The sequence below is a fragment of the Melanotaenia boesemani genome, chromosome 3 (genome assembly GCF_017639745.1).
Source record: "Melanotaenia boesemani isolate fMelBoe1 chromosome 3, fMelBoe1.pri, whole genome shotgun sequence".
Classification (NCBI taxonomy): Eukaryota; Metazoa; Chordata; class Actinopteri; order Atheriniformes; family Melanotaeniidae; genus Melanotaenia; species Melanotaenia boesemani.
Genome location: NC_055684.1, coordinates 6359772 through 6503950, shown reverse-complemented (window position 1 = coordinate 6503950; position 144179 = coordinate 6359772). Strand labels below are relative to the sequence as shown.

General features: G+C 40.3%; 6 protein-coding genes and 1 long non-coding RNA gene across 10 annotated transcripts in view; 6 read left to right on the top strand and 1 right to left on the bottom strand.

Annotated features, from left to right (window-relative positions):
• Positions 1-7016, top strand: part of chia.1 (chitinase, acidic.1) — a 7971-nt gene extending 955 nt beyond the window's left edge. Inside the window, exons 3-12 of the mRNA XM_041980585.1 lie at positions 1027-1056; positions 1148-1352; positions 3864-3920; positions 4020-4185; positions 4640-4764; positions 4875-4998; positions 5586-5768; positions 5962-6078; positions 6194-6320; positions 6474-7016. Of these exons, the coding sequence (XP_041836519.1) occupies positions 1027-1056; positions 1148-1352; positions 3864-3920; positions 4020-4185; positions 4640-4764; positions 4875-4998; positions 5586-5768; positions 5962-6078; positions 6194-6320; positions 6474-6682 (1343 nt within the window). The 3' untranslated portion in view covers positions 6683-7016. The remainder of the gene's footprint in view (positions 1-1026; positions 1057-1147; positions 1353-3863; positions 3921-4019; positions 4186-4639; positions 4765-4874; positions 4999-5585; positions 5769-5961; positions 6079-6193; positions 6321-6473) is intronic.
• A 20878-nt stretch (positions 7017-27894) lies between these two features.
• LOC121637421 (acidic mammalian chitinase-like) lies at positions 27895-30758 on the top strand. Its single transcript, XM_041981595.1, has 12 exons — positions 27895-27902; positions 28006-28063; positions 28155-28181; positions 28258-28462; positions 28552-28608; positions 28982-29147; positions 29242-29366; positions 29461-29584; positions 29673-29855; positions 29966-30082; positions 30173-30305; positions 30431-30758. Exons 2-12 carry the CDS (start codon positions 28039-28041, stop codon positions 30676-30678), a joined length of 1410 nt encoding a protein of 469 aa, XP_041837529.1. The 5' UTR covers positions 27895-27902; positions 28006-28038; the 3' UTR covers positions 30679-30758.
• A 9639-nt stretch (positions 30759-40397) lies between these two features.
• arfrp1 (ADP-ribosylation factor related protein 1) lies at positions 40398-51260 on the top strand. Its single transcript, XM_041980539.1, has 7 exons — positions 40398-40767; positions 41693-41780; positions 42154-42236; positions 43747-43828; positions 43925-43995; positions 44989-45089; positions 48048-51260. Exons 1-7 carry the CDS (start codon positions 40675-40677, stop codon positions 48133-48135), a joined length of 606 nt encoding a protein of 201 aa, XP_041836473.1. The 5' UTR covers positions 40398-40674; the 3' UTR covers positions 48136-51260.
• Positions 51261-55174: 3914 nt separating this feature from the next.
• On the bottom strand, positions 55175-68606 carry LOC121636756. The gene is made up of 3 exons (XR_006009766.1): positions 68467-68606; positions 68274-68340; positions 55175-56146 (listed from the first exon to the last, which is right to left on the bottom strand). It is a non-coding gene; the product is annotated as an uncharacterized LOC121636756 (long non-coding RNA).
• A 631-nt stretch (positions 68607-69237) lies between these two features.
• Positions 69238-108258, top strand: LOC121636753 (helicase with zinc finger domain 2-like). Of its 4 annotated transcripts, none has more exons than XM_041980536.1 (20): positions 69238-69306; positions 82722-84152; positions 84320-84503; positions 84606-84713; positions 89228-89742; positions 89834-90457; positions 91091-91889; positions 91978-92053; positions 92183-95585; positions 97094-97179; positions 97341-97478; positions 97563-97724; positions 97820-97964; positions 100945-101061; positions 101169-101361; positions 103155-103304; positions 103379-103588; positions 105522-105678; positions 106183-106350; positions 106997-108258. In XM_041980536.1, exons 2-20 carry the CDS (start codon positions 82798-82800, stop codon positions 107107-107109), a joined length of 8703 nt encoding a protein of 2900 aa, XP_041836470.1. In that variant the 5' UTR covers positions 69238-69306; positions 82722-82797; the 3' UTR covers positions 107110-108258. The 4 variants fall into 4 exon arrangements, with proteins under 4 accessions (XP_041836470.1, XP_041836471.1, XP_041836469.1 ...); XM_041980537.1 differs by lacking the exon at positions 69238-69306 and adding an exon at positions 72081-72188 and having other exon boundaries at positions 97347-97478; XM_041980535.1 differs by lacking the exon at positions 69238-69306 and adding an exon at positions 72081-72188.
• Positions 108259-112609: 4351 nt separating this feature from the next.
• On the top strand, positions 112610-119813 carry LOC121637307 (serine/threonine-protein kinase PDIK1L-like). The gene is made up of 3 exons (XM_041981366.1): positions 112610-113359; positions 116017-116752; positions 119213-119813. The coding sequence occupies exons 1-2, from the start codon at positions 112714-112716 to the stop codon at positions 116727-116729; spliced, it is 1359 nt and encodes a 452-aa protein (XP_041837300.1). The 5' UTR covers positions 112610-112713; the 3' UTR covers positions 116730-116752; positions 119213-119813.
• A 9929-nt stretch (positions 119814-129742) lies between these two features.
• On the top strand, positions 129743-131804 carry LOC121635130 (P2Y purinoceptor 1-like). Its single transcript, XM_041978205.1, has one exon. The coding sequence runs from the start codon at positions 129855-129857 to the stop codon at positions 130968-130970; it is 1116 nt and encodes a 371-aa protein (XP_041834139.1). The 5' UTR covers positions 129743-129854; the 3' UTR covers positions 130971-131804.
• Positions 131805-144179: the final 12375 nt, after the last annotated feature.

The window sequence follows — 144179 nt, the reverse complement described above, 5'->3', positions numbered from 1 at the left end:
ATCCACAATTTAACAATATTCTATCTACATTCAAAGCCCAGATGAGGAATATTACTATTAAATTTATCAAACTTTAAAACTTCAGTTGTCTTTTCTTTCAACCACTTACACTACAAGAGTCTGAGACAAGTTAGCTGTTGAGCATTTTAAAAGCAACTTCCCATTTATCAAATGTAAAATCATGCTGTAAAAGGATTCCAGGGACACACACATTAGACCTTTCCTTGTATAGTCCTCCAGAAAAAAGTCCACCAACAGCAAGTAGGGACGTATATTTAATGAATGTTTTTGGTTTGTTTCAGTGAGGTCTATAATTTCTAAACATTTTAGAGAAGGATTGCATAGTATGTTTTATGTCTTCAATAGTTCTTCAAACAATGTGAATTTATTATCATTTGACCTGTATAGCTGATGATTCTCTGAATGCCTTAAATTTAACCAGATCTTGAATCCAGGTTGTGCTCCGCCTCTCTTAGTTTCCTCAAACTGAACCAAAACAATTACAATAGTCAAAGACTTGCCAGAGTTCCTCTTAAACTCAAACCACACTGTAAAAAAATACAAAAGTAAACATACGGTAAAAAAGAAAACAAGAATTAAAGCAAAAAAGCAAATTACGATAAACTTTCATAATAAAAACACAGTTAATACTTTACTTTTACACTGGCTACTTTCATTTAATTCTGCACTTATAATAACAATTAAACCGAATAACCTCCAGCCCCAAATCCAACTCTTTAACTTCTAAGCGTCTCCAATGCTGGTCCCCGAGGACAACTGTCCTGCAGGTTTTTGATGTTTCCCTGCTGCAACACACCAATGAATGGATCTTCAGCAGCTTGTCAAGGTCTGCAGGACAGCAGTCCTTGAGTACCGAATGGTGACGTCTGACTACACCAGACTACATATCCAGACTTGGTGCAGACTACTTACACCTTTCAGTTCCTTCCTTGTGGTGTCTGTTCCCTTCATGTATGCATCACCTGTCCTACCACACCTATGACCATGTTTTTTCTCTGTCTGCAGCTCTGAGCGTTCTGCTCGTTCTGCATGTCGGTAAGTATCAGCTCTTCATGTCAGACTCTTCTTAACCGAATGCTCAAAATTCACAATGGAAGCTAATTGTCTTTGTGTGTCCACCACTCAGCTTCATCCAGTAAACTGGTGTGCCACATGACCAACTGGGCCCAGTACAGACCCAGCGTTGCCAAATTTACCCCAGACAACATCGACCCGTTCCTGTGCACCCACGTCATCTACTCTCTGGCTTCCATCAACAGCTTCAACCAGATTGTCCCCATAGAGTGGAACGATCCAGAAATGTACAACAGCCTCAACAGCCTCAAAACTATGTGAGTTCACATGGTGGCCATGTTCACCTGCCTTACATCCAACTGGTGGAGGAAGAGTTTCAGTCAGTTTTAGTCAAAGACATTTTAGTCTGAACAGCCTAACTGAACAGAGATATATGAAATAACTTCTAAAACTAGCCATTCTACATGCACAGAAGGTCAGGAGGAAAGAGGACTTTCCTTTTCACTTAACGGTTCGCATCATCAAGGATTCAACTAATAAGATGAGGAGGAAATAAAGCTGGAATAGACAGCTTTTAATTAAAAATACCTCATTTGACTGGTGTTGTCCTTTTCCCCACATTTTAGTGTTTGTTAATTATGCGTACCAAGGCTGTAAGCATTGGTATGTGTTTTATTATTATTATTATTATTATTCTTCCGTTTCTGTCTCGATTTTTAACATGTAACTCCTCCCACTTGCACTTGATGTATATGCAATATGGGGGTTTCTAGCGGAACGCTCAAAAAATTGGGAGAAGCAAATACATCAACGTAGCAAACGCACTGTGATTTAATCTAATTTTGCATCTATATTTAGCACGTCTGAAATGCAGGTATTAACTGGCACAACTTTACGCATAAATGGCTGCAGTTATTGTTGCAAAGAGGATGCTAGACACCTCAAAGTCGACGGAGAGACATCTTTTCTGATAATGTAAATAATTTTGGAGAGGCAAAGATAATTGAAACATGGCTATGTTGCTGTGTTTAATGCTATGTTACACAGGGTGGGCTGTTGTTGCTGCACTCTGGGTCTGCCGGCATTGTGAGGCCTCACCACTGCATGTACCCCATCTTTCATCCCTCTCTTCGTTAATGACTATTGTCAGCCCATATAAAGCACTGACCAGCTGCTGAGTGTGTGCTGCAATGCGGCATCATTAGCGCACACAGCGTGCACTTTGTGTGTATTAAAAGGAGCCACAGGAGGCACATTTATTTGATCAAAATAACTTGGGCTGAAAGTTTAATTCCTCAATAAAAACTATTGTTTTGTCACATACCTTGCTCTGCAATCAGCTCTTCATCATACCTGGTATTCCAGCAATCTGCTCCTTGCAGTAAGTGAGCATTTACTGTTTAGCAAATACGCTTCCATTTTAAGTAATTCTGGTGACACTTGGATTTCTTTGCTGGAGCTCAGTAATATGTTTATTTGCCTCTTCCACTAATTTCTGTATGTCCATCGGGTCAAATTTCATTTTGTGTTTGCGACCTTCTTGCGCTGCTGCTAAACTCTCCGTGGTAAAACCATAACGCATGCTTAATCCTCGTTTACATTCTGCTGTTTGCACCTGTTATCAATTGCACCAACATTCTTAGTTGATCACCCGCAAAATCATAAACAAACAACACGGGCAATGTATTTGCGTGTGCATGCAATGTTGCGCTCTTTATCAGAGATCTTAGTAAATCAGGGCCTTATTGTTCAGCTGGATAAAGTAAAAGTCAAATTCCACTCAGAGATAAAGGTTATTTTAATTTATTTATTTTAGCAGAAACATCTATTTGTCCTGTCTTATCTTATCTGTGGTTTCAGTTACACTGGTGCTGTTTGGTCCACTTTCACAGATAGTACAGTTTCTTTGGAGCAATGTAAATGTTCATTCTCACGCTGGTGTGGACCAAAGAAGTGAACGCTGATCTATATGAAAACCAAGAGTCTCCTGGTTTGGTTCTCTTCTAGTAAAATAGCACACAAACCGTCCAGTGAACCAAAGACAGGAAGTAAATCAGCATGGTGGACATCTGGCTGCCTCTCCTGCTGCTCATACTGGACAGATTCCGGTGAAAACCATTACAGGTTTTAACCCCAAAGTAAAACGAAACCCACTTGAGGTGAACAAGACATTTTCTGTCCTGGCTAATCAATGAGCCATATTTTCTTTTTCGTTCTTCTTAGTCAGTGGTTTTTTCAGTGAATGTTGCCCCCTAGTGAGCAGTTGTTCTAAGTGCATAACGTTGTCCAGATGGTTTGGTCAACTTGAGTTCAGTTCAGTGTGATCGTAAACCAAAATAAAAGAAGGTGAGACATTTTTCGGAATTCCTTGCCCAATCGAACTGAACCCACGAAGACTAACTGCAAATCAAATCTACCTTCGGGTATTAAAAAAGTTACGTGAAACCCAGAGGTTTATCATCAGCTGGAGTTTAGGGTTTATTTAATCCCCACTACTTAACTTCTCCAGATTTTCTCAGTGAGTCCACCCTAACATCTAATCCTTCAGCCTGTCTGTCCTCTGAGATCTCTTCAGCCAGTAAAAGTCAGTCTGATGTTGACTTGTCCTTTCTCTTAGTCTGTCCCTTTCTCTCTTTCTTTTTCTCTCTTCCCCTGATCTGTCCTCATGGGTTTCTTTGATGAATCAACCATGATGACATTGAAAACAACCCTTTTGTTGATATCCAGTTACTGGTGTATATTGTGCATAGCAGTTTTAAGGTCAAGAAGTTAAATAGTGCTAGTTTAAAGGCTAAGTGTGTCATGTCTCCTTGTCTCTTTGCTGCTAGCAATCCATCTCTGAAGACTCTGCTCTCTGTTGGAGGCAATGTGAATGGAGTGAGCGCGTAAGTTTCAGTTTTACATCACTTCTGTTTTCTGCTCACAATCACTACAGAGGTCTCTGGATTTCTTCAACAGACTATTTATTCTCTCACTGTCACCAGATTCATTGCTATGGTTGCAAGACCTGAGAATCGTGCAGCATTTATCAAGTCTGCCATCAGCTACCTGCGCACCAATAAGTTTGATGGGCTGAACCTGGCCTGGGAATATCCTGGACACAATGGCAGCCCACAGCAGGACAAGGAGAGGTTCACTCTGCTGGCCATGGTGAGCATGTTCCTTCCCAGATAGCAAAAAATGGTTGTCCCAAACATGGCCCACATCGGCAGTCTTGTTAATTGGTAATTAATTAATGTGTCTTGTATATTTGGCTTATGGTGTTGACTTCATGTGAGTGTGGCTGCCCAAACTCAGTCACATGACCACCACATGTGGGCCCCACAACACTTGCCAGCAGTGTTACTGAACCATAAGTGCAAAAGTAGCTTTGATTAGGCCCAAACATGTCTTCTATCTGGGCCTCTGCACTCATTCTGTACATGTAGATTCTCGCAATCTGCCAAGACTTATCTTTATATAATAATGTTGCAGTTATTTGTTATAGAAAAAATGGGGCAATTTCGGTGGAGATGGTACTTTCCATGTAGCTTTCACTAATGTCTCTGTGGTAGATTTATACAAACCCAACATAACAGGTGTTTTTTTGTTTTTTTTTTTACAGGAACTGTCCAAAGCCTTTGTGGACGAAGTCAAAGGCAGCGGGAAACCACAGCTGCTGCTGTCATTCAATGCTGCTGGCATCATCTCAACCATTGACAGAGCTTATGAGGTCAACAAGCTTGCACCGTAAGTTAGCACAACATGTTCTTTTGCTAATGTATTGTTCTGTTAAAAAAAAAAAAAAAAAAGAAAGAAAAGCTCTGTGTATGAGAAGTTTATATTCTTTATCTTAACAGTCACTTTGACTTCATCAACATCATGACTTATGACTTCCATGGACACTGGGAGGGAGTTACCGGACACAACAGCCCTCTGTACCGCAGCTCTTTGGACACTGGCACTCACTTTCATTACAACATAGTAAGAAGCTAACCAGAACATCACAGCTTTCTATCAGTTTTTTTCTTCATGTGAATTTAAGTAAAGCTTCATTAGAAAAACAGGTTCAGTTAAGAAAACACCTGCTTTTTCCAGTATCAGTCTTCTGTTTCACACTCCAGTTCAACAGGTGTTGATCATTGAAAAACCAAAAAGCACCGAGGAAAAAGAATCAAAGAGCTCAGCTCTTTCTCTAAACTGGCACAAGACGTCTTCATACCTAATAACATTACAGTGCAGCGTTCATAGCTCATCTCAAGAGTTCTGAATTCAGTTTCAGACAATAACAAACATGGTGACTGTGGAGACGATGATGGTAAATGGTCTGTGTGGACATTAAATGCGTCATAGCTTCTTCTTTGTTCCTTTCTGGTTTCTGATGGTTATATTGAACTGAATTGAATTGAATAGAAATTAATTGAGTTTAGTTGAATTGATTTGAATTGAATTGAATTGAATTGAATTGAACTAAACTGAATTGAATTGAATTGAATTCATGAATTTTTAGGTCAGACCTTTGTAATTTCTTTCTCTGAATATAAATAAAATTTCCTTTGTTCTTTTTGTAGAACTCGTCTATTTCCTACTGGATATCTCTAGGTGCACCAGCCGAGAAACTGCTGCTAGGTTTCCCCACCTATGGAAGAACCTACTATCTGATCACTGGAGCTAATGGCCTGGGAGCACCCTCCAACGGCCCTGCTGAAGCTGGACCATACACTCGCACTGCAGGTTTCTGGGCATACTATGAGGTACGGAAGCACCATACCAACTTTACTTTAGCTTTTATTGAAATTTTTTAACCACTTTGTTAAGTTATTACCAAGAACTTTGTGTTATCATTGGTGAAAATGCTGCATCCTCATGGTTATCACATTTAACCAGATGAACACACCTCTAAACAAGTAACATACATCTGATCTGATTCTGTTTTTCTTTTACCAGATCTGTGACTTCACCAACAGCGCAACTGTTTCCTGGATCTCTGAGCAGGAAGTTCCTTATGCCACCTATGGCAGTGCTTGGGTCGGCTATGATGACATGCGCAGCTACTCTTCCAAGGTAGCCAAGGCTTCCAATTTCATCTGCTTTCACAACTAAAGTCCTCCTTTATTGACAAACTCCATCAACTTGTTAGTGTCAACATCATTTAGTTTCTCCTATGGATGTCTTTTAGGTCCAGTGGATGACCACCAATGGCCTGGGAGGAGCTCATGTGTGGACTATGGACATGGATGACTTTAGTGGGTCTCTCTGCTCACAAGGAGATTATCCTCTCATCAACCATCTCAGGGCATCAATGGGTAAATATTTAAGTTCTGCTGACACTTTTTCCTTTTTATTCAACAATTCAGCATTTTTAGATCATTTTAATAAAAACATGTTTCTCTTTTCAAATTTGTGGTTATTAGTCAGAGGTTTGTTAATCTTGGTCTCTTTTATGTTTGATGATGAAGGTTTCCCTCCAAAACCGACCACTACTCCACGTCCCACCACCACCAGAGATCCCATCTCCAGCTTTTGCAATGGCCGCCCTGATGGTCTGTATGAGAACCCGGCTGATAAGACCACCTACTTCCAATGTTTCCAGGGAAACACCTACCTGCACCGCTGCCAGCCCGGCCTCATCTACTGGGATTCCTGCAAGTGCTGCAACTGGCCCTGATCTGAAGAACCATCAAACCTAGCCAGTCTGATAACATACATAAGCACTGGCTATGTATCAGTAAAATGTTTTCATATTGTTTGTTCACACTGATTCAACTCATTATGAAAAGAACAGTAAATAAACCAATATAAAAAAATGGTTGTTAGTGGAAAAGTTTCTCTCACTTTTACAACTGTATTTTGAAAGGTTGAGGTCTAAAAGACGGTTCCACCAGTTATTTTATCATTTTTATTTACTCCACCACAAAATTTCATTCAAATGGATGTATGTCGGTAAACTGTAGGTACAACTCGTTGTGAATAAAATATGAGCTCTGGAGTTTAACTACTCACGTTCACTCACGTTGTTGAGTGTGACTAACTTTTTTTTCTTGGCCTAACATTTCACAGGTCCAGGGGAAGGACTTAAATATCTCTCTGAATGTCTGTCTGCATATTATGTGTTCATTCCTCCTTACCTGAACTCAAAGAATGACACTGTGATAAAAAAAAAAGCCCAAGAGAAGCCCCCCGTTTGTTTGACGTTACCTGAATTGACAGAGATCAAGTTTCCCCCTAGAAGTTATAAAGTTATAGAAGTCATAAAACAAAATTAAAAATAAAGTAAGAAATCCAACTTTACACAGCTCCAGAAAAACGGAAAAAAACGAGAGTGAAAATAAACTGACTGAAAAATGTCTCCAGAAAACCAAAGCAGCCTCCATCATTCATGCTTCAAACCAAGACAAACAATTTTCTAAACCTCATTATGGTTCACAATAACTGAAATAACCATCAATATCTATGTGTAATGATAAAAAAGCAAACATTAAAATTAAAGCTGTCAAACGATAAAAATTTTTAATCTGATTAATTACAGCTTACAAATTAATTAATCGTGATTTATCACCATTCGCAGCTATGCCTGAAATCTGCCCATTTTTACTGTATTATATCAACTAAAAGATCCAATGCTTACAAATATTTACTGTTAACTAACCTTCACTTGGGTAAATGTCAGATGTCCCAGGGTCAGTAAATGCAGCATGTAATGTACAATACTGTTGTTCTGATTCATAATGCAGAATTCATAGCATCATCTCAATAACTGTCTCCATGATGATAATATTTGTCCTAAACCACCAGATGTGATGACTGAAGGTAAAGGTGATAGCTACAACTTTAACTCCTCCCCACCAGTAGGTGTTGCACTCATACTTATTCGCTCTCGCTCCAACCTTAGAGTCTACTAGTTATCAGGTACGCCAAAAATCCATATGTGGACAAAAAAGGATGAGCTAAAGCTTATTTACTAAGCAGCAGCTTAAAATGAAAACAACTGCATAAAAGAAAAACTCACCACAAACAAACATGGACAAAGCCGCTGTTAACACGCCTGTGCCAGTTTACCGTACTGGCTGACCGTTTTTTAGCATTAGCAACATTACTGTTCCAGCTGAGCATTAAAAATATTACAGTAAGGCTGACCATTAATTAGCATTAGCATTAGCAAAACCTATTATTTACATGTCAAGAAGGAAAGTGGCAACCTCTGCGTGACTTTTAAACCCCTTTTCTTCCTTCAGTCGGCACCAACACTCAAATGTTTGACCAATGTTCACCCTCGCCCTAGAGAGAGAGAGAGAGAGAGAGAGAGAGAGAGAATACAGATGCAGGAAATGGCTGTCATGTCTGGCAACTTTTAAAAGAATTCTAGGAAAAGTTTATTAAATAAATAGTTTTATTAAATCTTTGGTATTGGAATATATATATAAACTATACATTTATTTACAGTTTATGTCATTTGAACCTTTTATTTTTAAATGCATTTTTATAACTGCATCATTTTATTGATGAAATTTCCATCATTTAAATTTTTTTAAATGTGTTTTTTAATTTATTTTTAATTTATTTTTTGTTAAGATCTTATATTAAGTAGATTTTTGTGTTTATAAGCCTGACTTGAGATTTTAAAGTTGTTTTTGTAGGAGCTTGATTTTGTTCCATGAATTATTATCCTATTGAGCATCTTGTTGTATGTGGAGTTTTACATACATGTGATATATCAATGCCTTTGGGATGACGTCGTTGTATTATGTCATATGTTTTTCATCATGTGAAAGGTTCTAGCTGTTACACTGCAAATGGATTTGGTTTAGTTATTGAACTCAAATTAAAGCTAGAGTGAAATTAAACAGAACATAGTTAATATGTGAATTGGCCACTTTGTACTGGGAAAGTTGGGCCCAGCGTAAAAAAAGTTAAGAACCCTTGTCTAGACAAGGTGATTAGTCCTACAGAGGAACTGAATGTGGCCCATATTAAATAAATGATAATGCAATATTTTACATTACGAAGATTTTAATTAATTACCAAACTACAAAGATTTAAATACTTTGTTGTGTATTAATATCAGTGGCATTATAATCCAGTAAAATATCATTGTGCTTTACTCTAAATAATTAGTATGAACTGAACTGTGAGAGCATTTAATTTGTTTAATAATGCACTTTTAAGTTGCATCAGTTCAGTGCAAGGCCAAACATGGACTCCTCCGTGTTGCTGCTGGAATTTCATGTAAAAACAACAATGTGTGCATTTTTTACATATTTTGTTTTTGGGGGCACCACAGCTGAGGTTTGCCCAGGGCTCCACGTTACCTTCAACCGGCACTGACTCTACGTTTACTGTTAAAATTAACTGCTACCTTTTGCTCCAGCAGCTCTGCTCTGTTGCTGCTCATCGTCCACAGACTCTCTCACCTTCGTTCGTTATTGCTCATGCTGTAGAGCAGCAGCTCTTAGACTTTTTTCATTTAAATATTTTTTCAGCTGAGTACCTTCTGACCAGGACAAAATGCTTTTAAGAAAAGATTATCATCCTAAATGTAACTTTTTTATTTATTTATTTATTTTTTTTGCACTTTTCTTTTGGTTTCATTTCTAATTATTTTATAACTCAAGGTTTTTATTGTCCGTACCTCCTGCAGTACTCCATAGTACCACAGATTTTGATAAACATGACTGCTGAAACTTTCCTTGTTGAACATGTTGAATTGTTTTGCTCTTTTTAGCAACTTGGTAAACATGTTATTGTCATTATTTGGAAGCTCTGTGGTGGAAGGAAGGAAACAGAACAAGTGAAGAGAAAAGGGAAAGTGGAAGGAGCAGTCGGGTGAAGAAAAAAGAAGGGAGGGCATCAGGAGCAGGAGAAGAGAAAAGAACTGAACCCTATAACGTTTTTTTTTCTTTCTTTCTTTTACTTTAAATGTAAAAATGTTATAGAATTATAATTTTATAATGTCATTTAAATATCCCAAAACAGAAAGCATTGGATATTAGATCGGCCTTTAGATGTAAGGTCATACATCATCGTACGTTGTGGAAACCAGCACTGTTTTAACACGCATTCATATCTGGATATAAAATCATAATTAGATACTGTACAGGCTACTACTGTGTAAACTACTGTTTATCGTCTACAATAACACCTTTATGATATTCGAAAAAAAAAAAAAATCCTTGGCTCATCTTTGAATTTACATCTGGTCTGGAAATATAAAAATGGCTCAATAAACAAATTTATATGGCAATAAATTCTATAAAAAATTATTTTAAAATAATTTAATAACTGTTTTAATTTAACTTTGTAATTATACTCCTCATCATTTACTTTTCCATGTCATTTTAAAATTAATTAATTAATTAAATTATTTATTTAAATTTATTTAAATCTGTATTTTATTTTCATCTGACATTTATTTATTCATTCATTTATTGACACTTTTCATTTAGTCACATTTACACCCTCATTATTTCCAATCTTGCTTTTATTTTTTATTTTATTTATTTATTTGTTTGTTTTGTTTTATTTTTGTCCAAGCGTAATTATTTCTCTGTCTCCCATTTATATTTCTGCCTTATTGTGTAAATGAGAAGGATGGTCTTTCAAGGAGTGTAGGGGGCCGATCCATTCCTATTGGTCAGTGAGCACTGAGCAGGATACCTACTCTAAGTGCAGGTAGGACCAGCACCATCTAAGAAGAGAATTATGACACTCTCTTAATGATTTTAATAGGTTCGGGCGGGAGGCAGAGCAAAAACATCAATTTTCCTCATAATTTTCCCTCAGTATTGACTAATATTGTGGATTAGGTAGGAGGGGGAGAGCGAGGGGGGAGACGGAGGTGTGCAGTCCGCCTGATACAACACATGCACAATAACCCACACAAACAGTTGCAATAACTTATACGTGCAGTAAGTTAACTGGGAATCTGTACCACCTCTACTGTGTGCAATGCTTGTTTATATTATTTTATTTAACTTATCTTTTTTTTATTGCATTCTATTTATACTTTTCTTGCACCTTATTGCCTCTATTTTACTTTATACCTGTATATATTATATCTTAGTGCTTATGCTGCTTTACTGTTGGTGTTGTATTGCTGCTGCTACCCAAATTTCCCTGAGGACTCTCCAAAGGGATTAATAAAGTATTTTCTTTTCTTTTCTTTTCTTTTCTATTCTATTCATTAATTACTGTACTTTCTATGTATTTTATCAAAACTTTATTTTTGGAAGCAGCAAAGAGGCGACTTTATCACAGTTTTACATTTTCAAGGGAAACGAGACTGTAAACATCGCTGAATACATTTGTAGATTAAATTTAGTGATGAAAAATAAATATTAGTTAATGCAATTCCTGTAATGCATGTCTATAGTGGATTATACCAAAATTATCCAGAACGGAAAACACTAAAGGTTATAACAGCCCTGTTTTTCTCTACATGTGAGCATGGAAATGCTACAGCTCGTCCTCCTACAGTGTGCCAGAGCTTAGGGTCGTACTTGAGCTTATCTTCAGATCTACGTCCTTCAACAAAACCCGTTATTACTGTCTGCTCCCAGGATTTACCACTATTGTCCCAAATACTCCAGCTGTAGAAGACATCATTCAGTTTGTCTGTTTTTCTGGTGTCAGGTGGAAAATGAGCTGAATGGCAGAGCTGATCATTAATAAATTATTTTAAAGAAGTCTTAAATGCGTTAATGCAATGGTTCTCAACCTATTTTCATTGGGGACCCTGAAAAGCCATGGACCCCCTGCCCCACACCGAGATTCTCACTATAAAAGATTAATTCTGGCCAAGTCCTGTTCATGCTCATAGAGCCAAATTTAAATTAACAACATAAACCCTTAATTTTGTTTTTAAAAATTGGGACAACATGTGAACATTAACCACAATGACAATGCTTAGACCCCAGGCTGAGAACCACTGACTTAAAGGACAATAAGTGGCTGTAGATGCTTTGAATGTTGACTTGGTATTAATTCTTCCAATGTATGGAAGACACTGTTATTACATGATATTTATTATATTTCATATGTGATGGTGCCCTGGTTCCCGGGGTTTGTGGCTGGAACATTGGGGTGGGTGCTGGCCTGCGCCGGGTCTGGAGGGGTCTTGTCCTCCTGGGCATGGTGTGGGCCCTCTGTCTTGGGGGTGGGGGGTTTGCCTCTAGGCTCTTGGGGTCCTGGGCCCTTCGCTCTGGCCGTCCTGGATGGCCGATGCCTGGCGGGGTCGGCGGCTGCCAATTTTGACCCGTGACCACAGGGGGCTCTGGCTGGGGCTCTGGCTGGGGCTCTCCACTGCCACCCTCTGGGTCGTCCTCAGTGTGGGGTAGCTTGGGTTCGTGCTCCGGGATTGCTGCTGATGACCCGGGTCTCTGGTCTACCTCCAGCCTCCGTAGAGGTGTGGTCGCATTTGCATAATCTCACCACTCCTCATCACTTCTTATTCCTCATCCTCTGCATGCTGACACAGTCACTGAGTTTCCAGTGGGTTTATACATTAGGAGAAATTTTCGTTTTTTTCTCTGTGAGTGTGTATCTGGTACTTCGGTTGGTGTTGTGATATGTTTGTGATATCTTTTTGATTTGATTATTATTTAAGACCTCTTGATCACTGCCAGCTCTGCTTTTCTGTAAAAGCTGTAGAAAATTTGCTGGTGTGTTTATGTACAAATGTAGCAGTTAGTTGTCTGGTGATGGTGTGGATTGAAGGGTCGTTGCCTTTTGTCTGTGGTGTTTTTGTCTCCTCTTATTTCTGCTTTCCCTTTTGCTTCTTTTTGCTCTTTCTTATTTTTCTTGTCCCTCTTGTCAGGTGCAGCAAGATTACATAGATTCCATAATTCAAAGTAAATAAATAACAGTAAATAAATAAGTTAATCGGATTTTCAAGGGGAGAATTATATCCATAAGCCTCCCATTGGCAGAGCAAAATTGTTCGGCACAACACAGCAACCAGACTATCAGTCGGCTTGCTAAGATGCTGGACAGGACAGGTTAAAGATAAGAAAAAAAAAAAAAAGACCAAACAAATAAACCTTTAGCTCAGTCAGAAGGTGGGACCTGCAATAAATGTCTTCAGTAAGTCAGCGAATGTGGGTCTGAAATACCTGGTGGAACAAGAGCAGCGACCTCCCTCTAACCATAGCACGGTCACTGCAGGGAACCACTGGTTGGGTCTCCGAAAGCTAGTTGTGACCTTCAGCAGACCTTCGAAGAGCGTGTAGAAAAGTTTTCTCAACAATCCAGATAAATAAATAAATTAAACTTAAACTTACCTAAATAATAATAATAAATACATAAGAGTATAATTCTAAGTTAGCATATATATATATATATATATATATATATATATATATATATGACCCATCTTGTCAGTATGTTAATATATCGTGTTTAATCCATTTACTTTAAAATGCTCTTGCATATACAACTCTTTCTATTATGTTACTAACTGCTGGTAACAAACTTATTTGTCTGATTTTCTGACCTGACAACTGCTCTTTACTATTTTTAATTTAAGGTGTAATTTTTGCTCTTTTCCATAGTGAAGAGAAAGCAGCTGTCGTTAAACTCAGACTGATGATATGAGAAATATGAGAACTTCAACAATTTAACCTCTAAATTGTCCACAGGGCTCATTTTTACTTGCATGAAATATGTTTTTTCACACTGTCCTCAGTTACAATCTTAAATCTAAATGTACACTGTTTTATTGTCATTTTACTGTTTTTTATCAGTTCATATGAAATATTTTTATCTTGTTCCAGGTTCCAACTCCAGTGCTTGTCTAATTTTTTGTCTTTACAAAATAATTGCCAATTTGTTTTGTTTTTCTTTTCATAATTCATTCAGCGTACTCCATACCTTGGCACTATCCAGTCCAGAATCTTAATTTTGTTCTGATAATTCATTCACTTTTTACACTTATTCATTTTAGTCACACAATTTCTTAATTTCTGATAGTTATTGCACTGAGCCACATCATTATATTGCTTCCGCTGATTCCCATGCCTCATATATTCTTTGAGCTCATGATCCAGCCATAGAGCTGAGACATTTCTAACAGTTTTCTTATAGGAGCGTGCTTGTCTATTACCCTAATCATCGAGTTGTTGAAGATGGCTGCAGCTCTTCCTGGATTCTGCTGCTGTGTAACCTAAACATCTTTTCAGATCCTAGTTCGATGACAACCTGATCCAAAATCCTTTCACTTGGTGATAAATGATGGGTCTTTTTGTTTATTTTAAATACAGGCATCATTAAACAAACTCTTTCAGATATAATGAAAGCTGTGACAGTGGCTGGTTGTGTCATGTACCACAGCTTTGCTACAGATAAGTGTTTATGAGGTGGAACTGCAGTTGTCTGATAAGACACAATGCTTTTAGATTAGTGCATCTTGTGGACTTTGGTGGATTATTGTTACAAAGCAGCTCTGAAAACTTCAAAATATCAGTACTGGTTTCACGGTGCCATCATCACAGGGATTAATCATTTACTTGTATTCTAGTAAATTATTAGCCATTATCAGCAGGTCAATGTGGAGATCAGAAAATATTTTCCTGTCTGTTTAGCTGAGAGCCGCTTTACTCAAACCAGAGATTTGGGCGTGGTGATCATCAAGGAGACAAGAGATGATCTTTAGACATTTTATTCTTCCTTAATGACTCATATTTATTCATTAAAATATAACGGAAACAAAAGAAAAACTATGAGACATTTTACTTCAGATAATTGGAAGATGTACATGACAGAGTGTATTTCTTTTTTTTAACCTCTTTCTGACATGTGTAGAAACCTGTTTGTGTCGTATTATTTATTGATCAACCAAATAAGATAAAAAAAAAACAACTTAAAAAGCTCCCAAAGTAAAAGTAAACATACAGTGAATAACCTCTGATTTATTAATATGAATGTCTTCACAATTTTAGCTACATTTATTCAATTTGAGATTAGTTTAACATTTTATAATCAATTTTGTCAATAACAACTAGATTAAAATTAAATTAGATCCACTAAATATGTTCTATTAAAACGAGATCTAGAATTACATCTGCAGTTTCATGTTTTCTGCTGACTGAGCTCAGTCATGTCATGATGTACAGTTCCATACTGAGTGTGTCTCACCGTCTCTATACTACAGCTTATCACCATCTGTGGCTTCAGTATACTCCAGCAGTTATTCCTGCCCACCTCCCTTCACAGAAGCATCAGGACTTATATCCCGTCCTCTGGAGTGGGTAACATGTAGAAGAAGCTGGAGGTCAAGTCCACTCTTCTTCCACTCTGAGATCTGGAGGTAAACTTGTGTCTACAGTCCAACAGCTGTGTGCGTTCAGACTGGAGAGTTGATCATTTGGTAGCTTATCAAACTTCACATCATTTTGTTTTCAACCTTTTTTGTGTCCTGCAGAAAAAGCAGCTTTGAGCTCAAGATGACCAAACTCACTCTCTTAGCAGATCAATTTGTTCTGTTGTTTCATATCATGACTTGACATTCCCATGATGCCTTGCTGATCCACTAGTCAACTCCACTCCAATATTTATAGTCTTTATCTTCTGTTTGTGCTTCTTTTCAGGCCTTTGACTGGTGATGTCTCAGCTGGGTAAGTAAGTCTGTTTGAACTGACACTGACAGCTTAGATATGGAGCTGACCACAGAGATGTGTTTCTGATCCCCAGCAACTGCCTCTCAGATGGTCTGTTACTATACCAATCAGTCCCAGTACAGACCAAAGGCTGGGAAATACATGCCCCAAAATGTGGATCCCTTCTTGTGCACCCATCTGATTTATGCTTCTCCATCATAAACCACAATAATGAGCTTGTTGCCTACAAATGAAACAATGAGACTGTATCAGAGCTGTAATGGGCTGAAGAGCAGGTAGGTGCAGAAAGTTTAACTAGATACTAAAACCTAAAGAAATGTCCTCAGTAAGAACTGAATTTTTTCTCTGCACATTGTGAACATAAGATATTGTGTGTAAGTAATGAAAACACATATATTGTAAAGGAACCCCACTCTGAGGACCTTGCTGGCTGTTTGTGGATGAAACTTTGGCTCAACTCGGTGAGTATAAAATTATCTTCTTTAACCTCCTGACATTGTGGATGGTGTCCATGTTCAGGTCTTCATTACAGTGAAAGTAGCGCAATACCAACCATGAACTGAAATTTACCTCAGATTCTCCATTATGGTGCCAACCTCAGCCAACCATCTAGATCTGGACTGGGAGTACCCAGGGTCCCAAGGCAGTCCTCCAAATGACAAGCAGAGGTTCACTCTGCTCTGCAGGGTGGAGCAGAGAATCTTGAGCCATGTAAACATTGACAAACTATAATTCTGATCATTTCTAATTGTTTTTGTGAACTTGCAAGAACTTTTTGAAGCTCATGCAGTAATAGTAATTTCTTCTCTTATATTTCTTATGCATTACCAGGTATTCTGACTTCATCAATATGATGGAATATGGTGGAAGACTTTGTTGGCTGGTGCAGGGCGAACCACCTGCAGCTGAACACTTCCAAAACCAAGGAGCTGGTGGTGGACTTCAGGAGGAACAGATCAGACCTGAGGCCTGTCTCCATAGAGGGTGTGGAGGTGGAGTCGGTCAATTCATATAAGTACCTGGGACTGCAGCTGGATGACAGACTGGACTGCTCAGAGACCATCAATGCCATCCACAAGAAAGGACAGAGCCGTCTGTACTTTCTAAGGAGGCTGAGGTCCTTCAACATCTGCAAGAAACTGCTGCTGATGTTCTACCAGACTGTGGTGGCCAGTGTCCTTTTCTATGCTGTGGTGTGCTGGGGAGGCAGCATAAAGAAAAGGGACGCAGCACGGCTGGACAGAGTGATCCGAAGGGTAGGATCTGTGGTGGGCACAGAGCTGGACTCTTTGGTCTCAGTGGCAGAAAAGAGGACCTTGGACAAGATCCTGACCATCCTGGACTCCTCCTCTCACACTCTGCACTGAACTCTGAGCAGGCAGAGGAGTGTGTTCAGCCCCAGACTACTGTGCCTGACCTGCTCCACCAACAGACTCAGAAACTCTTTCGTACCCCGGGCCATCCGGCTGTACAACATCTCGCTGAGGGCGCAGGGGTCACAACCACAACCATAGTCTGAATAGTTTTTATGGACATGTGCCTTTTTCTCATTTGTAAGCACATTTGCTTCCATCTCATTCTGTAAACACTGTTTCAGCAGTTTTTGCACATCCTGCACTTTTTCACTCATGCACCTTGTTTGATTACCACTGTCAATATATGTACATACTTGATCACCTGTACAGTATATATGTACATAGACCATAATAATGACTCTTGTTCGGTCCAACTCGGAGTGTGTTTTTGCGTCACAGCACATCTAGCTGAGTAGACATTACAATAAGGGTACAATAGTTTTTACCATTTTGTCTCCTTTATCTACCGTTGCCTTTATTTAATTTTAAATTAGTCTAGTTATGCTTAAGTACTAACCCCTAATGTCAAGTACTAACCTTTAATGCAGGGCTACTCAATTCGGTCCTACAAGGGCCACAATCCAGCAGGTTTTCCATGTATCCCTGCACCAACACACCTGAGTCAAATTAGGTGGCTCTAACAGCCAATCAGGTTCTACACAATGACTCATTAATTTGACTCAGGTGTGTTGGTGCAGGGATACATGGAAAACCTGCTGGATTGCGGCCCTCGTAGGACCGAATTGAGTAGCCCTGCTTTAATGTCTGTATATGCTACTGGATGCTTGAATTTCCCTCAGGATCAATAAAGTATCTATCTATCTATCTATCTATCTATCTATCTATCTATCTATCTATCTATCTATCTATCTATCTATCTATCTATCTATCTATCTATCTATCTATCTATCTATCTATCTATCTATCTATCTATCTATCTATCTATCTATCTATGACTAATGACTTCCACAGAGAGAAAATAACCCAACAGCAAGACAGTGAATAAAGGGATTGTATGTCCACTGCAGGAGGTGATATACAGAGTTAGTCTGTTACAAATAGTTCAGTTTGGGCATTTGTTCAGATTAGCCATCTTTCAAGAATGGTATCCAATGGGGAAGGAGAAAGGGAATAAAATCAAAGCACCCTGGATCCATCAGAAAGTATTTGAAATGGGCTGCCTGCTCAGCGTGAGGCCTAAAGGGGTATTTGGGATGCTGAAAACTATCCTATCACTCTTCCAAAGACTCACATCTCGTCCATGTTCCTCTTCAGCAGTAAACACAATGTTCAGAATGGCTGAGCAGTCCAAGATGCTGCGTTCAGTTTCACCTGGCATGACTTTAAATCCCACTCTTGACAGAAAGGGCTTGCTTATCAAACAAATCCATTTATGATATTTATTAAACTTTCCTTTTGGCTATCAATGTGACTCAGCTTACCAATGGAACAGCACTCCTTCACCAGTACCTGTAGTGGTCATTATATCTCACACATAATGACCATAATTGGCTTGAAACCAAGCAGAAACAGCTTTCTTAGCTCACAGATCCACATTACTAAGCACTAAAAGGAGTATGTTGTCTGTGGGTGTCTGCTCCAGCCCCTGATGTAAGGGCTACACCAGGGATATCTAATTGCAGTTCTACAGATCCTCTGTTTTGTATGTTTTAGATGTTTACTGCTTCAACACACCTGATTTAAAAGGAAATTAATCTGGCCAGCTTCTCCTTGAAATGTGCATTTATTTTAGTCTGTGTTACAAAATGGAGATGTGGAGATCTGGGCATTGTTTGGCACACGGTGGGGAAAGTAAAAATGAATCCAAAAAGAAAGTATATTTTCCTTATCTTTTAACAAAGTTTTGCTTATCAGGACATAATAAAAATCATCTGTTCCTCATAAGGTGTTAAAGTTCAGTCCCTCCACCCTCAGATGACCACACTGTCTCATCATTTACTGAACAGAAACTAAAACCCAGAATCAGAGAAAAACTGGTTCCTTTCCATGATCCAGCAGCTTCTAAAAGCTCTAAAGTAATAGTTTTCTGGATGATGTTATCAGTCTCATGGTTGTGGGGCAATTTTGCTCCACTCCTCTTTCCAACGTTGCTTCAGGTCATTGAGGTTTGCAGCATTATTTTCTGCACAGATCTCTGAGGGTCCCACCACAGCATCTCAGTCAGATTGAGGTCTGGAGTTTGATTGGACCTCACTGAGACCTCATATGTCTCCCCACGTATAGCCTGTCTGTCTCCTGCCATGAGATGAAGAAGGAAGTGAAAAAACTGAACCAGAGCAAGGCTGCAGGTCCAGATGGTGTCAGATTTCACAGGACTATGTCAACAGATTCATTTTTGTCTTTTTCAGTCATTCTGTTGTAGATCTGCTGCTGTGTTTGGGATCTTTGTCTTGTTGCATAAGACAGTTTCAGCCAAGCTTCGGATGTCGGATAGATGGACTCACATCTGGCTCTAGAATACTTTGGTATCCAAAGGAGTTCATGGTCCACTCAATGACTGCAGAATGGTCCTGTAGCTGCAGCACAGGCCCAGATCATCATCCCTCCACCACCATTCTGACCGTTGGTATGAGGTGTTTGTACTGATATGCTGTGTTTGTCTTTTTTCTGCATTCTGACCAAACATCTTCATTTTGGTCCAAAGGATGTCCAGAAGCAGCTTTGCCAGTTTAAGCCGTGCGACCATGCTCTTTTTAGAAAGAACAAATCTTTCTCCTGCAACCCTTCCAAAGTTCAATCTTTTTTTTAACTGGGGTTTCATGAAATTTAACATTTAACATGCAAACTGAGGCCTAGAGAGTCTGAGATGTAGCTCTTGAGGTTTTTCTTGGGTTCAGAACTTGCTTGGACTTACATTACATACTTACATATTTGTTTAAACTAGTGGTGGGCAACGATTGAAATTTTTAATCGCAATTAATTGCATGACATGCTGCAATTAATCGCGATTAATCGCATTGTTACTCGCAAAATGTCTCTTTCCTTCAAAAGAAGGCCTACAACTATATAAATAAAATGCAGTAAATTTTGGTTTACAAACACTATATCACTTCTATAAACATGTGTGGTATCCACAGAAAGTCCAGAATCTCAGCTACCAGCTCAGCAAAAGCATTTCTATGACCACCAAACACAGTTAAGACAACAAACAATTCAAAGAGCAGCTACACAAAGTATAAAAAATATGTAAACACAAATGATGTCTCCCCTGTCCACCCCACGGCATGAACACAAACAAACAACTCCTCTACTGAACGTTCACATCTCACAGATTCCACAGTTGGAAGTTTCAATTCGCTATGACCAAGATTCACTCATCTGAATGGTGCAGAGAGGAGCTCACACTGATGATGATTAGTTAATGAAGAGCTCTTGATTAGCAGCATGGCGCCGATAGACCCGCTGCCTTCCTTAGAAGGAGTGAGGATGGACTCAGTTTTGGCTCATTGTTTTTATTTTCCACTGCTGCATTATCTTGTTCAGGGTTGTGGTGGAGCTGATGTTGGTCCCAGCCACCACCCAATAAGTCACCCTGGACAGGTCATCTGTCTATCAAAGGCCAATGAGATAAAGACATAAACTAACCCCTACAGACAGTTTGGAATCACCTGATATGAAGCTGAACCCACCTATACACAGGGATAACATAGAAATTCCACCAGAAAGAACCAGCTGCGATTAGAACTGGTAGTGCTGGACACTGTGCAACATCATTTTGACGAAACTCTTGTTCAGTGTGTGACTACATGCTAACACACTAAACCTAACTCTGACTAACTCTGGTGAAAATCTTGTTTTTCATGTTGTTCACATGTCCATGTGGCATTTATCTGACACGATAGGACATATCTTGTGAAAAATTTTATCAAAATGGCTTTTCTGAGTATTTCTGCATTTAAATCATTTTGAACCAACGATGGGCAGAAAAAGGTGAGCTCAGACAGATCCACATTTTCATGTCATAAACACACAGGACAGGGCCACAAGCTCCTGCCCCACCTTCTCCGCCCGTTCTGATTCTGAGGACGAAGAGATGGTGGATCAACATGTATCCCGTTTGCTTTCATTATTTACCAAAAAACTTTGCTGTGAGAGAGCAATGGATTAGGTTTTTCAGTTATCACATTATAACAAACCACATGCTGGTTTGCAGTCAAATTCAAGGAAGACATACGGAAAGTATTCACAGAGCTTCACTTTTTCCACATTTTATTATGTTACAGCTTCATTCCAAATTATATTAAATTAAGCTCTTACCTCAAAATTCTACACACAATACCTCATTATGACAAGGTGAAAAAAGTTTTTTTTGAGATTTTTTGAATTTATTAAAAATGGAAAACGAAGAAATCACGTTTACATAAGTATTCACAACCTTTGCCGTGGAGCTCAAAACTGAGCTCAGGTGCATCCTGTTCCCATTGATAAGCCTTGAGATGTTTCTACAGCTTAATTGGAGTCCACCTGTGGTAAATTCAGTTGATTGGATATGATTTGGAAAGGCACACACCTGTCTATATAAGGTCCCACAGTTGACCATGCATGTCAGAGCACAAACACCAAGCATGAAGTCGAAGGAATTGTCTGTAGACCTCCGAGACAGGATTGTCTTGAGGCACAAATCTGGGGAAGGATACAGAAAAATTTCTGCTGCTTTGAAGGTCCCAATGAGCACAGTGGCCTCCATCATTCGTAAATGGAAGACGTTTGGAACCACCAGGACCCTTCCTAGAGCTGGCCGGCCATCTACACTGAGCAATCGGGGGAGAAGGGCCTTAGTCAGGGAGGTGACCAAGAACCCAATGGTCACTCTGGCAGAGCTCCAGCTCCAGCGTTCCTCTGTGAAGAGAGGAGAACCTTCCAGAAGGACCACCATCTCTGCAGCAATCCACCAATCAGGACTGTATGGTAGAGTGGCAAGACGAAAGCCACTCCTTAGTAAAAGGCACATGGCAGCCCGTCTTGAGTTTGCCAAAAGGCACCTGAATGACTCTCAGACCATGAGAAACAAAATTCTCTGGTCTGATGAGACAAAGCTTGAACTCATTGGTGTGAATGCCAGGCGTCATGTTTGGAGGAAACCAGGCACCGCTCATCACCAGGCCAATACCATCCCTACAGTGAAGCATCATGCTATGGGGATGTTTTTCAGCAGCAGGAACTGGCAGACTAGTCAGGATAGAAGGAAAGATGACTGCAGAAATATACAGAGACATCCTGGATGAAAACCTGTTCCAGAGCGCTCGAGATCTCAGACTGGGGCGACGGTTTATTTTTCAGCAGGACAATGACCCAAAGCACACAGCCAAGATCTCAAAGGAGTGGCTTCAGAACCACTCTGGGAATGTCCTGGAGTGGCCCAGCCAGAGTCCAGACTTGAATCCGATTGAACATCTCTGGAGAGATCTGAAAATGGCTGTGCATAGACGTCTCCCATCCAACCTGAAGGAGCTTGAGAAGTACTGCAAAGAAGAATGGGCGAAACTGCCTAAAGATAGGTGTGCTAAGCTTGTAGCATCATATCCAAAAAGACTTGAGGCTGTAATTGCTGCCAAAGGTGGATCAACAAAGTATTAAGCAAAGGCTGTGAATACTTATGTAAATGTGATTTCTTCGTTTTCCATTTTTAATAAATTCAAAAACTTAAAAAAAAAACTTTTTTCACCTTGTCATAATGAGGTACTGTGTGTAGAATTTTGAGGTAAGAGCTTAATTTAATATAATTTGGAATGAAGCTGTAACATAATAAAATGTGGAAAAAGTGAAGCGCTGTGAATACTTTCCGGATGCACTGTAGCTCCAATGTAACACGCCTTTTTTTTTGCATCGCTAATAATAGATCGGTGCGCTAGCATGCAGAGCCAGCTCATAGTGACAGGAGGGAGGGGGCCAACGGGGGAGGGCACTACGCAGCGCTGACTCCACCCAGAAGTCAGAGGCAAATTGCTAATGAGCTACTGGTCCTCTGCAGAAGTAGAGACCTGGAAAGGGGCACAGGTTATGTGATTTTTGACAAAACCTTCATAATCACAATTTTAAGGCAACTGAGAACATTTTAAATAGTTCCAAATAAGCACTGGAGTGGGTCTTGGATATTGGAAGGTGCATGTAGTTGGGCGGAGATCCAGACCAAAGAGGGGAAGTGAGCAGACTGAGAGTAGGTCAAATGGGGCAAATGGCATAATATTTGTCAGTAAGCTCACTTCATGTTTAAATAGGCAACAAAGTCAGAGATTCCTTGAAAGAAAAATTAACTAAAAAGAAAATTAAACAAGATGTGAGAAATATACGTACATATCAACAAGTGCATCTCCTCATTAGGCCCACAAGCAGACAGGAATAAGAGACAACAGAGCTATCAGTTAAACAGCATAACCATTACAAAAAGGGAGAAAAATCTAGTTCTCCATTTAGGCCTGGGTAATGTGTAGCTTTCAACGTATAAAGCCAAAAGGACTCACTTTCCAAGGGTCTTTTGAGCCTGTCTCCACTTCTGATTGAGTTTTCAATGTGCTATCTGATATCTTTAATGAATTACAACTGCTATGATTAGCATCTTTATAATGAACAGCCATAGGATATTGGGGGTTGCCAGTTCTTATTGCATATTTATGTTCAGGCAATCTTTCCTTCAATTTGCATATTGTTCTCCCAATATAAAAACAACCACAAGGACATTTGAGTCTATGGACTACATATGAGGTATTGCAATTAATAAATGATTTTATGTCAAACATACGACCAGATGAAACATCAGTGAAGTAGTTGACATTTATCATGTTACTTTTGGTTGCCTTTTCTGGTGGAAAGCCAAGTTTTTTGTTGTATGGGGGCAAGATGACTTTTAACAAGTTTATCATTTAAGGTTGGAGCTTTTCTATTCTATTCTATTCTATTCTACCGTCATTTAGCAGACGCTTTTATCCAAAGCGACTTACATTTGAGAACTAATCATCTCAGAATCTGGGAGAGCTTCTCTAAGATCTCTGTCACTTTTCAGTATGTCCCAGTTTCTTTTGACAGTTTGTTTAATTTGATCAGCTTCATTGCTATACTGTGTCACAAAATATACTTGATCTGAATTTGGTTGATCTTTCTGTTTAGGAACCAAAAGCCGTTCTCTGGGTAGACATTTTGCTTCATTATATGCTTTGAGTATAGTTTTTTGTTAATATCCTCTTGTCTTAAATCTCTGGCTCATCTCTTGTGCATTTCTTTCAAACTCTTCTTCTGTACCACATATATGTTTCAGCCTCTGAAACTGACCTAAAGAAATGTTATCTATCAGTCAAAGAGGATGAAAACTATCAGCTTTAAGAAAAACAGATCTGTAGATTTTCTTAAACTGGAGGTGTGTAAATCTCCATTGATATCTTTGAGATTTTGAGATCTAGAAATTGACTTCGGATGAAGAGAAATCCAGGCTGAGCTTCAGATTCTTATTGGTATTGTTCAAATATGAGTGAAATTCAATCAGTTCTGTTTCTGAACCTGACCAAAGTAGGATAATGTCATCAATATACCTGCCCCACCATATAATGTAGTTCAGAATATACAAATTTTTCTTCCTGTGCTCCCATAAACAGATTAGAATAATTAGGTGCAAAACAAGCTCCCATTGCTGAAACGCGTCAACATGGACATGTTTTTATTAGATTAGCCATGATATAAAAAGGCTTTTTATTTATCATCTCCCTGATTGCCTCAGCTATCTTCTTATGTGCTAAAAGTAGACTTGCCAGAATATATCAGGTGTAGATCTGAACTGCTCCCTTTACCATATGTTTTGGTCATGCCCAAAGTTAGTACAGTTTTGGTCCTCAATCTTTGACACATATCTGTGGCAAAAAGATAAGCCCCACTCCTGAAATCGCATTGTTGGTGTGGTCCCTGCTGAGGTAGCTTATCTGGGGCACAGTCGGATGCCATAGCTTTTTGATCCCTACTAGCCAGGTGCCTTATTTTATGTAACTGGTAATCAGTTAGGCCTCCCACGCACAGGCGCTGGGTTGGGGATGTAATGGCACATTTAAAATTTGAAAAATTGAAACAATCAGGGGCTAACCCAATGGTTTTACAATGTCTGGCAGGAATTTCTGAGCTACTTTCATTCTGAATTTCCGGCTTTGGACACAGAGATAACTACTCAACTGATTGACAAGCTCTGTAATGGGTTAAATTTTTTGTTGTTTCTGTTGTTATTGTTATACTTTTTCGGTTTTATACATGTATGTTAATGTCGCTTTCACTGTGTTTTTTTTATTTTTATTTATTTATTTGGATTTGTTTTCCATATTTTGTCACCGCTGTCTGCAGCCTTGTTGACTGTGTGAGTGTGTTGTATGTGTTTGTAGCATAAAAGCCAATAATAATAATATTTGAATATTTGAAGTCTCCATGAAGCACATTGTAAGATAGAGGCCAAACTGGTCGAATAAATAGAAGAAACAAAATCAGCAGTCCTGTGTTTCTTAATGAAGCAAGGTTTATTAATCCCAGTTGTATCCACATGCATTCTCTGGTTCCTTACTTCCCTCTTGAGAGCTTCCCCAACAAACTGATTATATACCCCTGTAAAAACACACCTGCTCTGATTTAGACTAAACATTTTCTTAAATCACCCACACCTGTAGCTTTGAAGTGCTGGGTTGGCCACTTCCAAACTCCTAGCCTGTAATATGGGTTCAAACACAGAACAATGTTAAACAGGAGTATATCAGATGACAGAAGAAATAAAGTCCAAATAATAGGGACAAGTGTTGAACTACAGGCTCACCCACTTTGTCACACACATATATATATATACCCAAGCCTACAGGTGAGCTAAATGCAAAATTAATGAGCCACTAACAGCCTCCAGACAAAGATACAGCAAGAATATTTTTACTACAAGGAGGAAAACTCAGTTGGTCAGTGATGAACTTACTGGCTTCCACAGAAATCAGGAAGTTACTCCATTAATGTCACAACTAGATTGAATTAAACCCAGAATTATACTGAACAATTATTAAAATGATATTCTATCATTTTAATAATTGTACACACTATCTGCCCACCATGTATGGCATGATAAATTCAACAAATCCACCCAAATCAATTATCAAATAATAATCTTACCTTTACAATGACATCCAAAAGGCTGGCTGTCATAGAGGTCATCTTTCAGGGCAAGTGTCTTTGCCATCAGGCTTGTGAGTGTTGTTTGTCCAGTGTCAGGGGCTTCATCACAGTGCAGTACTCTTTCAGGAATTGGTATTCCCTTTTATTAAGGCACTTGATTCCCAGTTTTACACACAGGGGATTCAGTTCATTCAGGGAAATTGTGATGATTCTGGAAATGGCCTCGTACAGGGAATTTGACTGTGGATGTGGGTACTATCAGCGTCCTGCGGCTGACTTCTTCCACCTGTTCAGAGGCTAATGTTGAGTGACTTGCTTTAGTCCAGAGAAGTGCATTGTGCAATGCTACTCCTATATACAACCTTTGTGTCTACACAGAATTTAGATGTTTGTCAGCATCGCTTGTTGAAATCAGATCAGTTGTGTGTGTTACGCCCCGGAACTGGGGTGGCTGATGAAGACAGAAATTATCACCAGAGAGACTAGACGATGTTGCCTAAGTTTTTATCACAAGTGATGAATCAGACATTTTTAATCTCTCACAAACATGAACTGACAGTGTCTTATCTCTGTAATAAGAGGGCATATTTCAACTTGTCACATTCTCCTTTACAAAATAATGTCGTCCCGACATCAAATCAATCAAATGGTTTCAAATCAGCTTAACTTTGCATATTTTCTCCTGTCATTTATTAGATTATCGTTCATGTTGTTTATGTCGATCCCAGTTTACACCTGTAAAATGTTCATTGTCCCAGTCAGCTCCACACATATCCCTGATGGAAATGGAAGTTGTTGCCCTTCAGAAGAACAAGCAGCTGGTGACAGAATATCTTTCTGGTCAACGGTCACGGCTAACGCTAGACAAAGGTGAACGATAAAGTAATCAAAGCTGTTAATCTAGAAACCAGCACAGGATTATCTCACACTATCTTCTGTTAGTTAATTATGTAATATTGTGTTCATTATTACTGTAGCTCTTTATCATGTTTAAATTTTTCACTAAATGCAACTATGAAGATCATAATACAATAAAATCACTGTGAAAATAAACCGATTCATCATAAACTTTCTTTTCTTTTTAAATGCAATTGTTTGCAAAACTATGAATAATGTTATTGTCCATTGTAGTTTTCATTAATTGTAAATCTTCTGGTAGTTTGTTAATGGTCACATGTTTAAATCTCATAAAAATTTAAATTTGCTGCAGCTGCAGCTTCTCATCATGATGGAGGTAAAGGAGCGGGTCAGGTTAGGGACACAGTTTCCATCAGGGTGGATGGAGCTTTTACAAAACTTTGGAAATAAATACATTTAAGCTCTTTTCCTTCCATCATCTGAGCAGCAGGCTGGGATGTTTTCCATCCATGGCTGAAATGGCCTGTAAAAATACCTTTATTCTAATATTAGTTTCTACTCAAACTGTTGAATGTGTCCTCTAGACATTCCCATGACAACAACATCAATATTTTTCTAATCCAGACTAAAGTCTAATTCAGTATCAGCCCCACAATCCAGCGTGGTCAGAGGTCATGTTTACTGATCAATGATACGATGATAACAATGACCTGAATCCCATCCAGATCCGTCTCTAAGCTATAATGAGTAAATTATTGCCACATATAGCTGTGCAGCATCTTATCAAAAATGTTCTAATAGTCATTAAATTTACTGTCCTGGCGTATCTGATGAAGGCTGTCGCAGCTCTCACACCTCTCTCTGCTAAAACATATAAAAGGTGAAACTCTGCTGCTGCTGTTTGGGTCTCTCTCCTGGTCTCCAGGTGAGTTTAAGAAGGAAAGGGCTCCCTTTCACACATTGTATTTATTCATTTTCCAGGTAGTTTGACTCCAGTTAAAAAATCTGATTCACTTTTTGTCTTACAGTCATCAAGTGAAGTTATAAGAACTGAATTCAAAATGGCCAGACTCACAATTCTAGCAGGTACAATAAGAATTACTCTACATAAATGTGCATAAATAGACTTGTATTATTTCTGTTTTGTTTTCATTGTCCTCTCTTTTCTCTCCCTCAGCCATATGTCTGGTTTTATGCCAACTGGGTAAGTTATTATAGGTTTTTCATCATCTCAGAGCTCTGCAGGAACAGATTCTTCTCTAATATTGATTTTCTTGTAGGATCTGCCAGCAGGATGGAGTGCTACTTCACCAACTGGTCCCAGTACAGGCCTGGTGAAGGCAAGTTCCTGCCACAAAATGTTGACCCCTTCCTGTGTACCACCCTCATCTACGCTTTCTCTATCATCAACCATGCCAATGAGCTGGTCACCTATGAGTGGAATGACGATGTCCTCTACAAGGCTTTCAATGAACTGAAGAACAAGTAAGTTTCCATGGCGTCAGAGGCCAGACTGAGCTATAACCCTTGGTTCACTGTCTCTAAATGTCTGTCTCTGTCTCTGTTGTTACCAGGAATCCTCATCTGAAGACTCTCCTGGCTGTTGGTGGATGGAACTTCGGCTCAAAACAGTAAGAAACATTTCATGAAGTGAAAAACCTTCCGATGCTACCGTCAGCTACAGTCTTAGGATATTCTGAATCTGTTAAAGTTTTAATTAGGGGGGTAAAGTTGAAAGCTTTTATGTGTTCCAGCTTGTAAATCACTTAATATTTTCTAATTTGAGCTTCTAGATTATTTATAGATCGTTTAGAATGAGACAACAAAGGAAGTGGAAATGACTGGGACATGTTTCACCGACATGTAAATGCTCAAACTGGAAACCAAAGTTTAAACTATTTTCCAGTTAAACACATAACACATGAAAGTCTGACCAGCAGCTAAAGGACAGAGACTCTCACAAGCTTTATTTGATTTAAAAACACAAGTTGGTTCTTCCTGCAGATTCTCCATTATGGTGTCCACTGCAGCCAACCGTCAGACATTCATCCAGTCTTCTATCAAGTTCCTGAGGACTTATGGATTTGATGGTTTAGATCTGGACTGGGAGTACCCAGGTGCCCGTGGAAGTCCTCCTGAGGACAAGCAGAAATTCACTCTGCTCTGCAGGGTGGGTGCACAACTTCCTTGGTTCATCTTTCTTCTGTAGTTCACAGCTGTAGACTTGGACTTGATAGTAACTTCCTCTGTGCTGCACGCTGCAGGAACTTGTTGCTGCATATGCAGCTGAGGCCAAGTCCACCGGCAACCCTCAGCTCATGCTGACCGCTGCTGTGTCTGCTGGAAAGGGAACCATCGATGCTGGATATGAGATCGCTGAGATTGCCAAGTGAGTGTTCAGTTCAGAATAATTCCCCACCAAGGCGTTCCGTGGGAGTTGTGTTTTTATTCCTGATCTTTGTTGTTTCTTTTCTTTCTTCCAGGGAATTAGACTTTATCAATGTGATGACCTACGACTTCCATGGAACTTGGGAGCAGTTCACTGGACACAACAGCCCTCTGTACCGCGGATCTGAGGACTTTGGTGACCTTATCTACTTTAACACTGTAAGTAAAACTCTGGGTTGATACAATATAACCTCAGCGGTCTCTTATCGAATAAACATTTACTTAATTATTCTATCAACTTTTACAGGATTACGCTATGAAGTACTGGAGAGATAACGGCACCCCTGTGGAGAAGCTGAGGATGGGATTTGCTTCTTATGGTCGTACTTTCCGTCTGACATCATCGGATACTAGTGTTGGAGCTCCAGCTAACGGACCTGCATCGGCTGGTCCATATTCACGCGAAGCTGGATTCTGGTCCTACTATGAGGTAAAGTTTTAAGATAAAATACATCCTGGATGAAGATCGGTAAAAGAAAACAGTGGCCTACTGATCGTTTGGAAAGCACCACTAACTTCATCACATTGTCTTTGACTTAGATCTGCACCTTCCTGAAAGGCGCCACTCTTCAGTGGATTGAGGACCAGAAAGTCCCATATGCCTTTAAAAGCAACGAATGGGTTGGATTCGACAACCAGGAGAGCTATGAGATCAAGGTATGATGGCCTGGCTTTGTATCATCTCTGCAGGTTCATTCACAGAACATGTGAGCTGGTTTCCCCATGCTCTGGTTTTTTACCCTACAGGTGCGCTACCTGCAGGAGCATAAGTTTGGCGGTGCTTTTGTTTGGGCCCTTGATTTAGATGACTTTGCCGGAAAATTCTGTGGTCAAAACAGCCACCCTCTGCTTTCCCACCTCCGCAAACTTCTTAATATTGGTAAGTTTGTGGTTTTATGCAGATTCTTCATTTGGTTGCAAATGTGTTTCACACACCTGGTATAACAGGTGTCAGCAGCACATGGCGCTAGACTCAACCATCCCAATTCTTCCTCTGTCTTACAGAGCTGCCACCACTGCCACCAACCACCACCCCCAAACCTGGTGCCAGCACCACCTCTCCAACCACCACCGCCACCACCACCACACATGCTCCAGGACCCGGCTTCTGCAATGGCAAACCCGATGGGCTGTATCCCCACCCTGACGATAAGAGCAGCTTCTACATGTGTGCCGGTGGCATCACCCACATCAGGAATTGTGGAGCCGGATCGATCTTTGATGACAGCTGCAAGTGCTGCGTCTGGCCCTGAGCAATGTGCATTGTATCTGATGTCAGCTACTAAAAAGACTGAGAATAAAACATGACTGTAAATATCTTTTTGTATCCACTGTGTACACAGTCATTTCTTTCCATGAGTCCATCATTAGTGTTGCATGGAATCATTGTGTAATTCTTGTTAAACATGTCATTTAGATGCAGATTGCAATCAAAAGCATTGAAGCATTTTTGGGACAAATTTTTGAGAACTTTTAGATCAGTGTTCTTACTTCCTGGAAATAAAAGTATGAAAAATTATTTTCTATTAAAATAGATCCAAGAAAATAAATTGGCCTTTTAAAAGCAGTCTGGAGTGTCATCTTGTATGTGTAGAAACTTTGTGGTATGAAACCTCTTTATCTGCAAACTAGTGGTCAATGGCCCAGAGAGAAGTGATGACGAGCAGGGGAGGAGGACTTTGCCGGTGGAAAGAGGGTTTACCATAACAAAAAACGCATGGAGGTTTCCGAAGAAAGTTGATAATAAAAATAATTGGAGATCTCTTAAGAAATTAGGACCATGTAGTATAAAAGAGTTGGATGGGTCATAACTTTACTGCTTATAAAGATGAACAGAATAATAATATTGGCAGAAGTTGTTAAGGGGTCATTTTTTGTTCAAATTCACATCTCAGGCTTGTGCAGAGCTTGTCAGAGAACCATTTAATCTGAATCAGGTGTGTCGCAACAGAGAGACATCTAAGACCTGCAGGATAGTGGGCCTTGAGGACCAGGCTTGGGAATCACTGTTTTACCGAATTTGGAAAACCTCGAGATGAACATAGAAATTTATTCAGATTAGTAAATATGCTCGTAACATAACTTATCCAAGACATTTAATGTGTACCAAAATACATCTAGACAGAGAAATTTAAAAAACTAACACTGCAATTCATTGTATTATTTTTCTTGAATGTAGAGAGGAGGGCCAATATGCTGCACTTTAGTGCAGGATCACCACCTGTCCTGCAGGTTTTAGACATTTCCCTGCAGCAACACACGTGATCCATGTGACACCTTGTTGTCAAGTTCTGCACAAGTCTCTTAATGAGCCATTAATGATTTGACTCAAGTGTACTGCAGCAGGTAAACATGTAAAATTTGCAGGACAGTGGCTCCACAGGTCCACAGTTAGTGATCCCTGCACTAGTACATCAGAAAAATCTTCATTTACAGAAAAAAAAATCATTCTAAACTTTTTAAAATAATAAAAAAAAAACTCAGAATTTTAAATAATTTAGATCCAGTACTTGTAGATCCAATAAATATTTCTTACATTCCTAAATCAGCAACAGCTGTACTTTTCTAATAAACAGACCCAGTAAAAGCGTTTTGTTTACAGTGGATCTGATCCCAGTTCAGTATCATCATGACAAAGTTACAGTTTATAGAAACTGTTTCTCCTTCTTTTTCTGATCATATCCAGTGGAGCCAATCTGATGGAGTTAACATAATTTTTGTACAAAGGTAATGTAACTCACAGTAGAAAAGCGGCTTAAGTGAATAAATAAGCAGATAGCAAGATTGTTTATTGTTAACATGTCATGTCATTGGTTAATATTGTAAAGTGAAAAAAGATATAGATTTAAAAGATTTAGAGTTCAAATGGAAAATAAGGAAAAAAAAAAACTGTGCACTCCATGATGTAAAGTGCAACCAATGGTTAAGGTGACCTAACCAATATGGTTTCATGTCCCACCTTTCACTTCTGGTTTGGTTGCGTTGGTAAAGGTAGATGTACTGTTACAGCCAAGTTTTGACAAGAGGAAAAGACGAGCCAACCTTGTGAGAGCATTATGGGTAAAGGCCAGATGCTTATCCCTTCAGCTTGAGAAGTGGAGGACCGACCAAAACCTTAAATCCATTCGTCGTTCACATTGGTCAAGTTTTTTTATAATATAAAAAAACTCTATATTATAGAGTTGAAGAACCATAGACTTCGAACAAGAGATGCGATTTCCTTGGTTGAAGACCTGCCAGAAACATTTCCATTAATGGATGGCAAGCCACTGTCTATGTCGAACTGATCTACCTCACACCTGGAGCGCGGTAGGACGTACTGCACGATAACACACAGAAAGGTGGACTGAATTCACAAGCATCCACTAAATTTGGAGAGATTCCCAGATGGAGTGGGAAGGACTGAGATTAATAAGATCCAGAACTATTTTAGTTATTTTTAATATTACAAGTGTGCACAAGTTATTTCTATTCATTCTTTTCAAAACTGTATATTTGGTTTATATTAAGTTCTGAATCTACATATTATTTTCATAAAAATTGTCTATGCATGTTTCATTAAAGTCACTTACCTCAAGCTTCCTGCCGTTCTAGACTTCCTGAGATTCTTTCCGTATTCATGGTTGTTTTTGATTCCATATAAAACTAAATATCTATATATAGTTATAGAAAAAGGATTTTGTCAATAAAAAATGGGAAGACATTGAAACATACAAAGAAACACACACATATTGACAGAATTAATCCTCCCTCCTAAGGATGGAGGTAGAAGATCCAGGATGAGTTGCTTTATTTTTTTAACTTTCATTGTTTTGTTTTTTTTGTTTGTTTGTTTGTTTGTTTGTTTGTTTGTTTGTTTGTTTGTTTGTTTGTTTGTTTGTTTGTTTGTGTGTGTGTGTGTGTGTGTGTGTGTGTGTGTGTGTGTGTGTGTGTGTGTGTGTGTGTGTGTGTGTTGTTTAGCTTTTATAGTTTTTTCTTTTTACTATTTATTTATTTATTTATGTTTTTTAGCTTCTTAGCTGTTTTCTGTCGAGCACTTTTGTTCAGTAAGGTGCTTTATAAACAAACTGTTAAATTGACTTGAATTAAATAAGTGTTTATTGTATTAATAAACTTGAAAACAATTACATCAGCGTACGTTTTTTTTATTATTTACATATTCATTACAATCCTTTTCCAGACTACTTAAGGAAATCAACAGCCATTTAACAAATGCAGACCACAGGTTCTATTCTCTAAAGAAAAGCACAGGCAAGTTAGCAAGTACAGTATGTAATCAAATGTATTTTAAGACACTTTCGCTCTCTAATCTATTTGCCTCGTTGGTCTTCATGGACATGTCTATTTATATGATCCGGTTTCAGCTCCTGTCTGTCCAATTTCAATGATTTTTGGGACATTTTCTTCTCTATCGGTGCTGCTCAGGGAGGCAGCCATCTTTCTTTTCTATTTACCAGAAGCTGGCCTCTGATTGGTGTAGAGCGATCCCATGACGGCCATACCGCCACGTTCGAAGTAAAATGTTGTTACATTGAACAGTAGCTAGTGCCGATTTATGGCGGTGATCACATGACTTGCGGGATAATTAGCTCCGAACTTTCAGAGTTAAGCTAAAGGCGAACCGGTTTTTTTTTTCGAGGAAGAATTGTGTGGTCCCCAGACTGTGGAGCGAGATGAAACAAAACAGGGTTGACCTTACGGCCTACATTACACATTTTGATATTGTTCATAGCCGCCATACAAAGTGACTCATTTCCTTTATTTTATACACACCACCCAATGATCCCATAGCCTGACTAAGGCTTGGCAAACAGAGAAAAAGAAAAGGAAAAAAAAAAGATAAAACAAAAAATTTGGCAAAAAAAAACCTGAATCCGATTTGGTACTATGGCTAGTTAGAAATATGTAGACTTTATAGTCACTTCCCTTCATCTGAAGTTGGAATGATCTTCTTCAGCAGTCCATGGCTTTCCCGGGATCTGTGAACTCCTTGTCCTCACCTCCATGTGCAATGCCAACCTGGGCTGGGCCCGTGTACAAATCCAGCCAGACCTAAAGAAAATCCAGGCAATCATAGACATGCCTCCACCTGAGAACAAGGGAGAGCTAGAGACAGTTTTAGGTATGACAAATACCTAATACAAAATATGCATGCCTACAGCGTATGATCCCACAACTACCAAGATACAACACTGAGATCCAGCATTGCCCAGTTAAAGACATCCCTGTGGCTGACATACTGTTGAAAAAGGTGCTAAATGATTATGCCTGCGCACTAAGTGAAGGCATGGACAAGCAGGTCCACTCTGTTATGAACAATCTGCCAGTGAGTGACAGAAAACTCCCCAGGATAAAAGTTGCAACTGAAAAAAACCTCATCTCACCCTGCTGAAGCAGACAGGATGGCCAGAAGAAAGGAGGAAATGCCCACCTGCCGTCTTAGACTACTGGAACTTCAGAGATGAAATAACGCATTATAACGGCATATTGTTTAAAGGGGACAAACTCAGAATACCTCCAGTCCTGGGAAATGATATGCTGGAGCACATTCACACGGAGAATGGGTACTGAAAGGAGCAACAAAGAGAGGTCCTTTCTTGGCCTAACATGAGGAAAGATTAAGCTTAAGTGGAAAAGTGCTCTATATGTCAAGAATGACATGCCTCAAACCCAAAGGAATCCCTAGTCTTGCATCAGATCCCAGAACGGCCCTGTCAGACTATCGCAACTGATTGTCCACATGGAATGGAGAGTACTGTCTTGTAGCCGTAGACTACTACAGCCGTTACTTTGATCTGGAAAGGTCACATTCAATTACAGTACAATCAATCATTAGAAAACTGAAGGATACTTCTATTGTAAATAAAGAACTTAAATAAAAGCAACACATCAACATTATTTATCAAGTGGGACATTTTCTGAGTTTATCTGCAAACTCATTTTGATTTGTTTGTTCCACCCCTGAGTTTAGATTAGATTAAACTTTATTGTCATTACAGAAGTACAAGGTAACGAAATGTAGTTTGGCATCTAACCAGAAGTGCAACAGCAGCAAGTGCAAGATTTACAGTTTGTACAAGGTATATATATATATATATATATATATATATATATATATATATATATATATAGTGTGATATGTCGTAGACATGAATACAAGTGCTTTGCCATAGACATAATGTACAGACTATTGAGATGCTATGGACATATTTTACAGATTATAATACACAGGTTGAGGTGCAATGAACATTCTATACTGATAGTCATAATATGTGGACAGTATAGACATAATACACAGATTATTGAGTGCTATAAATATAAATATACTCTACACATTACAATATACAGATTATACAGGTTAATTGAACTTGAGTTAAATTCTACATACAGACTATGGACATATTATACAGAGTGAAAGACATGTACTGTATGTGTATAACCAGGAGGAGTAATGGGGGAGAGGGGATGACAAGTGTGTAGTGATGTGTAGGGTGGGGGATCAGTGAGGGGCAAAGTTCAGTAAGGAGACAGTTCTGGGAAAAAAAGCTGTTCCTCAGTCTGCTAGTCCTGGTCCGGAGGCTCCTGAAACGCCTGCTGGAGGGCAGAGGAGCAAACAGTCTATTGGGGGGAGATTGGGCTGTTTTTGTCCTGATTTCCCCCTTTCCGACCAAAGACGGCAAACGCCCGATTATCTTGAGTCTTATAAGATTTTCTTTTACAATTATTATTTGGTCTGAGGTGTGTCGGATTTGTCCCGATAATCGGCTCCAAAACGGGTTGTGGCCGACTATCAGAAATATTAAACATGTTCGATATTTACAACCAAATATCTTCATGTGTGAGGAAAACCGACGACTCCTGAATTGTGACTGCATAGATTGTGGTGTGGGACAGAACGTAGCCAATCAGAGAGCGAGCTGGCTGCGGAACAAGGAAGGATATAAAGTTTTTCAGTTCTGGCCTTTTCTGTTAACAATAGTCCCAAGACCACCATCATTCCTTCGTCCTGTCTTTTTCCATTCTGGGTGTCGTGTTTACTGGTGGTTGCTATCTTTTTCTTCTTTTTTTGCCGATTGTTGCTATGGTTACATTTTTATAAGATCACGTCTGGCCACTCGAGATGTCCGGCTCTTGTAGATGAGTTGAGGGACAGCATCATTATATGTGTGTGTTGTTTTGTGATTAGATTATCGGAGCACACCACACACAGTACGATAAAAACTGTTAAATGCCTTATTTTTTATCTTCACGTGTGAGGTCTCGACCAGATAAAAAATCTCATAAGATTGAAAAAATCCTTATGTGTGTACCAGGCCTAAGGATCTGAGTAGGTCTGCTGGCTGATTGCAAGGTTTAAATTAGGGATCGGCATTTTGGAAGTCTACTGGTCAGGCTTTCAAAAACGACTAGTCTCGCCGTCATCATGATATCATCAGTAATAAAATTTAAAAAATACTTTTTCTTTAAATGGAAATTTTAAAATGTGTATGAGATGTTATTTATATATTGTGTGTGTTCCATAAACAGGTGTTCTTTACATCGTTATATTTTTAACATTGTGTGGGCTCTAGTGTCCTTACTGTCCCTACTGTTCAGCAGGCAGATGAGAAAATGGGTCAGGGAGACGGGATTGCTTCAAGGGCCGCCTGCTTTGCTACGTTTGCAATCACCGCTAGTGTTGAACAATAACAAAACTAGTTATTTTCCTCGTCTTTCCGTCTGGTCTTTTTGCTCCTGAAACAACATTCCTGTGAGGGTTTAGTAACTATGCTGGTCTGTTGTCTCCAACAGAAACAGCGGCTAAAATTTCTGCTTTTTACACCGACATCGGGAGGCGGAGGAGAGGTGATTACTCCTGGGTGAAACTGCCACCAAGGTTTAGCTCCTCAAAATTATTGATTTTTGTATTTTATTTTCATCTTACATTTATTTATTTATTAATTGACAAATTTTGTTTGAACTTTCTTCCTCTGTCTCGTTTTTACGTTTTTTACATTTCTTTCTGTCTCATTTCATAAATGAGGGGGCAGTCTTTCACGGCAGATCCTAGCCTACTGGTCAATCAGCACTGAGTAGGTCACAGGCTGTTAGTGCAGGGAGAGCTGTGCAGCCGATCCTGCCTGGCTCTGCAGACAGGCTGGCTTTTTTACACCCTGGTAACCGGCTGGACTCTGCTTTGTGATGGCTGTAACGGGAGATTTAAGGAAGGACACCCAAGATACGATGCTTCATCTGCAGCAGCTCTAGGGTGAATTTATTTTCATTTTAGGATTGTTCACAGCTAAACAAATCTTCTTATGACAAACAATAACATCCGTTATGAGCATTTTCCATTCAGTGTCTGTCCATATGAAATAAAATCCGTTTCCCCAAAAGGCAAGCTAATCGCTTCTCATATGGTGCTATTTTTTTAACAGTAAATCCAAACAGAGTTGATAAATAACATAACATAATAAAACACAAAACCCACTTGAAAATGAGAAATAAGATGTCAATATTACATACAACATGTTCATATGTCTACCAATTAACAGACTAATAATTAGTGAGTTAATCACTTGCTCATTCTTGAATTAAATACATTTATAAGAGCAGTCGCACACCATTTGTGTCTTGCAGGACCGCACAATCACAGTGCATGGTATGCTTGATATAGCTAGTAGACACGTGGTTGAGCTAGCTGCTAATGGCTAACAAAACTGTGCAAACGGGAATACATTTTCTACAGAACGCTCTTAACATTCACTCCACAACTACGTCATACCTGTAACAGGAGATTTAAGGAAGGACACTCAAGATACGATGCTTCATCTGCAGCAGCTCTAGGGTGAATGAAGCATGCCTAGAGAGCTCCCTCTCCTGATCTCTACAGGCATTACCAGTCCCATCTGGATAAGTTCCCAGACTTAATTAGTCGATCACTGATCATCTCAACCTCTTACATATGAACTGATGTCGTGGTAGAAAACTATTAATTTGAACAAGTATAAGGCACATCACATCAAGATTTAGCTAATCAACAAACAATTATTTAAAGTAAATATACCTATTACAGCTTCAGGAGGGAATGAAGGTTTTAGGCCGGAACAACTCTGGCAGAAATGGCTGACTTTCACCAGGAGACTGTACAGGATCTTCAGCACGTTGCACTTTTAGCTGAAAAATCACACGATCCTCTGATGACTGTTTAATGTTTGGTGTGGATGCAGTGAGTGAGAGGCTGTTCCAGCTGCAGACATGCACAACTAACAGGTTGAAGGTTCTGGTAAAGTTGGTTGTAATGCTAAGAGAACGTTGCATGGATCACTGAGATGAAAACTTTTCTAAATGTTCTGTGAACGTCCACTGAAGGACGCTACTAAAATTTAAAGAACCCTCCCCGAACCACTGTTTCCCTTCTTCCTCTCCCGGTCTACGAGTCAAAAACACGCACCTCTTGGATTGTAGAGCATATCCGAGCCTTCGTTTAATTCTGTCATCATGCAAGTTTCTCTCACTGGTAAGGACAAATAAACAGGAAAAATACATTATTTAAGCTGCTTGGCGGTTATTTTTTTTTTTTTTTAAATAAATACAGCTCACATTGTCAAGTACTAGCGGTCAGGACAGGGCCGACTGACTGAATGCACTGACCCTTTCCTGGATGTATCTCTCAGCTCCTCTTTAGTGAGTCTGAAGCATCATCTTCTCAGTTTTGTCCCATCAGCAGCAGCGTTATCCATCCATCTGTTAGCTACTTGTTTTAAACAGTTCGATGGGGTGGCCAACGTCGGTCCTCAAGAGCCACAAACCTGCAGGTTTTCCATGCATCCCTGCACCAACACACCTGACTCAAATTAAACGGATCCAACAGCCTATAAGGATCTGCACAATGACTCATTAGTTTGAGTCAGGTGTGTCGGTGCAGGGATGCATGGAAAACCTGCAGGTTTCAACTGCCTAAATTGAAAATAAATACAGAAATATAAAAATGGCCCAGTAAAAAAATTGATGTGCCAAAAAATTATACAAATAATTAAATAAATAAATAGTTTTTTCCACTAAGAAACCCATTAAATATGACACAAAATACTATTTATTTATTTAATTATTTGTATAATTTTTTGGCACATCAATTTTTTTATTGGGCCATTTTTATATTTCTGTATTTATTTTCAATTTAGGCAGTTTCGGTCCTCCATACACAGCGTGGACGTGCTCCAATGTTTGAACTTTTGTTGTTTTTTTCTGCCTAAACAAACGAGCAATGTGTCTTTTAGGGCGAAATCGATTGAAAAATTATAAGTTAATAATGAAGCCATAATTGTGTACAAAGTTCTTTCAGGTTGTAGTCTGCGACGTGCAGCAGTGTTCTTTAGAGGTCTCTTAACATATAGCCTATGAACAATTAGATGGACAGGAGCATAACTTCGCTGCCTACAGCATCTCAGAAGAATCGTAAAATCAGCTAAGTAGTTATGTACTGTAATCAAGTTATGTAATCAAATTGGAACATTCTACTTCTACGTTTATCGGCAAACCGACATTGATTTGTTTGTTCCACCCGTGGGTTTAAAAGGGGTGTTAATGAAGTATTTTATTAATACCGCGAGGAGGCGACGACTGAGCAGTTATTCCAGCTGGTGCCCCGGCTGATGGACCGGTTTAAATGGCGTGAAAACTCCGCCCACCCGCCGGGTCGCCCGGGCGATAAATAATGCAGACCTATTATATGATTTTATTGTGATTATGTGTTGATTATGACTTTTACAATTTCTAAATATCTGTAATGCCTTTGTTTTATGTAAAGCACTTTGAACTGTCCTGTACATGAAATGTGCTATACAAATAAACTGCCTTGCCTTAACAGGAACTGCCTGGTTGCATTTTTACAGAGTTGGCAGAAGATGGCACTAATGCGACAGTTAATATATAGACTAACATGTACCATAAAGAAGAAGAAGATTGCTGTCGTTTGTGAACTCAATTTCCCATAATTCCTCCACTAGCTCTTCCTTGTTAGGTTCCACGTAGCATCAGAGCAGGAAAATATGTCGTTCTGTTACTTTTAAATTATCGTAGTAGTGCATTTATTGTATCTGTGACTGTTTGTCACCCCCCCCCCCCCTTTTTTTTTTTACACAAGCTATTGTTGACTTTGTTTATGATGAAACTACAGTGGCTATTGTTGCTCTGTTAGCTAAGCTAAGCTACCAAGCTAACATTGGTTAAATTAGTTGGCCCGTAATCGTGTTTACAGTTTTGTCAAGATGTACACTTTATTATCTGGATTATATAAGTACATGTTCCAGAAGGATGAATATTGTGTTCTGATTCTGGGGCTGGATAACGCCGGAAAGACGGTAAGTTTTAAAGAATATCATTGTCAGTTTGTACCTTGTCCAGAGATCTGCGTCACTTTAAGTTTGAATTTTGATCAAACTATCGATTTTCCTGCATTGACACAGTTAGTAATCCTTTCATAGCATGAATGGGTCTTTGTCAGTCAGCAGGGCAGTGTTTAGCCCGACTAGGACCGTGTTAAGCCCGACTAGGCTCGGCTAGTATGTTTTTACAGATAAAGAGTTTACTGAGCATCCGTAGATTTTTCTAACAGTTTCTGTATTTGGTCCCAAAATGTCGCTACTCGTTCAAAAATGAATGAGTTTGTTTAGATTTGACCGGAGGGTTAGGAAATACACCCGCCATCAGGTCCACCGTCTACTACCGGGTTGGACCCCCTTTTTTCATTCAGACTGTCATAGCTTAGACAAGGTGTTGGAAACATTCCTCAGAGGTTTTGTTTCATGTTGACGTAACATCACACAGTTGCTGCAGGTTTGTCAGCAGCACTTTCATGATGAGAATCTCCCAAAGGTGACTTATTGAGATGTGGTGGCTGTGGAGGCCATTGGAGGACAGTGAACTCATTGTCATGTTCCAGAAAGCAGGTGGAGATGATGTGAGCTTTGTGACATGGTGCATTATCCAGCTAGAAGTAGCATCAGAAGATGCTCCACTGTGGTCATAAAGAGATGGACATGGTCAGCAACAATACAACAAATTAGTTTAGTAGCTGTGGTGTCACAACTTTGATGAGACTGTAAATTGAACCAGAATATTTTAGTAAATGAATTAAACTTTGTAGACATAGTTTGGTGATTGTTTCCAGAAATAACTATAGCTACACGATAAAAATAAAAAATAAAAAAAGAGGCCATTTGTTGTTCTTAGTGGATCATCATCAGGTGATCCTTCCACTGATTGACTTGCTCTTTTTCTCTGCAGACCTTTCTGGAACAGACCAAAACTAAGTTCAGTAAGAACTACAAGGGAATGAACCTGTCAAAGATCACCACCACCGTCGGCCTGAACAGTGAGTTTACCTTGCTGTACAACTTCAGTCTATTCTGTAATGAAAGATTGAACTTCTCATTACAGGAAATTACAACTCCTGTAATTAGACGTTCTCGTCTTCACAGAAAGCAAAGGACAGAGATTTTCTAAATCTCTTTTCTGCCAGATGTTGAAGCGATGTAGATCATTTCTACATCTGGGAATCATGACGTCCTCCACCAAAAACATACAAATACATTTTTTTACAGGGTTTACTTTTCTAATGAGTGTAATGACAGCTGGGTGATGTCTAAACTGTTTCTATGATCCTTTCTGAAAGACTAAACAAAGTCACATCTGTTTGAAGTCACCGCTGCTTTCACATCTCTTCTTCCTGTCACTTCCCCTCACAGTTGGTACAATTGATGTGGGCAAAGCTCGTCTGATGTTCTGGGATCTGGGAGGACAAGATGAGCTCCAGTCTCTGTGGGACAAAGTAAGTTCTGCCTGTTGCAGCTGCAGAAGAATCCACGTTACAGCTGGAAGGTTTGAGGTTGTAATGAGTGGAGACTGCTTCAGACTGACCCGAATCTCAACTGCGGGTTCATAAAAAAAACTTCTGGTGTGTTCTGGCGGTTTAAATTATGTCTCTCTAATCCTGGTCCTCAGTGGCCAGTGTTCTGCAGATTTTACAACGCTCATGATTAAAATAAAATGAACAGCTTGGTCTCAAGCCTGCTCGCGTCTGTTAACGAGACATTAATTTGAGTCTGGTGTGTTGCACCAAGAAACATCTAAAACCTAAAACAGCCCTCAAGGACCAAGGTTAGAGATCCCTGCTTAAAATGTTACTATAGTAAGAGAAAGAAGGGAAAATTAAGCATATTTTTAGCCACCTGTGGGTGTGGATGGTTGGAGTTTATTCATGCAGCTGCTGGCGCTTGTTCTCCCTCTGTCACATATCAGTTTCTTCTGTTTGATTTTACATGTTGTCAGCTCCTCCTTTAGTGGTAAGTCTGTCTGTCTGATACCCCGATGTCTGAAAACTACACGAAAGTGTCAAGATAAATCTTCATTAAACATTTAGTGAGAAATAAATCCACAGAGCTCCAGTTGTTTTTCCACTTCTTTATGATGCTGCAGCAGGAAAACTGGTTCAACAGCACAAGAGTCTATTCAAGTCATTTACAACTCACTTTTCCTCCAAAAGCTTTAACCCTGCTCAGGCCTCGTGCTTCACCTCTTAGCCAATCAGTGTGGGTTTTAAGTGTGCATGAAAACAGTTTGTGGTCTAAACGCTCACCTCAATGAAACTGTTGCTGGAGTCAGACTGAAGCCTAAACTAACCCTCACCTGGAGTCAGACTGAAGCCTAAACTAACCCTCACCTGGAGTCAGACTGAAGCCTAAACTAACCCTCACCTGGAGTCAGACTGAAGCCTAAACTAACCCTCACCTGGAGTCAGACTGAAGCCTAAACTAACCCTCACCTGGAGTCAGATTGAAGCCTAAACTAACCCTCACCTGGAGTCAGACTGAAGCCTAAACTAACCCTCACCTGGAGTCAGACTGAAGCCTAAACTAACCCTCACCTGGAGTCAGACTGAAGCCTAAACTAACCCTCACCTGGAGTCAGACTGAAGCCTAAACTAACCCTCACCTGGAGTCAGACTGAAGCCTAAACTAACCCTCACCTGGAGTCAGACTGAAGCCTAAACTAACCCTCACCTGGAGTCAGACTGAAGCCTAAACTAACCCTCACCTGGAGTCAGACTGGGTTCTGATGTGTGAGCTATCTGACTGGTACTGCTCGCAAATTAAACTTAACCTCAGCATTAATATGTAGCTTCGCATTAATAGGAAGATAAATGGATTTTCACCTGATCCAGAATGTAAATTTACCTCACAAAGTAAGGTCTACGATACAACTGGACCACCAGCAACAAGTCATCCTGCAGCCCATCGTCCTCGTCCTCATTAGTTCACCTGTTTTCATTCTTCCTGCAGTACTACGCTGAGTCTCACGGAGTCATCTACGTCATCGACTCGACGGATGAGGAGCGTCTGTCAGAGTCAAAGGAGGCCTTCGGTGAGTAACGCAGCTCCTCTTCATCACCTCATACCTCATCGTCCAGCTTCCTGTCGGCTCAGACTCTGAGTGTGGTTTCCTCCCTTCCTTCCTCAGAGAAGATGATCAGCAGCGAGACGTTGGACGGCATTCCTCTGCTGGTTCTGGCCAACAAGCAGGATGTGCCGGTACTTCCTGTTTATTCCACGCTGATCCGTCTGTCGCTCATCACTGTTTGAAAGAACATAGAACCGTCTCAGAGCTTCTGACAAAGACTTTGTTTTTTCTGTAGCAGCACCTCCATTAATCAAACTAAAACCAAAGAAACATTTGGTCCCTTCCAGAAGTTAAGCTAATAACGTACAAGTCATTATCAGGTTAGTTGTCATGAGGACATCAACACCATCCAGTTTGTCTAATATGACAGATACACGGCAGTCTGAGAGTTTGTATGAAGACTTTGTCTCTGGTCAGCAGGTTGGTAAGTAGATCATTACGCAGTAAACCAGAGGTGTCAAACTAATTCTAGTTCAGCCACGTACACTACAATTTAATCCCAAATGAGCCTGACCAGAAAAAAAAGCAGAATAACCTGTAAAAGGCGAAAGAAATCCCAATTTCTTTCCTTTGTTTCAGTGCAAAGAAATACAAGTACATTATCAAGATGTTTTCATTTAATGAAGAACCTGAAGTGTCTAGAAAAATAAGTGCTGTTTCAGCAATAGTTGAACAGTTGCACATTTACACATTTTATTTATTTTTTTATTTACTTTAATCAGTTTTTAATGGAACTTTTGTCAGAACCGACCCCCTCAGCAGTCGGGTCATCTTTCAGGTGGAGCTGCTTCACATTCCAGAAACCAGATGTTTGTAGACTCTCGTCCATTCTGTCTGACTCTCATTTTAGAATCTTTAAATTCTTCATCTGTTATTATCCGAGATGTTTTTATTGAGACGACAGAGTGTTTTTATTTTTACCGTCCAAGTGTAAGGTGACATAAACCTGGTGGACGGTCAGAAATATGTCTGGTGTTTGAGTCCAGATCTAGAAGACGACTTCTGCTGCTCACCGTCTGTAAATTCCTCCACCTCCTTATCCCATGATTTTACGTTGTTTTTCTTATTGTTTTGTTACTGATTGTTACAGACCGCTCACGATCTGTTTGTTCGTTTGTTGTCAGAACTGTTTGTCGGTACCAGACATTAAGACGGCCTTCAGTGACTGTGCCCCGAAGATCGGCAGGAGGGATTGTTTGGTCCAGCCCTGCACTGCTCTCACAGGGTAAGACTGCTGCCACCATGGCTGGGTTGTCATGGCAACAGACAATCCACCAGCCATCCATTGGTTGACCTCTGACCTGCTCTCTTATCAGAGATGGAAAGCTATAAGGATATTTGGTGTTTGTTCATTCTGTTAAAATAAACCGTAGTTTCTTTCTCATGGAAACATCGTTCACCTCTCAGAGTCAGAAACGGTGAATACAATCTGAACAGTTAAGCTGGATTTACACTTTGCTGTGCTGCGTAAGGTCGGTTATGGCGTCACTGCCGTAGGTCCGCGGAGGCTCGACGCACACCTCTTCCAGAACCAACATGCACCCCTGCTGGCAGCGCAGCTATGCAGAAGTACGGCCCTGTGATTGGTTAGTTCGTGATTACATGTTTCCCGATTTCTGGAGCTTCTTGCTCAATTTGTGCGGTTACCATGGAAGAGAAACTGCAACACGACAGCGTGACTTCACGCTTGAGTGCAAGAGCACATTTCACCGCATCAGCTCTACCGCAGACAGACGCTGCACGAGTATAAATCCAGCTTTAAAGTAACTAGTTAACCAATCAACAAGTTTAATTCAATTCATCACCGTTTTATTTATCCAGCACCAATTTACGTCATCTGAAGGTACTTTTACAGATGCAGTCTAATTCATAAAAATACCGACCTAACTAAGGAAACCAACGGATTGCATCAAATCTTCTCTTTGATTCAGTCCTCCATCTTGAGCTTTACGAGGAGACAGTGGAGTGGAAAACCTCCTACCGGAACCAGGAAGGAAAAGGCTGCTCAATTATGGGAAAAATGATAATCACGATTATTTTGATCCAAATTGAGATGTCGATTATTTAACACAATTAGAGAAAGAGAGATTTGGGGGGGGTGCAGGCAGGCAGGCAGCGTGACAGCGTTTGAAGCGTTGTCTGTGGTAATACAGACTAGTTTCTTTCCACCCAGGTCCCTCTAATGTTTGCCTCAGACCAGCAGCTGTGTTCTGCCTGGTGTGAGATTGTTTAACTATTATATATATTTTATATTCGTTTCAGTATAATAATGGTTAAGAGTCAGCATTCAGTAGATTTTTGATAAAAGATGAAGGCTGCAGGAGTGAGTGGTTATCTTTAGAAAGGCTGAGTAGCAGACAAAACAAGAAATACCAGTCATACTGACACGCTCACACCTGTGACAAGCGTCCTTGGGACAGCCGCTTACACTCTGGTGGTGGGTGGTACTTACAGTATAAGAAATCGCAGCATTAGGGAACAGACTCAGACTCTTACTGGTTTTCTCAGCGCTTGCTTCTAAATAAATATCTTGAAATTTGAATTGATCTCAAGTGGTTTTTCTCCATCAACGGACTCGGGGGAATCAGGGGATTCAAACACTGGTGGGATCTGGAAAAAAATGAGTCTGGAGACATTTCGTTTTCACGTTGAAATCCGTGTCATCTTCGGCTCTATGCTGCAATTTGACCATAGCCGTGGTGAAACATTGGACTGTAGCCACGTCCTTCACAAACACCCTCACCACCCTCATCATGCAGGGCAAGAGAAACACTCCACTAACATGGAGATGAGATGGGAAGTAATACAGTTCGTCCAAAGTGGTGATGAGTTTCTTAAATCCTGGGTTGTTTATGTGTGAACTGAGCACTGGTGTTTGGCGAGAAAAAAAAGTTCTGTTTATAACGTTTGTCTTTCTGTCTCTGCGAGCTGCTGGATTATTTAGTCGCAACTCACAAAAATTGAACATTTTTCTCTTTTCTTGTGTCGCGTTGCAAGCCCCCGTGTGCACGTCTATTTGAACGAGCGCAACATTTCACATGCACGAATGTCGCCTGTAACTTGGCTGGAGAAGGGCGGCGATTTTCACCTTAACGCAGAAGTTCCATAGAAAATGATGGAGAAGGAGCGACGTGGCCTCCCGTGTGTCCAGCCCACAACTTGAGAGATGTTTGCAACTCGAGTTGAATAAAAGCAAAGCGGATGGAGCTGTGAGAGGAGTCTGCAGCAGATGGCTGCAATGCTGGTGGCGCTCGATTTGCAACTGAAAACAGCACAAGAGTTAACTGAGAATGAGCAAATAATCGGACCATTTCATTTTTATGATAGCTGAAAATCGTAATTGAGATTAAAGTTCGATTAATCGCCCAGCACTAGGAAAACCTCCACCAGAACCAGTGGTGAACATGGTGTCCATGGTTTCCAGAAAGACTTTCACATTTTGATTCATCTGACCACAGAAGTTTTCCACTTTTCCTCAAGACTAATTTAAATGAGCTTTGGTCCAGAGGAGATGACAGTGTTTCTGGATCCTGTTCACATATGGCCTGACCTTCAGCCTTGTCCCACACACACAGAGATTCCTCCTGATTCTCTGAATCTTTTGTTGATATTACAAACTGTAGATGGTGGGATCTTCAAAGTGAGTGTAATTTTACAGTGAACATGTTTCTAAAATTGTTCCACAACTTTTCGACCCGCTTTGTCTTAAATTGATGAACTTCTGTCCTTCTTTACGTCTGAGAGACTCTGTCTCTGAAATGCTCCTTTCATACCCAGTCATGTTACTCACCCGTTGCCAATTAACCTAAATACTTGCCAAATGTTCCTGTTGTGTTTGATTTCTACCAATTACTTTCTTGCCCCTGTTCCAACTTTTTTATTAATGTGTTGCTGCCATTAAATTCAAAATGAACATTTTCAATGAAAATGTCATAAAGTTGAACTTTCATATGAGTTATTTTTGTTTGTGACCTGGGATTTGATCTTTTGTTGCTGTGATGATTCCAGGTGAGATTCTTCATCTTCTAGTGTGTTTAATTTGCCTTTGGTAACAACCACAGTCCAACAGCTGCAGCAAAACATCCCTTCATGGAGAAGCTCATCAACTCGAAGAAGCTGGAAGCTCAGATTTGATCTAAAATGACTTAATGTGCTGACATCTGTTTCTCTTATCCTGTTACAGGGATGGAGTGAACGAAGGCATTGAGTGGATGGTGAAGTGTGTGGTCAGGAACATCCACCGGCCGCCCAGACAGAAGGACATCACATAAGGCATGGTGGTGGTCTCCTGGCTCGGACAGCAGACTGTTGGGTTTTCCTGGAGGAGGTTCCATGTGGATCTTGGAGCTGATGACTTTCCTGTGACAGTTTGGATTTCTTCTTTTAGGACTTGTGGCAGATTTGTGATCACTGAGCGTAGCATGGGATTGTAAGGAGCTGTGAATCATAACTGTGAGAGCAGAGACACTTCTTACGTCCAACATGCAGAGCCTCCATCAGCTGCTTCACCTCAGGTCCACCTTCAGTTTCTGTCAGACCTTTAATCTGTCCGTCTCCAACAGAACCAAACACCGGTTCTGTCTCCTCAAACCGATGCAAGCTAGCTAACTCAGCCTTCATCACATGGTGTCATCACATGGTTTGTCCAGCAGAACTCGTGGGTCTGGATGTGCACGCTGGTTCAGAACCAGTCTGGTTGAGTCCAGCTAAGCTGGGGGAGTCTTCACAGTAATTTACTAACCAGTTTGTGAAATATGTTTGTGCAGAGCATCCCCAGAATCCAGCTCTGGTCTGGTTCCAGTTCTGACATCAGCAGCCGAGTGTTATTCCAACACCTGCCGGGGTCACACTACTGCTGGAAACTAGACCAGTTCAGGAGCAGGACCAGTTCTTGTTTCTCAAGACTCAGGTGTCTGAGATCGTCTGATGATTTCATCCTGGTCTTCAGGTTCTGCAGGTTCTGGTTGTCTGTATCATTTTAATCCAGCTTATCAGATGTTTTAAAGCAGCAGACAATTAAGAGGTTTAAGATTTTCCAGGAACATTCCCACTTCCTGTTTGTTCCAGCTGCTTCAGCCATCTATTAACTGGCCGTGAGCTGGGTTCGGTCCAGTTCTGAGAGAACCAGGCTTGTCATTGGTCACATGACACCAGCGTGGCTCAGATCCAGAGTTAAGAAAAAAACCATGGCTGATAACATGACCAGTGTGGTGACACCATCTGATTGTTGGTGAGGATAGATGGGTGTGATGAACCTGCTCGGTCTAGATCAGAAGTCCCCTCACACAGATCCTCATCTGGTCCTGATTATTAATCCTCACTGTTGTCATTAAAATGAAGAAATTATTGTTTATATGTAACTTTATTTAGTAAAGAAGAAGACAAAGATTTGGTTGGAAGAGGTCAAATGCCTGCAGGTGCAGGTCTGGGTCCAGGTCTTGGATCAGAATGAAACATGAACTGGATCATTCAGGTTCCCTGCAGGCTGCCTAGAAAAACCCAGTTGAGTCATTTGAAACTGGAGATTGCTGGAAGTCAAAGTCTGGTGTGGTGTCGGTTTGTCCGGCACAAGATGTGTTCATGGACAACAGGAAATAAGAGTGATTTTCTCCACCCTGCAATCTAAATGACACAAGATAAATCTGAGCTCCTGAAGACGTGTCAGCTCACGTAAAGCTGGTCAGAGTTCAGGTTTCACTCAGCAGCGAGAAATAATGATGACCTTCGACCTCCAGGTCTGTTTTTGTGCGTTGTTCTTTATCTGATGTTGGATATCCAGAAATTTGCAGGACACTATTTTGTTCTCCTGCATAAAATATTTAGAAATAAAAGAAACTGGACTTTGATTTTTCCATGACTGTCTGTATGTTGGTGAAAGTGAAGGATATGATGAGTTTCAGACTTTGCTGTGGTGTGGGATTGTTGACTGCAAAATTAGGTCAACATCATTTTAGTTTGGATATTTAAAAAAAAGGAAATTACCTTGACTGTGAGGAAGGTGTGAAGCTGAAATCTTTCATATAAAAACTTACCATATAACAACATGAAAGAAGTTTGTGGTAAATGTTGTTTTTCATATCAAGCTTTCAGATAAACTCCTTTAGTTGTTTTCTCAGAGTCTGTGTGATCAGAAGCTTCCAAACTGTGCTGGTACAGAACCTTCATCTAAACACGCTCAGTAGAAAACATATTGATTCTGGAAAAGGTGATGATGTTTGTTTATGTTGGCCAGAGACCAGGATGTCCCTGAATGACCTCACAAACATGAAGTCCACCCTGCCGTGTGATCTAAAGTTTTAATTCAGTCTGGGATTTTATGAGTTTTATAAACTAAACTCAGATTTTTTTTCTTTATGAATGTGAACAAAATTGTTTTTTAAATCTGTGTGAAGACTTATCAGCATTTACCACTGTTGGACCATCCATGCTGATGTCCAGGTGACTAAGTCTGGACATCAGTGCATCACTCCTCGCCTGGACTCTGGACTCTCTAACAGACAGATCTCAGTCTTTCAGGTCAGACAGCCACATATCCTCCACCCTGATGCTGTCAGTCCCCTACTTACTGCTTACCTTACAGCTGTGTTCCTATACACCAATCTAACATCATTGTGAAGTTCACAGATGACATCACTATGGTGGATTGAAGTTTGAAGCCTGATTTAAAGGTTGAGAGGGTGTCTGCTTCCAGGACCCAAACTGGGAGCTGGTTCCACATAGGGCCGATTACTGAAGGTCCCACTTCTGAAGCCAAAGTGGGAGCTGGCTCCACAGAGAGGGGTCTGCTAATTGAAGGTTTTGCCTCCCCTACTTTTAGAACCTCTAGGAACCAAACCTGCAGTCCAAGAGTGAAATGCTCTGTTGTGGAAAGGGTTTCCATCAGTCTGCAATCTGAGCTGTGAGGGCAGGGTACTGCATGGGTGTGTAAACCTGCAGCTTACAGAGACTTAGCAGCTTCTGCCCAGAGGTGTCTAACAGCCAGTGGTGTAGCACTGCTTTTATCACCATGTTGTCTACCTCAGGAATTTTCCCCATGTCATCATTGTGACTGTTTATGTTACTTCCGCTGCTAAGCTTTTCTGCATCTACAGCATCATCACCAGATGCTGGGAAGAAGTCATGTGATCATCCTCATCAGCCTGTTTCAGTAATGAATAAGTTAATTACAAACCTGCTGCTTCTGTCAGTTCTTCTGGAACCTGGATGTGAAATGTCTTGTTTTTATGGATCTTGATATCTTGTGAATAAATCAGATTCTTGACTTTGAGCTCAGGTTTGATCTGACCAGCAGGGGGTGCTGTTATAACATGCTGGACTGGAAGGTCTCGGGCCTGTAAGTGTGTTTGGACCTGGACCACGTGACACCACTGGTTTACATAAACATGTCCTGCTGCAGGTGTGTTTGTGGAGGAGATGTCATTTACATTGTTCCCATGATGTCACCATGGCACCACCCACTGGGGCCACACAGGCTTTTATTTCAACGCTTGAGCAAGACACTGACATCCACCCAGAGAATGGCCCCTGTAATAACTACCAGCCTCTACCTGCTGGGGCGTGGACCAGTTTGAAGGTGTGCGGTGGCTATGGAGCTGCCACCGGCTTAGCAGCAGGAGCAGCTGTTTGAGCCCTTAATGTGGAACTGAGGATTAGACGTGTCCCACTATGACTCAGCACAGCCTGATCTGCTGTTTGAACTCTGCTCCCTTCTCTGTTCTGTTCTTAAACCAGGGATCAGCAAATCTGGGATCCAAAGATGTTGGATCCATTGAATTAGTGCTACACAAAAAAAGCTGAGTTTAATTTGATTTGAATCAGGTGTGTTGGAGCAGGAAACATCTAAAACCTGCAGCACAGTGGCTGCAGGTTTTAGATCAACCATGTTTATTCAGAATTATCTGGAAACACTGTTCCCCAAAGACTTCTGATACTTCGCTGACAATGGGAAAAACAACAACATTGAGCCAAATCAGAAGGTTTTTCATTTGTTCAGAATCATTGGCCATTTAACTTTCCTCATATGTGTTGGTGATGTTTACATGAAATGTAAAGTCTGGACAAACAAACATTATTACCATGGAAACGGTTGGAGGGATGCTGCGTTATAATCAAGAATCTGGTGTTGTTGATGTAGAAATATTAAATTTCAGTTATTTTGTGATGTGATTAACATTTTCCAGATGTTCACAGCTGTCTCTTCTCAGCCTGCTGCTTTGGTTCATGTTTGAACTTCATGTGTCAGGTTCTATACTTACCAAGGGTATTTTGGTGCTACTAAGCATTTAAGAACATTGCACATGAGTGTTTATTATTGCAAAGGAAAACCAGTTTCTGCTCTCTGCTGTGTTTAATACACATGGAAACAGGTGCATACAGGTTTCTGTCTGTGCACAAATGACTGCATTATGAGGTAGGGTGTGGTCTAAGTACAATATGTGTTGCATTCACTTATTTGTAGGTCTGAACCAGTTTTATACAGTAATAACGATTTTTGTTCCTGGACATGAAATCAAATCAAATCTAAGCTCTGATTCAGATTTATCATTTTTCTTGTTTCCAGCAACCTTTAATGCAAAAGATGAACCCAGATGCAGAATCAGATGAAGCTGAATATTAACAGGTTTATTGTAGAAAACTGAGCCCAGCTCTGTGGGGGGAACTCAGGCGGGTGGAGGGTAATGAGGCTGGTGTGGGTGGGTTCTGGTGAGAACTGGAATGACCAATATTGGTCAGTAGGAGATAATATGAAAAAAAACTAATGAGTCTTTGACAGAAGTGGTAACAGAGGCCAGTTATAGCAGAGGGAAGCGATGAGGAACACCTGGGCCAGCCACTGCACACTTGAAGCCACTCCTAAATAATTAAGTATTGTAGCTCGCTTATTCTGTACTTTTGAAATACACTTAGGGCTTGATCCCTTTAAAGATGCTATAACTTCAGCCTGAACTTATAGGCTGTATAACTAAAATAGGGCCTTTTAATATTTATTTACTATCTATGCCCTGCACAGTATATCTATCCCTCAGAAGATTCTAGAGCCATTTTGTCAGATTTGCTTGTCATATTTTCACGTCATTTTGGCTGTGTTGAATATAAATTGCTGAAACTTGCCAAAGGATAGTCATTTAAAAGAAATTTAGATCTGTCATGTCAGTTCATTGAATTAGCTTAAAAATGTCTAAGCTACGCAAAAACCCACACATTTGATCCTAAGGCCACACTTTTCTATTGAAAACCACTGCAAATGTATTTTTTGATCCCACATTAAACTTAACATAGATGAATGCATTCATTTAAATAAAGTTTTTATTTTGAAGGAGGAGCCTTCAACTTGTGATTTTTATAGCACTTTGCCAGATTGTGTCACTTTTTCATCTTGCCCATGCAAGCGCCTCCACGCACATCTTTCTTGTCCAACTTCTAAAAAGCCTTTTTTTTTTTTACCATCACCAGATGTTCAGCCAGCACCAAAGCAAATTCTGATTTTGTCTTGGTTTGTTGTAGGTACTGTTATGTCAGCTGCAGCCAGCAGCAACACTAAGTTGGACATTGTTTTGGTTTTGCTCAAGTAGTTAATGCAATTATAGGTTATAAATATGAGCAGGTGTGCAGGAGTAGTCATTTTGAAGATGGCAAGATACTAGGGCACAGAAGAGACTCTGAAGTTGAGGACAACTCTTTATCCTCCAGAAGTGTGGACACACTTACTCCTTGGATTTAATGGAAAAGTTCTAGATGCTCCAAACCAGAACTAGTCCAGACTGACCTCTTCTCATTTGATTTTCTTAGATTAACAAGTGTTGTTGTAATTATGTAAATCCAAATGGAATGAATGATTTATTACTTAATAAAATACTAGAAATGTGTGAAAACCTTTGTGTGTTTTTTGCTTAGTTTGGTTTCCTTGTTCATTCAAGAAGTTATTTTAGTGTAAAAAGGGAAGCAGAGCCTTAAGTATGAGGGGCCGTTTGAGGCATTATTCAGAATTACCCTCTCACAAACACATGAAATTTAAGTCATTCAAACCTCATATATCGTACTGAAACTGCCTCTTATGTACTATACTAAAATGTTCTTATACATTATACTGAAATCCTTCACACACTACAGTGAAATTTCTGAAATCACATTTCACGTTTATGTATGAAAGGAATTCTACTAGTGTGTGTGAGAGCGAGTTTCACTTGAAAAGGAAGTCATTTCAGTTGAAACGGAAGTCACGTAGTAGAAAAAAAAACAGGAGCGAATTTTCAAAACCAAAGAGGAAGAAGTTGGAGAACACCGTCACAAATGTTTTGTGAAGACTTGCTGTATTAATATCTGCTCAGTCACCTGGAAGTAATCTCAGTGAAGCTATAAATGGTGAAATCAAAGCCCTAATAAAACATTGTGTCACTGTGATACGACGGCAGTGAGACGGACTCACTACATCGAAACATTAATGCATTCAAAGAGCTTCATCTGCTGGCTGTGTGTGATGCGTTTTAAGGGAAGTGTAAAAAAGGCTTCATTACTCCATTATCTCATGCAGCTTCCTGTCTCATCCTTGACTCTGATAAAGAAAGTTCTCAACCCTGTGTTACTGTTTTCATTTGTCAGTGTTTAAGTCAGAGTTGAAGCATCCAACTTTTTTTTTCATTGGGAAAAGTAGGAAAAAAAAAGTTGCTTATGCAACTGGGGCAGTAACTGTTGTTGTATTTATAACGTTATATTAAAATTTGTGGCCGGGACACGGACATTTTCAACTTGTCAGCTTGTTTGCTGAAAGCATAGCAGGTGTAGATTCTGTTCAATGGCAGTGGGATTGTTTAATTCTATTGATGTGGTCATGAGTTTATGATGACCAAGTGAAGCAGCTGGCTTTTTCAATACTATACTGGCCTCAGCAAATACTATTAGAGGGGTTAGGTCTAACACGACAGCAACCGGATAACTGACAGTAGAAAGTCTGAATGAGGACACGCTAACTAGCCACCTAACATAACTCTGCCATTAAGATATGCAGTGCTGTCAATAGAAGACCTGGACGTAACTGGACAACATACTCTTCACCTGTTTTTGGAGTGTTCTCCAGGATATGACTCACAGTGCTGTCACTGAGATTACTTCCAGGTGAGATTACTTCCAGGTGACTCCCATTTCAAGTGAAATTCGCTCTCACACACGCTAGAACACGTCTTTCATACATACTATTGAAATGGGATTTCAGAAATTTCACTTTAGTCTGTGAATGATTTCAGCATAATGTATAAGAGAATTTCAGTATAGTATGAGGCAGTTTCGGTCTCAAACAGCCCCTCAGACTTAGGTTTTCAGGCTCTTTCAGATGGAAAGCGCTCCCAGTCAGGGTCTGAAATTAACTTTGATTCTGAATGAGCTTATTGCACTACTTATCTACATATACATTTTTGTGTTTGTAAAGTTTAAAACTGAACCTTTGTTACAACGACAACTGATGGCTGGAATATATTTCCATCCTTGTGTAGCCGCATAGTAACCTGAAAAAAGGGAAGCAGGTGTGCAGGCTGCAGCTTGTTGAGCTGGTTCTACTGCATTGTTAGCTTCCCTAACCCATGAGTCTCTAAGGGAGAGCCCATCCATTCTCTGGAGGAGGCTCATTTCTACTACTTGTATCCACAATCTAATTTTTTCCATCATTACCAACAGCTCATGACCATAGGTGAGGGTTGGCATGTAGACTGGAAAATCAACAGCTACAACTTTCCTCTCTTCAGATTTACAAACCAATACAACCTTTGGTGATGCTGCACCAATTCCCTCCTTACCCTGCTCATGAACAAGCAACTCCAGGATACCCAAACTTTGGATAGGGAAATCCACCCTTTTTAACCGAGGACCATGGCCTCAGATTGGGATGAGTTAATTCTCATCCCAGTTCTCTTACATTTAGCACCAAACCACCCCAGTGGCTGCTGGACTTCTCTACTTGATGAAGCCAACAGCCCATCATCTTTAGGAAGCAACTATTCAGCTCAATTTGGCTTAATTTGTATAGTGCCATTTCACAACAACATCATCTGAGGACAATCAATTCAAGCCATTCCACTGTTGCCCAATCAGTTTTCATACAAGCCAGTTCATAATAAATAATAGCCTAGTTAAGGAAACCAACAGACTGCACGGAAACTAAACTTTGTGAGTATTCACAGGAAGTAAAAACCTTCAGCATAACTTGGCTCAGGGAGGGCGGCCATCTCCCTGGACCGGTTGGGGTGGAAACGACTTGAAAGAGGGACCAGTTATTGTGGTCAGGAAGACCTGCTGAGAGAGGAGAAATATATTAATGATGCCAGTGCTGTAATTTGTTTATACATGAAAGATAATGAGCAGAGAGATGAAAACAATGTGTTCATTGCATCATGAGATGTCTCTAAGCAGTCTAAGCCAATGGCAGAAAAACTAAGGAATGGCTATACCACCCCCAACTGTAAGTTTTATATTAAAAAAAAGGAAGGTTTTACACCTAATCTTAAAAGTAGAGATGGTGTCTGACCCCCAAACTCAAACTTGGAGCTGGTTCCATAAGAGAGGGGCTTGATAGCCGAAGGCTCTCAGTTCTCAACTGTATTGAGAGCAGCACAAGGTAATGTGACAGCAGTCTGAAACAGCTTTGTTTTGAAACTGAGAGGAGGGAGCAGCAAGGACATAAGACAGCAGCATGGAAGGAAAGAGGTACACTAAATACATCACATATTATTAGGAAACTAATTAATAATGACAGGTTGGTTCTAATAGCTCCTGATAGTTGTGATGTGGATTTTGAGTTGACACAAAAGACATTGTTTTGCTCTCTGTACATGTAATGTTACAGTAGGTCTGAAGTTTGGTTTGTCTAAGGCAGAAAAGCTAATATAAGCTAATATGAATATAAAATTGCTTCAGATCTTGCATAAATATAGAGGACTCTCACCAGAATAAAGTGAGAAAATCAGAGACTAAAACAACTGAGCAAGGTAGATGAAGGAGATGGAGCGAGAGAAGAGCAACAGAAATGTGACAGTTCGATAATGCAAGGCAAGATGATGAGGAACAGGAGGAGGCGGCAGGAGTAGGAGACCACAGCAGTGAAGAGATGAAAGAGGGAGGTGATTCCTCATCATCTTCAAGATGAGGAAGGAGAGTGAGAGAAAGGACAACATGCAGGGCTCAGAAAGTAAAAGGAGAATTTAAAGGAAAATTGCTTCGCCTGCTTCAAAGAAATATTTTAATTCATCCTAATTATTATGTTAGCTTTAATTTGAATTTTTGGGACTTATTGAGTGAGAGGAGATGAGGAGAGAGTTTTAGTATTTTGTGTGCAATGCATTTTAGACCCATTACTCAGGTTAAATTCCAAAATTAAACAAATTAAAAAAAAAAAAAAAAAAAGGCTTCCTAGGTCGAATTTTGTTATGCTTCTGAATGCATGTCCAACGATATTTATTGCAGAACATGCCATTCTAATATTTTTAACCACAAAAAAAGAGGCATCTGAACCATGAATGGAACACACATAATGATTTTTGGGCTGTTTTTCTCCCGATTTGGCCTCTTCCCGACCTCAGACGGCATCGCCCGATCATCGTGAGATTTCCTTGTCCAATTATCATTTGGTCTGTGGTGTGTTCCGAGCCGATTTGTCCCGATAATCCGGTCCGGAACGGGTCATAGTCGACAATCGGGAATATTGAGCATGTTCAGTTTCTGAGCAACGCCGACGACTTGTTCCATCTGACTGCGCTGATGGTGACGGGGCACGGAATGTAGCCAATCAGAGAGCGAGCTGGCAGGGGAACAAGGAAGTAAATAAAGTCCGTGTTCACGCCTCCAGTCTGTTTTTTTATTTTTTATTTTTTTTTTATTTGTCTGTAAACAATAGTCCCAAGACCACCATCCTTCCCTCGTCCTATATATGCTTTTGCCGGTTGTTACTATATTTCTTCTTCTATGTTTCGACATTTGTCCGGTTCGGAGGACTAGATTGTAGATGAGCAGCAGGACAGCATTGTCATGTGTGTGTTGTTCTGTGATTACATTATCGGAGCACACTACACTCATTGCGATCAAAACAGATTTTTTTATCTTCACGTGTGAGGTCTCGACCAGATAAAAAATCTCATAAGATTAAAAAAATCGTTATGTGTGTACCAGGCTTAAATGTTCTGATTCAATGACAGTTTGTATCTAAACAGTCCTCTTCATTACACTCTTCACATCATTAGACCAAGACTGCACATATGACAAGGTATTTATACTGTGGTATATTCACCACTGTTGTCACATTTGTTTCAATAAATAGTTTGAGATACAAGATTTCCAATTACATCATTCAACTTAAATGTAGAAGAAATTGACTTTTTTACATTTTCTGTCAATTTTACTTGAAAGCTGAATACCTCTAACTCTTGGTGAGTCTTAAAGCTACTAAAATGATGACCTGATACATACATGTAATGTATGTATAAGTGGTGTACAGTGAGTCCACAGCCCACAGTTTTCAAAAAATACATGCATTTATTTAAACTACTGAGGAACGAACAGGAAAAACGTGTTCTATATGAACAATAAAGCCAGTGGTGAAACATTTATTTCCACACAATGCATTTATGCAGTCCATAGGGCTTCACTGGTATGTTTTTATTCAGTTGGTAATTTTGGAATAAATGATGCTGTAAATTATTCTGTAAATTATATCCTTCAGTCAACCTTTTTGTTCAAACTGTGACACAAACACCTCTGTAATGTAGTGGTGGACTGTGGACTGTAAACATTTAGGATTCACTTCCCCCTCTTTGTTCTAAAAATGTGTTCATCTTCAGGGTTTGTTAAATTTGATTATATTTATTTAGATCTAGTAGACAATATGTACACTCAAAGTAATAGCTGTAGTTTTCTGGGAATTATTAAAAAAATTAAAAGAGTGAGTACATTGGGCAGCTTAGGGGTCCTTGAGGCTGAAAAACAGGGAGTGTCATTCAGTAAGCCCCAGTAGTCTGCAGTGTACAGCCACACGTTCATGTGCTTGTGTTTCTGTGTTACAGGTAAGCAAAAGCAATGGGAAAATGTGAAAAGGGCAGCAGTACAGGTGTTTAATAGGTTTGCTAAAGTGTCAGACTTAAAAGAACACATTTATGACGTTTATGTGAAAGTTTGCAAGTTAAAATGCCGAATGTTGAACTTGACAGTGCTTTACCTGGCTAGTAGCTCACCAGAAAATCTGGGCTGTAATCACCGTGGCCTGCCAGAATACTATAGTTGTGTGAGTGTATATAATATTGTCTTGTGAATATGATGATTAGGTTAAAATGTGGATGTGTTATTCAGTAAGCCCCAGTAGTTTGCAGTGTGCAGCCACATGTTCATGTGCTTGTGTTTCTGTGTTGCAGAAATAAAAGATTAAGAATGTTCTTCACACCCACACACTCTTGGGAGTAACTTTCTTTGTCCAAGTCTCACCACCCCGTAAATATTTTTCTAGATACGCCCCTGCAGCCTTGTCTAGAAGAACAGAATCAGTGACTGCAGCAGTCTAATCCAGCTTGAACACCAAACACATCCATCCCTCTGCCATGAAGTTGACTTGGTCCACTTTTTTTATAGTCTCCACTGCAACATCTCTCAACTGGGACGTACAGCAGGCTAACCTCCTGGAAGTAATGCACACTACACCTTCTTTTCTTAGCTATGAACCAGCATATCTCACAGGTCTGACAAAACAGCTTCTCATGTTAATAACATGACAACAATAACTTAAAGGAACATTGTGTAAGGTTTACTGACATCTAATATTGGAATCGTGTATCACAGTGGTTCCCAACCTGGGGTCCAGAACCACCCAAGGTGGTCCCCCAAAGAGCACAGGGGGTCCCTGAGGCTTTGAACATTAAGAGCCATTGTGATTAATGTCCACACAGTGTCCCTACTTTAAGAAAAAATGTTGGGCTCTATGTTAATTTAATTAATTTAACTTTGGCTTTATCGAAGAACAGGACTTATCCTGAATACATTATTTATGGTGAGAAACTCACTTTTGAAGGCATAAAGCCAAGTATGGTTTCAGCACAGGGTGGGGCATGGGGTCCATGGCTTTTTAGTATATGCTTGAAGGGGGTCCTTGAGGAAAATAGGTTGGGAACCACTGGTGTATCGCATTCTAGCGTATAGTGCATTCTAGCATTTCAATTTCTCAAACACGTATTGCAACAGCGGTACCCATCGTATCTCAAAAAGCCTCAACAACACTGATAAAAGCATGTCCTCCAATAGTTTATGGAGTGTTTACTCTGTTACACACAAAGGACTCACTTATGAAGTCGAATGTTAATTTTATTCACAGCCACCATATTCACAACAACGCAGTTCACCTACTTCCGTTTACTTCACCATACCAGCAATCGGACTTCCACCCCTTCACAATAACACTACACATATGTGATCACCATAGATATATACTCGTAGATGTCGCCTCTGACGCTGGTTTCCATTGAAACGATGCGTCAACGCGGCCGCCATCTTGGGCCGGGGTAGGCTGTGTCTACTCACTGCATTAGTCAACAGAGACAGAGGTCTATCTACGATTAAAATCACCATAACTTACTGAATTTTCATACAATTTTTAATCGGTTTGATTTATTAGAAATGTCACACATATTTATAATACAACAGATTCTTTTTAAAAAATTTTTATTATTATTTTATGTCATACACTTACACATACTCAGACACACACCCACATGCATATTGAATTTTTTTCTACAATACTCAGAGAAATAATAATAATAATAATCGAGTAAGTACTGAAGGGTTCTTTAAAAAGGAACCATTTCTAATGTTGTATTTTATTATCATTTAGCAGGGACTCAGTTGTGTTAGTGAAATATTATGATTACGTGAGAAATTATCATGACACTAACTTTGCAAAGATGGTCAGGAAAATTAAAAATGGATGGTATAACTTCTTCCTTTAAACCAGTTGACTGTCCAGTTCTGTCAAAGTCCTCTGGGTTAAAATGACGGCTGCAGACGGCTGAACAGTCCTTCGGTACAAAGTCTTTCCTCCTGAGTGCTGCTACCCATACTGCCTCCTACGTTTATCTTCTGGAAACATACAAAACAAATCCATCTGAACATCACTCAGTTCTCAGTTCTTCGGTAGCTACAGTTCAGCAGAAACTGAAAACTGAAACTGATTGTTGCTACCCATGCAATGACATGACCTACTTAGCACAATTATATGAAGTGGGTGATTGACAAATGACACTTAAATCATCTTACTGTAATCATCGTCTTACTAAAAAAAACATTTTTTTATTTTCTTGTCATGACATAAGCTGGTTTAATTTATGTTAGCTTAAGAAATATGTCAAATTCAACAAGTTCATAATAGTTAAATAATATAAAACCACTTTGTACTTGTCAAATGTTATCCCTCTTATCTTGGTTTCGGTGTTTCTTTCACAGGAACATCCGTATGCAGCACAAAAATCTGGCATTTTGGTTTTACACACACAGTCTGACTGATCTGATGGGGTCTGAAACCCCGGCCCAAGATGGCGGCAGTGTTGATGTGCCTGACAAGCCCGAATGCGGCATCTAGTGTATATACCTATGTTCGACCACCATCAAACAAATACAGAAGTATGTATTGACCAGTAATACAGCGGTTTTATTTCAAACTTGAGTTCCCTCTGGATCATAATTGGTCAGGTGGAAAACATCTGGTGGATGGATATTCCCTGTCAGATATTATTCCTCTGTGTTTAGAAGGAAGAATGGTTCTCACAGTGAGACAGATTTTGACAGATAAACTAGCCTCGACACAGCACCGGCTTTTTGTCACAGTAAAATCCAGCTTATAAAGCCTTACACCAGCTTTTAGTCTAGCTTTACCGCCACTGAAATCCGGCGTGATGTATTTTAGCTGAAACTACTTATGCTGCCCATGATAATGAGCAACACTGTCTAACAAAACCGCATGAAAAAGTTAGCTTTAGGCTAATTTACCATTGACTAACTTGTCAAGGTGAAAGTTGGCAACTTTAGCATCCCTTTTAAAATCTTGTTTAACTCCTTGTACCTTGGGAAGGCTAGCCCGATGTTTTTTTCTTTTTGGATTTGTCCTTTTTTGTATAGTCTGGTCACACTGCCTTTTAAGTCCCCTTTTTTGCTTTCATAGCGATGGTGAAAATGACTCCCATGCTGCTACTTCATATGCATGCTCCTGCATTTTTGTCAATAACAATTTAACAGATTTTCCAACTTGCCTGGGTAGTAAGCTGATCTCGTTTATCTTCTCCTCCTGCGTCTCAATCACTGTAAGCTGGCTCACAGGGCAAACACGTAGTTGGTGCTATTACTTATAGTAATCGAAAGAGACATCTCTCCGGTCGATCATCATAGGGAATGTAAGATCTCCCCCCTAATAAGATGGACAAGTTAGCTGTTATTGAAGACATGTCTAACTGCGCTAACAGCGGACACTAACATTGCGTTGGACGGCTTCCAGATCATATGGGTGACAGGACAAAGGAGAGTAGTGAGAGGAAGGGAGGAGGTCTGGCAGTATTTGTTAATGATAGATGGTGTAATTCTGGACACATCACTATTGAAGAACAACTCTGCGTTAAAGACATTGAGCTGTTAGCCGTAAGCATGAGGCCTTTTTACCTGCCGAGGGAATTCTCGCATGTAATCGCGGTAGCAATGTATGTTACCCCGTCTGCTAATGCTGGGACGGCCCGTGATGTCCTTTACTCAGCCACAAGCAGGCTACAGACACAACACCCGAATGCCCTCCTTCTTATCTCTGGTGACTTTAATCATGCTTCTCCATCATCCACTCTGCCCACTTTCACTCAATATGTTTCATGTCACACCAGAGACAATAAAATATTGGGTCTATTTTATGCCAATATCAAGGAGGCATAGAACTCATCACTCCTGCCCTCCCCTGGGAAGATCTGATTACAACCTGGTGCGCCTCTAGCCCATGTACAAACTTCTTGTACACAGGCAGTCAGCTGTCTTGCACAGTGAGAGGTTGGTCAGACGAGGCTAAGGAGCCCTTGAAGGACTGTTTTGATTCAACTGTGTGGGAGGTTTTCTGTGATGCTCAAGGGGAGGAAATTAACAGTCTTACACACTGCATAACGGACTACATCGACTTCTTGTGGAAAACGTTGTTCCTACCAGGACTGTACGCTGTTTTTCCAACAATAAACCCTGGATTACTCCTGACAAAAAGACTCCTCTGAAGGAGAAAAAGAGGGCTAAAGATTGTACAGAGGGAACTGAGGAGGAAGATCAGGGAGGGCAAGAACAACTAAAGAACAGAGATGGAGAATCAGCTGCAGCAGAACAATGTCAGTGGAGTCTGGAGGGGCCTTAAAACCATCTCTGGCCACATGGAACCCAACTCCCAGTGTGTGGAGGATCGATGATGGGCTAACGACCTCAATCTATTTTTTAACAGATTTAATCAGCCATCTGATATTCATGTTTTTTTTAGATCTCCAGTGCCTTCAACACCATACAGCCCACACTTCTGAGAGACAAGTTGGAAGTCACCGGGATAGACCTCCATCTCACAACATGGATCCTGGACTACCTTCCGAAAACAGTATGTGAGAACACAAGACTGTGAGTTCGACAGGGTTGTCTGCAGCACGGGGGCCCTGCAGGGAACAGTTCTGGCTCCTTCCTCTTCACCCTCTACACTGCAGACTTCACACACAATTCAGCAAACTGCCACCTACAAAAGTTCTTAGATGACTGCAGTCGCAGACGGAGACAACAGAGAGTGCAGAGAACTGATCCAGGGCTTTGTGTGCTGGTGCCAGCGGAACTGCCTCCAGATCAATGCAGGGAAGACCAAAGAGCTGGTGGTGGATTTCTGCAGGTGTAAACACTCTCCTCCAGCATCAGTGAACATCCAGAGAATGAACATCAAGAGGGTGACATCTTACAAGTACCTGGGTGTTTACCTGAACAACAAACTGGACTGGACAGACAACACTAACGCCTGTACAAGAAAGGACAGAGTAGGCCGTATCTCCTAAGGAGACTCAGGACTTTTGGAGTGCAGGGGACAGTGCCGAGATCCTTTCTTGACTCTGTGGTGGCATCAGCTATCTATTATGGTCAGAGCCAGTTTTGCCACTAAGCGGACTAAATGACCGCTTAGGGCCCCGCACCACTAGGGGGCCCCCTGCAGAAGAAGGTTGTTTCAGTGAGTGGTTTATGGGCTTCGTTATGAAGAGGAATTATCCATCTGGAGCAGAAAAAAAGGAAAAAAAGAAGGTGGATGAAGCAGCTGCGCTAGGACAAGGTAATTTCTTTTGCAGTTATACTGTAAAGTAAGGTATTAGTCCGGTGATGATGAAGATTAGACATGTGGCAGCACTTTTTGAAAACACGATTTAATTTAGCAGCAGGTGTTAACAGGGTTAGCAATTGGTTGGATACTGTTAGCCAGCAAAGCAGTTGTAGCACAAGCTAGCGGTAGGGTTGCCAATCGTCCTGTAAAATACGGAATTGTTCCTTATTTGACAATTAAACATCTCCCGACATTTCATTGGTTCAATAGGGACAGCCTGTATTGAACACAATTTGTTTGTGCATGTGTTGCGTTCACAGTTGCCTAGAGACAGACGCCACAAACCGGCACTGCTCACAGTACCCGTGTCTTTTTAAAATGTCCTCTGCACCTGATACTCACCACATCCTCGAAAGCGAAAACACTTTCATCCTTAGCTGGACAGCATCAGTGGAGATGTTTACAGGACAAATTGTAAAATGTGTCGGCGCGTGTTGCGCACGGTGGGCTGTCTGACATCATGCATCAGGAGAACACTGGAGGCACGTAAGAACACGGAAGACTAGAGCTCAGTGTCCCAGTTCTACACCCCCCATCATGTCCTGAGACTGATCCGGTGTGGGACATCATGTCATGATTGATCCATGTCCGGAATTCAGGACGATGAGTTTTTAAAGTCGAATGAATGATCATTCATTTAATATACAGTTGTATTAGCCATTATAAATGTTATATATGTTAATTTAAAGAGAAGGTCAGACTAATGGATTACCAGTTAATAAATAAATGTTCTTCAGAGAAAACGTTTATTTTTAAAATATAACTGAACTTTAAAAGTTACATTAAGTTCTCAATGTACTTAAATTATATTTAAAAAATTCATTGTCACACGGTCCACACAAACAGATCTGCTTTAGTTACTGGTGCTACTGCTGCGTGGTTATACACTGTCTCTTTAACTAACTTAATTGTGCAATAACTAAGTTGTGTGCATATGGTATTTTGTTATATATTTTCCTTCTGTATGTTAAATAGGGACACATGTTATTACAGCTTTATGGAGCCTAATTAACAGCACTTTATATGTAATAATGTTGCACTGAACTCTGAGCAGGTGAAGAAGAGATACCGCCCTTCCTACTGCTGTCAGACTCTACAATCTGCACTGCTCTATTCTATTCTATTCTATTCTATTCTATTCTATTCTATTCTATTCTACAGTCATTTAGCAGACACTTTTATCCAAAGCGACTTACATTTGAGAGTAAGAACAACACAAGCAAGAATTCAAACAAGATGGGACGTCATAATTAAGTGGTCGTCAGACTGCTGAGTCCAGTTGGACCCAGGTGCTGTCATGTAGGGCTAGAGGCAGTGCATATAATTTTTTTTTTTTTTTTTTGGTAGTTTTTTGTAAGTCATTTTGTTTAAATACAACATCACGATTTCATCACACAATATCATCTTGTGCATAAGTGCACACAGCTTGTTCAGTACTTGGTTGAGTCAAAGAGCTGGACAAATCTTTCTAACTCTAACTCATTCTGTTGAGTAGACGAGTTAAGCTAAGTGTGGAAATGCTCCTTAAACAACTGAGTCTTTAGCTTGCTTTTAAAAGTGGATAAGGACTCTGCGGATCGGACAGAGTTTGGTAGATTGTTTCACCACCAGGGGAACAACAGAGGAGAAGAGTCTAGCTACTGATTTTGTGCCATGTTGTGGTGGGAGCACTAGGTGTTTTTCACTGGCAGAGCATAACTGTGGAGAGGGAGTGTAGCTCTGGGTTAAGGAGTGGAGGTAGACCGGAGCCGTTTGGGTTATTATTTTGTAAGCCAGAAGCAGAGCTTTGAATTTGATGTGCGCTGCAACTGGAAGCCAGTGGAGAGCGATTAGCAGCAGAGTGACATGAGCTCTTTTGGGCTGGTTGAAGACCAGACGTGCTGCTGGATCATCTTCAGAGGTTTAACTGAGCATGCAGGCAGGCCAGCCAGTAAGGAGTTACAGTAGTCAATGCATGAAATGACCAGAGCCTGGACCAGGAGCTGAGCCATGTGTTCAGTCAGGTAGGGTCTGATCCTCCTGATGTTGTAGAGAGCAAATCGGCAAGATCGAGCAATCGAGACAACATGGTCCTTAAAGGTCAGCTGGTTGTTTACCATGACACCAAGATTCCTGGTAGAAGATGTAGGCACTAGTGTGATGGAGTCAAGCTGCACGCTTATCTGTGGCGGTAAGGAAGGACTGGCTGGAAAGAGAATAAGCTCGGTCTTGCTCCCAGTAGCCCACAAAGCCATAACAGAAAACTAATAATGCACACAGACGTGCAATATCAATACTGTGCAGTAATGTAAACTAATTTTGTATATATGCCTTTTATATAGACTTCTATATAGATTTTTTATAGACTTTTTATATAGTTTTTGTTCTGTACAGTTTTTCATTCTCATCTCTGTAATGCTGTTTTTGCACTGGTTTTACACTATCAGCTTTGCTGCTGTAGCACCGAAATTTTCCCCACTGTGGGACAAATAAAGGATTGTAGTTTCAAGATGGTAGCCCATCATGGCGCTACCCTACCAGCTTACCTGTCATATGTATGAATAAATCTAAAATTCTCTGCTTACGAGAATGTGTCAGAGCATTAGCGGAGGTCATAATACACCAATGATAACACATATACATTCAAACATCGATTTTGGCTGGTAAACAACATAAAATGTTACGCAATGTCCCTTTAAGATACTTGACAGAATCAGTGGACACACATCTGACAGAAACAATACAGATAACTGTACTGCAAACCACTCGTACAGTTCTTACTAAATTCAGATAAATAAAACACTTCTGATCAAATTAACCTTGTTCTAAATCAGTGTTTCTCAAACTTTTTGACCTGCATCTGTTCCTCTCAGCATCAAGTCAACATAACACCTGACATTATGTCAACAGAGGAAGTTTGTTGGTGTAACATAGTTGTGGTTGTTGTTGTCAAAATGAATCAGAACAGGTCAGTATAGGTCAGTACAGGTCACAGTATGGGTTAGAACAGATCCATAGTGATCAGTACGGATCAGTACAAGTCAGCAGAGGTCAGTACAGGTGTAGTGGAAATTTAACTATAAGATTCAGATGCCTACATGCAAAACAGTTTGTATGGTAAGAAGCTCAGCATGTTTAAAGATAACTGTGTGCAAAGACAACTTCCACTCCATGGGTGCAGCAAAAGCTGATTTGACTTATGCACCAGGGAAATTATTTCTGCTTGCAGATGTACCAAAATGTTCAGACAACACAAACATTGCCCAATGATAAGGAGTGACCTTGAGCACACTTTTGATTCTCCCCCTCCTCCCATCTGGAACTTCTTCCCTCTTCCCAGTCCCTGCAGATAAAAGTTAGACACATCCTCTGTTTAGATAGTTTCATTATGATGTCCTGTGACTCTGTATGATGTCTTTCCTTACACATAAGATTTCTAATAAACTCAAGTGTAATCTTCTCATTGAGATTCTTGTTAATTTTTTCCCACCACACACAGGTTGGTAAAGGTCAAAACAGGTCAGAACAGTCAGTACAAGTTAGCACAGGAGTGGTACAAATTGGTATGGGTCAGTACGGGTCAGTATAGGTCAGAACAGGTCAGTACGGGTCAGTATAGGTCAGAACAGGTCAGTACAGGTCAGTACAGGTCAGCTTGTGTTGGTACGGATCAGTACGGGTTGGTACAGGTCAGTATGGGCCAGTATAGGTTAGTACGGAGTGGTACAAATTGGTATGGGTCAGTACGGGTCAGTATAGGTCAGAACAGGTCAGTACGGGTCAGTACAGATCTGTGCAGGTTAGTACAGGTTGGTATGAGTTAGATAAGTTCGGTACAGGTCAGTACGGGTCAGTACAGATCTGTGCAGGTTAGTACAGGTTGGTATGAGTTAGATAAGTTCGGTACAGGTCAGTACGGGTCAGTACAGATCTGTGCAGGTTAGTACAGGTTGGTATGAGTTAGATAAGTTCGGTACAGGTCAGTACAGGGCCAGTGTGCATTATTATTGTGTTTCCACAGGAAAAAAAACTGTGAAGTTTACCAGAATATCCGACCTTCATCGCATCGGTCTTGACACACTGCACTCCATTGGTTAGAAGACACATCACTTCCTTTGTGACTCTGTTCTTGTGATAAGAACAAAGCAGGAACAGCTCCATGTTTAAATATACTGTAAAGATGTTGTTGTTTAAAGCCACGTGCTAAGAAGAAAGAACACAAACTGCTGCAAGTTATTTTTCTGTATACCTTCACACCATACTTCCCCATGAGAGACTAAAAAAAACCTTGCAGGATCTCTTCCTAGTGGTTTCACTTGGATGGAGGTTGTTCTCTAACCCTTTTCTTCTTTGTTCAGACAGTTTCCGTGATATTTCACCAGAATCTGCAGAGCTGAAGTCATGGTCAGTTATAATTCAAGTGCCACACAGGATCATGGTCTGGAACTTTGCCTGTCTTAGCTGCATGTTATTCCAGCCTTTAATGGCTATTTCAGGACAAAATTAGTTGCCTGGACAGAAGAAACTATTTCATTTCAACTACACTGTGCATGGTAAAATTACATGTGTAACATGTTCCCTTTACACACATTCTGCTTTTCAGTGATGCTTTATCATCATCATAAAACATGAAACTGTCATAAAACAGTAATAAACTGGGCAGGAACCATTCCTGTTCCTGAACATATTTTTGCATGTCTACTTTTGTTCTCAGTGGTTCTTTGTGGCCTTCAACATGTCAGTCACTGTAAACAAACATGTTCCTCGTGGGGTTTAAAAGCTGTTTGCCTCAGCCTGACAAATTCAGTACAGAATTAGCTTCTAATTCTGAAAACATGATGAAGTATTTATGTGTTTTAGGGATTCCTAGATTAATAAAGTACCCACTGTTCACTGGCATCAGGACATGTGTTCAACAGATAACAGACTGGTTTATCGGGCCTCTCCCAGTTTTGGGCAGGCACCCTCCCTTCCTGTAAAATTGGGTTTTATGTGTCACTTTTTTTATTAAGTTTAAAGAGGATGATCTAACTTGCACTGTAGTTCCAGCACAGAGGAGCCAAACAGACTGGCTTTGATGAAACTGCTGGTAGGTTCTGCTTTACCTTTATCACATAGTTGATTAATATATCTTTTATAAAATGTTGTATATATATATATACAGTATACACACACGTGTGTGTGTGTTTGTATATATTTGTATATATATATTTTCACTGGGGTGGCCAGGATGGATTTGTGATTATTTTTGGAGTGGCGTACGTGGTAAGTCGGTGTGTAAAACGCAAAACTCGGATGCAACGTCATGCGGCGTCCCGGAAGACAGAGTTGTGAAATGCAGTTTCTCAGCATCGTGATGCTGCTGGGCTGCGCCCGCTCCAGAAGTGTCCATCCATCCATGTTCTTCCACTTATCCAGGGTCGGGTTGCGAGGGCAGCTGCCTAAGCCGGGAAGCCCAGACTTTCCTCTCCCCAATAACATTCACCAGCTTGTCTGGGGGGATCCTGAGGCGTTCCCAGGACAGCAGAGAGATGTAGTCCCTCCAGTGTGTCCTGGGTCTTCCCAGGGGCCTTCTCCTGGTGGGATGTGCCTGAAACACCTTACCAGGGAGGCGTCCAGGAGGCATCCTGGTCAGATGCTCAAGCCACCTCATCTGGCTCCTCTTAATGCAGGGGAGCAGTGACTCTACTGTGAGCCCCTGCGGATTACCGAACTTCTCACCCCATCTCTAAGGGAGAGCCTGGCCAGCCTGCGGAGAAATTTCATTTTGGCCACTTGTATTGGTAATCTCATTCTTTCAGTCTCTATCCACAGCTCGTGACCATAGCACATCCAGAAATGTGCATAATAAATATCAGTGCGCCATCAGACGAGTCAGGAATGCTGAGTTATAAGGTTCATAATGTTTGGTGTATCCATATTTTTTCCTTATTAGTGCAGATATAGTAAAAAGAAGCTTACGTTACAGCAGTAGCACATTTTCCAGACAACTGTATTGAGTTTTACTACTTTGCTGAGAGGAGATGCTCGGCTTAGTTTATAGTGATTTGCTGCATTATGAGCTAATTTTTACATAGACATAGATTCATCATTTATTTTTTGTGATCAATCTATACATATGCCCAAATATAATACACACAGTCTCCTCTATGTTATTATAACATACCTGTAATTATCTGCAGAGGTGATTCAAGAGTCTTGGGGACCGAGGGAACATTTCACAGGGGGCTCCTCCACCCAGTGTTCATCACACTTTTATTATGATATTTTATATTAAAAACAATAACATTTTTAATAATGTCTTTATAGGCTTTGTTGCTAATATATTCAAATCCTCAAACACAACTTTAGGATTTTCTTTGGCAACTTCCACTACTTTTCTACTTTATTATTTTCAATTATAATTTAATTAAACAGAGTAAATATGATTTAACATGGTTCCAATAGAGAATATTAAACTATGTGCTGAGAATGACAGGGCCAAGATCCTGCGGGACTTCCAGATACAGACCGACAAAATGGTGGTGGCCAGCCAACCGGACATTGTGATCATGGAAAAGCAGCAAAGGAAAGCCGTAGTGGTCGATGTAGCCATCCACAACGATGGAAATATCAGGAACATGAACACAAAAGACTGGAGAAATAACAAGGACTAAAGCAAGAGCTGGAGAAAGCCTGAAAGGTGACGGCAACAATAGTACCAGTGGCCATCTGAGCACTGACAGCCATGTCCCCACACTGGAGAAGTAGCCCCTCTGAGGACCCGATGAACAGCCATCCAGCCTACTCAGGGGGAGATGGAGATGGGAGGTTGGGTGAGGAGAGTTTATATTGAGTTTTCAGCATGATGATAAACTCACTGTAATTAGGTTGTAGAACCTGAACAAAGTTCACAGGTGGTGAAAAAATTGATTCAGTTAACCAGCTGCAGTGTGTCAAAACTGCAGCAGTTGAACAAAAAATGATTTAAGTTTCATTTCTCATGAAATTCAGATTATCTTGTTGTTCAGGAAATGATCTTTAAAAAGAAGGATCATAGAAGGTGTGGCAGCTGACTGTTAGTCGGGAAACTGTAAAACAGTTCACTGTCCACATTAATGCTGATGTTTGCTAAAATCCTGCTTGTGTCTCTAGAAGATGAACTGCGGTTTCACATTTCTGAAGACAAGCATGATCTGATCTGTGTGCAGTGGCTGGAAAAACTGGTCGACATGGGCACATTTCTAGATCTTTGCTCATTATCTTTAAATGCTAATCACCTCAGTCATCCACCGTGTCTCCACTCTTCAGAGATTAAAAAGACAGTTTCATTTTCCACAGAAACACCACTCTCTTTCATTCTGTTTCATGAGGGATGACTAATTCACTCACTGCTGTTTGGCTGTATACTATATATATATACTATATATACCATATATATATATATACATATATATATATATATATATATATATATATATATATATATATAATGTCGGTATGGTATGAAAGAAAGGCTGGAAATGTGAACAGTTTATCTGACAAGACCAGGAGAGACTCAGCTTTTCTGTCACAGTTAGTCCCCTTAAAAATCGGAACTGGTCTGAACCTGGATCTGATCTGAATTAGGATCTGATCTGAACTTGAAATCAAGTCTGATCCTGTTTGTTTGTTTATGTATTTATTTATGCATTTATGTATGTATGGATTTATTTATTTAATGTAAAACCAAACAGAGTGGATACAAGGAGGGATGAAGAGCAAAGCTAATGTCATTTCAATAACGAGGAAGCAGCGGCAGCTTCTTTCATACCGGAAACTGCTGTTAAAACCACAACTGATCTTGTGAGCGCGCGCGCCCGCGTCTGTGTATTTCCACTTGATGAAAAACGAAACTCAGTGATGAGGAGGACCGCTCCCGATGACATATAGGTGGAAATATTCGAGAGCCACCATAGTTTTCATGCTTATCCCCATCATCCAGCTGCTCAGGTGAGTCCGCGCGTGCTAGCTGTTGGCATTATTGTTGTTGTAGTTATTGTTGTTATTATCATTGTTATAATAATAATTAATATTGTAGTTGTTGGTTGGTAATGGCAGCAGGAAGTCCAGTTGTTTTGATCACATTGATGTTTGGAATCATGTGTTCACACATATAGTTGGAATTTTGTTGAAATTTTGTTGGAATCTTGTGTTGTGCATTTCACTGTAATATTTTCCAACATTTGGAATTCCGCAATCTCTCTCCGGGTGGAGAAGTGGAGTCGTCCGCGACTTCTTGCTGTTAAACAGCGTAACTCTGCCATCTGCTGGATGTGGCTCGGTTACTACATCCTCTGATGGCTTTCACCAATCCTAAATAACAGATTGGACGAGGATTTCCTGGTTGTCCTGACTGAGCTTCTCATCACATCAGTTACCATGGAGATTTATTCTGCTACCCTGCTCCAGACCAGGCTCACAGCCAGATAAACAACCAGACTTACAGCCAAGCTAAAAGTCAGACTAACAGCCAAACTAACAGCAAGACAACCCACTAGACTGACAGCCAATTTAACTACGGATGGGCGATGCCAACATTTTTCCTGTTGATGCGATACCATTAGTTTATGGTTCTTTCTCATCAATAGATTCTTTTTGTCCCTTGAAAGAATATCAAGATTGTACATTGTGCATTAATATCTGTACTGCTGTGGCAATATGAAATACAAATTAAACTCAAGAACACCAATACTTGAAAGAAATGCTTTTGAAACAATAATAAATTATAGTGACGATTAAATTAAAAATTAGATAAAAAATAAATCTATTTAAATGATAAAATAATTAAACTACAAATCAGTACAAGATTATTCACATTTATTAAATGGAAAATAAAAAAATATAACATGTAATAATAATATGATAAATATAATAAAACATAATGCGCAATAACCTGCATTAAAACGGTAAAATATCAAAACAAAACCTCATCATCACTAACAGTACAGCATCATTATGACATCTGATAGGCTACCATAATCATGTGACACAGAAACAATACGATGTTGCTGGGCTTACAGTCAGCCAGACTAACAACCAGGCTAACAGACTAAAAGCCAGGCTAACAGCCAGACTTAAAACCAGGCTAACAGACCAACAGCCAGACTTACAGCCAAGCTAACAAACTAACAGCCAGGTTAACGACCAGGCTAACAGCAAGACTAACAACCAGGCTAACAGACTAACAGCCAGGCTAACAACCAGGCTAACAGACTAACAGCCAGACTTACAACCAAGCTAACAAACTAACAACCAGGTAAACAATCAGGCTAACAGCCAGAATAAAAAACAGACTAACAGACTTACAGCCAAACTAAGCCAGGGGCCTGTTCCAGAAAGAAGGTTCAACTTGAGTCAAAAAAGAAACTCTGGGTTAACCTAATCTGAGCTCAGCAACTCTTGAGCTTTCTGTTCCAGAACAGCTGCCCTGAGTGGGTAAATTAACTCTGAGTATCTTTACTCAATGTTAGGAACAACAACAAAAAAGCATCAATAGAGCACCGATACCTGGATCCATGCAAATTCCCACAAAAAGCAAGTTCTGCACAAATCTGTTAATGACCCATAAATCTGAATCAGGTGTATTGCTGTCGGGACATATCCATATCTGCAGGACACCGGTGCCCTGAGGACCGGAGTTGGTTATTTCTGTACTACAGCATGGCTGGACTTTTTTATGTCTATTTCACACTCGTTAATGCACTAAATAAGTATTCAGTAGCTATCTCTACATTTAGTGATTTCTATCCCCCAACACATGCTGTTTTAACTCATACGGTACATGTCCTCTCACCTAATATAAGCGGGACATGTTATCACGTTAACGCATTAATTAATGCCGTTAAATTTTTCATTAACGCAGGGTTTTTTATTTATTTATTTTTAGATTTTTATTTATTTATTTATTTTATCTCAAAGTTCATGATCGCTGGTCTGAATACAGAGAAACCTCATGCTGAGGCTTGTGGTTCATGTCTCTTCCTCCATGTCAGATCCTGCTGATGTATTCCAGAGAGAGAGGGTTTATTAAAATGAAGTTTTCTTTTTGGCGCTTAAGAAAGAAGAAAAAGATCCAGCATTTCTCTTTTTCAATCAAAAGTCATGCAAATGGTCACTAAATTGTGATTTTTGGATGGGAAATTGCTCCCAAAAGACAAAGAAACTTTTTTTAAATTTTTTTTTAACTAAATGCAGTTTTAAAGCATAAATTGCCCTTCTTTTGCCTCTGGTTTGGTGAATCTTGGTCAGAGCGAGATGAAACTTAAAGTCCCAATGTGTAAGAATTACTCTCATCTAGTGTTGCGCTAATGTAATGCAAGCAACCGAGTAGCGCTCTGCTGGAACCTCACCGTTTTAGTGCGTTATTACAACTACAGAAGCCGCGGAGAGCCATAAATATGAAAATGGCAACATCTCGCAGAAGTTTGAGTGATGAGGTGATGAGGTACTGAAAGATACCAAATTCGTTTTTTTTTTTGTTTGTTTGTTTTTTTGTTTTGTTTTGTTTTTATGTCGATAAGTTACAAGCATACCTCCGTGTATTTGGTGCCAAGCTACTGCTAATAGCTAATGTTATGGTGTAAAATTGTTTTTCGTGACTTGTAGACTCAGCGATCATCTGATGAAGGGAGAGGGAGAGAAAGAGAGAGGAAAACGGTATGACTTCTGTGAAGAGTAACAACAACTGAAAATTGCTGCAATGGAGCTTTTCTATTGTAGGCTAACTAACAAATTAGCCGTTTCTGCCGTTTTATATAGCAAGTAACAGTAAATGATCCGACTTAAACGGGAGGACAAAGTAGCTGCTGGACCACCCTGCTCAGTTTCTAACAAAATGCCAAAATAAACTTCACTGTTAGATTGAATTAACTGACCTATCCAGCAGAAAGCCTGCAACCTCCGCATCAGTTTTGAAGTCCCTCCCTTTCATCAATTCCCTCCATCTGGTAAATGCTCCACCGATGTACACTTGTTTTCTCCTGGTTATTATTTCTTTTTCTTTTCTTGGCTGTTTTTTACTCTGTCTCATGGGGCAAAGAGTATGGATGGTCCTCCATTTCAATGTAAACTGACAAGCTGAATGATCCACGGTCATCTTTACTTGTCGATGTAGCATGGCAGCCTCCAGTTGGGTGCACCGCCTGTATTTATAAACAACTCATTCTAAGATACAAGAATGCTTTCATTTGGGTGTGATTGTGATTAAACTTTAGAAAATATGTATTTATAAAAGCAATATTTGATTTTTGCTAAAAGAAAGCCAAATAAGCTGCACACTGTACCTTTAAAGCTTTGGAATCTGTGAAATGTGAGCTTTCAGTAGAGGTGTTGTTTGTCCGTGTTTATGCCATCGGGGCAACATGGGCAAGGCCGGATTATCCAATGGGCATAATGGGCACGGGCCCAGGGGCCCACACCCACTTGGGGCCCACGTGGAGCCCACATGAGCAGTTTTAAGAAAAAAATAGGCTTTAAGTCTCAGATATGGGAGCCGATAACCAATAAGAAGCACGTCAATACCATTTTCAACCTTAACAGAATTATTTGATTGGCGGGGTGCTATTGTGGAAACCATGGTAACCTGCCCTGCGGCCCCACCCCCTATCCACTGTCTTTAAATTAACCAGCGTTGAACTGGCTGAACTGTGGGAGTAATAGTAGGCTGTGAGAATGAGTGAGATTAAGAGAAGTGGTTGTTTTTAAACGGAAGCAAAAGTGAGAAAGCGACGAGACACAGCAGTGCGTTTCATCCACTGTTCAGTGATCAGTCCGACACGCAGTGATGAGTGGAGATATTTCAGCTCCACAAACAGCAGCGATGTGCAGTTTGATGTGTGTGTGAAGACAAACTTCCTTAAACATCTGAGAATCTACCATAACACAGAAGCAGAGGTGATGAGATGAACTAGAGAGGAGAGGAGGAGGAGGAAGGTGCTGCTAGGGCAGAGACAGACGTTACTCTGAGTCCTTTGACACTGCAGACAGGTACTATCAGGTACTATGAGGTACTATCAGGTACTATCAGGTAGTATCAGATACTGTCAGGTACTATCAGGTACTATCAGAGGGAGAAAATGTAGAGCTGATGATACTGTACGTGTAGCCATGTTACTGGTTTTTGGGGAAGTGATTGACATTTGCCTGCTGCTAGATTTAAGTTTTTGTGTTGATGTTTAAACAACAGGAGTTTCCAGCAATTTTAAAACTAAGGCTTCCTGTTTTGTTCAGATGTACAGTAATAAATATCAGTCACATTGCTGACAGCTGACTTTAATCAAGATCTATCTGTTGAACCTGAAAAAAGACTTTTGTGATCAATAAGTTATGCCTACAGAAACTGTGAGGGCAGGGGCGTTGCTAGACACAGGGCTCTACAGGGGCCCAGGCCCCCCATTACTCAGATTCTATTTTTTATTATAAAGACCTGCTATGTTTATGAAATGAGCGGCATTATGCTCCATCTGCTTCCCTTTTCTAACCGGACTGTTACTGCTGCTTACAAACAACTGCTGCAAAAATAATAATAATATGGTTGTAATAGACTTTCTAAAAGAAAAAACTCTTTTTTTGTGATAATTTAATTAAATGTATAAATGGGCTGCACAGTGGTGCGGTGGTTAGCACTGCAGCCTCACAGCAAGAAGGTCGCTGGTTTGAGCCTCAGCTTTGCATGTTCTCCCTGTGTATGCGTGGATTCTCTCCAGGTTCTGTGGCTTCCTCACACCATCCAGAGACATGCATGTTAGGTTAATTGGTGACTCTAAATTCTCTCTAGGAGAGAGTGAGTGTGTGAATGGTTGGTGGCCCTGCGATGGACTGGTGACCTGTTCAGGGTGTACCTGCCTCTCACCTGTTAAAATGCAAAGCAGTACAGATAATGAATAAATGTATGAATTAATATGTATTTAAGTCATAAAAAACTTCCAAGTGAATATCAGATTTCTTATGATCTCTTACATGAATTTGGAGGTTTGCTTTAAAAATTCAGCATAATGAAAGTCATATAGTCAGACTTTACTCATATTTATTTATATTTACAGTAAGGCAAGGCAGTTTATTTGTATAGCACATTTCATGGACAGGACAGTTCAAAGTGCTTTACATAAAACAAGAGCATTACAGATATGAAGAAATAGTAAAACGCCGCAACAAATAGTAAGAATCACAATAAAATCATATTAAATGCAAGATAAATGAAAAAGTTACAGTGCAGATATATTGCATAGGTGCATGAGAAAAGAAATGTTTTTAACCTGGATTTTAAAATGTCTACATTTGGTGAAAGTTTAATCTCCTCTGGCAGTTTGTTCCACTTGTTTGCAGCATAACAGCTAAATGCTGCTTCTCCATGTTTAGTCTGGACTCTGGTCTGGACTAGTTGACCAGAGTCTGTGGATCTAAGAGCTCTACTAGGTTTATATTCTCTGAACATATCACAGATGTATTCTGGGCCTAAACCATTCTGGGATTTGTAAACGATCAGAAGGGTTTTAAAATCTAGTCTGTGACTGACTTACATTAAGACATTATATTATATTATTTGCTCCAACAAATGTTTAAGAAAATAATGTTGAAGTTTATTCTCCAATAAATGTTACTGAGTCAGGTTTTGTAGTGAAGTTGCTGCCTGACTATGACTGCCTAACTATGACTGCATAACATACTGAACCTTACTGAACCTTTCAGCACCACTTTAACATTGTAACATCAGTATTGGAAAGACGAACATCATGGACCACATGAGCCTCAGTTTTAGACCCAGCAGCAGCAGCCGGTCCATCATCACGTCTAAAACGAGGCTTAAGTCCTTCAGTTTACAATCAGTCAGAAGGCAGCTAGTTCCAACAAAATGATCTAAGTTAAACTGACATTAACTTTTATTCTATTGTATGTTCTACTAAAAGCAGACTAAGATAATATTATCTTATTTTCCACATGCTGTATTCATTGTCGTACGTTCTCACCACCATCAGCTGATAATTAAGGCCCCAAAAAAGGTCAAAAGCCAGTCCGACAAGGCACACAGATCTTGAAAAATTGTTATTATTGCAAAATTCCCTCTGTATTGTCTTATTATTGTTTCTTTTTGTAGTTGAATTGGTTCCTGTTTTATTTTGAAGTTTCTGTTGGTACTTTGAAGACTTATTTATATACCTTTTTTAAATATTTTGTTACTCCTGAGTGCTGTATTTTGTGATTAAACCTGCACAAAATGAGTCAAAATGGTTATGTCTTTCTACCATGTATGCGACAAAATTTTGGTTGGTTCCACCAAATCTCACTCCAAGGATTATTGAAAGATTGGCAGCCCTGTTGCTGTCCAGTTGATCTGAATTGATTCCATTTTGTTTCATCACAAGAAGAGGGAAGAAAAGAGGTTGAGACACAACAGGGCAGGGATGAAGAGCTGAGGAGTAAGGACCAAAGGAGTGCTGTGAGACAGAACGAAAGAGACAGAAGCCATGACAGAGAGATGGGACAGAAGCACTGAGAGACAGTCAGGTGAGGAGGACAGACACAGGAATGAAACATTAGTAGGTGTGACTGTGTGTTTATTATTGAGAAATGGAAAAATCTGAAATGTAGACCGCCTTGATGGATGTGAAACAAAATCTATATAAGCCAGTGAATGTGTAGTGTGTCGCTATTGGTACCACTAACAGAGAAATGTTAGAAATGTAGTTTTACATTGTGTTATGGACTGTTTTCACAATATTATCGTGATTAAGGGGGCCCCTTGGACACTCAGGGGCCCCTGCACTTTTAATCCGGCCCTGTACATGGGGAGGCATAATTTGTGTTTACATATTTTTTCAAACTTTGTGTACTTGATCCTTTAATTGTTTGTTGTCTTAACTGTGTTTGGTAGTAACAGAAATGGTTTTACTGAGCTGTTAGCTGAGATTCTGGACTTTCTGTGGATACCACAAATGTTTATAGTTACATTTACAGACCTGATGTTACACCCTTAAAACTGGATGTTAACCCCTTAATAGAGGTGGGCGATATAAATCGCCTACGATATCTAAGCATTTAGAGTTTGACAACATTTTTTTTATTTAAAAAAAACACTTTAAAGGATATCGTCAGAATATTGTTATCAGACAGAAAAATAATCAAGATTCAAAAGGCTGTCATAAATATTTGATCATATATATTAAGAAATATTTTAATTGTTGCTGTTTAAAGAGGAAACTGCTGCTAAATGTGTTTATTTGTTAGTGCAGGGGTCTGCAACTTTTCCAATCCAAAGAGCCATTTTTCCCTCAGCCAGCTAAATAAAACTCCTTTAGAGCTGCAAATGTTACAGGACCTTTTGTAAAAAAAAGACAACTCATAATTTTTGATAAATATCTACTCTAGAAAATCTATTGTCATTTTTGAAGAGCCACATTTTTATTTGTATTTTTAGGTTTTAAAATAAAGAAAAACATAAAACTTAGAAGAATTTAGAGACTTTAGAGTCATCAATTAACCTAACATGCATGTCTTTGGGTATGCATGGGGCGGCATGTCTCAGTGGGTAGAGTGATCGTCCTGCAGCCCAAAGGTTGCTGGTTCGATCCCAGCCCGTCAAGCTCATGTCGAGGTGTCCCTGAGCAAGACACCAAACCCCTAATTGCTTGCGATGGGTCATGGTTGAACACCTAACATGGTAGCTTCTGCCATCAGTGTGTAAATGGGCTTCTACAAATTATTCTTATTGAAACTGGATTCATGTATGTTTTACATGCAGTTCATCATATTTCATGCAATATGTAAGTTATGGAACAATCAAGTCAAGTAAGTAAACTGTTTATTTATATAGCACAATTCAAGATAAAAATCACAATCTGCTTCACAATTAATAAAAAAAGACAATACAGTATAAATTCTACAAAAGATGTAAAAAGGAGACCACAATAAATATGCTTAGAGAAATAGATGGATAAAGAAAATGTAATATTAGAAATAACGAGGAAGTAAATATGACTTTGAATCAAAAAACGTGTCAAAAAACAAACCAAAAAATAAAAATAGATGAACATTTAATACAGAAATGTAAAGTAAAAATATTGGAGCACCAAAAAAAAAAACAAAAAAAAAAAACAAATAGATAAAAAGTAAAACTAAAAATGACAAAGTATATAAATATATAGGGATATTTATACAAAGTTACATTAAAACTGTTGAAAATGACCACAGAAATCTCATTTTATTTCAATTTTATAGATTTCTTCACAGAAAAACATTGTTTTAAAATAATTTGGCATATTCATTTATTGAGCTCTTTTGTATTTCTGAATTTATTTTTAATTTAAGCTGTATCAGTCCTCCATAAAACAATTCTCTTCTTCATACTGTTGACATTTACACATCATCAGACCAAGACACGTGACAAGTTATTGACACATCAATGTGTTATTTTGTGGTATACCCACCACTGTTGGTAGATTTGGTTTAATTAAATAGAATCATATAATGGAGTTACCATTTATGATTCTACTTAAATGCCCTACAGTCTTGATATATCAGTGTAGCACTAATGTCTTATATTTTCCGTAGATTTTACCTAAAAGTTGAATCATTTTTCGGGTGTAATGTTTTACGTCAGACGTCTGCACAGTGGAAACCAGTGAAAATGAAAGAATATGGAATGAATCCAGGTCCAGAATGTGTTTAGTTTTATTCCCTGAAATGCTTCTAGAAATGTTGTTAGGCATGTTTAATATGGAAATTCCAGTTTATTTTATCATCTGTTATCATCCCAAGAAATTTATAGAATTTCCCCATCATACATATCTGTGTTCTTATATATGTGTTGATATAATCTTAGTCTTGTTTATATGATAAATATACTTTATTTTAAAGTTTCTTAACATTTTTTAAGTTGGGGCCCAACTTTTCCAGTACAAAGTGGCCAAGGGGCCTATTCAGATATGAACACTTTATTAGTTCAGTTGATCTCACTCTTGGTTTAATTTGTATTCAATAAATGAACCAAATCCAGTTTCACAGCTAAAACCCGGTCAGATAAATGACATGATACAATGAGATCATCACAAAGATGATGGTTGAGATTATCGTATGTTTGTGAACCTGCACAGACACAAAAGACGATCAACATGCTAACAATTCGTGAAATAAAATCAGGCTGCTACAAGAACACATTTAAAGGATCATGTCAGGATTATTAACACAAAAATCTACTAATTATTAGATTTTATTACAGCAAAGAAAAAAGTGTATGGACTTAAAAAAATGAGGAAAAAATGGAAATGGAATAGAAACGTGAAAACCATCAAAGCTCAGAGTGGTTTAGAAGAGCAGTGTCTTCTTCTCCCCCAGCAACAGAGAGACATGTTTACAAAGCTCTTCATGACTGAACTGACACCTTTTACCTTCCACAATAAGTGGAGGATATCTCTTTTGTGCTTGTGGAGTTTTTTTTGTTGAGTTACCAAACTTTCCATTTTGGCTCATTACAATGTTCATACAGCCGTCATTATAATCTTCTGGTCTCAGTAGTTGGCTGTTGTAGATCAGAGCTTCTGTGTTTTTTAGCAGGAATATCTGGATCTGATAGAAGATTCCTGTGAAATAAATTGTGCTGTTGTTTTTCATTAATTTGTCTTGTTTTCTTTACTTTTCTTTTCTTCTCTTTTTTTTTATTTTTTTTTTTACAAAGTTATCTTTTTTTTCCGATAACACGGGTGTGTGTATCCTTGTGTTTTGGATCTTGGTGAGCTGGTAAATGTATAGACTCTCAATCAATCATAGGGAATCTGACAGCGACACCATGTAACATGTAACCTGTGATTGTTCCAGCAGCAATAAGGATAATCATAGTTTGTGTGCAGGAGACTTACATGAACTGGCCTAGACTGGTCTCCTGCTGTGAGGGAACTGGTTTCCAGCTTGAACTAGAAGCTCTGATGGCAAGAGTTTCCCTATCTTCCCATAGTAAGGAATCCTTTAAAAAATTACTGGATACAGGTGGTAATCTGGATACACCCATAATGTAATCACTTGTTCCGTATTCCATTTTTGAGATTTCCTGAAAACGTAATCAAAATTCATCCGTAACTTGAGAACAACACCACTGAATACATGACCTTCACCTTGGCGGAGGTATATATGTACACAAAAATTGTCTAATTGAATTAGAACTCCCAGGCGGGGGGGGGTTGAACCACTTCCGTTTTCATTTTTTAGTTTTGAAGCCTTCTCCATAACTTATCACTACAGGCTAGCTGAACGTCCTCCTCTTCTTATTGAAATTCAACTAATAACTTATGTGGTCCCACTGTCCACAGGTACAGTACTGAAAGTTTTTTGTTGTGCTCCAGATGGTGCTGGAGGAACAACATGGGCCCCATAGTTAGGAATCACTGATTTATTCCTGTGACTGTCCAACCATTTACCTGCTAGAAGTCTCTAAAATCAGAGTCCTGACTAGTTAGCATGCTAATGTTAATGTTTCACTCCTCTGCTGTTTTTCAGACCAAATGAAGAAAAGCTGGACACACTGATGGGTTAGAACATTCTGCGCTGATGTTAGCATTGTTACCGCATCACCATGTCGGTGAGCGACTCCATCCTGTCTTCTCTGCTGTCAACTCATGACCTGAAATTAGCCTGCTCGTGCTGCTCTGTCCAGAATAAGCAGGTGACGTACACCATCAGATCTGTCCAGCACCAGTGTGCGCACACGTTGCTGCTCTGCAGGGTCAAAGGTGGCAGCCTGTGGAGGCCCATTTCCAGACGACCAACGCTCCCAATTCCGAACCGCTATGAAGTCTGTTGGCACTTTAAGGAGGGCCTCGGCTGCACGGTGCACAAGAACCGCTGCACCTTTGCAAGTAGCATTGAGGAAGCTGCTGTGTGGAACTTTGAAAAGCAGCATAGGCTTGACCACCAGCATCTCTGTAGGCTGTTAACCCTGTCTGAGCGAGGACCTGAGCAGCCAAACAGCGCTGCTCCAGTACCTGCTCTATCAGCAGTTCTCAATCTGAAGGCTGCGTGTAATTTGTGCTCTGTCAAAGTAAACGAAAAAACCTATGAAGTCCTGACAGTTGTACACAAGTGTGAGAGGAATCTACTCTTAGCCAAAGACAAAGTCTCCAGGCAGTGGAAGCACATCTCTGAGCGGCCCACCGGTGGAAAGATCGGTTCAAATGTTCTCTACAAAGTCTGTGACTATTTTGTGGAGGGTTCAGGATGCACTCAGCACATTTTGGGTCAGGGATGCACTTACGCCAAAAGTTCTGAAGAGGCTGTCATATGGAACTATTTAAGAGAGCATAGGATAGATCAATCTGAGTTAATCCGACTCCTGGCTGAGTCAGAATCTGTTCCGATAACACCTGAACGAGCAGCTGAAAAAATCCTCCAGCAGTTTTCTGGAGAATTTGTTCAGCTCTGCAAACATTGCTTTAATGAGCGTCCACAGAAACTGACGACTAAACGTTGGAACGAAACTTGCTCTGCAGATGCAGCGCACACCTGGGACCCAGTCTTAGTTCATCACCTGTCAGAAAACACAAAGCACATCTACAACCAAATCCGCTCTCTTCCCAACAACTGCCAGTTTAAGTTCTGCAGCCATGTCAGGCAAGGAAAGCCCTGCTGGCACCAGGCCGGCCACTGCCACGCAGCCCAGAGTGAGGTGGAGATGGCTGTGTGGAAGGCGGAGCACAGTGGGCTATCCGTTCAGCCTTACGTCGTGCAGCTGAGCCCGTCGCAGAAGACCCAGTCCAGACATGTCTCCATGTTCTGCAAAGTTTGTCTCCTGGTGCTGTCCTCTCCAGAGAGTTTCTACAAGCACTGCTCCTCCTCAGAGCATGCCCAGCTGCTGGCCCAGGACACCACCACCAGGTGGAGAAAACGCCAGCCTCCACACAGCCGGCGGGCCGATTTCTGGCTCTGTGACAGGTAATCAGATCCACAGGCTGGCTGTAGTTAGCCTCACCAGATCTACCTCTGCAGTTCTCCCACTGTTTCTATTACCTTAGTCTATGAAGATGTGCAGGTGACATTACTAAATGTGATCATAGTTGTGTTGAAATGAAACCGCTATGACATGAAGCATTTTATCCCAGACCACAGAGCTGCGAATATGGTCTTTACTGTCCCAAAGCTCACTCTGAGGAGGAGCTGCAGGAGTGGATGATGCGAGCTGCAGACGAGGAGGAGATCAGATGCAGCATCCAAGACCAGGGCCTCATGTGCTACAACCAGAGGCTACTGGACGAGTACAGGAACAGCAGCGGGGACGGGGACACTGTGAGTCCACACCACACATTTTCCAGTCTGGTGTTATATGGTGGAGGAGAGAGTAATAACATGATCATTTGTAAACTGATGAATCAATAATGAATCAAACAGATGTGTGAACAAGTTGACGACGTCACCGTCTCCTGTGATGAAGATCTAATTGTGGAGTGTGAGGAGGTTGGAGCAGCCTTGAAGTGGAACTTCCAAGTTGAGACAGAGGTAAGGGTTTTCTCCTGTTGGTCTCCTGTCACACACACAAACACACACATGACGTGACAAAGACTGGAAACCCCAGAACTGACACAGACCAGAGACCCCCCTCTAACCCAAATCTAAATCTGAATATCTCTAACAGTCTCAACGGTCCAGAGCAAAGCTCCACACCTCTGTAATCTAAATATGAAGCCAATGTCTCTACACAGCTCAGAGACCAGGTTTTATGTGAAGCTGATTTGTCTGAACAGGAACCTGAAGTACTCAGCAGGTTATCTTCTGGTTACCTTTTTTTTTTTTTTTTTTAATTATTTTATTGTATTTTTAGCTGTCCTTTTCCAGCATCGTGAAAGCAGAATGATGGTCTGGTTGGTGTGTTGTGCCAAACAAATTTGCTGTAAAGAGGAGCCTTTTGGATGTGAGGCATCCCTTGAATCTTAAATATTGTTCCTTATTATTTTAATAATTTATTTTTCTTAAAATCTGTTTATTTCCAAATATATACATTGACCACTGGACTGGACACCAGAAAAGAGAGGGTGAACAGAGGAGAGAAGGGAAGAGTAAAGAGAGGAAACAGGACATGAAGAAACAACTGTGCAATCAAACGATCCATTGAGCCATTTTCTAGTGGGTGTGTGTGCGTGTGTGTGTGTACAAAAGGGGTGAGTTGTTATGAGGGGCCGTTTGAGACATTATTCAGAATTACCCTCTCACAGACACATGTGAAAATTAAGTCATTCACACATTATACTGAAACCTCTCATATATTATACTGAAATCATTCATACACTATAGTAAAACCTCTTATACACTATACTGAAACTGCCTCTTATACACTATACTGAAATGCTCTCACATAATATACTGAAATGCTCTCACATAATATACTGAAATGCTCTCACATAATATACTGAAATGCTCTCACATAATATACTGAAATGCTCTCACATACTATACTGAAATGCTCTCACATAATATACTGAAATGCTCTCACATACTATACTGAAATGCTCTCACATAATATACTGAAATGCTCTCACATAATATACTGAAATGCTCTCACATACTATACTGAAATGCTCTCACATAATATACTGAAATGCTCTCACATAATATACTGAAATGCTCTCACATAATATACAGCTCCCTGTCTCATCCTTGACTCAGTGTTTGATAAAGGAATTTCTCAACCCTATGTTACTGTTATTTGTCAGTGTTTAAGTCAGTGTTGAAGCACCCTGCTTATGTAACTGAGATAGTAACTGTGTTGTTGTATTTATAACGTTATATTAAAATTTGTGGCCGGGACACGGACATTTTCAACTTGTCATCTTGTTTGCAGAAAGCATAGCAGGTGTAGATTCTGTTCAATGGCAGTGGGATTGTTTAATTCTATTGATGTGGTCATGAGTTTATGATGACCAAGTGAAGCAGCTGGCTTTTTCAATACTATACTGGCCTCAGCAAATACTATTAGAGGGGTTAGGTCTAACACGACAGCAACCGGATAACTGACAGTAGAAAGTCTGAATGAGGATACGCTAACTAGCCACCTAGCATAACTCGGCCATTAAGATATGCAGTGATGTCAAAGGAAGACCTGGACAACACTGGACAACATACTCTTCATCTGCGTTTGGAGTATTCTCCAGGATATGCCTCACAGTGCTGTTAGGTCTTCGTTTTACAGCACTGTATATCCCAATGGCCGAGTTATGCTAGGTGGCTAGTTAGCATGTCCCCATTCAGACTTACTACTGTCGGTTGTCCGGCTGATGTCGCGTTAACCCTTAAAAGTCTCTGCTGAGGCCAGAATAGTATTGGAGATGCCAGCTGCTTCACCGAGATTACTTCCAGGCGAATGAACAAATATTAATACAGCATAAGTCTTCGCAAAACATCTGTCACGATGTTCTCCAACTTCTTCTTCTTCGGTTTGTTTTGAAAATGCGCTCCTGTTTTTTTCTACTACATGACTTCCGTTTCAACTGAAATGACTTCCTTTTCAAGTTAAATTCGCTCTCACACACACTAGTAGAATTCCTTTCATACATACTAGTAAAATTGCCTCTCACACACACTAGTAGAATTCCTTTCATACATACTAGTAAAATTGCTTCTCACACACACTACTAGAATTCCTTTCATACATATTAGTGAAATGCGATTTTTGAAATCTCACTATAGTGTGTGAATGATTTTAGTATAGTGTTTTAAGAGTGTTTCAGTATAGTATATAAGAGGAGATTTCAGTATAGTATATGAGAGCATTTCAGTATAGTATGTGAGAGCATTTCAGTATATTATGTGAGAGGCAATTTTACTAGTATGTATGAAAGGAATTCTACTAGTGTGTGTGAGAGCGAATTTAACTTGAAAAGGAAGTCATTTCAGTTGAAACGGAAGTCACGTAGTAGAAAAAAACAGGAGCGCATTTTCAAAACAAACCGAAGAAGAAGAAGTTGGAGATCATCGTGACAGATGTTTTGCGAAGACTTATGCTGTATTAATATTTGTTCATTCGCCTGGAAGTAATCTCGGTGAAGCAGCTGGCATCTCCAATACTATTCTGGCCTCAGCAGAGACTTTTAAGGGTTAACGCGACATCAGCCGGACAACCGACAGTAGTAAGTCTGAATGGGGACATGCTAACTAGCCACCTAGCATAACTCGGCCATTGGGATATACAGTGCTGTAAAACGAAGACCTAACAGCACTGTGAGGCATATCCTGGAGAATACTCCAAACGCAGATGAAGAGTATGTTGTCCAGTGTTGTCCAGGTCTTCCTTTGACATCACTGCATATCTTAATGGCCGAGTTATGCTAGGTGGCTAGTTAGCGTATCCTCATTCAGACTTTCTACTGTCAGTTATCCGGTTGCTGTCGTGTTAGACCTAACCCCTCTAATAGTATTTGCTGAGGCCAGTATAGTATTGAAAAAGCCAGCTGCTTCACTTGGTCATCATAAACTCATGACCACATCAATAGAATTAAACAATCCCACTGCCATTGAACAGAATCTACACCTGCTATGCTTTCTGCAAACAAGATGACAAGTTGAAAATGTCCGTGTCCCGGCCACAAATTTTAATATAACGTTATAAATACAACAACACAGTTACTATCTCAGTTACATATGCAGGGTGCTTCAACACTGACTTAAACACTGACAAATAACAGTAACATAGGGTTGAGAACTTCCTTTATCAAACACTGAGTCAAGGATGGGACAGGGAGCTGTATATTATGTGAGAGCATTTCAGTATATTATGTGAGAGTATTTCAGTATATTATGTGAGAGCATTTCAGTATATTATGTGAGAGGAAATTTCAGTATAGTGTATAAGAGGCAGTTTCAGTATAGTGTATAAGAGGTTTTACTATAATGTGTGAATGATTTCAGTATAATATATGAGAGGTTTCAGTATAATGTGTGAATGACTTAAATTTCACATGTGTCTGTGAGAGGGTAATTCTGAATAATGTCTCAAACGGCCCCTCATAAGTTGTGTTACGTGATCATGCAAATGCAACATGCACCCCCTAAGGATTAGAAGCAGACCGAAAGGGCCCCCAGCACCGGGCAACCAGCAGCCACCACAGACAACAGAACTGAGACAGGGAAGACACTGCACCTAGACAGACGGACAGACAGACGGACAGACAGAGGATGCTACATATAGCTCATTGCTGTACTAAAAACAACTACGGCTGATAAGTACAACAAAGTGATATTTTGGTGAGAATGAGCTCCAGCTGCAAGGATCGCTGACTCACATTTGGAGATTTAATTTATTCGTCTTTCTGACGCTTAGATCAGCCTGTTTCATCATTAACTTCTTGTCAGTAAACTTTGCTACTATTTCATACATGTACCTCAGCAGTGTCACAGAGCTTCACAGCTGATCGTTCTGCTCCCGTGTCCTCAGAAAGTTCAGACAACAGCCGAGCTTTCAGGGTCTTGTTTTAATTCAGCGGACCTCTAATAACATCATTCATAATCTAGTTTAGTTCAGAGCTAACATGTTTAATTGTAGGTGCATTTCCTGTTTGCAGTAACCATCAAGTTTACTCTTAAAAACTGGAGTATCTTACTGATGTTAGGGGATATAATGACGAAAGATGTCTATTTTTAATCAGCTGATCTTCACACTGTCTGCTGACAGAGTTTTCAGACATAACACACACACAGATCTCTGCTCATCCTCTAATACATTGACTGTAAATCGAGGCACAAGATGTCCATCTTCTTTTCATCCTTACCTGTTTCTCTCTCTTTCTCTCTTTCCATCCTTAGTTTCTCACTCTCCAGTTCTCCCTCACTCTGTCTCATCACCATGGCAGCACAGTTACTTGTTTGTAACCTGAAAAGAGTCCAAGATGTCTAATGTCAAAACATTCATTTCTTTTGCTCCACTTCCCTGAATTGTTGATGTTCGAAAGTGAGTGTGAGAAGCTGGTGTGAGGACAGTCGTCTTGCCAGAGGTTTAAATGTTAACTGTTGTGTTTGTGCAGAGACAGCTTGTGCACGTGGGGTTGTTGAAGCAGGAACCAGGAGCTTGGTTCAGCCTGGATGACAGCAGCTCTGTCCAGTGTGTCTACTTGTCAGATCAGCAGATTGTCAGCGGAAATGGGACCTACTCCATCACTGTGTCATTTACATCTGTCCACCCAGGCCTGTATGAACAGTGGTTAGTCATGGACTTTGACATGAGGCCGGTGCTCCTGAAGAAACTCAAAGTCAGAGTAGGCGAGTTGTCATCAGATGAACCTGAACAGCCAAGCTCATTTCAAGGAGCCACCTTTCAAAGTGTAGAACGCTGGAACAGAGGGAACAGGGTGGTCATCCCCTGTTCATCCAGGACAGAAGAACAGGAGGAGCTCCTTAAGAAGTACAAGCCCCAACAGATGAATTACATGCACAAATCCTCCCACAATAAACCAACACCTCTGACCAAGGACAACTACAGAGAAAAGATGCACCAATTCCTGTATGATGAGGAGCAAGCAGAGGACCAGGTGGTCTCCAGGTAACATGCTCATGTTTACAAGTTCTCATTTACATCTTTGGAATTTACTTGTATTCACAAAAAGGCGTTTCTTTTTCTCTGTTTACTTCAGGCTAAATGTTTGTGGAGTAATGACAACAACAGACAAGTTAAACAGTGCATGGCCTCCTCCAGGAGAGCTGTTCTGTTCAGTGCCAATTCCCTGTAACCTCACAGTGGAAAGCCCTGAGGGACTGGTACTGAAACGAAGCATCCGCTCAGCTCTGATAGCCCCTTTGAACTCCCATCATCCAAACTCTAAAGTCTATGAAGCCAGCGTTCTGACATACAGAACTATCAGAAGCCACTTGTATTTGCAGTTGTCTAAACAATGCTGCTCTGATCTGAAGCTCAGAGGCAGTGAGTCGCACCAGGTGGAGGTTCAGTTTCAGTTGGACCGCCACAGCTTCTGCACCATGCACAAAGCTGTAGACCTCCTTCCTGACACAAGCAGAGTTCTTCCAGACCTTAGGAAGTGTGGTGTTCCTGTCAGCGATGTCGCCTACAAGGAGCTCAACCCAAAGCAGCAATCAGCAGTTGCCTTCACTGTGGGGAACTGTGATGGGAAACAGTCTGTGGCACCTCTCCTCATATATGGACCTTTTGGAACAGGGAAAACCTTCACCTTAGCAACAGCTGCCATAGAGCTTTGCAAGCTCCCTCACAACAAAGTGCTGATCTGCACCTATACAAACAGGTAAGTCACCATTCAGAACGTACTCAGATGTTAGTTCTTTAATTTTTCTTCTGTCAGACTCAGACACACCAACAGCCAAAATCAAAGAATGAACAGCCACAAACTTGGCCAATAACACTGATTCAACTTTACATTTATATTGTAATGAAATGAAAAACACATTATTTCATTTGTTATAGAAAGAAAATCTTCACAAAAGGGCAGCTCCTTCACAAGAGGGACACAGGAAACTGCTGAACTGATGCCAGTTAGCGTTAGCAGCTGCAATTTTGCCTTTCACAGATCTCTCTGAGTGAGAGGTGGACTACATCTGTCTCAGGACCAAAGTAGAGAAAGGCCACATAAACAACTACATATGCTAACACTCACATCTACTGTTAGCTTCAACTAGCATGCATGTTGTTGGGCTGCAGGAGAAAACCTGAGCACTTGAAGAGAAATAGAAACTCCACATTCTTCTTTGCATAACACAGGAGCTCCAGATCAGTCCCACCACAGAACCTCTGTACCTTAGAGGGTAAAGTAGGGGTGCTAATGGCCCCTTGGTCCCCATTTCTTGCATTGCTGCTTTTTAATTCCAGATTTTACTTTTGAATAAGATGGTCTAATACTTGTCATTTTTCTCCCTCTCAGTTCTGCAGACCTGTACGTCAGAGATCACTTTCATCCTTTCATCAGAAAGAACCAAAATGGACTAAGGCCAATTCGAATAAAAGCTAACAAACATGGCAGCGCTTTTTCTGCCACTGACAAGATCACTCTGAAATACTGTTTCCTCTCAGAGGACAGACAGCATTTCCGGCCACCTACTAAAGCAGCCCTGGATGACCACAACATAGTCATAACTACCACAACAATGGCGAGACATTTTCATGAGCTAAAGCTTGCAGTGGGATATTTCACCCACATTCTCATTGATGAAGCCTCTCAGATGCTGGAATGTGAAGCCTTGATGGCTCTTGGTCTTGCAGGGCCAAACACTCGAGTGGTCTTAGCTGGTGACCACATGCAAATGGGCCCCCAGCTTTTCTCAGTGGAAGATCACCGTCGTTCAGATCACACAGTCCTGACTCGCTTGTTTCATTACTATCAAGGCCAAAAGTGTGATGCAGCCCAGAGCAGCCGCATCATCTTCAGTGACAATTACCGTTCAACCAAAGAAATAGTGGAGTTTGTGTCCACCCATTTCTATGTTGGTAAAAACGATGTCATTACAGCTGCTGGAGATATTCCAGCTCCTGCAAATGGCCATGCCCTGAAGTTCCGCCATGTCAGGGGGAAATGCCTCTTGGACACTATGTCCATGTCCTGGTACAACAGACAAGAAGTTGCTGAAGTGCTCAAAGCCGTCAAAGATATTCTCACACACTGGCCACCAACCTGGGGGCCCAAGGCCCAGACATCCATCTGTATTCTGTCAGAAGGTTTCCAGGTAAAAATCCTGCCTAACATTTTTTGCATGATGTGTTGTTAGTCAGAGCTGTAACCATTTCATTACTTCTGTTTGTTTTGATTTACAGGTTCCACAAATTAGGTCATCACTCTCGAGTCAATGTCTCTCTGAAGTCAATGTTGAAACTCTTGCAAATGTCCAAGGTAATTTTAATCTAAATTCAGGCCCCCTGCACAATTATTCATTATGTTATACAATAAGAAAGGCAAGAGTCAAACTGGACCAAAGTCACTATCATTTTACATATAGAAAACTCTGCTCTGTGTCAACAGGAAAACAGTTCAGGGCAGTCATTCTGACAGCTGTACAGACACGTGACAGCCTTGAAACATCCCACCTGCCTGGTCTGCCACTGTTCAATGATGCCCGGGTGTTAAACACGGCCATGACCAGGGCTCAGTCTCAGGTGGTTGTAGTTGGAGATGCTGCGGCCCTCTGTTGCTTTGGAAAATGCTCACGAATCTGGAAGAGCTTCATAGACCACTGCATCAGCAACAAGAGCATTGCACCGCTACATTACTCCAAAGACTTCTTTGAAAAAGATGTCATGGAAACTTCTAGGTTTCAAAAGGTTGAACATGTGGATGAGAGCAACAGTCTTAGCGATGCAATTCTTCAGGAGCTGAAAGATGAATATGAACAGCTGAAAACAGAGTACAGCTCAGATGAAGACATTTCGGGATGTGAAGACTCAAACCAGAAGTCAAGGGAATCATACAAAGTGACTGATGTTCAGAAAGATCTCTTGGAGTTATGTGAGAAATATCCACAAACGTACAAGCGAGGAAAGTTAGTCAGGGAGTTATACAACAGAGGTTATGTTGTACCATTTCATGACCAGACCAGACAGATCAGTATCCAGGGGAGAGCAAATCTAGGGAAGGCGTTCACAGGAGACGAAGTGGTTGTACAAATACCAAGTGGGAAACAGGCAGCAAGGGTGGTTAGTGTCATCAAGACAGATGAATCTGCACGTGAACTGGTTTGCTTTCTTGAGGGTGCGGATCACAGCAAGACAGGAAATAACGTTTCAAGCATTTTTATCAAAAGAATGATGGTACCCTTCAAAAGAAGTGCACCTAAAGTTTGCATTCTGATCAGCAAAAAAAAACGCAACTTCATACCAATATGGGAGGAAACTGAAGGGTACAGGACCATCAAAGAATTTCTGCCTCTGAAAGAAATCAGAGACAGTGTCTTTGTAGTGCAAGTGATTGGCTGGAAAGATACTTGTTTCTATCCTCTGGGGAATGTAACAGATATTCTCCCAAAAACTGGACCTGGGAATGACAGGTTTTGGCTGCTGAAAGAGGAGTTTGGAGTTGCAGCCACCCCAGCTGAAACCACTGAAGGCCTGTCCATGGCAGATCAAGATGCTTCATATAGACAGAATGAAACAAAGACTTTCACTTTCACTGTTGATCCAGCAGAAGCAGCAGATCTAGATGATGCCATCAGTGTCAGGGATACAGGAGACCATTATGAGTTGGGAATCCATATTTCAGATGTGGCCAGTTTTGTAAGAGCAGGTAGTCCATTAGATACGAATGCAGAAGAACAAGGTTGTACAAAGTATGGTAAAGGACAAAGTCCCATTCACATGTTCCCTGAGAGCTTGAGCACTGGATGCCTCAGTCTTCTGAAAGATCAGGATCGTAGGGTGATCTCACTCATGTTCAAAGTGCAAAAGGAAACACATGAGATTGACGGTAAGCCCATATTTCAGCTGTCCATGATCAAATCTGACAGGCAGCTATCTTATGAAGAGGCTGAGGACATCATCTCCCAAAGATACAAAGAAAAGTGCAAGTTTGATACACTGGAGGACTGTGTCAGTGTGGCCTACTGCTTTACAAAAGCCAGAAGGAGGAGTAGACTTTCAGACTGGGCTTATTCTCAGTGTGATGACAGATTGCCTGGGAAGCGCAAAGCTCATCTGATGATTGAAGAAATGAATGTGTTATTTAACGCACATGCCGCAGACACTTTGCTTGATTCCGACAGAACCAGGTCCTACATCCCACTCCGCTGTCAGAAGGAACCAGATTCCGACAAGATAGAAAATTTCAAGAAGGAATGTGGAAAATTAATTCCATTGTCTTTTCATGTGCGGCCCAAAGTTAACGTTGATGAACAGGTCGAAGGACATGAAAGTTTCCGCATACTTACTGAAGTGTGGGAAGATATTCTGTCAGCTGTCAGAGCTGATGATGTAGACAAAATGGTGGACTTGGTGGCTGCAGATGACATTCATCCTCTGCTCCAGCCAGTCATCAATCAGTTCAAACGATGCTGCAGTAAAGCGTATGTCATGCGCTCAAACTCCTCACCTGAAGCACAGGTTGGCCATTATTCTCTGAGTTTACCGGCTTATACACAAGCTTCATCACCCATAAGGCGCTACATGGATATCATCTTGCAAAGACTCCTGCACTCAGTCATATGTGACAAGCCTGTCCAGCACACTCGAACAGAGATCACAGGTCTGTGTAGTCAGTTTGATCTCAACATCAAGAAAGCCAAAGATTATGAGCAAAAGACTGAGCAGGTCTTCTATGCAGTAAGCATGAAGACACAAAGTGCCCCAAAGTTAGCGTTTGTTGTTTGTGCGGATCAGGAAGCAGGCAGTTTGGCCATTTCATTTCCTTTCAACAGGAATATATTTCCTGTTACCATGTTGGTCATGTACAATGATTTACAACTAGAGGACCAACCGATTTCTGACGAAGCAAGTCGCAGCATCACACTCAAATGGAAGAGACGGATCTATGCAGCTGACTCCATGCCAGTCCAGGAGCTGAATTTGATGCCAGCTCATGGTCCATATGTTAAGGTTCCAATGACAGTATGGAGAAGTGTAAGTCAAGCAATTGAAGAGAAAAATTTTGAAGATGCAAAGTCTCTCTTGATGAATGCTAATGCAAGGAATCAGATTATTTTGCCCCCACGCTCTGCACCTCCTCTTCCCCAGACTAACACATGTTCCTCTGAGGTTCAACAAGCTTCCAGCAAACAAAGTGAGCATTGGGTTGACATTCTCCTCCAGCTGCAGCCAGGTGACACTCTTAAGGTCCAAATGACCTCTGAGGAGAAGAGAAGTTCCAGCATACCCTGTGTTCAGTTGGTGCACATCAGACCAAAGTTTGAGATTTGTGTAGACCACGTCCACAGCCCCATCACATGCTTCTCCAAAGTTGCTCATGATCTATCGAGGACCGACTATGCTGATATTGAGCAGTATGTGCATATCTGGAAACCAATGTGTAAGATGGAGTCTGCCTCCACTGCAGTGGACGAAAGCGACAGCATCATCATCGAGAACCTGGTGGTGAACCTTAGACAAGAGCAGACTGGCATGCTAACAGGAAACTTCTTCCTACATGAAAAGTGGATCAAGGAATGGGTCATCGAATGCAACCTTGCACAGTGCTTTTTGTGCATACGAAAAAGAGGTCTGAAGTTGACATCAGTGCAGGAACACTCTGCACAGGTGGACCCAAAAGAGTATACGTGGGTGGCCCACGGTATCACAAGGACTGTGGATGAAAAAAAAAATGTCGGAAGCAAAGTGGAGTTCTATGCCAATCACTTGCCAATGGAAAACATTCCTGATTGTGTTTTTGAGAAAGACACTCGTTTCACAGTTGAAATAATCCCAAAGCTCCTGCCTGACATGTAAGTTTAGCCTTGTTTCCACCAAGGGGTCCAGCTTGGGATGGGACAGTTTGGTTTGGTTTGGTTCAGTTTGATTCAGTAACTGTAATCTCTGTTGAGTGTCCATAGGCAGGGTATCAGCCAGATAGCGATAGATGTACAGCTACATAATAGCATGGCGCCACAGCAGCAGGACACATTCCTTGAATTATAACGAAAAAAAGCACAACCCAGAAACACGGGAGAGGAATGCTGGACATCCAGCAGTTTGTGTTCTTTCTTCTTGATACATGGCTTTGAACAACAAAAAAAATCCTCTATTTTTTTAAACATTGACTGTTCTCGCTTAGTTCTTATTGCTGAGTCACACAGGAAGTGATGATTCTTTCAACCAATCAGTGGATTTCAGTGTGTCAAGCTCCACCTTTTAGGATAAGATTAGTAAAATTGGGACCTCAACAAAAAAGTCCCAAAAAAGTAGGATGGATCAGATCGGAAATTCTAACACCATTCCCAATTTTTGCCTGTGGAAATGTAGGAGAATGTGAACCAACTGCAGTTTGGGAAAACGCTGCTTTTTTTAGATGCATCGCATTGTGGACGTTGACAATACAAAGTCAATGTACAAATGTAAAAAAAAATCTATTTTTAAACCATAAATTAATAACAGGATGTTGAAGAACATAAAAGTTAGAACTAGAAATTGTGGAAGTTTATCAGCCGGACCATCTGTGGCACGCACATAACAGACACCCTGGCTGAGGATGAAGTCTTACTAGTACCTTCTGCAGTAACAGCTATTCTGTGGGAATACTTTAGTCTCTATGGGCAGCTTTGTTTGCTCAGAAAGTTTGATTTGTTTGGGGAGATGTGAATGAATGAACTCTGATGTGGATCAAAGTGAAGTCTAGTCCACCAACAAACGTAGATTCGGTTGACTTCAAATTAACCAAATACAGGACGTGGACTACAAAGCAAAGGGCATTGTGGGTAATCACAACCAAAACATAAACGCATGTAGAACAATAGCCAAGAGAAATGTCTTGTGGTCAAACCTGGAAAAACATGGTAAAAGTTCTGATAGAAATATGATCAACTCAAGACCCCTAGGATCTCTTGCAGCTACATGTTTTACTCTGATTTGGTGGAAACAGAAGTTGTATTGCATTAACCAATAGATAAACCAGTTTTCTTCTTCTCTGGTTGTCACAACAAATGAGAAACCATGTTACGTATTGCCACTTGTAAAGCAGTTGTCACGTGGTCACACAAGGGAAAAAGATGCATCATTAATTGTTTTATAATCACATCACAGCCACCTGATTTGGAATTGAATTCATTCGTGATGTTTCTAAAGAGTCCCACTACTAATACTAACCTGTCCTGCACCGACCTGAATCTGTTGGTGGAAACAAGACTTTGATTTTCGCTCATTTTAGTGAGCTACTTTGAAATAACTTCCATCCATGTTAACATACTTTTTTTTCTCTCAATTTAAAATAAGTTAAGTCCTTTTGCTTTTACCACAGCCGGAAAGAAAATGCCGTTAACAACCTGAGAAAAGCATGTAACCTTGTTCAGAGCATTATACTTGGACATCGAATCCCAAAAGAGGGTATGTACAATATTCAGCCATCACAACTTTTTTATTTATTTAGATATATTTGTGTTAAATAATCAACAGACATGATGGTATTTTATGTGTTTCAGCTTCATCTGATCTTTGCAAAAAAAAAAATGTTTTAACAGCATAGTTATGTTGTGTTTTTTTCGTAGTTCAACAGAGGAGTTTCGTAAAACATCAAATCAGGAACAAAAAGCTATCGAGCAGACTGCCAGAGCTCAACGACAGTCAGAATATTGCTGTGGCAACTGCTCTAAATAATACCTTCACACTTATACAGGGACCACCTGGTAAGAGCCAAAGCATGTGTTTTACCTCAGTGCTTCTCATTTACCTGTGAGGTATAAAATCTTCCTGTTCTATCTGTCTGGCAGGAACTGGAAAGACAGTGGTGGGGGTGTACATGGTGTGGTGGTTTTTTGAGATGAACTCCACAAAGCCAAGAAAGTTTGATGACCCAAAAGACAAAGATAAGGACAAAAAAGAAGTTATTCTATACTGCGGCCCTTCGAACAAGTCTGTTGATGTTGTAGCAGGCAAGTTGCTTTGTGTGTTGATGTTTCTTCTGCAAGGTTTTACAATTCTTGAATGGACATTGAGTTATATGGATTCTTTGACTGTTGCTATACAGAGTACCTGATGCGGTTAAAGGAGAGTCTACGGATCCTCAGGGTCTACAGCCAGCAAGTAGAGATGCTGGATTATCCTTATCCAAACTGCACTCTGCAGTTTTCTCCAAGAACCTTCCGCCAAGATCGTTCTAAGCCAGAGCTCAGGTATTCTGCTGGGACAGATGTTATTAATGACTAGCCTACCTAGCCTGCCAGCTGTTCCCACAGGAAGAGCTGAGGGAGCAGCTGGAGGAGCTAATTTACATCCCTACACATTCTAAAACACTATATCACTAAAAAAAATGTTGAAATTCATTGTATGGGCCTTGCTGAACCTTCAGAATATCCAATCCAGCAAGTAAAATACAGTGCATCCGGAAAGTATTCACAGCGCTTCACTTTTTCCACATTTTATTATGTTACAGCTTCATTCCAAATTATTTTAAATTAAGCTCTTACCTCAAAATTCTACACACAATACCTCATTATGACAAGGTGAAAAAAGTTTTTTTTTAAGTTTTTGAATTTATAAAAAATGGAAAACAAAGAAATCACATTTACATAAGTATTCACAGCCTTTGCTTAATACTTTGTTGATCCACCTTTGGCAGCAACTACAGCCTCAAGTCTTTTTGGATATGATGCTACAAGCTTAGCACACCTATCTTTAGGCAGTTTCGCCCATTCTTCTTTGCAGTACTTCTCAAGCTCCTTCAGGTTGGATGGGAGACGTCTATGCACAGCCATTTTCAGATCTCTCCAGAGATGTTCAATCGGATTCAAGTCTGGACTCTGGCTGGGCCACTCCAGGACATTCCCAGAGTGGTTCTGAAGCCACTCCTTTGAGATCTTGGCTGTGTGCTTTGGGTCATTGTCCTGCTGAAAAATAAACCATTGCCCCAGTCTGAGATCTCGAGTGCTCTGGAACAGGTTTTCATCCAGGATGTCTCTGTATATTTCTGCAGTCATCTTTCCTTCTATCCTGACTAGTCTGCCAGTTCCTGCTGCTGAAAAACATCCCCATAGCATGATGCTGCCACCACCATGCTTCACTGTAGGGATGGTATTGGCCTTGGTGATGAGCGGTGCCTGGTTTCCTCCAAACATGATGCCTGGCATTCACACCAAAGAGTTCAAGCTTTGTCTCATCAGACCAGAGAATTTTGTTTCTCATGGTCTGAGAGTCATTCAGGTGCCTTTTGGCAAACTCAAGACGGGCTGCCATGTGCCTTTTACTAAGGAGTGGCTTTCGTCTTGCCACTCTACCATACAGTCCTGATTGGTGGATTGCTGCAGAGATGGTGGTCCTTCTGGAAGGTTCTCCTCTCTCCACAGAGGAGCGCTGAAGCTCTGACAGAGTGACCATCGGGTTCTTGGTCACCTCCCTGACTAAGGCCCTTCTCCCCCGATTGCTCAGTGTAGACGGCCGGCCAGCTCTAGGAAGAGTCCTGGTGGTTCCAAACGTCTTCCATTTACGAATGATGGAGGCCACTGTGCTCATTGGGACCTTCAGAGCAGCAGAAATTTTTCTGTATCCTTCCCCAGATTTGTGCCTCAAGACAATCCTGTCTCGGAGGTCTACAGACAATTCCTTCGACTTCATGCTTGGTGTTTGTGCTCTGACATGCATGGTTAACTGTGGGACCTTATATAGACAGGTGTGTGCCTTTCCAAATCATATCCAATCAACTGAATTTACCACAGGTGGACTCCAATTAAGCTGTAGAAACATCTCAAGGCTTATCAGTGGGAACAGGATGCACCTGAGCTCAATTTTGAGCTCCATGGCAAAGGTTGTGAATACTTATGTAAATGTGATTTCTTCGTTTTCCATTTTTAATAAATTCAAAAAATCTCAAAAAAAACTTTTTTCACCTTGTCATAATGAGGTATTGTGTGTAGAATTTTGAGGTAAGAGCTTAATTTAATATAATTTGGAATGAAGCTGTAACATAATAAAATGTGGAAAAAGTGAAGCGCTGTGAATACTTTCCGGATGCACTGTACCTCAGTATTCTGACTCCAGGACACCCAGTTGAAGCTTAGAGCCTTTGTAGTATAAACGGTATGAAACTGGAATACAGATTTGTACATGAATAGTTACAAGGTCTTCTCAGTGCATCAAATGCAGATATAAAGTTGTGTACTCCAGGTAAGTGGTTACACTCAGCACAGGTTGTTCACCAATGAGCTTGTCAATGAGCCTGTTTACATGAACACCAAAAATCTGATCATTCGGATTTCTGGAGTTATCAGATTTTTAAAGTAATCACGTAAACAGCATAACTTGATTATGAGAAGTTAGATTAACACACCGAGTATTCTCCCCAATACTCATCTTTTAATGTCTTAAAGAGACAGAGGTGACGCCATCACAATTCGAGTGAATCACAAAAGAAAAAACAGGATGTCATGTAGCAGCAGAAGTTGGAGTATAAACAAAGTAAAACAGTCATCTGTTGTCTGTTTTGTAGATTATTAGCTCCTACATTAGCAGCTAACGCTAAGACGGTGGGTGCAGCTATGTTTAACAAAGACTGGGTGTTTTGAAAATAACAGGAAGTGATACGACTATGAACATACTCTGAAAGAAATCCAGTAATGGACTGGAAAATGTGGTTTTTAGAATATCACATTTCAGAAGTTAATATAGACATGTCAGATCTGATTATTACAATAATCTGATTGCTCCCAGATATCGGATTTTAAAACGAGCTCACTGTCACAGTACAGTGAAGGATAAACAAGTGTAAATGAGTAGATGTTAGCTTATTCAAAAATGTTAGCCAGTCAGAGTTGTGGCCTGAAATAACATATTTTGGCATTTGACAACTAAAAGTAGCAAAGACTAACGTTAACGTAACCCTCCTACTTGTAGGGAATGCCTTGAATGAAGCTAGCAAAGGAGGATTACAGTAGGCTGTGAACGAAGATACCAGTCTCCCTGTTCTACTCTGCTGATTTACTTTCTGCTTCCAGCTGGAGTCTCAAAGGGCCAGTATGGCTTTGGAGCAGAGGGGGGAAGGCCATTAGCATGAATAAAAGCAACAGATTGTAGTTCATGTATGAAGGAAAACTTTAACACTCCCTTCAGAATTGGGCCGTGAATTAATTTCAAACGCTTACATGTTTTACATGATTGCAGGAGCATCACTCTGCACCACCGCATGCGAGAGGAGCCAAACCCTTCTGCAGGTAAAATAAAGAAGTTCGATGAGAGAATTCGAGTTGGAGAAGAGTTGACTGATGGCGATGTGGAAGAGTAAGTTACAGTTACTAGCTATAGTGTAAATCCATTGCCATTATAATGTGATGTAACAGCAGTAATAGTAACTAACCTAATGAGTAATATTTTCTCTTTTCTCATAGATACAAAAGACTCCTCAAAGACGCTCGAGCATATGAGCTTAAACAGCACGACATCATACTGTGCACATGCACACAGTCGTCCACCCCCAGCCTGATCCGCAATGTCAGCGCACGGCAGATTCTCATTGATGAATGTGCAATGGCCACTGAACCACAGGCCCTGATCCCGTTAGTCTGCAACAAACCTGAACAGGTGCTTTACTCCTTAATGTGTTCCTCAGTGTTGGTTTGTTTTTGTTTGTGTTTTTATCATCTGTAAATGGAAAAAGGTCAAAACATTCTGCCCCTTCACAAGATAGTGCTTTGTTAAGTCTAACTTTTATAGTTCTTATGTTATAAAGTTTTGTTTTTTCTTCAACTTTAAAGCCTCAAAATAATTGGAAAAAACTTTGATTTGATGTTGTGCGTCGTTTTCTACCATAACTGAGATACATGTTTGGTGACCTGCCCAATAACTCATACTTGAAAACAGTTTAAAAGATTAAAATGTTCAGCACAAATTGATGGTCTGTCAGTCAATTACTTGACAATCAACACTTAATAACAAAAGAATCAGCTTTCACACAGTCATGTACAATCTACATAATAGCAACTATTCATCAAGTTCAGACACTCTAAATAGTCTATTTTTACATATTTTTTTAAAGAATTACAATTTTTTTTGAAGAATATTTACACACATCTCCAATTTTAACTGTAATGAACCACAATTTATCACCACATATTAAAATACACACTGTTTTAAAGTGGTCCTGTAAATTAATGTTTACAATAAAAATTTCCTTCTGTTGTGATTTTCTGAACTAAAAACAACTTCTGCAGACGTTCTGGTAATACTTTTTGCTGTAATTAGTAATATGTGTTGCTCAATTAAATCTTTAAGTTTAATAAGTCCTGAGTTGATAAACAGTGTGTGTATGTGCTCTCTTATGCTGGGTGTACACCAGAAGACTTGCAAGACTCTAGAAAACTACCAGCTCACATCTAAAGACAAATGTTTAGAGTTTTAGGTGTCGGCCGAGTCTCAAACTGAGATTTGACAAAGACTGTGAATCACTATTTAGAAGACTACAACTAGATTCTTTCAGCATTTTTTGTGACATGTTGGACAGCTGATATTGAACAGGGCTGATCTGCCCACAGCAAAGCAAACAAGGGGAGAGTTTCCCTCCAGGAGGGAATTACACATCATTATTAAGTGTGGCTTTACATCTCCACCAGGTGTTACACCGACTCATCAGAATCTAGAGGCATGAATGAGTTTTCTGTTCTTCTCTCATTTGTTGGATCATTACACTGTAACACATAAATGATCCACAGCAGACGTTTACTTCTTAATAACCATCCGCTCCTCTTTCTGGACGGTCCACCGACGACGTTTCATCACCGCTTCTTGTTTCTTTTTTTTTTGTCTGTTTTTGTTGTTGTTCTGACTGTCAGGATTCCTGTTTCTGCTTTTGTCAGAGCTCATCTATTGGTTGTTGATCGTGTTTCGTCACTGCGACTTGTCATAATATCAAACATGTTTGATATTGTCGCAGATCCAAGACTAGGGAAAGACTGACGTTAAAAAGCGCAGATTACCAGCGCAAACCTAACGATGGAGATGACGGGAGCGCTGTGACTCCAGTAAAACTCCTAAGATTTCCTAAAGACTTCCGTTTTTAGTCTGTGACTGTAAAAATCGTTTGGTGTGAGCCCAGCATTAGTTTAACTGCTAACCAGTTTAAGACTACTCCTCTCAATCCATAAATTGATTTAAACCCCCCCCCCCCCCAAAAAAAAGTGGAAAAAAATTTTAATCTGTAACTTTAGGAGTCTCTTATTAGACTTCCTGTAACACAGCTGATGTCATCACTTGGCATCCTGCTATGATTTTCTGACATGTAGGAGCTGAACCTGAAGTCATACATTTCTTCTAATAGCCCATCATGACCTGTCCTGATTGGGTTCATGTTTACATTGCGCATATGTTCTATCTTCCAGATTGTTCTGATTGGTGACCACAAACAGCTGCGACCCATTGTGAAGAATGATCATGTGAAGAAACTGGGGATGAACAAGTCTCTTTTTGAGCGGTACTACGACAAACTCCATGGAAACAGGGCTGTGATGCTGGACACTCAGTACAGAATGGTAAAAACATTAAATCAACACTATAAGTGCAGCATGTGATGTGTGATATACATAACTGTGTTGTACTTTTACAGCATGTGGACATCTGCAAGTTCCCATCAGAAGAGTTTTATGATGGAAAGCTGCGGACTGGTGTGGAGCAGCCAAGCAGTGTCCTACGTGTTGAAGACCGGACGATGCCTGTGGTCTTTGGACACATAAAAGGAGAGACTGTCCGTCTGGTGGTCAAGACTCACAAGGGCAACAACAACTCCAAAGCCAACCAGAGGGAGAGAGACGCAGTGGTAGGGCACCAGACTCTAAATCCTAGCAGGAAACATCAAAGTCGCTCAGTTTGTGCTAAACATTTCCACATGTGTGCGTTTAAGTCACCTGAACATCCTCCCAGTCTGACCAGAGTCGCTGTCATCTCTGATAGATGTGTGAAACTCGATCTTCCATTTTTTCCTTCTAGAATTCATGAGAAAAATGTAAAATTCAGTGGTGGGTTTTGGGACTGAGACCACATGGTGTGTCTAGAAGTTTCATCAAGGAAGTCCTGATGGGGCTAACAGACTACCATCCCTCCAGTAAAACGGAGCTCGTTTTAAACTCAGTAAAACGTCATAGTTGAAAAAAAAACTAACATTGGTAGTTAAAGTACGGGAGGCTATGGGATAACAGTTCATATGTTTTTTAATGTCTTTAACAAAACCTGACTATGTGGCAAATTATTTCATCTGTAAACTCACCTTGTACCTTATTTACCAGCGTTGTTCTGTCACTGTGCTGACATTAGCACACGTATATGACATTAGACATTAGGCAGACTTCACCACCGTCTAAAATCATAAATATTCAGAAACCTTTTAAAAAGCAGATTTCAAACAAAGATGAACGATGAGAAAACGTGAAGTGCGACGTAAATGTAACAAACTTGTTCATTGGTTAACAAAGGTAAGAACAAGTCCTGATTGGTTGAAACTGACAGATAAACCCCTTTTATTAAAAGTACAATGCTGTTTCTACTGAAGTTATTCCCTCAGCTGCTTCTGTTTTGGGTTTTTTTCTAGGGTTGTGATACTGGATATTACTGGGTAGGCTTATTTGATCCGTGTCGTTTCAGTTCTACGGGGCAAACATCTACTCTTCCAGTGATCTGAAATATTGGACATGTTTCAGTTATTTTTCTTATTATGTCATGAAAACACAAAAGCAGATCCAGACCAGAGGACTGTACAATGAAGCTGGATTTTTTTCTTATCGAGGTAACTTCGGGGTTAACCGTGGGTTTTCTGTACTACGACACTGGTTAACTTCTTACCAGGTAAATCACCATGGTAACTTAAGCTGAATGGCTAACCTGCTCCTGAGCGCTCACACAGGGGGCGGAGCCTCTAAGGAACTCATAGGAAATTGAAAACAATGAGAGCGCAGACCTCTGCCAAGACATTTTATCTTTAATTATTTATTTAATTTTTTCAACTTTTGGGGCATTATTTTTTAGTTCGATGAGATCTGAGTGCTTTCTATTTATATTGTCCGATTAATTAATATTGTATAATTCGACGAAATTACACAGTCACCAATTTTCTGCCAGCATTCCTTCTTTGCTGTTGCTGGGGTAACCGTGTTGTGTTTGGTCTGGATGATTGTTGGATGATGTTTAAATTTTTCATATTTTTGAAGAATAATAGTCTTTTTCACGGTAAAGTAGGGCTTCTCAGCAATTGGTCAGATGTTACAAACACCACCCCTTTTATGTGTGTGTGGGCGGCTGCAGCTAAGGCGGAAGAGCCGTTGTCTTCCAATCGAAAGGTCGGTGGATCAATTCCAGGCTTCCCTGACTACATGCCTAAGTGTCCTTGGGCAAGAATCTGAACCCTGCATTGCCTCCTGATGTCTCTATCGGAGTCTGAGTGTGTGTGTGAATGTGACATGCAGTTTAAAATGCTTTGACTGGTCAACCTGACTGGAAAAGCACTATATAACTACAAGTCTATGTTCCATTTATGTGAGCGTGCACTGACCCAGATGGGAAATCCGTGGCCTGAATTACCGAGTTGATAACCAACTTTGTCGTACTGCTTATCCAGATCCTGAACGTCTGGGTAAGTCAATCCAGGAAAAAGAGAGATATCCGGGCTATGTTAACCACGCTTCGTTGTACACGCCTCTATAGAGAAAACATTGCTGCTCGTATCCATGTTTTCATTACTGACATTTTTCCTTTCGCAGGCAAAGATTGCAGAGATGTTGGTGCGGGAAGCCAAAGTGAAGGAGAAAAGTATCGTGGTGCTTTCACCCTACAATGCCCAAGTATCAGAGATCAGCGACGAGCTAAAGAAGAGGAAACTGGGAGGAATCACAGTAACCACCATCACAAAGAGCCAAGGTAACCAGTCTTACTACAAACCCCTCACTAAAGTTATATCACTGAGACAAGTAAAGCGTTACCACTGAGATTGTGCAGCAACCTGTCCTGCTCTACAGATACCGTTCAACTCACCCATCCACTGGTTATACCTAAACACAGGACACGGTTAAAAAAAGGAGTTAAACAATAAAGAAACAAAAACAGAGGTTTTATTAGAAAGAACTTGCTGTTAATGAGATGAGAGTCCAGAGGATGAACAGATAGGTCTCTAAATGTACCCCTAGAGTCTAAATGCTGAGAGAGACCATTTACATTGTATTTGCTCTCAAAATTCTGGAAAAGTTTCATTAATGACGTGTTAATGACCCGTTTTCAGCAGCAGTTCATTGTTCTTCCTTCCATCTTTCAGTGACCTGCGTCTTTCCACTTGGCTGCTGACTTTCAGCTTCGTTCAGCTGTTAGATTGTTTGTCAGTAATCTGTTTCACAAAGTGGAAACCTCAAACAAGTGCTTCTGTTTTAGGGAGTGAATGGAGTTACGTCATTTTATCAACGGTGTGCTCCCTTCCAAGCAAAGAGATTATGCCCGAACCCGACCGTTCCTGGTTGTCCAAACATGTGGGCTTTGTGGGAGACCCCAACCAGATAAACGTGGCCATCACCAGGGCCAAGGAAGGACTCTGCATCATCGGTGAGACAACCCTTCGACCTTTTCCTCTACATTTTCATAAAGGAGCTCTAACCCCTCAGTGGATTATTTATTTACAAATATATGAAAACAGAATATATACAGTAAAAATCTGGTGATTTATATTTTTTTGAGGGGGGGAAGAAAAAAGACCAGAATAAAATAAATTAAGAATTAGGGCTGTCAAGTGATTAAAAATTTTAATCAGACTAATCACAGCTTACAAATTCTTTAATCCTGATTAATCACCAATTGCGACTATGCCTGAAATATGCCTGTTTTTACTGTATTGTATCAATAGAAAGAGCCAGTACAGATATTTAATGCTAACTGACCTTCGCTTGAGATGTTCATCATTTTTTTACTTTAGATGACCACTTTATTTGTAATAATCAGTTCAATAATACATACAATCAAAACCTTAAATAATATCTCATTTGTGGCAACCTTTTCCTGGTCAGTATTCCTGCCCCCATCCAAACTTTTGAAGGGGACCAGGAAAAGCCACAGAAGAACTCTTCACTGCTTGTGGTGTAAAGAGTCAGAGAACAGATATAAGAAACACCCAGAACCAGAGATTTCTAGTCTTTCTGCTTGACCTATTCCTAGAAATAACATGTTTTTCTTTTTTCTTCTTCTTGTCTGAAAGGCAACCAGAAGCTGCTGAGATGCAGCAGAACGTGGAATAAGCTCCTCCAGAACTACAGCGGTGTTGATGCAGTCACCAAAGCTGAGAAGATATCAGTTCACGGTCACCGCTGATCTTTCCCTCCGATCGCTCCTCAATGAGCAGCACCGGCTTTTCACAGTCATTTTATTTTATCTTATTTTATGGAACCTTTATCAAACCAGGCAGACAGATGACAAAACAGACTCAGTTGTTGAAGACGGCTCAGAGGCCGGTTTGGATCACTGCAGTAGCTCTTAAATGTGCAGATTTCTACTGTATAAAACTCTCTGCAGTGTTTTTTATGTATGTGGACAGCCCTGTCTTTTTTAATAGAAATGATTTCTTTTAACATTTGACCAGTCTTTTCATATTGTGGGTGATTCTTGTGATTTTTATACTGTGTGATATTTTTATTGCTTGCTTAGCTGCTTTTCTTCATTATTAAAGTGTAACTCCAGCCCCTACTTTTTGCATAACTCCACCCACTGCCACATTTTGAAAAATTGCCAGAAACTGCAAGGGTCGGGGTGCGAGGTGTGGGGGGGTCTGGGGGCAGAGGGTGGGTGGGTCACAAATACACTGGCAGAAATGATTGACAGTCAGCGGCTCAGCGGCCACTAGCAAGATGGAAAGCAAGATTCACAAAGCACCCACGCCACAGAGCGGTATTTGAGGTGGAAGACTTTTGCCCTCCTGAATCTCCTCAGCTACACATGAACAAGGTGGTCCTGAACCGTATCAGTCTAAGCCGTTAGTGCTCTGTGCTGCCTGTGTCAACAACTCGCGGCAGGTTGTGGTAGCTGCAGGAGTGTAGCTGTAAGCTGCTGCTGCCCCGATGTGAGCTGCTCCTTGTCGCCAGGTGAGGATCAGCAGGTAAAATCCAGTGTTACTTTTACACCCCTGAAAAGCACAAACCCGTCCAGTTCACATCCATGGGCGTGGTTTCTATGCCTGCAAGGTGGAAACCTGCTTTTTTTTTTTGCATCTGGAGGAGGGGCTGTGAGGATTTTAAAATTTTCTCATGACACAGGAGAGGAGCACCAAGTTTACCTCTTCTTCATGGAAAAAGAAAACCTGGTTTTTCCCTGTAGGGGGCGTTTTGAGTAATTTTTTACCCACAAAATCCAGTTTTTAAAGAAATTAAAAAATACATTTTTAACAACTGTATAGGTGGTTTTCATCACAATTAATATGTTAGGATGCACTATCTTTAAATGAAGATTAAAACATTTTATCAAGCTTTACGTTGTCTCATTTTATAATTTCTATATTTATCTTGGAGGATTTAGTGACATGTGATCGTCTAACAAATATAATTCACTAAACTGTAGTTATGTAAAATCACTTTTAAAACGTCACCAGTCACTGCTGGACTTTGTAATGGTAACGTGTAAATCAGCAGGTGTGTTGATATCCAGTTGCTAGCATGTGACGTGGTGCCGCAAAGTGAAACTCAGCTGTAATGTGACGCAGCGTCCCAGAGGACGTAGTGAAGTGTGGTTTCTCAGCCTCGGCATGCATCAAGACAGTGATGTCTCCGGGAATGAACAGAACAAATGTCAGCGTGGCTCCAAAACCAGTCAGAAGCTCAGTTTTAAGGTCAGTACATCATGTTACTTAAAAGCTGAAGGTATTATAGAAAAAAAATTCAAATATTGTGTTTCTTGGTCCAAATAATGCCTGACATTGTGGAACCCTTCGTAAAGAACAAGGACTCAAGCAATAAGAGTGATGTGATTAATCTCTGCACACGTATTTCCTCGTATCAATGGAGGGAAATCAGAACAGTTACAAATGTGCTTGACGTGATTTACAAATCTGTGAAACCATTTGTGTGATATTTGCATACACACACATCAATCTGAACACATAACTTTTGCACAAATTACTGCAACATTATTTGTTTTATAGATTTGTGTACAGTTATAAATCAAAATAACGAACAAATTACTTAAATGAGCAAACAAAAGAAACTGAATTAAAACTAAAATAATAAACCAATGTGTTTTCTTGTTAACTGACATGAACAAAGTAGAGCTCTGACGTTGGGTCAGTCATTCAAGTCCACCACTTAGTGCCTACCTGTTTTCCTACTCCCGTGAACTGTCATGTGAATTTGCCCGGTCCAATCACAGGACTCTGACACAAACGCCACCTCCACCAAAGCTGGAACTCCTACTACATCCTTGGCAAAAATAGCTGAAATATTTCTGCTTGACAAGCTTATTGATCAAACATCAATAAAATGTAAAATACCTACTGCTTCATGAAGAAAATGCAGTACACTAAATCAGGGCTCTGCAACCTGCCGCCATTTTTCAGAATAATTGCATCGAATTTCCACAATATACTGACACTAAAAGTACCAGTAATATATACATATATTTTTTATCTATTTTTCATGTTATTAGGTTGGAAACTATGGGCTACTTTCTCTTTCTACAAATATCGATATGGAAGAAAATCTGTCTATCCTCTTTTTGCAAAAGTTTGATTGTTTTCTTTATTTTAAAACCTAAAAATAGAAATAAAATGTATTTCTTTAAAAAATAACTAATTTCCTATAGTAGATATTTATCAAAAGTTCTAAGTTGTCTTTTTACAAAAGGTCCTGTAACTTTTGCGTCTCTAAAGGAGTTTTATTTAGCTGGCTGAGGGAAAAATGGCTCTTTGTATTGGAAAGGCTGCAGACCCCTGCACTAAACACATAAACAGGTTTAGCAGCAATTTTCTCTTTAAACAGCAACAGTTAAAATATGTCTTCATTTATATTTATAAAATCAAATATTTATGAGAAAGAAAGATGAAATGTTCAGGATTTACTAAGTAAAAGGTAAAAAGTCAGCAGGATGAATTTAAAGCTGTGAAGCTGCTTCCTTCTAAACACAGAAGGAACAATATGTGATGAATATCAGCATCAGGTGAACAGACATAAAGCAGGATGAGAATCTCACAGCTTCTAGATGGTGAGGAAAGAGAAATATTCACAATATGCACAATAACTTCCATCCATGCACCTTCACTGCTTCATTATCCAGATTTCTGGCCTATAAATTCTCTAACTTTGCATTCTTAGCTTGACTGTTTAGCTTCACCTCTTACGCCTGCACTCTGGTGTCAGGTCTGTAAATGTAACTAAACATGTGTGGTATCCACAGAAAGTCCAGAAGCTCAGCTAACAGCTCAGTAAAATACTTTCTATGACCACCAAGTAAATAAGTAAGTAAATGTTTATTTATATCGCACCTTTCAAGCTAAAAATCACAAAGTGCTTAACAATGAGACACAAAACACAAAATAACAATAGCACAGAGAACATAAAAACAATAAAACTAAGTAAAAGCAAGTTTAAGCAGTTAAGACAACAAACAAATAAAAGACCAGGTACAAAGTCTGAAAAAAATATGTAAACTCAAATTATGGCTCATGAACGACTCCTCTACTGAAAGCTCACATCTCAGATTCCAAAGTTTCATCACACTCTGACCAAGATTCACCAAACCTGAGGCAAAAGAAGGCCCGATTTATGCTTCACGTTTGTAAATTATAATGTCTTACCATTGCTGCCTTGTCTCAAAACTTATATCCACCAGGATAAAACTGCATTTAGTTATAAAAAAATTATACTAATAATGCGTTTCTCATTTTTTTGGAGCAGTTTCCCGTCCAATTATCACAATGTTCTGTGACCTTTCAGGATTTTTGAGAAAGGTTTTGGGGAGTGGGGAGGGGTGTAGCTGCGTTAATGTGAGAGGAAAAAAAGAGGGTTTTTATTAATTAATGCGTTAACGTGATAATAACGTGATAGTAACACGTTAACGTGCGCAGCTCTAATAAAAAGACTAGGCCTAATAAAGATTTTCTTTCTTGTGTCACGTTTTAACAATGAACCCACCACGTTATAACTATGGTCTCATTTTATTTTTTCCTTGTGTGTTTTTATACACTTTCGTATAAAAAGCTTCATCTGTGTACAAACTGTTGCAGATGTGCACGGGTCCAAATACATTTCTACATAGTTTTAAGGCTGTCACACCCTGACAGCTCCTCAAAGTTCCGTGATGCATTTAGGTGCTGGTGGAAAGCTGGATGATCTGGACTATCAGATTAAAGTTATTTCCTTCTATAGTTATTTTGAAGTGGGAATTCTAATAAGATGGTTTAAATAAGCTGCCAGAAGGCAGGGGACCTGTTCTTCTGAAACTACACAAATACAGCTGTATATTTCTTGTCTGTGCAGGACTCCATCTTACAAACATATATGGACAGTTTAAAACACAAACATGGCAGCACTGACCAGGACAGCTGAGCTTCTTCTGGTTTCCCAACAGTGGATGTAATTTCACCCGTGCTGTAAAAATGCAACGCTTCTCTTCTCAGTGGTACTCGTGCTACTTGGACTGGTTGTTTTTCCCCAGCAGATCTTCACACTGCCAGGATGGATCAGTCTGTCACTGAAGCTGCTCTCCAGAGCAGATGGGGCGTCCTACAGGGGGTGGTCCAGCATGGAGGTCAGTTTTGCCAGGACCCTTTTATCACCTACCTCCTGCACTGAGTCCAGAGAACAGTCCAGGACAGAGCTGGACTTCCTGATGACTTTGTCCAGCCTCCTTCTCTCCCTTTCTGTGATGCTGCTGCTCCAGCAGACCACAATGTACAGGATGACTGATGCCACCACAGAGTCATAGACGGTCCTCAGGAGTCCCCCTTCACTCCAAAAGACCAGTCTCCTCAGAATAAAGACCTGCTCTGACCCTTCCTGTACAGTGGTCCGTGTTGTGATTCCAGTCTAGTTTATTGTTTAGGTGAACGCCCAGGTACTTGTAAGAGTCCACTCTGTTATTGTCTGTTCCCTGGATGTTCACCGGTGTGGGGACAGCAGAATGCGGTCTGCTAAAGTCCACCACCATCTCCATGGTTTTTCCCACATTGATCAGGAGGTGATTTTGCTGACACCAGTCCGCAAAGGCCAGCGTCAGTCCTCTGTACTCTACGTTGTTGTCCTCAGTGATCAGTCCGACAATCGCAGAGTCCTCTGAGAACTTCTGCAGAACGCAGCTGTCCATGTTGTGTCTGAAGTCTGCAGTGTAGAGGGAGAAGAGAAACGGGACCAAGACCATCCCCAGGGGGACACCTACGCTGAGGTCAGCAGATCAGACACAGTCCCAGGCTCTCACAAACTGGGGCCGGTTTGTGAAATAGTTCAGAAACCAGCCTGCCAGATGAAGGTCCACTCCAGCCCTCCAGTTTGGCTTTCAGGAGCACTGGCTGGATGGTGCTGAATGCACTGGAGAAATAAAAAACATGATTCTCACAGTGCTGCCGGGTGAGCAGAACACGGCGTAGCAGGAAGATAACTGGGTCTTCCACTCTGATGCCAGGCTGGTAGGCGAACTGCAGTGGATCCATGAAAGGTCCCAGTGGAGGTTTCCCAGGATCAGTCTCTCCAGTGTCTTCATTAGATGGGATGTGAGAGCCACCGGCCTGTAGCTGCTGAGCTCTCTGGTATGTGATGTCTTTGGCACTGGTCCCACACAGGAGGTCCAGTGAATATGAAAATGTATAACTTTAACCTAAAAAACAAAACCAAAAAACACAACTCGATCGAAATGATTTTATTAATGACTCTCAGTCTGTTAGCGCCTGTCACATAATAGGCTTTGTTTTGAAGGTTTTGGCCGGATGTGAAGCCGGAAATGGTCGCGGCTTATTCGCTTCACTTCCTGTGTGTACCCGCCCCTCCCTCTGTAGCCCACGTTGCTGAACGGGTTAGTTCCGGTTTCTCCAGGACCCTGACATCATGTTGGCGACCAGTTTTCCCGAATCTGGAAACGGGTCAGGACTTACGAGGACGTATGGATGTAAGTAGTACTGACAACTGGCGTCAACGCACGAGGAGCGCGCGAGCTTGTTTCGAACGACCTACTGAAGGGCCAGAAGTTGAGTCCAGCGTGCTGCGGTGTCTGCGCGTGAGTAACAGGGAAGTGGACCATGACATGGAGCATGGCCCCGGGACCGGCCTCCCCAAGGACCACAGGCTCCGAGCTCCCCGCTACAGCTTGCTGCGGGAGGTCGGCAGAGGGACGTATGGGGTGGTCTACGAGGCGGTGACCCGGAGGTCCGGAGGCCGAGTCGCCGTGAAGAAGCTGCGGTGCGACGCGCCGGAGAACGTGGAGCTCGCGCTGCAAGAGTTCTGGGCCCTGGCGAGTCTGGAGAAACGGCACGAGAACGTGGTCCAGTTGGAGGAGTGCGTACTGCAGAGGAACGGCATGGCCCAGAAGATGAGTCACGGGAACAAACGGTCCAAACAGTACCTTCGTCTGGTGGAGACGTCACTGAAAGGTAAGGAGTGCGCGTGGACAGCTGATCAATGCAGGTTAGCGCCTGTTGGACCCTGATCCGGGTCCTGGTGAGAGGTTTTGTTGGGTTAGGTAGAGGTGAGTGGTTTCAGCGTGACGTCATGGACGCTCGTGTAGAACCCCAGCAGACTCGTGCTGACACACCTGAGGCAGGTGAATGAGTCAGTGTGCAGAACTTGATATGCTGTTAGATCCATTTAAACTGATTCAGGTGTGTTGAAGCAGGAATACATTGAAAACCTGCTGGATTGCGGTCCTGATAACCTAATGAGATAAGATCAAATAAATACTTTAAAATAATGAAACTACAGATTAACAAAGGTTTATTTATATTAAAAAAGAAAATAAAAAATATTATATGTAAAAGTAATATAATAAATGGGGCTTTCAAATTATATTTTTTTTTTAATCAGATTAATCACAGCTTAGAAATTCATCACGATTAATCACCATGCCTGAAATTTGCCCTTTTAAATAGTTTTTTATCAATAAAAAGGGCAAACAAAAGCTCATTTGTTTTTTTTAAGATCACTTTAGTTGTAATAATTTGTTCAATATTCCATAAAATCAAGACTCAAAATTTATATCTCATTTCCCTTTTCCTGGTCAGTGCCCCTGCCAGTCCTCCAACTAAACTTTTCTAGACCTTCCCCTGCATATCTGAAATATAAATGCTTTCTACCACCTGTCAGCTACTGTGTTAGAAAAGGTCCTGGTCTGATTTATGTCTCAGAACCGGTTTATAATTTCTCTCACCACATTCATGGAAACTAAATGATCAGAGATGGCATCCCATTGCTTCCTTTTGCTGTTTAATTCTCACAAAGATAAATGAAGCAGCTCTATCTTCATAGAGGTGTGCATTGCTGTCTGATGACTAGTAGATTTACCAGCTGTGTCACTAGCAAACCTCATACTGAAAAGTTATAGGAAATAAAGGCAAACAATAACTGAAATAGGCTGCTGTTCAGCTTCACGTGACAGCGACATGGATCTGATTGACATGAAACTGATAAATTTAGCTTGCTATTGCTAGCGTGTACAAAAACAAAAAGTTTGAGTAAATATGTGCCGGTGTGAACCACGAACCGCTAGTTTCTTCCTCCTCGGCTGATCACACACAGCCGTCATGATTCACAACATGAGGGGGAGGGGGGGTAGGAGGCTTAATTGTGATGAAAACTGCATACACTGTTGATAAAATATGTTTTTGTTTTTTATTTATTTTAAAAACAAGATTTTTCTGGATGAAAAAATAGCTCATAATGCCCTCTACAGGGTAAAACAGGTAATGTTTTTTATGACATAGAGAGGTTATCTAGGTCACGAGAAGATTTTAAAAACCCCACAGCCCCTACCTCCAGAACAGACGGGTCCTCACCTTGCAGACATAGAAAACCACACCCACCAACGCATATGAAGGGATCTGAGCTTACATGGTGTAGATTTGCTAGTTTCAGACTTCTATTCTTTTACAGAGTTTCTGATTAAATATTCCTGCAGTGGGACGGATTTGTGTTTTTTAGGGGTGGAAAAGTAAGACCTTATCTGCTGATCCTCATCTGGCGACAGACAGCAGCTCAACTTGTAGCAGCAGCAACTTCCAGCAGCACTTCCTGCAGCTGCCACAACCTGCCGCGAGTCTCCACAGCTTACAGAGCTAACAGCTAGCAGACAGGCGAACTTTTCTACATGTCCGAAAAATTTTACCGTTGAAACATCGCAAAGCAAGACAGCAGGGTATATGAGAAGAAATTTCAGTATAGTATATAAGAGGCAGCTTCAGTGTAGCGTATGAGAGGTTTCACTATAGTGTTAATGATTTCAGGATGATATGAGAGGTTTTAGTATAATGTGTGAATGACTTGAATTTCACATGCGTACATGAGAGAGAAATTCTGAATAATGTCTCAAACGTCTCATAGTTTAGCACGGCTTCCAGTATCGTGGATGAAAAGTGGAATCATCTGACAGCAGAGAAAGCAGAAACGCTTATTCCTCAAAAGGAACCTGTTAATGTTTAAGCAAGGTTTGTTGAACACCATGTGACTCCCTCAGGCATTTACTTTTTATTGTTTTCTAGAATAGTTTCGGACTGGTGTTAAGCTTAATCCACGTCGCCTTCAGTGCCAAACGTCCTGTGCTTGAGTTGTGCCGTTCAGATGCACACTGTTTGATTGATGGTGTTTGTGTAAGATGTTTATGTTTGTAAGTTTAACGTGAAGTTATCCCAGACTTTTAACGTTCCCCGCCCCCGTTTTCCTCCCTAGTCCGCCACCATATTTCTACCGTGGCGGACTTCACTGCACATGTGCAACTCTCAGCAGAGATTAAAAAAGAAGACGATGTCTCACTCTGTATTTTTTTCCCCTCTTTGCGTATGTGCATTGTGCAACTCTCAGCAGAGATAGGATTAGAAGATGATGTCTTACTCGGTAGTTTTTTGGGTTTTTTTTGCCGACAATAGTCGATGGCTAAATTCATTGTCGACTATTTTTATTGTCGACAACATCGACTAATCGTTGCAGCCCTACCCTGCTCCTCCACTCACCTCTGTGTCCGTCCGTGTGTGTTTTCCTCATCAGTGTGTGTGTTATGCATGTGTTTTTCTCTTCTGAGCGGTGTATGTTCTGTCTGCAGGTGAGAGGGTCCTCGGCCCTCCTCAGGATCCCTGCTACCTCTGGTTTGTCATGGAGTTCTGTGAAGGCGGAGACCTGAACCAGTTTGTCCTGTCCCGGCGACCAGACCCGCCGACCAACAGCAGCTTCATGATCCAACTGTCCAGCGCCATCGCGTTCCTGCATGAGAACAACATCGTCCACAGAGATCTGAAACCCGACAACATCCTGATCTCAGAGAAGTCAGGGAGTCCTGTTCTGAAGGTGGCAGACTTTGGTCTTAGTAAAGTTTGCGCCGGTCTAGGAAAAACCACTGAGAACAAAGATGGAGAAGACAAGAACATCAACCTGAACAAGTTCTGGCTGTCGTCGGCGTGCGGCTCGGACTTCTACATGGCTCCTGAGGTGTGGGAGGGTCACTACACTGCCAAGGCCGACATCTTCGCCCTGGGCATCATCATGTGGGCCATGCTGGAGAGAATCACTTTCATCGACAGCGAGTCCAAGCGAGAGTTGCTGGGAACGTACGTGAGACAGGGAGCAGACATCGTTCCGGTCGGTGAGGCGTTACTGGAGAATCCAAAGATGGTTCTGCACATCCCACAGCGGCGCCGGTCGTCCATGTCAGAACCAGTCAGGAAGCTGCTTCAGGACATGCTGGCTGTTAACCCTCAGGACCGACCCGACGCCTTCCAGCTGCAGACCAGGATGGACCAGGTCACCTGTTCTACATGACCCTCATCCAAACTCCTGCACAGGTATGTGGACCATCTGTCAGGTTGTCCTGTGATCTGTCCACAGCGTCCTGCTAAATCTCTTCTGATCAGCTGTGAAACCATCCCAGTGAGTTAAGACTCAAGAAACCCGTCAATGGTCCAGAGATTTTACTCAGAACCCGGGTGAAACTTCAGTGGTGCATGGACTGGTCCCTGCACACCACATGCTCCAGTTGCTCCGGGTGCAGAGGAACAGTCTGGTGTAGCGAGAAACACTCTGTTTCAAAAACACTCTTGCAGCAAAGCAGTGCTTTTTTGTCCTTTCAGTCTTTCCGTAGTCAGTTTAGACACAATATGGAAGTTAAGAAGATGTTTTCCATGTTCTCCTTTATGGCCAGAAAACATTTGCCAGTAAATATTCAGGTCAATTTGTATTTGAACAAACACACAGAATATTGTCGAGGTAAACACGTGTTGATGGACAAAGTTGTTTTATTCCTTTTATTACTTTTAAGCATCCTAACTGTTAGCTTACCAGTGGTGTTTTCCATCGATGTTAACCTTAACTTTTTGGTTTTTATACATTTTGAGTTTTATACAGTTTTCAACTTTTGTGTGAAAAAGACTGAAATTTTTCTTTTGTGCAAGAAACATCAGACTTGACTTAAACATTTCTTTCCTAATTTTTAAAACAAGCAAACAAACAAATAAATAAATATACAGAATTACGTATTTATTGCACAACTGTACAGCAATGGTAAAAAAGTTTGACAAGCTTGTAAACATTTAAAAAAAATAACAAAACTTCTCCAGGTTCAGTTTGTAGGAGTATAACACCCAATGTAAAATAATAAAGTGTTGAAACTGGGGGAAACAAATAAAAAATAACAATAGCTTGACTAGCTTGGACAAACATGTAAAAATAAACAAGAACAAAACCTTTTTAAATGGTTCGGTCACTTCAATTAGGAATTCAAAATCTAAAACAAGAAATAAAGGAGATGAATTTTTTATTGTATTTGTATTTCATTTTGATCTCTAGCTGTTGGAGTACAGTTGTTCTATTATTTCTTCATCCATGCTCAACACTGGTGTTTAAAAACTTAATCTGATGTTATTTACCTTATTTAAATGGTGGCATGTCCTTTCTGACTCTACATGTTCACACGTGTGCACACGCAGGTGAGCACACGCCCACCAGAGTGTGTGTAGGAAAATATGTGGCGTAAATAACAGAAAATAACCAGGCTTCACTAATTTACCCTCCATCCCGCCGATAAAACTGACGTAGCGTAGTTCGATGGTAGTTTTATTTTTAGTTTTACTTTTGCTGAGCAGGTTTTGCACGTAGCCGTGAAAGTGTTGGCTGAGGTGGTGAAAAGTTCCAGATGGCTGATCCCTTCGCTCGCTCCACTTTGAAAACAAATGTAGGCCTCCGCATGTCGCATCGTTAGCGTAGCGCATGACGTCACCCAGAGCATACAACATAGAATTACACAAAATAGATCTGCACCAATGGATCGGGCCTTTTGTCACTGATACCTGATCTAGAAATTTCTTCAATATTGATACTGAAACCAATATTGGATCGGTGCTTCCCTAATTTCTTGGGAGTCTGTTATCTATCTGCCGAGCTGTTGCAGCAGCTAGATCACGCCTCACACACACAAGCAGAGGCAGAATTAAAACATTACTTATAATCGATTGAGTTTGTTGCTGCATCGATGCAGAATTGTCCACATCGCGATGCATTATAGAAACGATTAAATTCATCACCCCTCTCCGTTGCTGGTGGGAATGCAGCGCTGTAAGGTTGTTCGCAACCACCCAACACAGCTTTTCTCCAAAAGCACTCTCCATATCGTCAGCTGTTGTCGTCATTGTCTTCCTCCTGTTCCTTTTCTTCTTTGGTTTTTCTTTCACCGTTCGTATGTTAGCTATCCTGTCAATCAATGTATCCACAAGGCCTCTGAAAATGCAGCAGTTACGCACGTAAACGACGCAGGAGACAGACGAAAGTCTCCGTCCGTCTACGTATCTGTCTTTTACATCAAGCATAAATAGACCTTTAGCCTGCATTTGTAATGATGGAGGGTGGTAGGGGACCTGGATCACAGACAAGTGGGCATTGGCTCAGAAAAGGTTGAGAATCATTGATCTCCATAAAGATATTTAGACTGTGGATGTTTGATTCGATTCTGTAAAAATTGAGCTGAAAACAGTTAGTTCAGCTTTATTTGTACTTTATTTGTCACTTTACAGTTGTGATCAATTCAAGCCAATTCATTGTGATCCAACTATAACAAATCCAGGCTAGTTTATAATAAATGTTCATATAAACCATAAAAATAATTACCTAGCTAAGGAAGAAATCAGACCTGCATGTTAGTATGAAGGTAACTGAGGGTGTGATCTTCTGAAAGATGCTGAAGCTGTAAAAACAGATGAAAAGAAGTCTGAGGATCAGCTGAACAGTTTTTCCTCGGTCTTCTGTCTCTACAGATGATGCTGCTGCTGGACCACCTGAACCCTGGAAACCGCAGGGAGAGCCTGGATGCTGAGGTCCAGTTCTGATGGAGGATGCTGTCCTAAACGTTGGACCAGATGGGAACTGAAACCTCTGCTGGATTTTATGTCACTTTATATGACTAATTTTGGGAAGTATGGGTGGGTGGGTCCCTGTTTTACCTGTTCTACCTCATATTCGTTTACCTGAGCCTTCCTCTGACTTCCTTCCTGAGTTCTGCCAGAAACCCGACCTGCTTCTTTCTTCATTGTGTTTTTGGAGAAGTTGTGGTTCATTGGTAGAAATGGATTTCCACTCATGTTTACATGTGGCTCAGCTTCCTGTTCTTGATGGAGAATCAGAACTTATTGACAGTGCGTCATGTCCAACGTTCTCCTCTCTCTGGATGCCTTCCTGTTTAAACTCTACTGATTTTATATGCAACACTTCTGGTCCCTCGCACCAGAACTGGACTCGTAGACTTGGATGGCCTTTATCTGAGCCTGTAAATGCTTCCTAAGCCATCAGTCTGGATGGAGACATGTTTGTTTTTATGTGTCAGAGCTCTGTTTCAATAAAGGTTGAAGCTGCCTTGAATCTGTGTGACATCTTGGAAGTGTGGAACTTCGTGGCGTGTGGATGGATGAAAGCATTTGGGATTAAGATTCTTCATGACAAATGCTGCATTGTTTTTGCTCCTGGAAGTACAAATGTTGGTGTTTATATAGCATCATTGCTACGTGTGTTTGGTTGAAACCAGAAGAGTCAAACTCTTTTTAATTAAACTTCACATTTTTCCCTTTTATTTTAGTACAAAGAAGTACAAGTACATTATGTACAAGTACAAGATGTTTACATTTAAGGAACTATCCTTTTAGAAAACATGAACAGACATTTCTGGAGAACAATAAGTGAAGTTTCAACAGTATTTGCCTGAGTTACACATTTACATAAATAAAGAAGGAAGAAGTTGCGCTACTACTTGTAAATCATTTGTGGAGTACTACACCCAAAATCCAACAATTGCAAACATGAAGAAAGGGTACACATCTCTGTGTCCAGATGAAGGAGAACAGTTGAGTTGTTTATTTGGCTCACATCACAACTAAACTATGGGTTTCAGCACAGAGCCTTCTAAGCGTTAAATTCATGTGTTGAATGTGTTAAAAATTTTGACGCAACTAATAAATTATTTCCACAGCCCCGTATTAAAGGTCCCATATTATGCAAAATTCACTTTCTAAAGATCACAATGGATCTTCTAAATCGTCAAACATTTAATCCCAGGTATCTGGAAGTGAAAAATCCATTAGCTAACATCATGATCATAGTAGCCCTGTTCAAGATCTACAAGTTACATACATGTACATTTCCACATGCGTGTAGTAATCCTGACCAGCATGAACTGACTCACTTTATAATACAAATTAAAGTCAGAAAGACATAAAAGTTAGAACAAGTTATCCCCCTGCCTTGGAAATGTTTTACATTCAAACAAAAAATTAAACCTCATGGACAAATTAGGAATTACAGTTACTGTTATTAAACTATTACAGTTAAAATCTTCTATGTTATTTTCACATTTACCAAATTCAGGTAAACAAACCACAACTATCATTTAGTTATTGGCATTATTACATTTAAAATGACAAATGATTACGAAACTGGGTTTTATTACATCATGGGTTGCTTCAAACCGCCATCAGTTTCATGATTCCATCGATCAGAACAACGATCGGCAGCAAATGTTTATCACACACTGGTCCACAACCAGCTGGTTGACCAACACTTCATGTTAAGTTGGTCACACTTCAGAGGGCTCTACCAGACATTCAGTGATCAGCTGGAAACATTATCTGTGCATGAGGTCGGTTTCTAACAAAGATAACATTTCAGCATTTAGTCTCAGCGATCATCTTTCTGCTGGAGTGTCTGAGGAGTATTAGAGTATACTTGGAGTATTAGACTGAGAAGACGAGACGTCAGCACCTACAGGCCTTCTGAGGAGAGATCATCAGCATCTTTTAAAGAAGACTCGGGATCATATGAGGAGAGGAGAAGTTTACAATGACAGAAATGTTCAACACACTTTCCAAATAGAAACCCTGGCAGAGAATGTTTGATGATATTATGAGTGTGGTTTCTAAGGTTAGTAAATTCTACATCTGATACCGAAAAAAAAAAAAAAGATAAAAGAATGCATTGACATCAGTTTTGTTACTAATATTTAGTACATTTAAGACTAATATTTTTTTTTAAAAATTAATTCCCAAATTCCTAAATATGTGTTTTTGGAAGATATATATATTTTTTGTTTTGCCTTAATGATAAAAAAAACAGCTGATATTGCTGTATTAAACTAGAATTTATTTTATTCTAGTCATTTAGCAGACACTTTTTTCCAAAGCCCCTTACCTCTGAAGGTGGGTAGGTAGTAGCGTTAAGGGTCTTGCCTAAGGACCCAACTGGGAGGTGTTAACATTCATCCCCTGAGGAATTTGAACTCATCTTTCCCACATGGGACACAAATGCCCTGCCAAGTGAGCTATCCATCCACTTTAGTGGGTTAAACTATTTCAGTAATTGCATATGAAATATTCCTGGCCTGGACTAAAGTTGAATGGAAGATTTAAGCCAGAAAAAGTAGGAAAATATTAATCTATAATGTTTTTATAGCAGCTTTAGGAGAGGGCTGTATTGTCCTGTAATGAGCTAAAAGGGTAGAAAAAGGAGGTGACCAGCATGGTTAAATTACAGGTTGTAAAGCTAAAAGAAAATAAAAAACACAGAGGGAGGTGAATATTTTACCAGCCACGTTGTTTGGGGGCTGTTTTAACCACATTTACTGGTGTTGGGGGTACAGCTGCAGGATGTTTCCAGAAAGAGCAGCTGGTCAGGAATTTTGCAACACTAACAGGAGGGGGTTGTTTCTCTGTGGAAAACCGGTCTGGTGAAGCCAGTCTCAAACACCACCAGCAATGAATCGTCCTATTTCAGGAAGTGTACAGCTGATTCAGTTCAATTTAGCTTTATTTGTTTAGCGCCAGGACACTTTACATACAGTCAGTTTGAGTCAATTTATTTTCATCCAATCTGTGTTCATACCAGCCATTTCATAATAAATAACAGCCTAGTCAGGGAAAACCAACAGACTGCACTGCATCTTGACTTCGGTTCAGTCCTGAGCATGCACTGGGTGGCGGGTGACGGTGGAAAGGAAAAGAAGGAAAAACCTCAGGGAGGGCGACCATCTGCCTTCTCTGACTGGTTGGGGTGGAGAGGACAGGAAAGCAAGACCAACAGGCGTCACACCTTTTAGATGGGAAGACCTGCTGAGAGAGAAGAAATACATTAATCAAGCCAGTGCTGCCATAAGTGGAAGATAAAGAGCAGAGACATGAAAAGGAAGAGCTCAGTGCATCATGAGATGTCCCTCAGCAGTCTAAGCATAAACAGGGGATGGCTAGACCACCCATACCTATAGGATTTATCAAATAGGAAGGTGTTAAGTCTTCCTAGAGACTCTAGGGACCACAAGCAAACCTGCAGTCTGTGAGTGAATATATGCTCTGTTGGAAATATATGGAATTATGAGATCTGAAATATACGGAGCTTGGTCATGGAGAGCTTTATATGTGAGGTGAATTCTGTGTTAGATTCAGGAATCCAATGAAGAGAAGCTAAAAATGGAGAAATATGATCTGTCTCATCAGAACGCTCGCTGCAGCATTTTGTATCAAACTGAAGACTTTTCAGGTCATATTTGGGGCAGCCCATTAATAATGAGTTGCACTAGTCCAGTCTGGAAGTAACAAATCACTCTGAGATAGGATTTCCCTAATTTTAGCAATATTACATATGTGGAAGAAGGTGGTTCTAGAAACCTGTTTTACATGAGCGCCAGAAGAAATCCTGGTCAAAAATAACCCCAAAGTTGATATGGACAGAATTAAATCTTCTGTCATTTTTTCACACATGGGTAATCTGGCCTGTGAAGTACCCCTATTAAGATAAACTGACTCAGGTTAAATTAAACTCAGATATTTGCTTTTGACTGTTTCTGCAATTTGACTTAACTCCACCAGAGGGTGGCGTCAACATGGACTGGAGCAGATCTGAGGTCTGACGACAGTCTAGGTCTAGTCACAGCAGAAGCTGGAGAAATCCTCCGCAGTTAAAAAAAAAAAAAAAAAAAAAACACAATGGGAGGTATGTGTCACACTTCTGGGATATTTGTCTGTCCATTTAGAAAGAAACTGATTATGAATCAAAGTCACCTGCTGTTGTACAAATGGAACAGATAACAGGATTACCACGGACTGTCTAGGGCAGGGGTAGCCAACGTCTGTCCTCGAGGGCACCAATCCGGCAGGTTTTCCAGATTTCCCTGCTCCAGCACACCTGACTCAAATTAAATAGATCCAACAGCCTATAAGGATCTTCACAATGACTCGTTAGTTTAAGTCAGGTGTGTTGGAGCACGGAAATCTGGAAAACCTGCTGGATTGGTGCCCTCGAGGACCAACGTTGGCTACCCCTGGTCTAGGGCTTGACGGATGCCCTGATCCAGTTCTGGGAGAAGATCCCCAGAAGAACATCCGTCATCTCATCAGGGGCATGCCCAGACGTAGGGAGTGCATACTGCCACACGGAGGCCGCACACAGTACTGAATCTCATTTGAAAATGTCTTGAGGCAATTTCGACAGAAGCTGGGTGGGTTGTAATCTGATCATTCAGCTTTTATTTTCAGTATGATTCTGTTCACACCTGCATGGGTTAATGATTTTGATTTCCACTGATCTTTCTTATGTTATTTTGTTCTCAACACATTCCACTATGTAATGAATAAAGATTTTCAACTGGCATATTTGAATATTTCTTTCATCAAGATCTAGGATGTGTCATTAAAGTTCTCTTTTTCTTGTTTTTTATTTTTAATTTTTAAAAAACATTTGTCCCCTCACCCTCCGTCTCTCATCCATCCAAGCTCGGGTCCTCTACCAGAGGCCTGTGAGCTTCAGGGTTCTGCGCGGTATCTTGGCTGTTCCTAGGACTGCACTCTCCTGGACCGTGATGTCTGAGGTTTGTCCTAGGATCTGTCTTGGTATTTCTCCAGTTTCTCGTGTTCCTTTTTCCTGATGTTGCAATCACTTGGTATTGCGATGTCAACTACAACGGCTTTCCTCTGCTGTTTGTCCATCACCACAATGTCCGGCTGGTTTGCCATTACCATTTTGTCGGTCTGGATCTGGAAGTATATATATATATATATATATATATCAAACGCACCATGATTTCTACAGTTCATTACTAAACAAACGCTGATGGGCCGGCCCCATTCTCAGGTGCTTCAAGAGGAGGCTGCTGAGCTGGTCAGCATTCTGGGCAAAGACTTTGGAATTTACATACATTTTCATAACAGAATCATCATGGTAACAGACTAAATATTTATAAAGTATTATTTTTATAGAATATTATTATTCTTTATAAATTATTACTGTATAAAGACCAATTCTGTTCCACTTAATTATATTGAGTCAGCATTGAGCTCTACAGTGACATCTGATGGGGCCAAGCCCCACTGGCCCCAGATGTAGATATACCCCAGACTTATTGATCTCCATGACCTGCTTTAAGTATAATAAAGATAATAAAAATGACCTTTGTCCCTCATAATCCCATCCTCATTATTTCTTGAAGCCTTACCAGCCATTGGTCTTTACTATCAACTCCTCCTTATTTCCAGGTTGTGTCCCCTCCTACTGAAAACATACCATACGTCAACCTCTTGTAAAAAAAAAACTAACTTGGAACAAAATCCCATAACCTAACCATAATCTTGCAGGTAAGGGACAGACCCAGCCTGGACATGCCTGAAAAGATAAAGACCACCAGGACACACCTGGTTAACTCCATCAGACATCACAAACCCGCTGGATGAGGCTCATGCAGCAAATGTGAAACATGTTGTTTATTTCCAGAACTTTCTTCCAGGAAGCAGAATGCAATCCACTGTTGAGTCTGTTAAACCCAGCACACTACTGCCACCAAGTGGTGAAACATTAGATTCATTTACCACTTCCGCTAGAGCAGAGGTCCCCAACCCTGGTCCTCAAGGCCCACTGTCCTGCGGGTCTTAGATGTCTCCCTGCAGCAACACATCTGAGTCAAATTAAACGAATCTCTGAGAAGCTCTGCACAAGTCTGCTAACGAGCCATTAATTTGAATCAGGTGTGTTGCAGCAGGGAGACATCTAAGACCTGCAGGATAGTGGGTCTTGAGGACCAGGGTTGGGGACCTCTGCGCTAGAGTTTCGACAAATTTTTGCACAACTAGTCAAACATGGACTGTCAGGGACCAAGCAGTGAAGCAGTGAGGAGGACACAGAAAGTAATTTCAAAACCTGGGTTTTCTTTGGCCCAAAAATCCAAAAATCCAAAACAATGAATAAACTAGCCGGCCATTAAAAGAGGTCAACTAAATTTAACGATACTCAAAAGTGTAACTTAAACTAAATCAAACTTAACTCAGGGAAAAACTGGACTAACACAATGACACAATGAGGGTAACTTATAGTGGTTTGGCCAAACCAAATAACACACACAGGGGAAAACAAAATGGAAGACAATAACTAGACAAAGACTCCAAACTAACTAAACTTGAAACCCCCCCACGATCCAGCAGCACATGGTAGAGCCTGGTGAGCAGGCGCCCAGATTTAAATCTCCTCAGCCCTTTGCCAGCCTTTCATCAATCAGAACATGAAGCTTGCGCCACCATGGTAATTCAAAACAAGAACAAACATGTTAAAGCACATAAACGTCCATTGTTGATATGTGTGCACTCCAAATCATCAATGCAAGGTAAAACATGAATACAAATACTGTTTAATATTTATCTGCAAATAAATGAATAATGAAAATATGTGACCAACATTACCATTGTGGGGCTTAAGCCATCACATGGACAAATGTATGAAAGTACTAATGGGGATGAGGAATCAGCAACAGACATTTCAACGACCAAAAAAGTGATGTGGTTTTAACTGTAATTAATAAAGTAGCAGCCAAACATCTAAAGATTATTTTGTGGCGGATTTCTTTGAACTTTCCTTTGTAAGTGTTGAGGTGCATGGTAGTGGAATGGAACAGTTTCTGGGAACAGCCCTGCAGAACAAGTCTGGGAAGCACTGGTGTAGATGAAGACCTGACTGTGTGGATATGAAGACATGGACCAATTTCAGTCCATGTAATCAGTTTGAGATGAAAGTTTTCTAACTTTAGATGCATGGATTTTCTGTCTCTTGCTTTTAGACCAGGTATAGGGATCTTGTTGACATAAATGATTGGAGATTTGATGATTCTTTATTACTGGGGAGAGTAGTAGTATGTAAAGGTTGGCCAGTGATGGTCCATAAATTGAGAATTGTGGAACCACAGAGAGAACTTTTTTGTTGATTAACAGAAATGTTCACTTTGAGGTTTCATGTTTCTAAACTACATTTGATCCAATCCAATCTACTTTATTTATAAAGCACATTTTAAAAACAAAGAAAAGTCTCCAAAGTGCTGCACATCAACAATCAACAACAGTCAACAATATTGATTGATTTAAAAATTTGGAAACATGAAACTTTGTGTCTCTGAATGGATTAAAACTACTGGAGTCTAACCTACTATGTAAACTTCATCAGGAAACCTCACACTAGACAGTGGAGGCTTTGATAGTATTTGAAACTGTCTCTAACAACAGCTGGAGATGAAGTAACTGTTGTTCTCGTCTGTCAGTGGATCAGTCCCAGCTTGATGAGGTGTCCTTGGACACTGGACCCCGTGTTGAATCTCTTTGAAACCGTCTGGAAGTCATTCTCCAAAACCTTACTAAACTCATCCCACATCCGAGTCTTTGTTTCAGCAACTGCCAAAGACATGTTCCGCTTGGCCTGCTGGTACCTATCAGCTGTCTCCGTAGTACCACAGGCCAAAAAGGTATGATAGGACTCCGCCGGTGTCCACCAACAGGCAGTATCTGGTAACCACTACCTTACGGCCATAGCTCCAGTCAGCTGCCTCGACAGTGGGGGGAGGGAACATAACCCATTCAGACTCAAAGTGTCTGCCTCCATCAGTCAAAACTTTAACCGGGGGTGGAAAAGTGTCCAGCTCAACCTCACTGTTTCCCCACCCGAGAGTGACATCCCTAGAGCTAGCTTCTACAGCCAAGGAGCAGACCACACAGAGCCTACTTTCGGCCATTGCCCAGGTCACTCACCTGGATTTTTCTCTACACTGGTAGTGAGCCCAAGTGTCGGTGGCAACCAGTGGCCTTTTCAGGCTGGTACTGGCCAAGCCCCAGATGCCAAGGCTCAGCCACCAGGTGCTGGCTCCCCTCCCAGGACTGACTCAAAGTGGGTGGCCAACTTTCCCTGTTCTGGGTGTGGTAGCTAAAACATCCTGGTGGCAGTGGATTGAGATCTCCGAATCGCTCTGTCTGACCCCTCCCCAGTGACCACTTTCCCTTAGATAGACAAGATAGCCTCAGATAACACAGGATCATGGAGGTAAACTCCTCCACCGTGATAAGGTGGTGTTTCATGGAGAGGTGTTTATTAATCTGATTACTGGTTTATCTGATGTCTTCATCTATGTTACGTTTGAATGCTTCAGATCAGATTAAAAACCTTTTCAAGGCTGTGCCCAGTGTGTTCTTTGTGTGTCTGCGCGTGTGTGTTTGTCTTGTACCTGTACTTTGGACTTTTTTAAGTACAGCAGAAAGACTAAAGTCCAGCAGGATGAGAGATTGTAACTGATGATTTCCTTGTTTCTTTCTGAATGAGCTCAATCTGAATTCTGTTTTCATGCATCAAAATAAAAGATAATCTTTATTTTCAAGGATCTTCTGTTGAGAAGAACACTGACCTCTGATCAGTGGATGGAAGCTGATTCTGACATTTAAATATTTAACTGTATTATTCATCACATTTTTATTAATTCAATTTGTATTTATTATATTTTAATCCATTGTGCATTTATTAATTCATTGGTTCTCTGTGTGTGAGTCTCTCCAGGTTCTTCATACGTGGGTTCTCTCCATAGACTGTATATAAAAGATAGACGAAACCTCCGTGATGTCACCCTTAGGTTTCTGAAAAGCAAAAGTGAAGCTCGTTGAGCGGTTCCTACCATTGCCATCTTAGCAGCGTCACCCCTGCTAACGCTCCGGAAAATACAAAAATGGGCAAGAAGGTGGAGCTGAGACGGAGACTGTGAAGGTAGGGGTGGGTGATTGACATCTGCCTGTAGCTAAGAGCTAACCGAGCTAACCCGGAGCTAACGGTAGCCAAACAACAGAGGTAGGCGGCCTAAAGCTAAGGCGCGCTGTTAGCTGGCTAAAAACCGCTGCACTCGCCCTTCTTGCACGAATATTGGATGCCTGTCAATCAAAAGGACATGGCCCTAATTATGCCGAATTTCAAGATTAAATAACATCCAAACGGATGAATTAGAAAAAAATTCACCCCCCTCACAGTTGTCATGAAGGTAAACTTGACCTATTAATCCTAAAATGGATTTTTGATACCAGGCTTTAAACATGTTTATTTCTGCTGTGAAGTTGGTCTTCTTAACATAGGAGTCTATGAGGATTTGCTCTGTTTTGGAGCCAGCCCCTAGCGGATGAGAGGTGAACTGCAATGCTTTGCACTTCCCCGTAAGGCTTCACATTTTACTGCCGGAGGTTGCTGCCTAGTTCTCTCCAGATTCTCCATGTGGGTTCCCTCCAATTTTGCTACATGCTGGTTCTCTCCAAGTTCTTTGTGTGTGGGTTCTTCCAGGTTCTTCATGTAAAAAAAACATGTAAAAACTAACTTTAGCATTAAAACAACCTGAATCAGTTGCAGGTGAAGTAGATTGTAATCATGTGATCTTTGCAGACGTATGCATCGCTCTTTTTGGCACATGGTCAGTGTTTTGAGGTCATGTAAGACCCAATGTCACGAAAAATAAATAAATGAATAAAATAAAATAAAAAATGCTGTGTAAAATGTAAATAAAATCAGAATACAATTACTAGCAAATCTCATAGTAGCCTATTTCATTCCCACCAGAACATAAACAACATATCAGATGTTGAAGCTGAGACACTTTACCATGTCGTGGAAAAATGAACTAATTTTTAATTGGATGGCAACGCATCTGTAAAAAGTTGGAACAGTGAGTGAGAGATACAAATCAGAAACAACAGGAGGTGTGTTTTACAACTAATTAGGTTAACTGGCAACAGATCAGGAAGACTGAGTATCATTTCAGAGGCAGAGCATCTCAGATGGACAGATGTGGGTTCTGCTTTTCCAATTTTTTTCTCATTTTCACATTTTAATGAAAATGTGAAACGACTGCGAGAAAAGATCTTTGTTTATTTGGTTTTGATTCTGGACTGCAGAGCGAGTGAAAATGAAGGACGTCTCTGAGCTGTTTCAGGTTTGGGTTCTTGGACGTTTGGATGTTGGAAGTCTCGGTACTTCTCCCTAGTCTAACCGGCGGTCACATCCGGGAAATGGGCGGCGCTATTTAGTAGCTCTCCCTCAGCCCGCCGCCTCTCCTCTCTGACAGGAGCTGAACACCACTGGGACAGAAAGATGTCCACAAACAACTCGTGCTTGAGCATCGACCTGAACTTCACGCACAATTTCTTGCCGCCCGTCTTTATCTGCGTGTTCGTGGTGGGGATGCTGTCCAACATGTGGGGGCTGCGGAGCGTGCGGAACAGCTGGACGAACATCGGAAACATCAACATCTTTATGCTGAACTTGGGGGTGGCAGACCTGCTCTACATCTTCACGCTGCCCTTCCTCGTGTACTATTACGCGCACGACAGCCGCTGGCAGTTCGGTCAGCCCTTCTGTAAGCTCACGCGCTTCTGTTTCAATCTGAACTTGTACGGCAGCATTGGCTTCCTCACGTGCATCAGTGTGTACAGGTACCTGGGCATCGTGCACCCCATGAGGGTGATGGGGAGGCTGCGGAGCCGCCACTCCGCAGCCATAAGCGCGCTGGTCTGGGTCCTGGTCTTTATCCAGATCCTGCCCGACATGTTCTTTGACAAGAATGACGAGACGTCTCCGTACTCTTGCTTCGATACCACGTCCACCAACCTAACCAGGGACTACCTGCCGTACAGCGTGGGCTGGGCCGTGACGGGCTTCGTGCTGCCGCTGCTCATCATACTGCTGTGCTACGGACACATCCTGGTGGTCCTCTGCAGGAAGACCACCGTCCACCCGGTCCTGAAGCAGCGCTGCCTCCGACTGGTTCTGGTCCTGCTCGTCCTCTTCTTCGTCTGTTTCACCCCCTACCACGTGTTCCGAATAGTCAACCTGCAGACCCGGATCCTGAAACTGTCCGGCATCTGCCACGAAAGCTTTAAAGACATTTACGTTGCGCACCAAGTGGGCCGCGGCCTCGCGTGCCTCAACAGCGCCATCAACCCGCTTATCTACATCGTGGGGAACGACGACTTTCTCTTGAGGCTCCAGGTGTTTAGGCAGCGCGCGCGCCGATCTCTGGCCGGATTTACAGGCGCGATGATTCACCGCAAATCGGTGGCGGAGCGCGCAGGGTCTCCAGCAGAGAGACATGTCTGGTCTAACTCACCTGGTCAGCCAACAGGACCTACAGGTGAGAAGCTGGAGTTGTTCTCATCATCCGATCCATCATCACACCGCGGAACTCTGATTCCAATTCTTAGCAGATAAGCTCTTCATGAGTTCTTAACTATGACATTTTAAAACATTTGGGTTTTCCAAATGGATCTGTCAGAGAGGAAAAGCCGCGATGGAAACCAAGATCTCATTTTTACATAAATAGTAATCGAGAACTTTTCATAGAGGTTCTGCTTCCAATCGTGTTCTGACAGAACCTGATCCAGACCAACCAAAACCTGGATGTGGTTTTATTCTAACTGTGCTCTCATGGAAGACTTCATCTTCTGGAGGTCCTGGATTAAACAGAGGAGGCCTCGTATAGAAAATAAGAACCTCAGAAGAAGACCAGCTGCATTCTTTCCCAGCTGTTTGGACCAAGTTCTGACCTGGATGGTGCAGAACCTGCAGACCAGATCACCATCCACCTCCTCAGTTCCTGTAAGGTGGAGAGGAAAGAAATGAAGGAAGGGGTGAAGATGGGGAAGGTGATGAGGACCTGTTTAAATGAGATGTGAGTTTTGTTTTTTTCTTCTGTGCTGTGTAAAAAACTTAGAGTCAAGATTCTTTTTCAAGAAAAAGAACTTGATGAATCAGAGAGCAGAGACATGATGATGCAGGAGTCATGGAGCCAGTCAGGTCCAGTTCTCCACAGAGGAAACATCCATGAGGACACAAATGTGCAGAAAACTGATCTCTGTCAGCAGGTGGCTGGAAACCGTCTGAGGGGGTCTGTGTGGAACGAAGAATACTTCTCTGGTCCATATTTAAAGCATGTGAGGGATTTTCATGTCAGTGCTGCTGACAGTCGGTGTTTTCTGTTTTTTAATTTGTTTTTGTTAAAGTGCTTTATAAATAAAGTTGGCTTTGCTAAAATACAGAACTGATTATGATGAGGCTGGATGAATTAGATTTTTCTCATCCTAGTAATCAGACATTTTCTCCATACAGAGGCAGGTAGCCCATCGGAGTCACTGTAATTTCCCACCCTTCATGTCATGAGTGGACAACAAAGTCCTCTTCCAAAAACACTGCTATAAAACATTTCAACTGAAAAAGTATCTACAGTTACTAGTTACTTCATTTACTTGTTTTAATAGATTTTTATAGATTCTTTGTCCTGTCTGTGATGATTGTTGACTCGGTGTTGCAGTACAATTTTCTGCGCAAGCAGAGAAATTATTATATTATCTTATCTTATTCAAAGAGTAACTCAGTTACTTTGTTGATTACTTACACCAAAAAGTAATGTGCAACTGTTAAAAAGTAACTTTATATAATAATATAATAAATTTTATTTCTTGGTGCCTTTCAACACCCAAAGTCACCATATACAAAAGGAAAAGTAAATAAAAATAAATTACATTAAAGTTAAAAACAGATAAAGGACATTGATATAAAAATGACACAAAACAGTCAGTTTACATGATTTATAGGGAGTAGGCCAGTTTAAACAGGTGGGTTTTAAATGCAGATGTGAATGATGGAAGAGAGTTGATGTTCCGAATCTCGGATGGGAGTCAGTTCCAGAGCTCCATGGTACAGAGACGGGCCGGGGGACGGTAAGGTGAACGTTACTTTTGTAAAAGAACATTCGTAAAATGCTCCCATTAATATCCACACAACTTAATTACAGTGTTGTACGAAATATAATACAAACTTAAACACAAATGATTTTTAAAGACTAATTTATTTAAGTCAGGCCAATTTCATTACTTGAAATAAATAAATTAATTTAAAAAAAAAATATATATATATACACTGGAAAAATTTAAGAGACCACTGCTATTTATTTTTAAGTGAGCATTTCTGAGTATTACTAAGAACCTTTTAAAACCTCAGGTTTTAAAAAAGGTTAAAAGACATTTTGATCTTGTCGCTATTTTCATGTAAAGAAAAAAATAACAGAAAATGAATTATTTTTCATATTAACTAGATTTAGGGTAGCTAGGATTTATTTAAAGATAAGTCTTTATACAAGAAATTTGTAACAAAACTGATTCTGATGTATTGTTAGTTGTTATTTTTTCCGTGTCAGATTTATAATTTACTAGCCTTTCTGGTTGTTAGACAACTAAAAAGTCTTCTTCCAAAAACTGCTGTAGAAACAGATTACAGATGAAGGTTCTCCATGTGTGTTTAGGATGAGTACATGAGGAACGGTGGTCTCCAGTTACTGCTCATCCCCATGTTTAGGCGAGCCAAGACAAGATTATTTCTACAGCACATTTCATATACAAGAGGTTCCAGGTGCCTCACATAAAACATTAACAACATTACAGATGGTGCAAATAAAGCTTTAAACCGTAGCAAAACCAAATATCAAAACTCACAATAAAATCAGAATAAAATTAAATTAAAATGATTAAAAGCAAGACCAGTTAAAAAGTTACCGTGCAGAATTCATGCATAGGTGCATGAAAAAATAAATGTTTTAAACCTGGATTTAAAAATGTCTACATTTGGGGAAAGTTTAATCTCCTCTGGCAGTTTGTTCCTCTTGTTTGCAGCATAACAGCTAAATGCTGCTTCTCCATGTTTAGTCTGGACTCTGGTCTGGACTCTTGTTTGGACCCTGGTCTGGACTGGTTTGGACCCTGGTCTGGACCCAGATCTGGACTCTGGTCTGGACTCTGGTCTGGACTAGTTGACCAGAGTCTTTGGATCTAAGAGCTCTGCTAGGTTTATATTCTCTGAACATATCACAGATGTATTCTGGGCCTAAACCATTCTGGGATTTGTAAACAATCAGAAGGGTTTTAAAATCTATTCTGTGACTGACTGGAAGCCAGTGTAAAGATTTCAAAACTGGTCTGATGTGTTTAGATCTCTTAGTCCTGGTTAAAACTCTAGCAGCAGCGTTTTGGATGAGCTGCAGATGTTTAATGGTCTTTTTAGGAAGTCCTGTTAAATGACCATTACAGCACATAGAGAAACCAGAAACCCGCCCACACCACGTTCCTACTGCAAAGCAAGAACAATGTTGAGTCTGTCATTTACTTGACGAACTTGAAATGTTTGTTGTAAATAAAACCAATATTTTGTGAAGCATCTCTTCTAATTTATGTGAAATATATCAAATTAAATTTCTGCCACAACCTCATGAACTTACAGCAAAATCAAATTGATCAATTTTGTAAAAATTTGATGAACTAAAACTGTTTTAGTTAATTCCACTCAATCACTCAAATTAACAAAAACTTGATTTTTTGAGGCAACGAGTTTGCATATAATTTTAAAGTAAAGCCAGTTATGTAGATTTTACAGTGCAGTGCCTGTTAATGTAAACAGTAATGTAAACATTCAGAGTTCATCTTTTAAATGTTTTTTAATTAATTATTCTAGTTAAAAACTAGATCATCTTAACTAGTTTGTGATATTGTTTACCTGATTTGTTCAAAATTATTGTGAAGACAGGGACATTTTTTACTAATTTCAGTTTTTGAATTTTTTCTTGTTTTGTATTTTTTGGATTACAAACAGTTTGAGAAAACTATACTTGCATGAGCGAATAGAGCTTTCATGTTATGCATTTATTTAACATTAATGTTCTTTTTAATATCTGTTAATATATTTTTATTGTAGATTTTGGGTTTGTGTTGTTATTGTGGTGTGGTGACTTCACAATCCCCTCTATAGTATCACAAATAGTACTGAGCACTTTGTATCGGTATCAAGTTTGAAATTTTACAGTGATGAGAACCCTTGTCCAGACTGGTCCAGACTGGTTCAGATTGGTGGACCTGCTCAGTTCAGTCGGTCCTTCTGGATTCCAGATTTGCTGTTGCTGCAGTGCAGATGGTAGAGCTGGTGGCAGTGGCTCAAGGTGGGAGAGCAGGTTGTTGTTACAGTAAATGGAAGGTTGGTGGTTCAGCTCCCACTTCATCCTGCTCCAGCTGTCCATCTGCAGGACATTTCCTCCCACTTTACCTCCATTCTGGTGTATGATTTGGTGGTTGGAGAGGCTAATGGTGCTGCAGGAGCAGTAACATGAAGGTTATCCAAAATAAATCTCATCCATTATTATTGATTCCATTTAGTTTAAATGCTGTGTCTTGTTTTAAACTATTAATAAGAATTTATGAATTTAGAAGAATCATGTTGTTTAGTTTCTCTTCTTTTCACGTCTCTTCTCTCAAAGTGAGAACACTGAAAGAAGCATTGACAGTTTAATTTGGAGGTTTCTTATTACTTAATGACTTGGCATGAATGTTTCACCGCTTGTTTTAGGATTTCTCTCACTCGTCTGAAGTCTACAGATGTTTTTTCATTTCAGAAAATCTTACAAAGTGTAATTATCTTCTTGTACCAGTAGATTACTTCATTAGATTATAGTGTAAATCTTCTTGTTAACTGTGTTGTTCATGATATTAAGACATGTCAGAGATCTGTTTCAGCATCACTTTTTCTGACAAAACTATCCCAACAGCCAGACCAGTGGAGTCTGTGTTTGTGTTGAGATCGTGTCTCATCATGCACCATTTTCCTGCACATTTACCTCCTGCAGGATAGAATCAAACACCGATCCAGTCAGGAAAATATTCAGATTAGTCACAGCACGCCCTCTCCTTGGAGTTTAGCAGAATACCTGAGAACTGCACTGCATCATTAACTAGAAGGATTTGATGACGTCTGTTCTGCTGAACACGACTGGATTTATATCACAATCCAAGCACAATAATGGAGTAATGCTTCCTGTCTCCTGAGCTCTAATGAAGCCGGACATCCAGGGCAGGAATCACAGGGCTGCTGGAAGCTGATATCCAGAGAGAATTTCATTATTCAGTCCAGACAGATTAAAGGAAACAGAGCTGCTCTTGTCTAAACGTAGTCCACTTACTAGAGCTGTAAACAGGAACATCTAAAACAATGAGGACAAATTTTCTCTTTCCAACATTCCCAGGCCTTTTAAAAATCTGGAGTGTTTTCTAGTCTGAAAGCAACAGAACAATAACAGTGGAGGTACGTGCCCTCCACACCAACCTGCTGTAGCTGATGTCATGAAGTTTGCGGGTTAAAATACAGCAACTGATGCAGCATGTGCTGAGCCTTATGGCTTCAAACCTACAAAGCAAGTGTCCTGTGTTTGTGGAGATCATTTCATCACGGAGTAGAAATCTGTCACTGAGCAGATCAATATTATCGTCAGGATAATTCTTCTAAATAAAGGCTGGAAAGACAAGCCAAGACTGGATGTGTGAGGACAGGCTGCAGCCTGCTGAGGAACTTTAATCTGCTTCACTGGTAGATGGAAATGCTCCAGTTCAGATTCTTGTTTTGTTGGTGGATCTCTAACCTAATATGATAATAATTCAATTTAATTCAAGTTTGTTTTATTCACACAGCTCCAATTCACAACAAAATCATCTCAATTTTACAGAGACAGTCCAGTTCAATCCAATTCATTGTGATGGTAGCATGAGCAGCCACACACTAAAGAAGGGCTGGAACCTTTTTCCTTCTTGTTTCAGTTAAATGAACAAACATTTTAAATGTACTATTCACCATTTATATTTCACATTTTATGGACAAGTTTTGGCAAGGTGGTTGTGTGACTGGGTGCACACATTTGGTTAACTCTTTTAGTCACTTTGTTAATTTGCTTTAAGCTAATATACTTTCTTTTTGAGTTGCCAGTTCCAAGGAAGCTGCTGTGTGGAAGCGGTCCAAGCCTGCTAAGGAACAGAGTCCCAGCTGCTGTGGAGCTCCTTAAATGGGACTGAAGCCTAATTAGACTCTTCCATGTGTGGTGAGACAGAGGGAGTATGTGTTTAACTACAGTTAAACAAAAAATTCCAACAATGCCACTCTGGGACTGTCACCCAGAGATTATTAACATTTACTCCATGCAAAGCATTCAGGTTTGTTATACTAATGAGACATAAGACAAGGATCCAGTTAAATTAACACAATCTTTATTTTATAAGGCTACTCCCTTGTGATTGATCAGTTTGGGATCACGTGTTGCCTAATATCTGGATCTTCTCGCTGAATTTGTGTGGTAACCACCATTTTTAAAAACGATAACCAGTGGATCAAGTTGATGAGAGGCTTATCAAGTTTCTTCGTTATCTTCCACAAGCTAATAAGCTAATATTTTGTGCAGCCTACGGTTGCAATAACCAGCGCAATATAAAAGCCGATCACGTGGCATTACCTTTCATACATAAGATTTTTTTTTTACTATCATTTCTTTCTGCATGTCTAGGAATTATTGATTTATTGTATATAATATAATATAATATAATATAATATAATATAATATAATATAATATAATATAATATAATATAATATAAGTTTCCTTACTTACCCTCAAAAGATATATATTTTACAACTCTCACTGTCCCCACCAAACAGCTCTCTAAGAGTGTTAATGTTGTTTTTTTTTTGTTGTTGTTTTTTTTTTTTTTTAATTATTTATTTATTGAATTATTTAGGTGGCTGGAATAACAATCCCACTGCAGGGCAGTTCCAGGGCATTTTTCGCGTCTGATGGTCCATTGTGGTGTCATATCATATGGGTCAGGCAATGTGGCAACACAAGATGAGACTGTGTCCTGATCAGCTACGAACAGTCACTCTACTTTAATGGCAGAGGAAGAGCTCCCATCCCCCTTTGCAAGTATTTCTGCCGTTACATGTGACCACAGTTACCTGCCCGTCAACACCCTGGTCTACAAGCAGAGTTTTTTTTCAAAAATGTACTTAAAAAAATCTGTCCTGTGAGGTGTGCCCTTCTGCTGAAAAACAATGGTGGGCTGATGGTCCCACATTACTCAAACCCAATTCGGAATTGAGAACCACCATTTCATGCTTTTGTCCTTTGTTGTCTCTGTATTTCTTAAAGTAAGGCTGCACAACATTGCAAAATTAACTAAACTGGAGTGTCAGCACATGCAAGAAGCTGCGGAAAAGTGTCAATTCATTTATAAATAAAGTTTGATTGATTGATTTATACTTTAATTAATAATTGACCATGTCTTTGTTAAAGAGCATAATAAAAACGGATTTCAGCATGAAGCAGGTGTTTTTAATGTGTAACAGTGACCTGCATCATAACTACATCTCTGCTGTTTGTAACAAAGCAAACCGCGAGAAAATTGGGGAAAGATTTGTGGAGTTGCGATGATTGTAGTTGGGCATACACCTTAGAAATAAATGCATTGGAGGCGCATGAGACACCCATCAAAGATGAGACGTCTATGTTTATGTGTCAGACTGTGTGTGAAACCAAAATGCCATATTTTTGTGCTGCATACGGATGTTCCTGTGAAAGAAACACAGAAACCAAGATAACATTTCACAAGTAAAAAGTGGTTTTATAATATTTAACTGTTATGAACTTGTTTAATTTGATGTATTTTTTAAGCTAAGATAAATTTAAATGACAATGGCTTATGTCAGGACAAGAAAATAAAAGAAATGTTTTTGTTAGTAAGACGATGATTACAGTAAGATGATTTAAGTGGCATTTGGCAATCACCCACTTCATATAATTGTGCTAAGTAGGTCATGTCAACATTATCTATTAAATCAGTTTCATGGCGCTAACATTAACTTTAACTGCTGACCTGCTGCTGAGATGAATTGTTTTGTATGTTTCCAGAAGATAAATGTAGGAGGCAGCATGGGTAGCAGCACTCAAGAGGAGAGACTTTGTACCGAAGGACAGTTCAGCCGTCTGCAGCTTATTTTAACCCAGAGGACTTTAACAGGACTGGACGGTCAACTGGTTTAAAGGAAGAAGTGATACCATCCATTTTTAATTTTCCTGACCATCTTTGCAAAGTTAGTGTCATGACAATTTCTCATGTAATCCTAATATTATACTAAATGATTATAAGATACACTATTAGAAATGGTTCCTTTTGAATGAACCCTTCAGTACTTTTTTCTCTGGTCTTGAATTCTCTGTTTATTTTCTTTTCTTTGATGTTGTGTTAAAAAACATCTGTTTTATATTGGTGATGTGTTCTTTGGTACCTTTATCAGGTTCATTACTTGTTGGGCTTCACATCAGAGGTAAATTTGGTTCTTTATTTTGTATCAAAATGGCAAGAAGAACAGATGTAACTTTAACTAAGGTATTTCATTTTGGGCTTATTTTGGTAAATTCAGGCTATCTTTTTTTTTTTTTTTTTTTGAATGAGTGTTTGTTTTTCATTTTTTTATTTATTTATTTATTTTTTTTAACTCATTGTAGATTGTTTATCTTTATTTTATCACAAGACAAATTGTTATAAATAAAACTAGGGCTAAGGCTTACCAGTGTACAGGTGGGCTAAAACGAGGTGGTGAGGGAAACCAGGGAAGGGCCATCCCATAGACTGTATATAAAAGATGGACGGAGCTTCCACGACGTCACCCGTAGGTTTCTGAAGAGCAAAAGTGAAGCTCGTTGGAAATGGCTTAAAAAATGTTTGGAACTGCCAGAGTCACTATGGAATTTTATTCCACACAATATATTTAAAAAAGTAGGAGGTTTAAAATTTCTATTGGGCTGCAACTTCACTGTTTCTAAATTACCACTAAAACTCTCCAAATTTCATCAACAGGCTTTACTTTCTTGGAAACTATGCTATGTTCATAATTTTTCTCCACACAAGGAACTGCTTTGGAACAATGGTCATATTACTATTAACAACAAAAGCATATATAATGAGAACTGGTTTGAAAATGATATAGTATTTGTGACATCTCTTTTTGATGATAACGGAAATCTTTACAGTTATGAAAACTTCTTGAAAGTTAAAGCCTTTCCAGTCAAGTACAGAGAGTTTGCTTCTATTATTAAAGCTGTCCCCACTGGTATGATTGAATTAATCAAAGGTCACCTAAATTATCAAAGCATAAAGATTCAAAAACCCTTGTTAAAAATTGATGGGATTGACATAATGGATAAAAAATGTACAAACAAACATTTAAGGAAGATATTTCAAAGACGTAATAAGATTTTGCCCAGAGGAAAGTTTTTTTGGGACTCACTGTTGGTTGATATAAATTGGCGCAAGGCGTGGTTATGTCCTACTCAATTCTGTATTTCAAATAAGATTAGAGAGATTCATTTTAAAATTTTACATAATATTTACCCATGCAACACACTTATTTCTAGGTTTGCTGAGGTTGATGAAAAGTGCACTTTTTGTAGTGATGAGCCAGAGACCATTTTACATCTGTTTTGCATTTGCTCAACATCATCCGTTATTTGGAGGGATATGGAAAAATTTATCTACAGTAAGACTAAACAACATATAACAATTAGACCCATAGACATTATCTCAAAATTCAGTCATAGTGACAAAGCAATTAGCTTCATACTAAACCTTATGATTTTAATAGGCAAATTTCATATTCACAAATGTAAATTTTCCAGATCCCTCCCAAACTTTAATGTTTTCATGAATGAGTTTAAAATTTACATTGATACCTTGAAATTGATGTCAAACAAAAAAAGTGAACGCACGCTTTCTTATCTACAGACAGCTTCAATTACCCCCGAGTAACAAGTGCCTAGTATTTATGTTTTTTTTTTTTTTTTAGTTCAGTCTTATTTTGTTTTTTGTATCCAATGGTATTATTTTAATGTAAAAGGTCTTCATAATTTTATCTTTGTATTTTTTTGTCAACCAGGACCTAGTTCAATGTTCTGATTGTCTGTCATACTTTAAACTTGAATAAAATAAAGGAAAAAAAAAAAAAAAAAAAAAAAAAAAAAAAGTGAAGCTCGTTGGGATTCCTACCGTCGCCATCTTGGCAGCATCACGGCGGATCTAACGTGAGCTAACTGGCTAATGAAGGTAAAGCTAATTGTTAGCTGGCTAAAAACTGAGTCTGTGCTCCAACAGCACTCAGAAGAGGCTTGTTGGTCAGGCAGCAGAGCTGCATTCAGAGCAGGAGATGATAACCAGGCTGAAAATGAAGCATACATTGCTGCTGCTGGCTGATCCCATGCTGGCTTACTGTCAGATATTAATGTTTATTAATGAAGAATGTGGACAAAAATATTCAAACTTTAAATTTAAAGTGTTGTGACATGTTGCAGACTCCAAACTAATTAGAAAACAAATTGCACTTAATGAAATTAAACTTAAAAAACATAGAAAATATTGACTGAAGAATTTAATTTTATTAATTTTTTGCTGTTCTAAACATTTTTAGGTTGTCTTTTTTTTTTTTATCAATTTTGCCTTTCTCACAACATCCCTCTCCACGGTAGCATCCATTACAACTACTAGTGATGGGATGTTTGGCTCCTAATTTAGCATCTTTTGTAGCCCCATAATTTACATTAACTTCTTAAAAATTAATGGTAAATGTATTTTTTTGCATTATTTATCATCTATTCTAATTTAAAGTTTAATTTTTTACTAAAGTGTTGCCACATAGTTTGCTTACAATTGGTGCAATAAAAACACATGTTTTTCCAAACAGTGAATGATCATGATTAATAATTGTGATTATTATTTTGGTCATAATCATGCAGCCCTATTTAAAGGCCTTTGCAGTTGTTTTGAGTTAATTAGTTGATTAGTGTGTGGCATCAGGTGTCTTTTAGTATTGAACCTTTCCACAATATTCTAATTTTCTGGAATATTGAATTTGGGGTTTTCATTAGTTGTCAGTTATAATCATCAAAATGAAAAGAAATAAACATTTGAAACATGTCAGTCTGTGAGGAACGAATATTTACATTATACAAGTTTCACTGTTTGAATGAAATTACTGAAATAAATCAACTTTTTCATGATATTCTAATTTTATGATGAGCACCTGTAGTTTCCCTCTTGTCAGTTTGTGAGGTCAGTTAGTGCTTCAGTTTCCTATTGAAGTTTGTTTTGTTGACCTCTTTTATGAGCCCAGAACTATTACCATTGGAACAAGGAGGCAGTGGAGAGGAAAAACTTCCAGTAGAACCAGGAGGAACGGCCATCTGTCTGGATTTCTTGGGTGTGGAGAGGACAGGAAAGAGGGGCCAACAAGCAGCAACTCTAAGCCAAGGATACTAAATGTCAGATATTTCTGCATGGAGAGTAAAGAGAGCAGAGAGGAACCCAGTTGCATCATGGGACAAACCCCAGCAGCCTCAACCCATAGCAGCAGAAGTAAAGAGATGGATAAGGGTCACTGAACCAGATCTACTAGAAGATTTATCACAAAGTAAAATTTGAAGTCAGATATGAAAGATAGAGAGTAAAGGTTCCGTCTACCATTCTACTTTGAGATACTCTAAGAACTAGAAGTAAGCCTGCAGTCTGAGAGTGAAGTGCTCTGTTGGGAAAATCTGGATCTCTGAAATCTTTAAGATCCAATGGAGCTGCTCACTAAGAGCTTTATTTGTTAGAAGAATTTGAAATCCTGTTCTGTTCTGCAACAGGGAGTCGATGAAGAGACGATAAACCTGGTAAGATACGATCTCTGCTGATGATTCTTATCAGAACCCTTGCTGCAGCATTTTAGACTTTTCAGAACATTTCTGGGACAGAACAATGATCAGGAATTACAGTAGTCCAATCTAGCAGTAAATAATCCATGGGGTATTGAGTACTAGTGAGGACTGAACAGAATGTACATGGTGAAAATGGATATTTCAACATTTGTTCACAAATGAGGAAGTGGATGAACCTCAAACATACATCTGTCCCAGACCACATGTGTGAAAGATGCCCCAGCTTTACGACATCAACATGACAACACTGAGTTAGAGCAGCAACAGGAAGTGGCATGTTTTCATCTTCTCTGGGTACTGGTCTGACTGCAGCATTGACTGGAAAAGACATTTTGAGGTGAAAACATGTCAACAAGACCATTACCCTTGTTGACGTGTCATATTTCAGTATTTCTGGAATGAGATCATCAGCACATCCACAAGAAGAATTTTAGATTGTGGACAGAAATATTTACATGAATGAAGTAAAACAAAGTCTACATTAAAGTGGAATAAACTTCCCCATCATGGTGACATCTAGACTACTACTCATCTTCTCCAGACAAAGAAAAGTCCGGAAACTCCCTCTTCAAGTTAGTGGTTGATGAGCCGTTGATGTGGGACCACATTAGTTGGCTCTGACACAGTGAAGATGTTCTGGATCTTTCCACATGTTTTCTCAGTGTGCTCTGGCTTCCCAGTCCAAACTGGTACCCATGAAGAATCGTCTTCCTCTCCGAATGATGGACTGGTTTTCTGATTTATCAGCTAATATCAGACTTGAACCCCCATCACCACATTCAGGAAGAAGAGGATACAGCTGATGGATCGATAGTTGATTGTTTCCAGAGGTTTTGTCTATAGAAACTCAGTCTGTATAAATGCGTTTCTGTCATGGTTTTTAATTCAGTTTTTCCATGAAACACAATGACTGAAATAAACAAAAGGAGAAATAATAATCTGTTTGAGTTCTAAACAGAGAGAAAAGGACAACAGGAGGCTTCTGCTAGAAAGCTTTGAATTGAGTTAACAGCACAGAATAGAAACACAAAATCATCAGTTCACATCCAAAACCTCTCTGCAGGGGATGTCCCATGATGCACTGGGCTCCTCTCTGCTCTTCACTCTGCATGTAGAAATGTCTGACGTTGCTGTTGCTATTAATTTGTGTTTCTGTTCTTTCTAAGCAGGTGTCTCTGCCTTAGAGTTATGTGGCTTGTTGACCCCAACCCGCACCCATCCCCAACCGGTCCAGACAGATCACCGTCCTTCCTAGTTCTGATGGAGGTTTTCCTTCCTGATCCTGGTTCTGCTGGAGGTTTTCATTCCTGTTTGTGGTTCTGATGCAGAATTTCCTTCCTGGTTCTGGTTTTCTTAGTTAGGTCATTACGTTCATTAATTGGTTCATATAAACACAATTATTATTCCAAAAATATTGATAATGATGGACAAAGTTTAATGTTCTCTTAATGTTCTCAGAGTTCCACATACTGATCAATGTCAGCAGCAGTTTCACCGAATCACACCACAAAATTTAATACCTAATAAAATGACAACGCTACTTCTGCATTAATAATGCCATCAAACATTGAATAATTTTATAAACAATATTTAAAATTGTGTCCTGGAAGCATGATTTTTAATGAGCCACTGGATAAGTTAAGACTGAAGTAAAGTGTGGATGGAACCACATCAACACGTTGAACTCTGTTGTCCTGAATTAGAAAAAAAAAATGTGCCTGTTCACTGGGGATCAAATAATCCTCCTGTCCTCTCTGCATTACTGTATGGTGTTTGTTTCATCATCATCATCATCTTCGTCATCATCACCATTATC

What these genes read in the sequence shown, in the direction of transcription:
- LOC121637421 (XM_041981595.1), top strand. Translation starts at nt 28,039, where the DNA reads ATGGCCAGACTCACAATTCTAGCAG. An exon ending in TCTGGTTTTATGCCAACTGG is followed by an intron (nt 28,182 to 28,257) that starts GTAAGTTATTAT and finishes ATTTTCTTGTAG; the next exon opens with GATCTGCCAGCAGGATGGAG. An exon ending in TTCAATGAACTGAAGAACAA is followed by an intron (nt 28,463 to 28,551) that starts GTAAGTTTCCAT and finishes TGTTGTTACCAG; the next exon opens with GAATCCTCATCTGAAGACTC.
- arfrp1 (XM_041980539.1), top strand. Translation starts at nt 40,675, where the DNA reads ATGTACACTTTATTATCTGGATTATATAAGTACATGTTCCAGAAGGAT. An exon ending in AGAGTCAAAGGAGGCCTTCG is followed by an intron (nt 43,829 to 43,924) that starts GTGAGTAACGCA and finishes TTCCTTCCTCAG; the next exon opens with AGAAGATGATCAGCAGCGAG. An exon ending in CCAACAAGCAGGATGTGCCG is followed by an intron (nt 43,996 to 44,988) that starts GTACTTCCTGTT and finishes GTTTGTTGTCAG; the next exon opens with AACTGTTTGTCGGTACCAGA.
- LOC121636753 (XM_041980536.1), top strand. Translation starts at nt 82,798, where the DNA reads ATGTCGGTGAGCGACTCCATCCTGTCTTCTCTGCTGTCAACTCATGAC. An exon ending in TGGACACTCAGTACAGAATG is followed by an intron (nt 103,305 to 103,378) that starts GTAAAAACATTA and finishes GTACTTTTACAG; the next exon opens with CATGTGGACATCTGCAAGTT. An exon ending in GGAAGGACTCTGCATCATCG is followed by an intron (nt 106,351 to 106,996) that starts GTGAGACAACCC and finishes CTTGTCTGAAAG; the next exon opens with GCAACCAGAAGCTGCTGAGA.
- LOC121637307 (XM_041981366.1), top strand. Translation starts at nt 112,714, where the DNA reads ATGGTCGCGGCTTATTCGCTTCACTTCCTGTGTGTACCCGCCCCTCCC. An exon ending in GGTGGAGACGTCACTGAAAG is followed by an intron (nt 113,360 to 116,016) that starts GTAAGGAGTGCG and finishes TTCTGTCTGCAG; the next exon opens with GTGAGAGGGTCCTCGGCCCT.
- LOC121635130 (XM_041978205.1), top strand. Translation starts at nt 129,855, where the DNA reads ATGTCCACAAACAACTCGTGCTTGAGCATCGACCTGAACTTCACGCAC.